At 39.2% G+C, this 144,179-nt stretch overlaps 4 protein-coding genes, 1 long non-coding RNA gene and 2 gene segments (V, D, J or C); 5 read left to right on the top strand and 2 right to left on the bottom strand.

Moving 5' to 3' along the window:
• Positions 1-36,237: 36,237 nt before the first annotated feature.
• On the top strand, positions 36,238-37,481 carry LOC306890354 (Ig lambda chain C region-like). The segment is given in 2 exons: positions 36,238-36,284; positions 37,042-37,481.
• Positions 37,482-51,166: 13,685 nt separating this feature from the next.
• Positions 51,167-52,351, bottom strand: trem2 (triggering receptor expressed on myeloid cells 2). The gene is made up of 3 exons (XM_079449605.1): positions 52,236-52,351; positions 51,834-52,133; positions 51,167-51,479 (listed from the first exon to the last, which is right to left on the bottom strand). The coding sequence occupies exons 1-3, from the start codon at positions 52,282-52,284 to the stop codon at positions 51,460-51,462; spliced, it is 369 nt and encodes a 122-aa protein (XP_079305731.1). The 5' UTR covers positions 52,285-52,351; the 3' UTR covers positions 51,167-51,459.
• Positions 52,352-59,080: 6,729 nt separating this feature from the next.
• LOC306890938 lies at positions 59,081-60,711 on the top strand. The gene is made up of 2 exons (XR_013786313.1): positions 59,081-59,220; positions 59,985-60,711. It is a non-coding gene; the product is annotated as an uncharacterized lncRNA (long non-coding RNA).
• A 12,103-nt stretch (positions 60,712-72,814) lies between these two features.
• LOC306890742 (Ig lambda chain C region-like) lies at positions 72,815-74,274 on the top strand. The segment is given in 2 exons: positions 72,815-72,863; positions 73,658-74,274.
• An 8,585-nt stretch (positions 74,275-82,859) lies between these two features.
• Positions 82,860-100,390, bottom strand: LOC306890210 (anoctamin-9). The gene is made up of 24 exons (XM_079449771.1): positions 100,170-100,390; positions 98,766-98,840; positions 98,240-98,362; positions 97,518-97,657; positions 94,050-94,099; positions 93,852-93,919; positions 92,536-92,615; positions 92,280-92,414; positions 92,035-92,128; positions 90,515-90,575; positions 90,347-90,429; positions 89,878-89,982; positions 89,628-89,795; positions 88,975-89,011; positions 88,779-88,890; positions 88,492-88,549; positions 88,297-88,394; positions 87,638-87,834; positions 87,358-87,510; positions 87,121-87,268; positions 86,914-87,036; positions 85,246-85,339; positions 85,022-85,134; positions 82,860-84,865 (listed from the first exon to the last, which is right to left on the bottom strand). Exons 1-24 carry the CDS (start codon positions 100,194-100,196, stop codon positions 84,766-84,768), a joined length of 2,442 nt encoding a protein of 813 aa, XP_079305897.1. The 5' UTR covers positions 100,197-100,390; the 3' UTR covers positions 82,860-84,765.
• Positions 100,391-109,431: 9,041 nt separating this feature from the next.
• Positions 109,432-137,349, top strand: ano5a (anoctamin 5a). Of its 2 annotated transcripts, XM_079449694.1 has the most exons (20): positions 109,432-109,700; positions 112,999-113,060; positions 121,645-121,752; positions 123,526-123,594; positions 123,945-124,229; positions 124,331-124,441; positions 124,562-124,677; positions 124,988-125,122; positions 125,750-125,855; positions 125,944-126,004; positions 126,792-126,943; positions 127,835-127,909; positions 129,374-129,602; positions 130,641-130,819; positions 130,910-131,007; positions 131,166-131,296; positions 131,508-131,713; positions 132,055-132,257; positions 132,348-132,453; positions 134,083-137,349. In XM_079449694.1, the coding sequence occupies exons 1-20, from the start codon at positions 109,628-109,630 to the stop codon at positions 134,317-134,319; spliced, it is 2,742 nt and encodes a 913-aa protein (XP_079305820.1). In that variant the 5' UTR covers positions 109,432-109,627; the 3' UTR covers positions 134,320-137,349. The 2 variants fall into 2 exon arrangements, with proteins under 2 accessions (XP_079305820.1, XP_079305821.1); XM_079449695.1 differs by lacking the exons at positions 109,432-109,700; positions 112,999-113,060 and adding an exon at positions 120,267-120,436.
• Positions 137,350-138,096: 747 nt separating this feature from the next.
• Positions 138,097-138,980, top strand: LOC306890864 (P2Y purinoceptor 6-like; the record flags this gene model as incomplete). Its single annotated transcript, XM_079450882.1, has 2 exons — positions 138,097-138,783; positions 138,897-138,980. The coding sequence occupies 2 exons, from the start codon at positions 138,097-138,099 to the stop codon at positions 138,978-138,980; spliced, it is 771 nt and encodes a 256-aa protein (XP_079307008.1).
• Between the last annotated feature and the right edge of the window lie 5,199 nt (positions 138,981-144,179).

Raw genomic sequence — 144,179 nt, 5'->3', positions numbered from 1 at the left:
CAAATAACTTAACACTTAACCTTCAACTAGTTACAATTACATTTAATAATGATGAACATGTATAAGGATATGTTGTAATATCACATATGTCTTCTTTCTCTCCATAACTGTTACCGACGGTATATGGCTGTAATACAAAAACAAAACATCACTAATAATACAAACTAACATTTAACCTAAAACTGTTGTGATTACTTGCATGTCAATAGTTCACCCAAAAATGGAAAATTCAGTCATCACTTTCTCAACCTATTGACATTTCAAACCTGTATGACTTTCTTCCTTCCGCAGAACACAAAAGGATATATTCTGAAAAATGTTGGTAACCAAACAGTTGTGGTAACCATACAGTGTCTGAGTGGCGGCACCAATGCAGGTGAATGGGTGCTACCACTGTTTGGTCACCAACATTGTTCAGAATATCTTCTTTTGTCATCTACATAAGAAAGATGTCATGATTCCGCTATCATGTCATGTTTATTTTTGGTCTTGCAGCGGAGTCATGGCATAGCCTTAGGTTTTGTGTGAGAAAGACATGGCTTTGTTTTGATTCTGACATGCCATGTGCTTTCTCGTGTCTCGTCAGTGTTTCCCGCCCTTTTGTTTCGTTAGCCTTCCCATTAGTGTCTCATTACCTACACCTGCCCCTTGTTCAATTATCCTGTGTTTGTTTCCCTTTAAAGCCTCCTCTTGTCTATAGTCCTGTGCTCGTTCATTGTATTCTGTAAGTTGTTTGCCTTTCCCATGCGCTACCTGTTTGTTGGATTATTTGTATCTTGAATTATTGTTACCTTGTAAGTTAGTCTAGTCTAGTCTTGTCTTAGTATTTTATTTTGTTCAGTCTAGTTAGTCCGTGTCCTGTAGTTGTTATTATTTATCTAGTCTTGTTTTACCCCCTCGTGGGTTTTTGTTTTGTGTTTATTTAAATATTAAAATCTTTGTTAACCCCGTCATCCCTGTTTTGGCTGCCTGCATTTGGGTTCTCCATCTTTGTGATTCATGACAGAATGAACGAGCCAGAACTGAACCCAGTAGGCAGCATGATGAACAATGCAGTGTCCCGACGGTCTCTCCAAGCTCACCTGCTGTTTGGGTTCCGTCAGGGAGGGCATGGGACCCAGGAGTTCGCCAAGGCATTCTCTTCGGTGGCGCGGGAGACAGAGTTTGGTGACGCAGAATTAAAGGTCATCTTTGATGGCTGCCTCACCAACCGCCTCCGGCCATCGGAGAGGAGGTTGCTTGAGCCCCTGGGGTTTGAGGACATGGTCAGGTATGTGATCAACCGGGACGATGTCAGAGTTCCGGTCGTGGCATCTGTTCCGTTGGCTAGCGTCCCGGAGGATTGCATTCTGACTGAGTCCGCCCTGGGGGGCTCGGCGCCTTCCTGCTCGAGCTCCGGGGTTCCTGCTTTTCCTGGCGGCATCCGCGGCGGGTGGGGGAGGAGAGATTCAGGGACGGCGTCTGCAAGCCCCTCCGACGCCGATCTTACCCCTTGTTCTGCTGCGCTGGGGAATACGTCCCCCTGTGCAGGGGGTTGTGTTCGGGTCGGGGTTGTGCGCCTCTCCTCACCCTCTGCACCCTTCGAGTCCAGCCCGAAGCTCCAGCCGGAGAATAACACCGGGACTCAGCCCAAATATTTTTTGGGGGGGGCGCCGTACGAGCAGGAGGGCCCGATCGTCTAGCGGGCCTCCTGAGGTCCCAAGTCCGGTGGTCCCGTCAAGTCCGGTGGTCCCGTCAAGTCCGGTGGTCCCGTCAAGTCCGGTGGTCCCAAGTCCGGTGGTCCCAAGTCCGGTGGTCCCAAGTCCGGTGGTCCCAAGTCCGGTGGTCCCAAGTCCGGTGGTCCCAAGTCCGGTGGTCCCAAGTCCGGTGGTCCCAAGTCCGGTGGTCCCAAGTCCGGTGGTCCCAAGTCCGGTGGTCCCAAGTCCGGTGGTCCCAAGTCCGGTGGTCCCAAGTCCGGTGGTCCCAAGTCCGGTGGTCCCAAGTCCGGTGGTCCCAAGTCCGGTGGTCCCAAGTCCGGTGGTCCCAAGTCCGGTGGTCCCAAGTCCGGTGGTCCCAAGTCCGGTGGTCCCAAGTCCGGTGGTCCCAAGTCCGGTGGTCCCAAGTCCGGTGGTCCCAAGTCCGGTGGTCCCAAGTCCGGTGGTCCCAAGTCCGGTGGTCCCAAGTCCGGTGGTCCCAAGTCCGGTGGTCCCAAGTCCGGTGGTCCCAAGTCCGGTGGTCCCAAGTCCGGTGGTCCCAAGTCCGGTGGTCCCAAGTCCGGTGGTCCCAAGTCCGGTGGTCCCAAGTCCGGTGGTCCCACCTGCACTCAGTCAAGTGCCAAGTCCTGCCCAGGCGTCCACGCAAGTGCCAAGTCCTGCCCAGGCGTCCACGCAAGTGCCAAGTCCTGCCCAGGCGTCCACGCAAGTGCCAAGTCCTGCCCAGGCGTCCACGCAAGTGCCAAGTCCTGCCCAGGCGTCCACGCAAGTGCCAAGTCCTGCCCTGCCGGCCTTCCAGCCGGCGTCAAGTCCTGCACCCAGTCCTGCCCTGCCGGCCTTCCAGCCGGCGTCAAGTCCTGCACCCAGTCCTGCCCTGCCGGCCTTCCAGCCGGCGTCAAGTCCTGCACCCAGTCCTGCCCTGCCGGCCTTCCAGCCGGCGTCAAGTCCTGCACCCAGTCCTGCCCTGCCGGCCTTCCAGCCGGCGTCAAGTCCTGCACCCAGTCCTGCCCTGCCGGCCTTCCAGCCGGTGGCTCAGACGGCCTTCCAGCCGGTGGCTCAGCCGGCCTTCCAGACGGCCTTCCAGCCGGTGGCTCAGCCGGCCTTCCAGACGGCCTTCCAGCCGGTGGCTCAGCCGGCCTTCCAGACGGCCTTCCAGCCGGTGGCTCAGCCGGCCTTCCAGACGGCCTTCCAGCCGGTGGCTCAGCCGGCCTTCCAGACGGCCTTCCAGACGGCCTTCCAGCCGGTGGCTCAGCCGGCCTTCCAGACGGCCTTCCAGACGGCCTTCCAGCCGGTGGCTCAGCCGGCCTTCCAGACGGCCTTCCAGACGGCCTTCCAGCCGGTGGCTCAGCCGGCCTTCCAGCCGGTGGCTCAGCCGGCCTTCAAGCCTGTGGCTCAGCCGGCCTTCAAGCCGGGAACAAGAACAGTTCCCCCGAGGACTTCTCCCATCAAGTCCCCTGGGATTCCACGCTCGCGAGCGCCCCCGGGAACTAGGACTGTCCCACCCTATCCCTACCCTCTTGGACACCCTCCCGTGAACTTTGTTGTTCCCCCACCCCCCCTCCCATGTTTATTATTTTTATTGTCTCACCCCAACCCTGTGATTTTGCTTGCTTGTTTGCCCCTGATATTGTTTTCTTTGTTTTGCCTTGTATTGTCGTGTTCCCAGTCTGTCTTGTCTTGTTAGTCTACCCCTTGATGAACACCTGGAGGTGTTCATTTAAGGGGGGGCTTATGTCATGATTCCGCTATCATGTCATGTTTATTTTTGGTCTTGCAGCGGAGTCATGGCATAGCCTTAGGTTTTGTGTGAGAAAGACATGGCTTTGTTTTGATTCTGACATGCCATGTGCTTTCTCGTGTCTCGTCAGTGTTTCCCGCCCTTTTGTTTCGTTAGCCTTCCCATTAGTGTCTCATTACCTACACCTGCCCCTTGTTCAATTATCCTGTGTTTGTTTCCCTTTAAAGCCTCCTCTTGTCTATAGTCCTGTGCTCGTTCATTGTATTCTGTAAGTTGTTTGCCTTTCCCATGCGCTACCTGTTTGTTGGATTATTTGTATCTTGAATTATTGTTACCTTGTAAGTTAGTCTAGTCTAGTCTTGTCTTAGTATTTTATTTTGTTCAGTCTAGTTAGTCCGTGTCCTGTAGTTGTTATTATTTATCTAGTCTTGTTTTACCCCCTCGTGGGTTTTTGTTTTGTGTTTATTTAAATATTAAAATCTTTGTTAACCCCGTCATCCCTGTTTTGGCTGCCTGCATTTGGGTTCTCCATCTTTGTGATTCATGACAAAAGAAAGTCATACAGGTTTGAAATGTTAATAGGGTAAGTAAATGATTGTAGGGTGAACTATATGGGTGGCAAAAGAGAAGCAGTGACAACGTGTGCTTAGTTTCCTTTAAATCTTCCAAGAAATCTTATATCGTTCAGGTCTGACAGGGATCGAATGAGTTATGGTGGTATACTGTGCTTCTTGGTGCCCTTTTTTCTGCTTTGGACCCACTTTCTGGATTTATACCCACCAGGCTCCTGTTGTAAACACAACAAATATGTAGAATCTTACTTTGCTTAGAACAATTTAATACAATTTAAAATGTTCGAGATGCAAAACATTTTCATGTATATTTTCTGACTGACTGATTGATATTAATGACACAGATTGCTAGTCAGACATCTATTATTTTACAGGACATGGATTTCAGATGTAAAAGAAGTAATGACCATCATGCCTATGAGGCCAAATGCAGAAGACCGAGCAGATTAGAAGATTACTTTTTTATTATTATTATTATTCCAGTGCTTTTTCTGTTTGTATATCTTGCAGTGATGTCCTTTTTCAAATAAAGTCTTTACTGCAGCAATTCTGTCTCTGTCTTTTTTTTCATAAACTGTGCATTCTATAAAGCTAGCTGAGATGGTCATTCATTTTTGTATTATATTTCTGCAGCAAAACAAACAAAATGCATGCATTTACTAAACCCAACAAAACTAAAATGTAGAGAGGCTTCAAAAGATACTACAGTGCAAAACGCAATCTATGATCAATACAATAAACTGTCTATTGTATAAGGACAGACCTGACACATAAAATAATGCAGTTTCAGTAAATTCAGCTGATGTTAGTGTTTTTTTTGTCATTGTGTTATGATTGACTAAATGTTCCTGTTGGAAGAGGAATGTGTTAGTGTTTTGAATAATTATTTGATTTTGAAACTTGTTTGCAGTGTTTTGTTAGACATAGTGTATTGTGTTAGTGAATTATTGTATTTTGAAAATTAGTTTTGGAGTTTAGTTTACAATGTCTGATTTTGAGCATGAAATTAACCGTTTTGCCAATTGTGTGTTTTAGGTGTGTTGGTGCGTTAAGAGTTTAGGAAACTTGTTAAATGTATTGAAAAAACTGTCATAGCGATTGTAAAAAACTGTAAATGTTTATATACTGGTTTCACTCCGCCAGCATGTTGAAATTGAAAGCGAGGCAGAGGTGGGAAGATGACCGGTAGGACAGATGCAATGATTTGGACAAGGCTATTGTATATAGGCCTCCAGTGCACCACACAGATTTTATTAAAGAATTTGGTGGGTTCTTATTCGAACTAGTACTGGCTGCAGACAGAGTCCTTGTTGTTGGTGACTTTGACATTCATGTAGATAATGATACAGATGCTTTAGGAATGGCTTTTAAAAGACACTCTTAACTCTATGGGCGTTAGTCAAAATGTGACCCACTCACCTTCGTAATAATACTTTAGATTTAATACTGTTTTATGGTATAAATGTGGACGACGTAAAAATTCGGATCACTATTTGGTATCATGCTTTCTTCACTACCCTATGGTGGCAAATCAAACACCTAGTTACAAATATGCCAGAAAAATAACTTAGACTTCAGAAAGTACGTTTCTTGATCATTTGCCTGAATTGTCTCAAATCGTGTTACGAACCCCTTTTAGGTCTAGGAATAAAACGAGGTTGTAACAAAAAAAAATTGTTAAACTGACAGTCACTCAATCCCCTGATTCCGAAGGCACCAAAAAACACATGCTTGTGCAAAATATATGTTTTTTATTTTGCAACCAGGAGTAACAAAGCAGGAAGAATTCCTTCAGGAGAGGGCAAGGCCAACAAAAAAAAAAAAACCTGTACCCAAAAGAAAAAGAAATAAACAAAGACCTTCCTCCTTAACAAAATAAAAACATAAACAAAAATAAGGTTCAAACCAAACGCCACCCTCTCCCTACCTCATCCCAAAATGATAACAAATACAGTATTTATATAAGAGTTATGAATACACAAAGAAATAATAATTAAAAATAAATATCATTAAGTTAGTTAGCTCACAATTTTAGTCACTCCTAAAGATTGTTTACTCCTTTACCACATTGAGAGAAATAACCACACATGGTCATACAAAACTGCACACAAGCTAATTGTTCGTGATCAGGACAAAGAGTGAAGCGTGTTATCCAACGTGATCTCATAAGAATGCGTATGTATTTGTACGCAAAGTCTATATCTTGGAAACGTAATCATTTTTACGCATGGATGGGTAGCAATGCGTACAATATCGACGAATAAGTTCTTTCTTAAACGTAAGAGTGTTTACGCTTGTACAACTTAAAAGACGTAGATATATTTACGAACCACCGAACTCATTCATATCCTCGAACGGCCAACGATTTATTGCGTGTATCGTATCACATAACTCCTTAATTAGAGCAGCACAATGGTAAATATATTATCGTGCAGTGATATTTCTTCTTCGTGAATCACAATCTTGTTGGGCGTGTAACCAGCGCCGCCGCTCCCACCACGCAAATCGCGCGCTGTGCGTAGGGCAAGTGGGCACCAAAAGTAGCATAATGGAAATTTTCTTGTTTTTAAATTTAATACTATTTCAATAGGATATGGAAACAAAGTTTGGCCGAACAATCCGCGCGGCTTCGCGCCGGTTGAGCGCGCAAGCGTTTGACGCAGTTTAACAGAAGTTTGAAAGACGACGCTGGGGGGAAGGCGAAGGGGGCATCATAATGGAATTATGCCTAGGGCACCAAAATGGCTAGCAGCGGCACTGCGTGTAACTGTTGCCAAGCAACACTCTGACATAGTGGAAAGCAGCGGGTCTTGTAGACTGGACCAATCATAATCAGAGACCCGAAATACCCGCTTAATAAATGAATCTTGTGTTTGTTTATATCCTGGACTAATCGTAATCAGAGGCCCGAACTATCCGTTTGATAAATTAACCATGAGTTTATGTCAAATATAAAACACACAGTGAAAATTTTAAGCATGTCGTGGTTTACAAAAAGCGAATAAACGTTAACCAATGGAAACGCTCATAGAACAAGTTGGCTTTAGAACCAATGGAAACGCTCGTAATACAACAAGTTGGCTTCAGAACCAATGGAAACGCTCGTAATACAACAAGTTGGCTTCAGAACCAATGGAAACACTCGTCACACCGAAATAAAAATCAGTACGGTATTTTTGTTAAGTAATAAAACAATAAAGTGGTAAATTATAAAACGATTAAATAATTTAACTTATTGTTCTATCAACAGTATAAAAATAAACATCAGCCATTAAAATGACACATTTATCATGCAAAAAACATGCTGTTTTATGCGTTACGCCAGTAGTTTTGGGATACGTTTTCAACGTAACGTTAACGTTAATTCGCTGGCTTTCTTTTTTTCAGTTTCCGTAAAACCTTTTTTCACCAAAGATCTCCCGCGCAATTTTGTCAAGGTAAGTGATATTGCTGTGTGTTATCTAAACTATATCTTAAGCATTTGCATTTTGCCTGTTAACGTTATTAACGTTAAAGTTCAGTATATAACGTTAGGCTAATCTGTAATTTAAGTGAACTTTGTAATATAAATCTAACGGTTTGTACTGGAAATTAATGTGACGGTATAATCACTCTTACGAGTTCGTTACTGTTTTACATTATAGAAATATGCGGCTCCATCTTTGTAAAATAACAAACGTAGTTTTTTATAACGTTAATTTGTTTTGCGCTAAATTATGTGCTAACTTTAGGCATGAAGGCTGTGTTATTCATAGATATTATTCCGTCATAGATGTCAAAATAATGTAATCTATGATGGGATAACTGTTAGTTTCTTTGAGTGATGCTAGGACTTTTGACATATTATCTGACCATACAATACCAGAATACTATTTGTTGTGTCTAAGTGTTTAAAACTACATAGAAATAGCTGATTCTGACATTCAGAAGTTATATTATAACAATGTTGTACATTTTGTAGAAATTTGTATTTATCATTCTACAGGATGCCAGGGACCACCTTCAAAAGATGTTCGTCCTGTAATGTCAACATTGCTGCGGCATGTAAGACATGCAAGCACTGTGGACAAAAGCAAGCCATGAAAGAGGCTGTGAAGGCTGCTAAAAGTAAAGTTGATGCAAAATGGGTGTCCAAGATGAAGGCAGGACGTAATTCATGCAAACTGATAAATTCAGCTCACGTTCTGGTAAGTTACCATCTGTTAAAAAATTACCAAAGTCAAAGCTGTAGTGTAAAGAGTAAATACTTGTTTGTTAAGGATGATCAAATATATGGTTAGTGTATTTTATTCACCACTACTGAGGTGTATGACCAGATTACATATTTTTTACACTGGTTTCCATTGGGGGTGCAAATAAGTAGTCCATCCCAAGACTCACTAGTGACACAGAGCCACATTGTTGCACAATTTGGTGCTATCAACGTACAGATGATTTACCCATTGTTGAATCTGATTATTAAGCTTGGATACCAGGACAGACCTTAAAACAGAACATATCTCACAAAATGTTTATTTTTGTAATCTGTATGTTCACAGTAGCGCTTAAAAACTATGCCATATTAATGGTATGTTTTCAGCTGTTTACTGATGTGTCTTATTCATGTAATTGTAGATACACAAGTTGCATGCTGTTGGCAAATTTCCCTTTCTCCTGCTGGGAAAAAGGAACGCATCTGGGTCTTTTACAGTGGATGTCGTTACAGCACATTCCTTTTCAACTTTACAGGAGCAGAATACCCTTGACACTTTGAAAAATATTTTTTCAAGTCTTCTGAAAGGTATTACAGCTGCTTGTTGTGGTTGTTAAACTGGTAGTCAAACATAAAAAGTAACAAAAACGACACAAAACAATTCTTTCATTATGTAATCAATTCTAATGTCACTTATACAAAAAACACAACAACACTGGTCCCTTTGTGTTCCACAGAAAAAAGAGTCTCATACAGGTTTTAAACAATAATTTATTTAAAAATATTTTTTGGATGGACTAATCCTTTGAGGGCACAGGTTTTGTATTTGATTTACAATGTTACATTACAGTTAATCAAACTTTAAATTTCATATATGTGTTGACATAGTGTTATTTTTACTTAATTGCATATATCAATATACCTGGCCTCATTCAAATTTATCCTATAGTATATAGTAGTCTTATGATTTGTGGTTTTAGAAATGATCAAGATAGTTGAGACATAATAGATTTCATGACCTTTTATTTATTTGGTAGGGTCTGATAATGTTTTTGTATCTGTCACAGTGAAATATAGTGCCCAAAAGGACCTTGCAATTGAGGAGGACCCCCTCCAAGGGGGTGAGCCCTGCAATGGTACTGGAGGAAAAGACACCACCATATCTCCAGAAGGGGTTGATGTCAATGACCTCACTGGAGAAAACGGCACTATTACTCCAGAAGAGGATGATCTCAGTGGAGAAGATACCACCATCACCCCACACAGGGATAATCTCAGTGACATCACTCCACAGGAGAATGATCTCAAAAGTGTCACTGAAGGAGATGTCGTTACTTTGATCCTCACTCCTGTTGAAATGTCTTCTGACATATCTTCTGACCCCACTTCTGCTCTCCAGCCACCAATAAAAAAGAGAATTCTTCAAAGGTTACCAGGTATTATTTCTTAAATATTGTTGCAATCATTACAGTTGTTTTTCCTTTTGATTCAGTAGAACAGTGTTTCCTAATCCTTGTCCTGCAGAACACCCAACACTGCACGTTTTTGATGTCAGTCTAATCTGACAATTTTATGAGGTCCTGGAGTCTTTACTTATTAGCCGATAGGTTGAAAAAGGTGTTTTATAAGTGAGATATGTCAAATGTGCAGTGCTGGGTATACTGCGGGACCAGGATTGGAAACCAATACTATGATTTGTTGTCTGCTTTAAATCCGAAATATATATTTGACTTCTGAATAATTAGGCAACATGTTTCTCACAGCGTTTTGCAACACCTGCCCTTGTTCCAGCCACAAAGACCCCTACTACAAAGCTGACAGCTCCTGAATTTACTGTCAAGGCCAATGCTCTGCCTGCAAAGGTACCTGCACATAGGTCCCACATGCTTATCCAGTTGGTGATAATGTATATCAAATGTTTTATGTGTCTGGCTGACATTAGAACTCTGTGGGATGGTTTTTTGTGATTTTATCTATAAACTGGTTGGAGCAGTTGTCACTAATCTATTTACCTGTTTTTGTTATATCTGAGTAAGGGTAATAGAGGCATTTTCTGTATTAATGGGTATATCCATTTTAAATTAATTAGGGATTCATCGAAAACCAGGATCAGTATCGGGCCGATATTAAGCTCATGTACCCTGTACTCGTACTCGGAAAAATACACCTATACCTTAGACTGAAACCTCGTATGACATAGTCATTACTGACAGAACTGACCGAAATTTGTGCTTTAAAAGTTTGTGACAAGCACATAAAAGAATTAATTATTTCATAATGTGTTTGAGGTGGAGTTGTTGGTAATTATGAAGCTATTCTATGTTTATTAGTCTCACTGTATTGTGCTTTGAAAATTGCCACCTCACCCCCCTCAAAACAAATACCGGCGATTATCAGAAAACATATTGGTACTGTCTTCAAAATATGGTATCGGTGCATCCCTAAAATAAATCTAAATGTGAATCTTGTCTGAAAAGTACTTGCTCATGCATACAACAGACAAAATACTCTGATTCAGAACATAAAGACTAGTACATAATATTAACAATTTTGTCATCAATGTGTTATGAAGGCCAATGAGCTAGTCACAAAGACTCTTGAGTCTCCCAAATCATCAACCCGGATGCGCTACAAGATTAAAGGCATGACTGTCATGAAACTTACACTGTCATGTGATCTATTGCCTGTGTTGGATACAATTTGTCTTTTAACAAAAGTATTTTTTTTCTTACTGCCTTCAGACTGCCCACTACATCTAAATCAGGAACATTTCCCTGTCTTAAAAACATTGGGCGTCAGAATATCTCAGCATGTAAGTTACCATGAGTTTATATTTCATGTTGTTCTTTTTGTATATTAAAGTAATATTCTGGGTTCAGTATACAGTAAGTTAAGTTTAATTTTGACACATTTTGGTTTATTTATAAAAAAAAGATTATAGTCAGTGACTGGGCTCTATCCAAAATCTGTTAGGCTCCTGATAAACCCATCCATTTTAATGTCGTCTAAAAATGGGATTCCCAAAATTTTCAGTCTGCAACCCCCAAAAAAACAATGCCTAAAAAAGAATCTGTGGGTGCTTGGACTGCATTTTGTTTTAGCCGAGATGCTTTTGTCATTTGCAGACATCAAGGCCTTTTTTGTTGCTGAGCTCATTGGTACACACTTCAGAATGTACCAAATGTTGATTTGGCACACCTAATGTCGCACCCTGCAATGTTGTATTCTGTTTGATTCAACACAACATGCCTCTTGGGTCCAGTTTACCGTTCTGAATATTGCTTCTTTTTCGAATAAACATTGGAAGAACCCACTAAAGTGATACTATTTGTGTCAAAGTCAACATTTTAAACCCAGATTATTCCTTTATTGGTTTACATAGTAACTTGAAAAGGTAGATAATGCACTGTATACTGTATATGATGTGATCTAATGTAATTTATTTTTAATCTCAGGGGGAAAAATAGATAAAGGTGCGCTGGCAACCTTGCTCTGGCTGGTATTGTCATGATTCCGCTATCATGTCATGTTTATTCTTGGTCTTGCAGCGGAGTCATGGCATAGCCTTAGGTTTTGTGTGAGAAAGACATGGCTTTGTTTTGATTCTGACATGCCATGTGCTTTCTCGTGTCTCGTCAGTGTTTCCCGCCTTTTGTCTCGTTAGCCTTCCCATTAGTGTTTCATTACCTTCACCTGCCCCTTAGAAATTATCCTGTGTTTGTCTCTGTGTGAGTCTCTGTGTGAGTCTCTGTGTGAGTCTCTGTGTGAGTCTCTGTGTGAGTCTCTGTGTGAGTCTCTGTGTGAGTCTCTGTGTGAGTCTCTGTGTGAGTCTCTGTGTGAGTCTCTGTGTGAGTCTCTGTGTGAGTCTCTGTGTGAGTCTCTGTGTGAGTCTCTGTGTGAGTCTCTGTGTGAGTCTCTGTGTGAGTCTCTGTGTGAGTCTCTGTGTGAGTCTCTGTGTGAGTCTCTGTGTGAGTCTCTGTGTGAGTCTCTGTGTGAGTCTCTGTGTGAGTCTCTGTGTGAGTCTCTGTGTGAGTCTCTGTGTGAGTCTCTGTGTGAGTCTCTGTGTGAGTCTCTGTGTGAGTCTCTGTGTGAGTCTCTGTGTGAGTCTCTGTGTGAGTCTCTGTGTGAGTCTCTGTGTGAGTCTCTGTGTGAGTCTCTGTGTGAGTCTCTGTGTGAGTCTCTGTGTGAGTCTCTGTGTGAGTCTCTGTGTGAGTCTCTGTGTGAGTCTCTGTGTGAGTCTCTGTGTGAGTCTCTGTGTGAGTCTCTGTGTGAGTCTCTGTGTGAGTCTCTGTGTGAGTCTCTGTGTGAGTCTCTGTGTGAGTCTCTGTGTGAGTCTCTGTGTGAGTCTCTGTGTGAGTCTCTGTGTGAGTCTCTGTGTGAGTCTCTGTGTGAGTCTCTGTGTGAGTCTCTGTGTGAGTCTCTGTGTGAGTCTCTGTGTGAGTCTCTGTGTGAGTCTCTGTGTGAGTCTCTGTGTGAGTCTCTGTGTGAGTCTCTGTGTGAGTCTCTGTGTGAGTCTCTGTGTGAGTCTCTGTGTGAGTCTCTGTGTGAGTCTCTGTGTGAGTCTCTGTGTGAGTCTCTGTGTGAGTCTCTGTGTGAGTCTCTGTGTGAGTCTCTGTGTGAGTGTCTGTGTGAGTGTCTGTGTGAGTGTCTGTGTGAGTGTCTGTGTGAGTGTCTGTGTTCTGTAAGTCTAGGTGTTTTTGTAGTTTAAGTTCTAGTCAAGTTCCAGTCATCAGTTTATTGTGCACTCTGTTTTGTTACCCCCTCGTGGGTTTTTGTTTTGTTAGTCATTAAAGTCTTTATTGTTAACCCCTTCATCCCCGTGTCTGCCTGCACTTGGGTTCTTCCTTCCACGTTCCGTGACAGGTATGTACAGTTTTCTTTGAACTCATGACATATTTTCTAGGTTTTCTTAGGCTTTTCTTGGAAGTTTCAAAACATTTCATTAAACACCATAAATATTATAGAATTCTGTGTAAATTTGTGCAACTCTTACTGATACATGTGACGACCCAGAGTCTCCTCTTCCTGATTCAATTGGTGCTGATTGTGGGAGTCCCTGATTGGTTTCCTTATGCTAATTGACAAATTGGTTAGAGTATATGAGAGTGTAATGCGTTATTGAATGGAGGCACTCTCTGGAGAAGTACTCTTCTGGTGTGTCTCTTACCTATGTTTTTCTTACACATGTAGCGTCAATTTTGTTATAGTTGCTTGTTGTGTTTCTTTGTTTTCCCATGTCCCTAGACTTCTGTTTGTTACGATTTTTTTGTTGTTATTATTATTATTATTATTTGTGGCAAATGTTAAATCAATAAATTATATTGATTGAACACTCTGGTTGATCTCTCTTTCATGTTACGATTTGAAATGAGCTGGTCGTAACATGAAATTGGAGGCTCGTCCGGGATTGCTGCATGTGTGGGTAAATGCATAAGGTCTTCAGTGTGTTCACCTTTGGTTAATGAGTAGACTTCCGGTATTTAGAGTGTTCTCAGCGGGGTTTACAATCCTTCCATCGAGACACTGTTTGTTTTGTTTGTTTGTTATTTTGCCTTATTTATTTTTGAAGGTTATTCTGGGCGGAGGTTTTAAATCTCTGTCGGGGGCACGCTTCAGACTTTTGGTTTGAAAAAGCCAATGGTTCTTGAGTTCAGCGTTTAAATGCCGCCCCGAGTCCGGTACACCGAAGATTAGGTAGGTTTAGTTAGCTTCGTTTAGAGTTAGGAACGGAAGTCTCTTTTTCATTAAGGGTGACATTTTGTTGGTTTTCGTATCTGTGTTCGTGATTCTGAGTATGAAGATAATTTGAGGAATGACTTGTGGTAAGTTATTTCTTTTATTTCATAACTAAGGTGGGGTTTGCACCCGGAGCGTATATGGGTGACAATTCCGTGCGACGTGGCTGATGGGATCTGTATTTCTACTGCTCTAGTTTAGCGGCATCTCACGTGTGTTCGTATTGCTATTTTGCTGTTGGGTTTTCTCTGCTACATATCATAAGAAATGTCATCGGTAATCGGATTTCTTCACACTTCCTTCGGAAATCTTACTGGAGAGATGTACGAAGGAAGAACTGTTGCAGATTGCAGAGCGTTTTGATGTGGAGGTAACGAGTAATGATAAGAAGCTTAAGGAAACGCTGATGAAAACTGTGAAAAAAGCACTTACTGAACAGGGTGTTTTGAAGGTAAGAGCTCAAGCTATTCATTCTGAAGAGTCTTTAACTGCTCCTTTTCACGCTGCCGATCAAAATGTGAAATTTGGTGAGATGTCATTGCAAGAGAAACAATTATGTGTTGATGCAGAAAAACTGCGTGCTGAACGTGATGTTTGTGCGCTGAGAGGAAAAGAGTTAGAAAATGATTTTGAGATAAAAAAATTTGAGTTGCAGCGTAACCTAGAGTTACAACAGACACTGGAGTTACGTAAATTGGAGTTACAATCTGAACGGGAGGAAAGAGATTTTCAGTTGAGAAAATTAGAGTTAGAACTGAATGCCCAAACAGTTGGAACTCCACTTCGTGTGCCACTACCTGTTGAACCCATGGCGACTGCACCTGTTTTTGATGTTTATAAAAACATTAGACTAGTGCCACAATTTTTTGAGAAGGAAGTAGATGAATATTTCCAACATTTTGAACGTGTTGCAGAGTCTTTGAGATGGCCAAAAGAGTTTTGGACCTTATTGCTGCAATGTGTTTTAATTGGGAGGGCACAGGAAGTTTATTCAGCGCTGACTATAGAGCAAAGTCGTGATTATGACATCGTGAAGTCTGCTATTTTTCATGCATATGAGCTGGCACCTGAAGCATACCGCCAGAAATTTAGAAGTCATTTTAAGGCTGAGAAGTGCACATATCTGGAGTATGCTAGAGAAAAAGAAAGCTTGTTTGACCGTTGGTGTACCTCAGTAAAAGTAACCACCAAGGAACAGCTTAGAGAACTGATTCTTTTAGAGGAGTTCAAAAGCTGTGTTCCAAATGCGGTTGCTATCTATCTCAATGAACATAAAGTGAGTAAAATGTCAGAAGCTGCTCTTATGGCAGAGGAGTTTGTTCTTACTCATCAGCTTTCTGTTAGTCACTTAAATGATCTGAGTAGGTCAAAGTTAAGTGTTACTGTTAAAAATAAAAAGGTGGTTGCACGCCAGAATGCTGTGTCAAATTTCGCTGATAATACCTCAGTCACACGTACGAAAGGTGAGTTGGTTTGCTTTTATTGTAAAAAGCCAGGACATAGAATTTCTGATTGTATTGCTCTCAAAAGGAAAGAGAAAGGCGTTAAACATGTTGGTTTGATTTCTACATCAAATGTGAAGCATACTCCTGCACGATTTAACCAGCAGATTGAACGGGTGGATGTTACTGAGATGGAGTGTCAAAAATAATGCTGATTTTGCACCATTTCTCACTGAAGGGACTGTGGCTTTGCCTGATTCGGATGAGACTGTACCTGTACGTATCTTTTCTGATGGAAGGACTTTTGCCCTTGTCTGAACTTACTACTACGGGAACAAAGGTGCTGGTCCGAGGACTTGAGATGGGGTTCACCGAAGTTCCTCTTCACCGCATTCATCTTAATTCCAAACTTGTGTCAGTTGATGTGGTAGTTGGAGTTCGTGCTATGCTTCCTGTCCCTGGTGTAACTTTCATACTGGGCAATGATTTAGCTGGGGGGAATGTCTGGGAAAAGTCAGACGGCAGTGTTCCACCTATAGTGGTCTCTGCTGTTGAGAAATTAGCTGGATCTTCTGATTGTCTTGATTTATACCCTGCATGTGCAATCACTCGGGCGATGGCTGAGAAAAGGGTGTCAGATGAAACTGAAAATATTCTTTGTAATACCTTTATTGTTTCTGAAAAACTTTCTCAGCCAGAACTTAGTATTGCGTGTACGGATGTGGAGGATAAGATACCTGTTCATAAGTCACATGTTGTTGTTGATCATAAGACAGATGGGTCTGATTTTATGTCAGAAAGTCCATTTATCTGTGATGACCATGTTAACGCTTGTTCTTTATCTCCGCTTTTTAGTGTGACTCGAGATGATCTTGTCAAAGCGCAGCAGGCGGATGATACTCTTCAAAAATTGTTCTCTTTAGCTCAGGAAGTAGGAGACAAGACTTCATCTCCTTTCTATTTTCTCCAGGATGGATTGCTTTATAGACAACAACCTATGAGCTCTGATATTATACTCGATCCTAGGATCCAAATCGTGGTTCCCTTTAAATTTCGTCAAGACCTGTTACAGCTTTCACATCAGGGCATGGCTGGTCACTTGGGCGTATGAAAGACCTATGATAGACTAGTAAGAAAATTTTATTGGCCTAGATGTAAGCGAGATGTGATTAACTCCATACGGTCCTGCCATACTTGTCAAAAGACGGGAAAACCAAATCAAAAAGTTCCAGTTGCTCCTTTACAGCCTATTGCTGCAGTTACTACTCCCTTTTCACACTTGACGATTGATTGCGTTGGTCCTTTACCACGATCTAAGGCTGGACATGCTTATTTACTCACTGTACTCACTGTAATGTGTCAGACTACACGTTACCCTGCAGCTTATCCTCTGAGATCAATCACTAGCAAAGCTATTTTAAAGGCTTCAACAAGTTTCATGTCTATTTTTGGTATTCCAAAAACCATTCAGTCTGACCAGGGTTCGAATTTTATGTCCCGAAACTTCTCTAAGGTCATGCGACAACTTGAAGTTAAACATAACATATCAAGTGCTTATCACCCTCAAAGTCAAGGAGGTCTTGAAAGATTCCATCAGACCCTTAAGTCACTTTTGAGGTCTTATTGTATCGAGCTTGGCTGTGACTGGGAGGAAGGACTTCCTTGGATGTTGTTGGCTATGGCTATTCGTGAGGTTGTACAGGAGAGCATAGGTTTTAGCCCTAATGAGTTAGTGTTTGGACACACTGTTAGAGGCCCTATTGCTGTCTTGGCAGATGAGTGGACTAATTCTGACCCTCCTGAGAATGTTTTAGACTATGTAAGTAGTTTCCGTTATCGCCTCTATGAAACTAGAGCAATCGCTTTACGAAAGTTAGCTAAGTCTCAAGGGAAGATGCAGAAATTGTTTGATCGCAAAGTTAAGTCCAGACATTTTCAAGCAGGTGACCAAGTACTTGCGTTGTTACCTGTTTTGACTAGTCCTTTCCAGGCTCGGTTTGCTGGACCGTATACGATTGCAAAGAGTCTTCCGAATAACAACTATTTGTTAAATACACCCGATCGGCGAAAGAAAATCCAGGTTTGTCATATTAACTTACTGAAATTATATGTTACTCCTGTACCTTCTTTGTCTATTGATGTTGTAAAAACTGCTGAAACTATAGATTTAAGTGTTCCAGAATCATCTGTAGAGGTGGATGATCATCTAGAGGAAATAAAAGGTCCTTCTCGAGGAGAAGTGGAAGGGCGACTAAATAACTCTGAAATGCTTGTCAATTTGGCTCACCATTTGTCACACCTGTGCGAGTCAGAAGACAGACATAATTGAGTTGGTAAGCTCGTTTCCCTCTCTCTTTTCTGATGTTCCCACCCAAACTTCTGTCATTGAGCATGACATCGATGTCGGTACAGCTCAGCCAGTGAAACAACATGCTTACCGTGTCAATCCTATAAAAAGGAAGTTACTTCAGAAAGAGGTGGATTATTTACTTGATCATAAGTTAGCGGAACCCAGTTTTAGTTCTTGGAGTTCTCCATGTATTTTAGTGAGTAAACCTGATCGTTCGTATCGGTTTTGCACTGACTACAGGAAGCTTAACTCACTGACAAAACCTGATTGTTACCCTCTACCAAGAATAGATGACTGTGTTGACCGGGTTGGCTCTGCAAAATTTGTTAGCAAATTTGACCTCCTGAAAGGTTATTGGCAAGTGCTGTTGACATCCCGTGCTAAAGAATTATCTGCTTTCGTGACACCTGACAGGTTTCTGCAGTACACTGTTATGCCTTTTGGGGTCCGAAATGCTCCTGCTACATTTCAGCGGTTGGTAAATCATGTGTTGTCTGGGATGAGCGGTTGTGAGGCTTACTTGGACGATGTTGTTCTGTATAGTTCTTCTTGGTCTGAACATCTCGATCAAATCAATGAACTTTTTGTGCGTTTAGCAAAAGCCAACTTGACTATAAACCTTGCTAAGTGCGAATTTGGAAAGGCTACGGTGACATATTTGGGAAAGGTTGTTGGCCGGGGTTGTGTGAAACCGATTCACGCTAAAGTAAATGTGAGCTGTAGTTTTCCCAAGCCAGCTACCCGTCGTGAGTTACGACGATTTCTCGGGATGGTGGGTTACTACAGGGGATTTTGTCATAATTTCGCAAATGTAGTTGCCCCTCTGACCGATCTGTTAAGTCCAAAGAGACCCTTTCAATGGTCTGAAAAATGTCAGTGTTCCTTTGAGAATGCAAAATCTTTATTAGCAAATGCTCCTGTGTTGGTTACCCCTAATTTTGAGAAGCGATTTCTACTTGCAGTGGATGCTAGTGCCTATGGGGCTGGCGCTGTTCTTTTACAAGAAGATTGTAATGGAATCGAACATCCAGTCAGTTATTTTTCAAAGAAATTCAATCGTCACCAGCAAGTGTATTCTACGGTGGAAAAAGAGGCATTAGCCCTTATTCTAGCCGTTCAGCATTTTGAGGTCTATTTGAGCGCGGTCTGTGGTCCTATTACTGTATACACTGACCATAATCCATTGACGTTCTTAGATCGAATGCGCGGCAAGAATCAAAGAATTATGAGATGGAGCCTTATTTTACAACCTTTCCACTTACAGATTAAACATATACGTGGCAAGGATAACATAATTGCGGATGCTCTCTCACGGATGTAAGATGTACCAGAGAGTCCGGCATCGTTTTTTTCTCTTTACCTTTCACCTTCTTTTTTTTTTCCATTCTCCTTTTTCTCTCTCTGATGTCCTAGGGCCCAGGATTCCGGGAGTGAAATGGCGTTGGATTTATGGAGATCAGTACTAAAGTTATTGTACATTCACATTTAAAAGGTTGTTTTGCCTTTGTATTTTTTTTCTTTCGGTTCTTTAGGAAAACCTCCTTCTGGAGTGGGAGGTGTGACGACCCAGAGTCACCTCTTCCTGATTCAATTGGTGCTGATTGTGGGAGTCCCTGATTGGTTTCCTTATGCTAATTGACAAATTGGTTAGAGTATATGAGAGTGTGATGCGTTATTGAATGGAGGCACTCTCTGGAGAAGTACTCTTCTGGTGTGTCTCTTACCTATGTTTTTCTTACACATGTAGCGTCAATTTTGTTATAGTTGCTTGTTGTGTTTCTTTGTTTTCCCATGTCCCTAGACTTCTGTTTGTTACGATTTTTTTGTTGTTGTTATTATTATTATTATTATTATTATTTGTGGCAAATGTTAAATCAATAAATTATATTGATTGAACACTCTGGTTGATCTCTCTTTCATGTTACGATTTGAAATGAGCTGGTCGTAACATACAGTAAATGAATGTTTAGTCTGATTTGGTATGTTTGTGACTTCAATAGCCATTAACTGTGACGTAATCCATAGAAATACTTAAAAATATCACCCAAGTAATCAGTAAAACACCCCATAAATGCCCATTAACCAGGCAACTAACAACCAGAACAACAATTATCTGTTAATATCAAGTCATGTCAAGTTTTATATATATAGTACTGTTCATAAACATATATATGGTTTTACTGTAGATTTACAAGAAAATGATTTAGTCTGAATGACTAAAGCTTTTTACGTATTTATAAACTTTCAGACAAAGCTTTGTCAGATCAACATCCATGTTTGTCGTGAAAATTTTCACAAATGTTAGTTTGTGTTTATTTACTTTAAAATGCATTTTGTCTTCCAGTGGGGCCAAGTGGAAGGACACATGGAAGCCTTATGAACTTTTCCAAACGGATTGATTTTTTTTTTAAATAAAAATTTAAGCAATTGTTGAAGTCTTTCCTTTTGTTTTATTGTAAAACTGAATAAACTGAAACAGATTAAGTTATTTCCATGTCACTATGGGTACAGACATACACAAGAGTGACTATAGGGAGTCAACACCCATTTGTGTCGTGCTTATGCTAAAGCCCTACAAAGAACACTTGATGTACTGAAATGTGCTGTTAAAGGAATAGCAGAATAGAATATGCCAGAAACTTTAATCTTGTAATAGTTATACGCAGAGAGATGGAAAAACTCAGATCATTGAAAAAATTTTCTGCAATAATGGGTTCATTTATTACTGTATAGGTTAGGTATGGTTATGTCCTGAGCGCATCTGTGTGTCGATTGAACATTGCTGGCATTACAAAGTTAATTTACACATAACACACATAAACATGCAAAAATTATGAATAGGAAAATGTTTATAAAATTGTAAAGAAATTGTATGATCATAAATACACTAGTATATCGTAAACAGAAACAGTCATGTTGCTAAATGGATGGAAGGTTGGGGATCTACTGTACCAGCAGGTGAGAATTTCCAACAAACAAGCAGATATAATTATTTACTGCTGCATACAACACTGTGAGCTTTAGGGAGATATAGAGATAAACATGTAGACCAGTCATTTTATTTTTCCTTCATCTAAGAAAATTAGAAATAAAATTGCTCTCTTCTTCCAGAGAGACCTGGTCAAGACCGCAACACAAAAAGTTTCACACAAAGAATCACAAAATAACATTATCAAAATTGCAATAGTCTATTAAAACATTATTAAAGAGATATTTCAAAATGGTCAAAAATGGAGGTGCATATAGGTTAAGTACATTTTGCAGCTCATTCCATGCCCAAGAAGCATGAAAAGAAAATGCACATTTACCAGATTCCAACAATACCCCTGAGACTTTTAATGATGTATAAAGACCAGGAGTCAGGGTGTAATGTAATAAATCGAAGAACTTTTTCCGGAAGAAAGTTATTTCCTGTTTAATCAGTAGAAGTTAACAACAACCCTCACAAGAAGTTGGCCAGTTCTTAACATTTGATATGACAGCAGAAGTCTCAGGTTAAGTGAACCAAGCTAGTCACATGTCAGCATTTCTACAGTACTGTATAGTTCCAGTCTTCTTAATATGATCAGCTCAATCAGAAAACATTTTCAAAGTTGAGATACATGTTCAGCTAGCATTTAAACAGTATTCTATGACTGAGTTAATGCTTGAACTGAGATCTGATCATACAGAGAAGAGCCTGCTGTGATCCATGTGACCTGGACAGCCATAGTCGGCTGGGCAAACGTGTTCGGTACTATTTTGCAGGGACATAAAGACATGTAGAGACTGTGGGCCTACCCTGTGTATGTCTACAACACTGTGAGCTTTAGGGAGATATAGAGATAAACCTGTAGACCAATCATTTTATTTTTCCTTTATCTAAGAAAATTAGAAAATAAAATTGCTCTCTTTTTCCACAGAGATGTGGTCAAGACGGCAACACAAAAGGTTTCACACAAAGACATTCTAGAACTATTATAAACAAAGAAGTTATTCAATTCATCATAATATATAAATAGGACACATACATATTGATTGATAACTGAATAATTACTAGTAAGTTCTATCAAAGCACCAGTTTGGCTCTTTTGTGGGTCATTCCATCCTTAACCGGCACATTTAATCTCATGATTCAGAAGGCCTTTTCAGCTTCTATACCCATTTATTATTCAGGAAGAGTAATTTCTTAAAACAAATGAATGGTTTCAGAAATGTTCCAGACAAAGCTGACCTAATGTCTCACAAGGCCATAAGACTTTGAGTACAACAATGTGTAAAACATGATTGGGATAAAACCCCTCTAAATATTCTGGCTCCAAACCTGGGTCTGTGCGGCACCACTGCACCCAACCCACGTCCTCAGCTGTTTAGTCCATCTAGAGCAGTGTACATGCCACCCTGTACAGTATCTTAGAAGTTAAGACATTATGTGTCTATTGCAATGGACATCACAACGAAGACATGACCTCCAACCTAATCTGAGAGAGCATCAGACATTATGCGGGCATGTCTCACCAGCTAGACAGGTACTTCAAAGGTCTGTCGCATGAAATAATTCCATCTCGAGTATTTTTTTCATCATAGGTGCACCCCTATTTAATCTGGGTTCATATGACTAAAATAACCTTAAAAAAATCATAAAAAAATGTAGAAGTTACATTACATTTTGACCGTAATATGATCCTTATCTACAAGTAATTTAAACGCAGAAATGGAATGTAAGAAAATACATGACAACATAGTTGAATTGTTAAATATCTATTTAATATTACTTTTTGCTCATGCCTCACACTCACACACATAGATGCACGCACATGCTCACACCCACACAAACAAAGTAAACACACATTGCTAATAAACAGTGGTATCATCTTCATCCGAGCTCTGATCAGTACTGCTGGAAAGAAGGTCTTCCGGACAGCTTACATATTCATCTTCCACAGTACTGCAAGGTGTCACGTTGTCTATCATTTGATAGCTCTTTTTTAGAGTGTCCCGGTGAGCTATAAGCTGGTCTAGTCTTCTCTGCAACATACAGTGAAGCCCTTGAATCCCCTCTTCTGGAAGATTCCAAGGGTTTCCTAAAGCAATTTGAAAGACAAGCGTTATGAGATTCAATAACGTATGTTAACACATTTAAAATAAATAACAATGTTACGTTTGTACCACCAGCGTTGATTGTGTCAAGCAAACTGGTCATCTTGTCCTGTTGACTTTGCACAGAAAGCCAGTGTTGTTTTGCCTCTTGGACAAGAATGACCTGTTCCTCCTCCAGTCGGTGAATTAGCATGACCTTGTCAAACACCTTCTTCTTTGTTAAGAGATGGACAGTGTCTAAATTTTACAAAGAAAAAACATATGACATACCAGTATACTTATATGTTAATAAATAACCTGTAGTGTACCATGTACCTTGCCTTGACAACTGCCATGGAAAAACATAATCTGTTTCGAGAACATCTTCTATGGACACAATCTTTAACAAAGGGTCAACAAGAGCATTATGCTGTTCAATTGCAGTAGCCAGCTTTTTTTTCTCCATATTGATTTTTCTTCTTATCTTGTTTCTCCCTTTGTTTGTGGCTAAAACAAGTAAATGTTGTTTGGCATTTTATACAACATAACTATTTATATATACACAACTGACCAAACATTTAAGACGACTTACTCATTCATATTTTACTAAACATAGTAAGCTCATTAAACCTTTTTTTAAACTTAAAAAATAAACATCTATTTTTAAAATGTTAACTTTTTATCATCTTCAGTGTAGTCACCTTTTGTATAGAATTTGCAGAAATGTTGTCTTGGTATTTTATCAAGCAACTTCTTGGGGTTTATTCCCTTAGATGCCTTTTAAACAATACTGTAATGAATACTTAAGTTGGTAATAAAAAGAGTTAATATTTACACAGTATATTTTATTTACGAAACTCAAGACATTGAAGCATAACTTTTTAACCAATGATTCTAAAAACATAAAGCGAAACATTTCACTCAAGTATTGTAAAACTTTTGACCGATAATGGAAGCAAAAACAGAATCAATTAATTTACATGCAAACACCCACCGGTGTGTCTGTAAAGATGATGACGTCGTTGTTTGATGCTCACAGTCATCTCTTCAATCGTGTTCATTAATGGTTCGACAGGAACATCGTTGTCCCCAGATGTTGCTGTAATAATATTCAAATGGAAACAACAGTATTTAATAGTATTCTGAACAGCACACTGCAAGGTAATATAACAATATCATTTTGAAGCAACATACGTGTGTGGGCCCACTCCTGCACTTCTGTGACCCACTGCTTGATTACTTCATTATCCACGGCCAGTTCACTTTTCATGTCTTCAAGGCTTTCTTTCTCCTTTTTGAGATTCTGCTGAGTCTAAACACTCTAAACCAGTTAGCCAAGAATGCAATATATTAATTAACAGTCAATGTTTTGCACTCAACACCCAGGCATCACCTTCCTATGTCTTGTGCAAAGAGTTTTGCACATGTTTTGGACTTTGATTTTGTTCCACCCAATGCACTGCAGTGTGAGCATGTCTGTACGACCTGTAAATTTCAAGACAACAACAATGGTATGCACACACTGCTATAATAGTATTGTAATTTTTTGGAAAATGCTTTTTGGGAAATACACACCTGCTTTAGACATGAACTTGGTGCTTATAGCAATCCTTGACAAAAAGCTATTTGCCTGCTCCACTTCCTCTCCCATGGTATAGGCAGCACCAGTTTGATAGCTACCACTCCATTTGATCTATTGAGGGAGAACTAGTTTAGGAAATGCTGTTTTTTTTCTACAAATAACGCAACAGTTGTAGTTTAAGTTAGAAGAGACAATACAACAATTTTAAATACCTCACATTTTATTCCATGTACTTTAGCATGCATGACTGAGAGGAATGGCTTTTGATCGAGAAGGTTCCTTAGTTCAGGGCAGACCCTGCACACTTTGATCAAGTAGGGCCAGTATTTACACATTATGTCAGCACAGAAAATTTTTAAATTTTCAGTGCAAAGCTCCTTATGCAGATACAATGGATATGTATATATCTCTCCTCTGAACATATTGAGTGCTCTCAAAAGAACACCATGCCTGCAGACAGCCACCTCAATTCCCTCCTCATCTAATCTACTGCTGCTCTTTCTCGAAGACTCTTTAGCAGCTGCAAACTCTGCAGATCCACAGACACCTTTGCCAGGTGCCTGTATAAAACAAAGGACAAATAAAACAGGCATTGGAAATAGAATAACAAAAATAAAAGAATGTGATGTTTTCATACTTGCAGGCAAACTTACATGTGGTATTTTTTTGCGGATATTATCAACAAACGAGGAAACATCTTCATCCTTGCAGAGGAACACTCCATCAAAGTAGCCAGATTCCTTTGAACTAATGAAAGGATTAGAACAGATGTTTAACAATTTATTTGAAACGGATATAAATTAAAATTCCTTATTTCAGGATAATCTTTAAGAATTGTTGCAATGATAATGGGGTACGCAAAATTGTTCTGCTACCTAGAAAACATGCTGCACCAAGGTTAAAATAGTGATTTGATAGTTTTGAAATTACACAATTACTCAACCATTTAAATATTTGGGGTCGACTTGACAAATGTTTTTTAAAGGGGTGATTCGCCGGAAAAACATGTTTTTTTGTCTTTGGTGTGTTATAAGTTGCCCATGCATGTATTAGACATGTAAAATTGAAAAAATTAAAGTGTCGAAGGATGCATTCTATCTAAAGCGAATGCTCACCCAAACCTGCCTGAAATGCCTCCTGTAAGCACCCCCCCCCCAATCTACATCAGTTGGTTGCACTGGTCACACGCTTGAAGTATTCTACCAATCACTACGCACTGGTAAACTTACCAATCACATCACGCCTCGCTTTTCAGAGTGATGAGCAGCATCAGGCCAAATATATCAATAAAATATTTGCTTAAAAAAGGTAAACAAATAAATAAAGGACTTACTTTCCAGCCTTTTTGAAGCGGTGAAGTTTGCGGTTGCCATCGACTGCAACTGCTAGCATGAGAGGGGTGCAAGCAGTACACTTGAAATGTTGTGTGCCACAGATCTTGTCAACTTCATATCGACAGATAGACCATTCAAGAAAGCTCTTGTAAAAAGCATCCCCACACAGATTTCCACTCTATTTGAAAATAACAATAAAATGTACATAACACTCAATCAAACGATGGAGTATGCTATTCATCACAAGTTAAGTATGGTCAGACAAGTATCCCTAATCTGCCATAGTGTGCCGTCTTCATGTCAAGCATTCTAATGAATGCTAAACGAGACAATCCAGGGGCAGCCATTTTCAAATCCTCAAAGGACAGGAATACTTCAAAATCATAAAGTGTGCTGAAATTAATTGTGCCAGGCCAGTAGCCAGTATCCTGAACTTCTCTCAAACCCGGTACCCAAGTTTCCTGGCATCTTTCACAGTAAAGCCGGGGTATTGACAGATCATAGCGACCTAGAAAGTAATTTATTGTCAGCTCATGGAATTAAATGAGCATGATATATTTAAAAGATTACACTTTTTTTAAGTATACATGATGGTCACAAACGTTCAGTAACATGTAGCATTAATGTTAAGTCATTATCTTACCTTAATCCATTTCAAAAGCAATTTATATAAACATAGTAAAATTTAACTATGTCAATGTTACTATTTGAACAAGAACATAACAAACAATTCTTAAACAATAAAACATGCTATATTTTTGATAATCTGTTTAAAGAACAACTCAAGTTGTTGTGCAAATGTGTTATTACTAAAAATAGTAGCCATAAATTATTCATTTTTAATAATCAATTGGACATTTACCTTTCATGTTGATAACAGTAATGGACCTTCCTTTTCCAACACTGTACTTTTTCTCTCCACACTGGCAGATGGAATCTGGTAGCGCCATTGGTAAAAGTCGAACTAAAATTAGACAATACAAAAAATAAAATAATAATACGATTGCTGTATTTCAAAACATATGCCTTGTATAGTGTCAAAAACTGAAAATGGAAACAATAGTGATACTATTCAGGTATTCATAAAAACTTTCAAGATTTAAAACAATTAAAATGTAAAAAGTTTACAGACAATCATGATGATGAAAGTATCGCCCATCAGGGTCCTGCTTCATCACTGTAGTGGGAGCTACAGCCATGTGGAATCCAGCAATCATAGAGCTTCTGTTGTGAAACACATGTGTACTGTGCACAGCAATGTCGCATTCCATACAAATGTACTGCTTTGGTAAACATTCTCTGCACTTAAACACTGCCTCATTTGCCATGCTTTTTTGGCAAATATGGGGTATGATGAGCTCTGTCGCAAGCATGTTGCTTATTAAAGATGGTCTAGCCTCCTTCCGTTTTTCAGATGAATATGCGGCCCTTGTTCCCCAATCTAACGATGCTGAGGTGTTCTCCGAGTGAAAGTGATCACCAATGCTTGACAACATGTCTTGCAATTCATGCAGAAGGGTTTCTGTCAGATGCAAACATCACAATGAACATGATGATAAAAAATCTACATAACTTTTGACTTCCAATAGGTGATAGAATGGTAGGTGATAGAATGGACTAACTAAAATTGTATACATTATATAGGTTATCATAAGGAGTTTACCCAAACCTCCTATACTGGATCAGAGAACAAACAGTAGGTTTACACTTAATACTAATGAGATGTATTGAAACTAACCATGATCTTGCTGACGAAATCCTTGCTGAAGTGTTGGCTTTGTCTGTGATTTCTTAGTCTCTAAATATGATAAGAGAAAGCATATAAACGTAAAATTTAAATGTCATTCAAAAACATTTATATTGTTATTATTCTAAATAAGTGTCAAGCAACATAATAAGCTATTGTTAATTAAAAACTCATTCCTGGAGATTAAATGCAACAATGTGCTTGGCAAATGCAAATATCATATACCGTACATTATGGACATGAATGGAGAATTACTCATTCTATAAAGTATTGAATATAAAAGAAAGCCACAATGTTGCAGGGCTTTTACCACAGGCACACTGCTTTGCATTGTTAATTTAGATAATCTCTTACCCGTGTTAGAATCACATTGAACACATTTTTAGTTTATTATTCAGTAAGCCAGTTTACATGATGTCACTTTACTAACAGTCAAATAGTACAGTTTATGCTTACATTCTCAAGAAATGAAAAACATATTAACATTCAATTATCCGTTAGTTCAGTAGAACCTTACCATGACGGGTGAATATAGATGGCTTGGGGATTTGTGAAAGAATTTGTCTGGATTTATTCACAAATATGGGTTTATCTCTCTTTCTTGACTTTACTTTATAAGTGGACTTGCTGGCACTCTTCTTTGCCTGTGGAAATACAGTAGAATTTTACAACAGCTGTGTATTTCATCACCAGTTAAACAGAAATGACATCTTAATAATTATATGAATCTTTCAAAATTCTGTCAATTCACTTTAAATAAAGTTATATTTGCATAATATCATATATTACTTTACCGAAACTGGATGGACCATATGGTCATTCTGGTTCAGCTGTTCAATAAGCTCTCTGCTTTGATTTAGGACCTCGTCCAGTTGATCTTTGGGACCGTCATGGCTGAGGTTTTGAATAATCGTTTGACCTTGTTTCAGAAGTTCATCCAGCTCAGTTCTGCAGTAGTCGTGGCTGAGCTTTGCAGCATCAGTTTGCCCTTTTTTAATCAGGCCATCCATTTGATTTATATCGTTAATGCGATTGAGCGTTGCAGTAACTGCCTGGCCTTTTTTAAGCAGTTCATCTAATTGATCTTTATCACAAGAAGTCATAGTTTCTATAACCAACGTTAACGCAAAGACCGTGTAAGTGACCAGAGTATCGAGACAGAGAAGCAAAACTATAGAAGAAATGTGTAATCTAAGTTACCACACTATTTCAAGTTAATAAACCCCCAGGGTGCAGCCGATAAAATGTCCGGGTGCAACTGCGGACATTCGGGTAAAAAACTTATAGGCCTAACTTTACATATCAAGTTTCTATTATAATGTTATGGCGACTTGCATATCACATTTATCCTTACTGTAAAGCGAGAAAATGTCCCGGATTTTTAATATCAAGATTTATAAAGGTCGCACACCGGACGCGCGTCACGCCATGTTTCAAACATGGAACACATCGTTTATATAAGGGTACACACAACGAAGTTTTACTGAAGTCTGTTTCCATTTTCGGCGTCTGGCGGAGGTGCTCCTCTACAGTTCCGATGCTCAAGAGGCGACGCGGCGTTGCGCGTCCGGTGTGGGACCCACAAAAATACTTTTAAATTGGACATGGGAGTGACTGATCTGTCAAGTTACTTCTTTTAAATAAAAGCACCATAATAAAAGCACCACGTGTGTACACAGTGTCAGTGTAAATACCAATGGATAGATAAGTAAAATAATTGATAACTGCCTTAAAGTCGCGCTTAAGTTGCAATGAGGTGGAATGCGTAACTGTTGTTCCTCAGCATTGCTTCTTCTCCACTTATACAAATGCTGCAGTCCTCAAATGAGCATCAGCTTGTGCTCAATCAGCCGTCCCAAGCTGAATGAGAAAGTACAAGATAAACAGCAACCACACAATACATCCACTAGGTGAAACCAATGTCTAAATAATATATACATTTCAAACACATCCACAGGACGTAACATGAGTAATAACGTTGAAGATCTTGACTTTACCATTGAAAATTTTAATGTCACCTTCTCGGAAACACTAGACATAGTTGCTCCTCTGCGCTTAAAGAAGATTAAAAATGACAGACCGACACCGTGGAATAATGAACTCACTCAGGCTCTAAAGAAAGCGGCACGAACAATGGAGCGCAACTTTAAGAAAACTAAATTAGAGGTATTTCATACAGCATGAAAGGATAGTATTAGAAAATACAGGAAAGCCCTAAAAACGTCTAGATCTGCCTACCTTTCATCACTTATAGAAGAAAACCAGCATAACCCTAGGTTGTTATTTGATACAGTGGCTAAATTAACCAAAAATAAATCGTCAGCGACTTCTGATTCTGTATACCAGCATAGCAGTGATGAATTTATGAACTATTTCACAAATAAAATCCAAGATATTAGAGAAAAAATTAAAACTATGCAACCAGAAGTGAATCCTGCTGAACAAACGACTAACTACAGCACCCCAAGGAGAAATTACGTTTATTTTCTACTATAGATCACAATGAACTCTCTAAAATCATTAGATCATCTAAATCAACTACATGCATGCTAGACCCTATACCTAAAAATCTACTGAAAGAGATGCTCCCAGAAATTATAGATCCTCTACTTAGCATTATTAACTCATCTCTGACATTAGGACATGTGCCTAAAGCATATAAGGTGGCTGTTATAAGGCCCCTTGTCAAAAATCCCCATCTGGACCCTTGAGAACTAGTTAACTACAGACCTATTTTGAATCTACCTTTCTTATCTAAAGTTCTGGAGAAAGTAGTCTCAATTCAAATATGTTTCTTCCTCCAAAAGAATGACATCAATGTAAATTTCTAGTCTGGATTTAGAGCACATCACAGTACAGAGACTGCTCTGATGGCTTAGATATTATTCATGGGACCGTTTTCAATATGTAGCAATAAACATGAGGTATCACGCAAATCGCAATTCCAGTACGATGTACTACAGGTCTCAGTCTTAGGGCCTATGCTTTTTGCATTATACATGCTACCTCTAGGAGATATAATAAAGTGACACAGAGTAAGCTTTCACTGTTATTGTTATGAAATGTGACAGAAAAGAACCCAATTGCAGGCAGACACGGGGATGCAGGGGTTAACAGATAATTTATTATACAACAAGAAAGAAAACAAAAACCCGCGAGGGGGTAAAACAAGACAGGATAAATAATAGGGACAACCAGGACACAGACTAACTACACTGGGAAAACTATACTAAGAACAAGACTAAACTAACTAACCAACCAAAACACAAGGACTAGAGACACGACGCAAGACTTATCCAGAGCATACAGCAAACACGGTACAGAATACAATGAACGAGCACAGGACAATGAACACGAGGCTGTTTTATAGGGGAAACAAACACAGGATAATTGACAAGGGTCAGGTGCGGGTAATGAAACACTCAGGGAAGGTTAACGAGGAAACGAGATGGCGGGAACAAAGACACGGACCAGAGAGAGAGCATAGAAAGACGATAGCCAACATCTCTCTCTCACATGAAACACAAGACTTTGTCATGAATCTGCCTCAAGACCAAGAATAGACATGACATGAAGGCAGATTCATGACAGAAGCCCCCCCTTTAATGAACACCTCCAGGTGTTCATCAAGGGGTAGACTAACAAGACAAGGCAGACTGGGAACACAAGACAAGGCAAAACATACTAAACAAGATCAAGGGCAGACACGAATACATTACAAAAGGGTTGGGATGAAATAATAAAAATAACAAACAAGGGAGGGGGGGAGGGGGAACAACAAAGTTCATGGGGGGAAGTCCAGTGGGACAAGGGGGAACAGTCCTAGTTCCCGGGGGCGCTCGCGAGCGTGGAGTCCCCGGGGACTTGATGGAAGAAGTCCTCGGGAGAACTGTTCTTGTTCCCGGCATAAGTGCCGGACTGGGTACCGGCTGGAAGGCCGGCTGAGCCACCGGCTGGAAGGCCGGCTGGAAGGCCGGCTGAGCCACCGGCTGGAAGGCCGGCTGAGCCACCGGCTGGAAGGCCGGCGGGACAGGACTTGGTGCAGGACTTGGCGCCGGCTGGAAGGCCGGCGGGGCAGGACTTGGTGCAGGACTTGGCGCCGGCTGGAAGGCCGGCGGGGCAGGACTTGGTGCAGGACTTGACGCCGGCTGGAAGGCCGGCGGGGCAGGACTTGACGCCGGCTGGAAGGCCGGCGGGGCAGGACTTGACGCCGGCTGGAAGCCCGGCGGGGCAGGACTTGACGCCGGCTGGAAGGCCGGCGGGGCAGGACTTGACGCCGGCTGGAAGGCCGGCGGGGCAGGACTTGACGCCGGCTGGAAGGCCGGCGGGGCAGGACTTGACGCCGGCTGGAAGGCCGGCAGGGCAGGACTTGAAACTGGGGTGGGTGGACTTGGGACCACCGGACTTGGGACCACCGGACTTGGGACCACCGGACTTGGGACCACCGGACTTGGGACCACCGGACTTGGGACCACCGGACTTGGGACCACCGGACTTGGGACCACCGGACTTGGGACCACCGGACTTGGGACCACCGGACTTGGGACCACCGGACTCGGGACCACCGGACTCGGGACCACCGGACTCGGGACCACCGGACTCGGGACCACCGGACTCGGGACCACCGGACTCGGGACCACCGGACTCGGGACCACCGGACTCGGGACCACCGGACTCGGGACCACCGGACTCGGGACCACCGGACTCGGGACCACCGGACTCGGGACCACCGGACTCGGGACCACCGGACTCGGGACCACCGGACTCGGGACCACCGGACTCGGGACCACCGGACTCGGGACCACCGGACTCGGGACCACCGGACTCGGGACCACCGGACTCGGGACCACCGGACTCGGGACCACCGGACTCGGGACCACCGGACTCGGGACCACCGGACTCGGGACCACCGGACTCGGGACCACCGGACTCGGGACCACCGGACTCGGGACCACCGGACTCGGGACCACCGGACTCGGGACATCAGGAGACCCTCTGGACGATCGGGCCCTCCTGCTCGTATGGCGCCCCCCCAAAAAATATTTGGGTTGAGTCCCGGTCTTCTCCTCCGGCTGGAGCTTCGGGCTGGACAAGTCAAAGGGTGCAGAGGGTGAGGAGAGGCACACGGCCCCGATTTGCAAAACCCGACCCTCAGGGGCCGAGTCCAAGAGGGCCGTGGAGTTGAGATGGGTTGAGACCCTGGGCGAATCCCGATCGTAAATCCAGCTGACCAGATCTGTGAAGCCCAGGGGTCTCAGCCTCCTCATCTCTGACTGGGAGAGCGGTTCTGCGAGGCAGCGGTTGAATATGCTCTTCAACTCCTGCTCCGTGAAGCAGCCTCGTTTAGATGTTGCTAAGAACTTGTCTGCAAAGTCCCAAATATAGGTGTTGCCCTGCCGGAGGCCAAAGAGGAGGTGCGCCTCCTTTGCCCGGTCTCCCGGGTCCATGCTGCCTGCTGGGTTCGGTTGGGGCTCGTTCATTCTGTTATGAAATGTGACAGAAAAGAACCCAATTGCAGGCAGACACGGGGATGCAGGGGTTAACAGATAATTTATTATACAACAAGAAAGAAAACAAAAACCCGCGAGGGGGTAAAACAAGACAGGATAAATAATAGGGACAACCAGGACACAGACTAACTACACTGGGAAAACTATACTAAGAACAAGACTAAACTAACTAACCAACCAAAACACAAGGACTAGAGACACGACGCAAGACTTATCCAGAGCATACAGCAAACACGGTACAGAATACAATGAACGAGCACAGGACAATGAACACGAGGCTGTTTTATAGGGGAAACAAACACAGGATAATTGACAAGGGTCAGGTGCGGGTAATGAAACACTCAGGGAAGGTTAACGAGGAAACGAGATGGCGGGAACAAAGACACGGACCAGAGAGAGAGCATAGAAAGACGATAGCCAACATCTCTCTCTCACATGAAACACAAGACTTTGTCATGAATCTGCCTCAAGACCAAGAATAGACATGACATGAAGGCAGATTCATGACAGTTATGCTGATGATACGCAACTTTATATTTCCTCGAAGCCTCATGAAACACAGCAATTCCATCGAATCCAATTCCAATTCCTCGCCACCATTTGCATAATGTTTTGCATGGCCGGGGGGGGGCTGCTAGAATTGTATATTTTTATTTAATTAACACTGCATATAGGAATTTATAGTCTGTCGGATATGTGACCTGTGTTTTGACTTTTATAACCTTTTCTGTTTTGCTTATAGTCAATGTTTTCTTGTACAGCTGCTTTGTAACAATGAAAATGGTAAAAAGCGCTATATAAATAAATCTGACTTGACTTGACTTGTTTTTAAACACATAATTTGTTGTTTAATGTCACAGACACCCGGTGATAGTCCAAACCAGTGCAGTCTCTCTGTCCTTCCAGTTTCTTCCCACTTCTGTCTCGTTTAAGATTTCAACATTGCAGTGGAGTGAATCAGTCTATTGTGGTCATATATGAAACAGTTGCATGCATGCTAAAGATATGAATATACAGTACATGCACATATACATACATTAATACAAATGTCTTTACTTTACCAGGTACAAACTCACAGAGACTTTTTCTGTGGGGAGGTGACAGAGCCTGTATGTTTGCAGATGCTCAGGGACGAACAACAAAATGTCCTCAGAAAGGTCCTGAGGGGTCATGGAATTGGACATGGAAGACCAAAGGGTCAATGCCGTGCTCCTTATTCAGCAATTTAAGTAGATGAGTGAGTGAGGTTTTGTGTGACTGAGGGAGGGAGGTAGTGAGTGAATGAAGGAACAGATATATAAATAAATTAATTGATTTTATGAAAATAAATTCATGTAAGAGTAAATGTGAAATCCAGGTGTTGTGTTGTGAACATGATCTCTGGAGACAGAGACGATCTATTCCGAGAACATCTGAGTCTCTTCATCCTGTCAATGCAAATGTGATTTTCAGCTCAACACTCTCAGTGTCAATGTTTGATTGGTTCAATCATCTTAACTGAAACACTCAAGTTTCACTTCTTTATTGTTGCTGGTTTTATAATGTCATCAAAGTTCACACATGAATATTATGTATAAAATGACACTGTGTGCTGTACATGCACTTCTCAGCCGATATTGATACTGTAAACCATATAGACCAAATATTTATTGTTAAGTTATAAAGTTGAGCGTGTAACATTTATGATCAACATAAACCATGAATGGACTGTTGTGAACTCTGAACTCTCTGGACAAATGTGGTGATGATGAACAGCGGCTGTTGGTGCATCTGATCATAATGTTTATCTCATAAAGATCATTAGATATGTCGTCTAAAACCTGGATTACAAGAAAACACACAAACAGAGAAAAACATTGAATATAGAGGTGACTGTATGTGTTGATGATAATATGTTCATTATTATTTAGGGGAATTTGACGCAAATAAAACAAACTAACATCCATACTGACTGCTGAAGTATCAGATTATTTTGACATGGTGATAGTTTGATAATTGACATGGTGATTTTTGATAATCTTCATAACTATATATATCAGTACTGTGTTATTAGTGATCAGTGTTGTGTGTGTTTGTGTTGTATGAGCAGCTGCAATATGTGTGAGGTGTATCAGTGCAGTCACTGTTCAGTCTGACTGACGGAGGTTTTTGTACGACTCTTTATCACTGTGTCAACACATTACCACTGTGAAAACTCTGACAGTAATAATCTCCTGCATCTTCAGTCTGAACTCCACTGATGCTCAGAGTGAAATCTTTTCCAGTATTTACTGTCCCACTGCCACTGAATCTAGATGATACTCCAGAATAGAGGCTTTTGATGTCATATATGAGGAGTTTAGGAGCTTCTCCAGGTTTCTGCTGATACCAGGCTAAGTAATCGCCATATATTCCTACATCTATATGACACTCTATTGTAGCTGTTTGTCCCTGTTGAACACTTTTCACTCTCGGTTGAGTCAGAGTAATTCCTCTGGATTCTGAAAACACAAAATATATAAAATTTTTGTATTAAACTGTATTAACATCACATACTAAAACAAGCACAGAAATAAAAACAAGTCAGATTAAGTCTTCATGTCTCACCTGTAATAAACACTGTGAGTGTCCAGATGAAGATGATGCTGAACGTCATTGTTGTTCTTGTTGGTTTGTGTGATGATGAAGATTGTGTTGTGTTGTGTTGTCAGTCATGAAGTGTTAAACTCACAGCACTATAAACACTCTCAGACACTGAAGCACGTGATCACAATGCAAACTCAATCTCTACATTTACATCAACACACACAAACACTGTTTTATCATTTAAATTTCATTTCTTGAAGTTGGTTGTATTTTGTTTTCTTAGATTATGTGTAGTGATTATTGAACAAGTGTGTTATGATTTGTAATGGTGAATAGTTATTCATTATTTTGTGTATAATGTTTGTGTAAAATAATAAACACAGAATATGGAGATACACAGGACAGCAGCTTTATGAAACACTGACAAGTTGCTGTGTAATTCTTTGGTTGTTTTCATCTTTGAATATTAATAAATTGTTCACACTTTCAGGATTAAGAATATGAGTCAATTTTAAGGGTTAAAAATCAGTCAAACTTGGAAATTAGTTTGTGTAATAGTTAAAGGGATTGTTCACCCAAAAATGTATAAATAAACAAAGTGAAATGAAATGTAATGTGTATGATGTGTGAATGTGTGATAAAGTGTAAAGATGTGTTTGTGATGTGTTTATAGTTACTGAAGCGTTCAGAGGTTTTTGTACAGTCGCTCTATTAGTTTGTATCACTGTGGTTCACTTTCGGCAGCGGCACCAGACTGGATGTTGGCAGTAAGTAAAAACATTCAATAATAATATTAATACACAGATTTCTGCATTTAAATATAAAGATCAACTATTGAATATAAAATGAAATTACCGTTTTTATATATTCATGTGTTTTAATAAAAAACGTTGTGTACTAGTAAACGTTCAACATTTGAAAGATAAACGCTTGATATAAAAGGATTGTTGACCCAAAAATATAACTTCTCTGATCATTTACTCTCAGATTGTTCCAAACCTGTAGAAATGTATTTGTTCTGCTAAACACAAATGAATGTATTCGGAAGAATGTCAGTAACCAAACCGATTTCATCCCTATTGACTCCAATAGTAATTATTTTTTCTACTGTAGCAGTATTGGGGGATGAGACCTGTTTGGATACGAACATTCTGTTATTATTTATATTGACCAAAAAATTAGTTTATTCTGCAATAAAGTGTATAAAACTTGAACTGGGTGTTTATATATTATATTTGATATATAGTAAGTTATACATTTGATAACCAATTATTTGTAGTTATGATTTTTTTAGGTATGTTATGTTTAGTATATATGATTTAACATCAGATTCAATTTGATTGTAATAGTGGTTAAATTAATGGTCAATTCTGTATAAACATTCAGATCAACATGAACGAAAGATCAAATTTACAGAAGACTTTATCGTGAACTTATTTATCATTCTGATCCTTTATGTTTATCATGTAAAGAGTGAAGTTGTTTGTTTCTTGTGTGAGTTTGTGACTATTGTGTGTTTGTCAGGCTTCACTCGTCCTACAGTGAGCGTCCTGCCGCCCTCCAGTGAAGAGATTTCCACAAAGAAAACAGCAACACTGATGTGTTTGCTCAACAAGGGTTTCCCCTCAGACTGGAGTGTGATGTGGAAGGTGGACGGGAGCAGCAGATCTCAGGACAGCAGTGTTGGGCTCCTGGAGAAGAACGGTCTGTACAGCTGGAGCAGCAGTCTGACTCTCTCTGAGCAGGAGTGGAGCTCAGGGGTCTCAGTGAGCTGTGAGGCCAAACACAAAGATAACAGTCAAACAGTCACTAGAGAACTCAAGAGACAAGATCAGTGTTCATACTAGACTCTCTCTCTCTCTCTCTCTCTCTCTCTCTCTCTCTCTCTCTCTCTCTCTCTCTCTCTCTGACTTCTGTTCTCATCTGAGTCTCACTCGTGTCTCACATGTGTTTCTACATTCATTGTCTCTCTCTCATCTGACATCTGCTCTGCTTTTCACAAACAGCATCTCACACCAGTGCATGTGTGCTTTATTCATTCACTGCTGATTGTGTTTTCTTCAAATTCAACAAATAAAATCATATTGAATCTTTGACTTTGACTCATTTTGTGTTTTTAATACAATAAATAAACATCACTCAGTGAACCATGAAAACACAGGAGAGTGTTCTGGGTTCAGAAGGAACCGGCGAGCTCGGTGCCGCTCCCCGGACAGCACGCCAAACACACAAACCTTTCATACTTCTGCTAACCTTTATTATCTGCATCGGTGAACTCGTGAAATACTTTTAATGTAACAGTCGTTCATTCAGCAGCAAACAATACAAGGTACAGGTTTCAAATCACCTTCAGTGCTGAATGAATGTAAAACTGTAAACACAGCAAACACAATGAATGTTACACTTCAGCCAAAACAAACTGACAAAGGCCATAAAATACAGAATATAGGCTACAACATGAACAACATGGATCACAGAACACGAGTTGTTTACATATGAAAGCAGAAAGTATTTAATAGTTTATTTTACAGTCTGTACAACAATACTGTGGGTGCATTGTGAAAAAAGGGGGAAAAGCTGTTAATGGAGATCTGAAATCCACTAAATATTCATTAACATCAAGCCGTTCTTCAACATGTAGCCATAAAGTTTCATCAAAATCTCAGGGAATGTCCTTATTGTTCAGGCTCTGTGGGGAAAACCTTCTGGCATGAAGAATCCAGGCTTGATGTTGCTCTGCGGTTATATCACTGCAAGCTTCATCCATGTCTTGAAGAAGGGAGACATGATCATGTTGATGGTGATCATACAACTGTAACTTACAAATGATCAGATAACAATCAGACAGTTAAAAAAAATTGACATAATAAATGATTCATTGATTCAACATTAAGATCAGTTGAATTAAATGATATAAAGAGAAGAACAAGAGATTCAAATAGGGCTGGGCGATTTTTCCGATTTTTTCGATAAATTCGAGTTTACGTTTTAACACGATTTAATTTTTGTTAAATGGAGACATCGAGATTTAAAAAAAAAGTTTATCATGCACATCCAATTAGATACGTTGGAAATACTTGTCAATACCACTTGATGGCGCGCTTGAACGCGTCTCAACCGCTCACTCAGTGAGAAATCAGTAATGTAGAAGTTAACGGCTAACATCATGGAGACGGCTGGCTCTTCGCATCAGGATGATCTTGTATCAAAGAAAGGTAGTAATGTTACTTCAGTGATTTGGAAATGGTTTGGATTTGAGAGGGCAGACGTCAAACAAACTTTCGTCAAATGCAAGATATGTCGAAAGTCAGTTGCAACCGGCAGTGGCAGCACAACTAATTTGTTTCAGATTATGCGACAGAGACATCAGGCTGAATGGCTCGAATGCACAAAATTAAGAGATGAAAACAACACAGTCAGCCATCCAAAGACGACAGATACACATCGAAATGCACAACGCCAGGTTCCATTAGCGGCATCATTTTCCAACGCCATTCCATATGATAGAAAGTCACACTGATGGCAAGAAATAACAAATGCTGTGGCATTTCATATTGCAAAGGACATGGTTCCCATGCACACCGTGGAAAAGCAAGGGTTCATAAATATGCTACACGCCGTTGATCCAAGATACAAGTTACCAAGCCGCAAACATTTTACAGAAGCCGCAATTCCCCGAATGTACACTGAAACACGTGAAAAGGTGTCGGAACAGCTTTAGCGCATCTTTTTTCCACGACGACTGACCTGTGGAGTAGTCGTACTCTTCAGCCATACATGAGCCTCACTTTTTTTAATTAAACTATAGTTGCTTTTATTATTCAATCATATATTTTGCAAAGTTGTACTTCTACACCTTCTTGACCACTGTTAAGTACACTGAAAAAACAACTAGGCACAATAAAGAAATGTATTAAAATACAAAAACTTTCCTTATTTATGTTTTTTTTCTAAATTACTAATAAAGAGAATGTTATTTCAGTACTTTATTGTTGTAGTTATGTTTTAAGATGACTAGTTAAGCAAAAATCGAAATCGTGAATCGGTCAAATGTTCAGAAAAAATCTAGATTAGATTTTTTTGCTAAATCGCCCAGCCCTAGATTCAAATAAAAAGTTTGATATTGATAACATCATGTAAGTCATTTACTGTTTGTAAACATGCAGAAATGTGTATTTTTGATCATCTGTTGTGTAGTGTTTTGTAAATGTACCACTTGCTTGTACAAATTTCACCAAACCAATAAAAACATTAACATTTATAAAAAGTAAATAAATAAACAACTGCTGAAATTTTTTAAAAAACTATGTAAAACTAAATACAATTGTTGTTATTTAAAGGAACTCTCCTCCCTCAGCAGCTGCAGTATGTGTGAGGTGTATCAGTGCAGTCACTGTTCAGTCTGACTGACGGAGGTTTTTGTACGACTCTTTATCACTGTGTCAACACATTGCTACTAGGAATGTGTAAACTCTGACAGTAATAATCTCCTGCATCTTCATTCTGAACTCCACTGATGCTCAGAGTGAAATATGTGTTTGATCCACTGCCACTGAATCTAGATGATACTCCAGACTGGAGGGTTGATGTATAATATATGAGGAGTTTAGGAGCTTCTCCAGGTTTCTGTAAGTACCAGTGTAAGTAAGTTTCACCATACACTGCACTGCTGACTTTACAGTTTATTTGAACATTTTGTCCTGGTTGAACTGCTGTTATTGATGGAGTCTGAGTAACAATGTACTGTCCTCTACACTCTGAAAGAAACAACAAACATGAAATATAAGAAACACTGAAACAAATGAAGATTTCACTCTTCAATGAATGAATAATAATGATGAAAATGTTACGACACAAACCTTGAGCAAACACTGTGAGTGTCCAGATGAAGATGATGCTGAACGTCATTGTTGTTCTTGTTGGTTTGTGTGATGATGAAGATTGTGTTGTGTTGTGTTGTCAGTCATGAAGTGTTAAACTCACAGCACTATAAACACTCTCAGACACTGAAGCACGTGATCACAATGCAAAGAAGTGGGCAGGATTCTTCTGCTACAGTCTAGTGCACTATAACTATTGAATGGACATGAAGGATTCACACCAGTGAAGAGAGTAAATAGGAGCATCACTACCCGATCTGTCACAGAAACACAATTTGTGGGAATGACGTTACTGTTCTCCTGTATCTGTATTCTTTCATTGTGATAAAAGTTCAATAAACAAATTAAGCACAAAAAAGGAGAAATTCCTGACAAGCCCTACAGAGCATCAGAAGATAAAACGGGCGTCTATGAATAATACCCTCAAAGGTCACTTAATACAGAGAAACTGTCTGTCACAACCATTCTTTCTACCTTTACAACATTCCTTTCTGTAGTGCTTTGGGGATTTTCAGAGTAGTTTCCATCCCATCCAAAACAATTTCTATTATATCCACTACAATATATCCCTACAATTACAGTTACAACAGCTGCAATTCCTAATGACTCAGGGCTACACCATCAAACGCATGGCACGTTTTTTGGGATGTTCTGCATCATTTCTATATAATAGGACAAAAGCTCTGGGGATGCCAATCCGGAATTCCACATGAATTTGTTTTGATAGATGAGGAGTTAGAACAGCACACCAGACGACTACACAATCTGTTTCCTAGATCTGGCAGTGAGGTACAGTACTACAAACCTTTTAAACTTTTCATCTTTACATTTAAAATAATATTCAGTATAATGATGTATTATAATTATAATAAGGAACTACTTTGTTATTATTCACCCAAAATTAGTTTGTAAACAAAATCATTTCGTATGCCAAGATTTTCGGTGATTGATATGTCTAGTAGGCCTATTTAACTTCATGAAACTGACAACAGGGTATCGTCCCTAACATGCTTCTTGTTTTTGTTCTATGACAAAATCTAGTAGGCCTACTGGTATTGGATTTAATGGGTGAAATATTCTTAAGAGTCTTAAAAATGTTGTGTTCCTATAGCTCACTTTGTAGAGCAACGTGTTGGGTCATGGGAATTTATCCCAGGGAACAGGTATATTAATAAAAAAAATACTTGCCTTCAAAAAGCATACATGTAAATGTTCAAGTGCAATACTTCAGATTCTTATAGTTATCATGCACAACCCATCATAACAGATGATGAGAGCATTGCTGCGAGCAGAGGGATTGCTGATAACTCGTCAGAGAGTTAGACTGACATTGGCTAACATTGACCAAGCGGCTGCTGCACGTAGATGGAGCTCTGCTGTGGCCAGAAGAACCTACTATGTTCAATATCCAAATAATCTGAATATGCGCCTTATAAGGTATTCAGTATATTGTTAACCTTCATGTTGTGATGTGACTGACCTTAATATGAACATTGCTTTAATTGTTCATAAGATTTCTTAAAGCAGGCCTATTTAGCTGAACCCTTTCTCCCTCTTCTCCACCATAAAGTATGCGGGTCATTCTCATGAAACCAATTAAAAAAATAGCAAAATTGTGTCGCTTTCTCATTTCCAAAGCTTGGAGCTTTCTAAAATGTTGTGATTTCTTTTATTTGGATGTGGGGTTGACAATCCATAAAAAATACAATCTTGTATGAAGAATAAAATATTGCTTAGGTGTATTTGTAGCAATACATGTTATGAAGTTGACATTTACAGAGCGTTACGGTAATGGAGTCATTTTGAAAAATATTTTTTAAAATAAAAGCTTTTAAAAGAAACATACATGAAAAATGTTTTATATATTTGAAAGCAATATGTTTTGAGAATCACATATGCAGAGTGTGATAACTTTTTTCTATGGATGCAGAGCTACAATATGAACACTAATCAAAGTTCCAGAATGTCATTAGTTTATTTGATAAGATTTGTTTGGTTAAAATACTAATAATCTATTTAAATTTATGAATTTTCATTTGTTTCTTTTAAGATGGGGCTTGGTGATTCGTGGAGCTATAGATGGATACTCTCGCCTGATAACATACCTGAATTAAACATGAGGTTCTGTCATGATCCTGCCATTATACCAAGAGAAACATGACATGATGCGGCAGAATCATGACATACAGCACTTCTATCAACAATGTATTTGGTGATGATCCATTCAGGGAACACAATTTGGAGGCACTTTTGGCACAACATAGAGTTCACGACTTCCCAGCTGATTTGGGAAACGAGATCCCTTCCGTTCATGTTCAACAACCCAGTGTTAACCTTAGTCAGGAACAACAACAAGGTGTTTTGAGAGCCATAGCAGACATTGCAGACTTCAAAGTAAAATATCAAATGTGCTGCAATGAAATCTCTAACTGTATGACAAGTCTGTGAATGTTGGAGTGTGCCTCTCCTTTTATCTGTAGTTTGTTTTTATTGCTTAATCTTCTTTTTAAGATCAATGCAGAACCATTCAATTACTTTTTGAATTAAACAGAATACAATATTACGACTGTGGTCTTTAGCCTCCTCTGTAGAGCACCAGTCTCCCATTCAGACCGGCGTAGGTTCAAAGCCTGCGCAGAGCGGGGCGAGTGGAAACGGTTATACCCTCGAAAATAAGTTTGTGTCGTTTGTAGCTCGCTGCGATCACTCTGTGTGTAATGTGTAAAATGCGTTGACCCTTTGAGACATGCTTATCACGTATTTCAGGAACAGAATATTTAGCCTAAAGAATACGGCATACAGTTACCTGACAGAAAGTTTTGAAACATTTTAGAAATATTTTGATGTCAATTTAATTAACATAAATAATCGCAATTACAACAAATCATTATGATTTTTGCCATGAATGCGCTCTACCATGAGGTATTTATATATTGCAATAAAACATTAATGACACGAAAAATCTAAAACTATACTGAAAGGAAACAAATATAATATATATATGAAATATGAAAATATTGTGAAAAGGGTTAAATATTGAAGACACCTGGTGCCAAACTCTAAACAGCTAATGAACTCAAAACACCTGCAAAGGCATTTAAATGGCCTTTCAGTCTAGTTCTGTAGGCTACACAATCATGGGGAAGACTGTTGACTTGACAGTTGTCCAAAAGACGACCATTGACACCTTGCACAAGGAGGGCAAGACACAAAAGGTCATTGCAAAAGAGGCTGGCTGTTCACGGAGCTCTGTGTCCAAGTATATTAATAGAGAGGCGAAGGGAAGGAAAAGATGTGGTAGAAAAAAGTGGGTTTCAGCTGTTGTGTAAAGCCACACACAAACAACAGACAGCGTCAGAAGCGTCTCGCCTGGGCTAAAGACAAAAAGGACTGGACTGTTGCTGAGTGGTCCAAAGTTATGTTCTCTGCTGAAAGTAAATTTTGCATTTCCTTTGGAAATCAGGGTCCCAGATTCTGGAGGAAAAGAGGAGAGGCACACAGTCCACGTTGCTTGAGGTCCAGTGTAAAGTTTCCACAGTCAGTGATGGTTTGAGGTGCCGTGTCATCTGCTGGTGTTGGTCCACTGTGTTTTCTGAGGTCCAAGGTCAACACAGCTGTTCACAGCTTCTTTGTATTGGTTTTAAGTAATATTCTATTTTTCTGAGATACTGAATTTGGGATTTTCCTTAGTTGTCAGTTATAATCATCAAAAATAAAAGAAATAAACATTTGAAATAAATCAGTCTGTGTGTAATGAATCAATATAATAAACAAGTTTCACTTATTGAATGGAATTAGTGAAATAAATCAACTTTTTGTTGATATTCTAATTATATGACCAGCACCTCTATATAGATGAAAGTGGTAAAATGACGGCATGTGATTTAAATGTATTCAGCGTCTTTCAGTAAAGATCTACACTCAGTGAGTTTAGTCAGATTTTCTTTAACACTACACGTTATTGTTTTGTCATCATTAATGCCCTTGGTATGCCCTGTGCAACACGATATTGTTTAAAATGCCCCACAAGATACGTCCTCGTGCATTTGCCTCGAAAGCTCGATCTCGCCGTCAAAAAGCAATAAGAGGCACACGACATAGCCTATATTTTGTCATATAGCTATTCATTTCGGCATTAATTAAATAGTTTCTGGATCAACTGCCAATTATAGAATCAAAAGCCGAGTCCTGCACTGGTACTGTTTGATAAAAGCGAACCCGCCCCACCTATGTAGTAATTAAAAGACCACCTGACCCGTCCGGCATCACTAATTTAATTCCGTACCTCACCCTGCCCGTTTGACAGAAACACCACGATCCTAACCGAACAGAATTAGGTTTTAAACATACTTTATAGTAAAAATATAAGCCTTATTTATAAATAAAGTAAAACCAGAAGCAGCATGATGAGCTTAAACTTTTATTTAAACTGTGATATGATTATTGCTCATTGTAAATGTAATATTGCAGCAGCTGTGCAGGATCGTGTAAAAGCGGCTGTGCAAGATCCCATATAACTCTACCATCTAACGAAGTTAAGCTTATCACATGATATTCCACATTAAAAAACTAAAATAGTGATAATAAACAAACCCTTCTTTGTGTTTTCGTGCTAACCAATTAGCTAGACAAGCTAACAAGACAAGGTCATTTTGCACAGTATTATCATGTTAACTCCGATTGGGTGGCTGAAAGGTTATCATGTTTATGTAATTATCTATTTGAATTAAGATATCTCCAAACCCATTCTTACTAGTTACTTTTGAGGCTGAATATATCTTTAAATGAATAGTTACTTGTAGTTATTCTGTTTTTTATTTCAGTTTCTAATTTCTGACAATAATGACTTCAGTATCTTTTTAATACTACTAGTTTGTATTCATTAAATGCTAGTACTTGTTTATAAATACTGGATTTGTATTCAATGTATACTAGTAAATATTCCATAGGCACTAGTAGTACTTAATTAAGTACTAGTACTTTTATTTTAGACACAAGTGTCTTTTACGGTTGTTACAAGTAACATTTCTCATCTTACTGGTTACAATCGTTTTTTTTACCTGTCGTATGTAATGACTAGTCAGAACGGCCATTGTAGAGTTCAATTGCAAATATTACTATAGTAAAATAAAATATCTTACTAGTCACTATTGAAAAAAGTACTAGTATCTCATGAATAGGTACTATTATAAATCTAATAAATAATAGATCCTGATAAAACACTTATACGTTTCTGATAAATAAGTTCTAGTATCTAATGAATAAATACTAGTATAAATAGAGTAAATACTAGTATATATTTAATAGGTACAATTATCCAATGAATAAGTGCAAGTATCTAAAAGATAAGCATATGTATCTGTTTGGCAGGTTCTAGTATCTTGAAAATATGTACTTGTACACAATAAATATGTTCCAGTAGCTTATGAATAAATACTAGTATCTATTAAGTAGGTACTAGCGAACATCACAAGACACTAGTCAGAACTGAATAGTTGATATCCACATGACAGACCTCATAGAAATCAATGATAAAAATCTGAAATGTGTTACTACACATTTAACAATAGAATAATTACTAGTCACTGATGTAATAAGTCCTAGTATCTATTAAATAAGTACTAGTATCTATTAAATAAGTACTAGTATCTAATGATTAAATACTTGTATGCAATGAATAAGTACTAGTATCTAATGAGTAAGTACTAGTATCTATTGAATAAGTACTAGTATCTATTGAATAAGCAGTAGTATCTAATCAATACGTAGTATCTACTGCATAAGTACCTAATGCAGTGGCGCAAAAAGTGGGTATGCGCTATATGCGGCGCATAGGGGCGCCGCACCACGGGGGGCGCCAACGCGATGGTTTAATAAATGTGAAATAATAAAAGTTATATACATTTTTCTAAAATTTATTTAAGTTATTGTATGTATAAAAAGTTATATACATTTAAGAGGACTAACAGGCTAGGCGGCACCGGTGCCCTCATAAGATTCCATCATATAATTTATTTAGACGGGTAATATCGCGAGTGGGCGGGGCGCCGTGAGTTACGTTAAGTACGCAGTAACGTTGGTGAGTTGTCGTTGAAATTTGAATTTGAAAAAGATGGATAAACCAAAAAAGCTGTCGGGGGCTAAAAATAGAAAAAGAAAGATGGAAAAAGGAGACGGCCTGTCAAGGGATGCGACAGCAGCTAACTACGTGGATGGTGAAAGGCAACAGGTAGGATTCAAAATGTGACGTCTATTCTTGCAAATACAAAATTCATGTTAACAGACTAACGTTAGCTAGCGAGCTTGCTGAGCAACCGACCGTCGGATTCATGAATAGATTTGCTACCAAACTTGGAGGCTTGAACATATAAATATTGACTGGCAAGTGTTTGCTAACTTAATGCAAAATAATGTTGCTGCTGATATCTACATTTATATGTTGGTTAAACCCTATTGTACCAATGCCATGCATGACATATCTCAATTTTATTAAAGTAAAATAAGAACTGGTAAATATAAGGTAGCATGCACAATAAATGACTAGAAGCTGGAAAACATTCCTTATGCAATTAGCCTGGTTTATCATGGATTTTATTTTACCATTAGCTTCATGTTAGCTCAGCTGTGCTGTCAGACATACAGGCTACTTTACATCTGCTGGGTGACATGGAAGCTGCAAGGGCCACATTTCTCCTTCTTTAAAGATCTGTGCTATGTGTATGTATGTATGTATATATATCAGCACAGATCTTTAAACAGAGAGAGATGTGACCCTGTAATTATTTTTCTATATGTGTGTGTGTGTCATATTTGTACTTTTTAAAATCCCAAATGTTCATGTAATTTCAACAGCAGCACAACCTTACTGCATAATAGTTGTCTTATCTGATGCCATCCCTAGGCTGATTGAAAAATCGAATTTAGGCTGCTATATTTAACAGCAAAGTTAGGTAGGTCTAACATTAGGTGGAAGTGTAGAGGGAGCTTGATACCAACTTCATACTTGATACCAACAGATTCATTTCTTAATATTATTAATATGGAAAAGGTAGGGGTGTAATGGTTCACAAAATTCAGGGTTCGGTTCGATACGTTACACTTGTGTCACGTTTCGGTACGAATCGGTACGTGTTAGATACGGCAAAAAGAAAGAAATGGCAGAGAAATTTCTATGAATACATTTTTATATATTTGTGTCCATTAGGCATGTGCCGGTATCACTTTTTCATGCTGCGATTAATTGAGAGAGCATTTATCACGGTATACGGTATTATCACGATAACAATCCCTCTGCATTTTTTTGGAACCCAAAATATTTCCAAACCTCTGACTTTACCCTTTTAGAAGGGGGATAAATTGTCGGCAGCGTTCCTCCTTCCGCCATGCTTCTTCTTCATGTGAGAATTTGACTGCGGCGTCAGTGGCCGTGGCGCGCACTGCGTGCAGTGTGATTCTACGTGTGACGTGAACACTGTTTACATCCGGGTGCGCTCACGTGTTCTGCGCAGCAGTGTTTGCTCAAGCGGTTGATGGAAAATAAGCTGTAATGCACGTTCTAAAAATAAAAATTCGGATCTATTATTTTTTACGGTATTTTGAAGTGCCCACGATAACAATATTGTGTATATTCATTATCGTGATTTATTGAATTACCGAAAATCGGCACATGTCTAGTGTCCATATACCATATAATTATGGTAGGCTTACAGTAGCTGTCTGATATACTTTTAAAATAAACCTTTATTATTTCAAGCCCATACATGATGATGTCCGGCACACTTTTTTATTTAGGGGGGGCGCAAAAACTGTTTCTGCATACCCCCCTAACACTGAGTAGTTGCGCCCCTGAAATGAATAAGTACTAGTATCTAATAAGTAAGCACTAGTATCTAATATTAAGGTACTAGTATCAAATGAATAGTACTAGTATCTACTGAATAAGTACCTAAGGAATAAGTACTAGTATCTACTGAATAAGTACCTAATGAATAAGTACTAGTATCTACTGAATAAGTACCTAATGAATAAGTACTAGTATCTACTGAATAAGTACCTAATGAATAAGTACTAGTATCTACTGAATAAGTACCTAATGAATAAGTACTAGTATCTAATAAGTAAGCACTAACATCTAATATTAAAGTACTAGTATCAAATGAATAGTACTAGTATCTAACGGAATAGTTACTAGTAACTAAACAATAAGTACTAGTAGCCTATAAATAGATGCTAGTAAACGTCAAGGATTAAATGACAAAATGGCTTGCCATAAGCGTAGTGCACGTGAAGGACTGTAATACAAAAGAAGTTCACTCAAATAGTGAGGAGCTAAACCATGCAGGGCTTTATAGATTAATAAAAATTAATGCGATGCTTTATAGGTAACCAGTGCAAGGTTGACAGAACCGGGCTAATATGCTCATACTTTTTGTACGTGTAAGAACTCGAGCTGCCGCATTTTGGACCTGTTGGAGTTTTTATAATAGGCCTGCAGGGCAACAACCTAATAGTGCATTACAGTAATCTAGTCTTGATGTCATAAAGGCATGAATTAGCTTCTCTGCATCTGATGGTGACAGCTATTGTCGATGTGGAATTGCTGTGTTTCATGAGGCTTCGAGGAAATATAAAAATGCGTATCATCAGCATAGAGATTTAGAACAATTGCCAGAACAATTGCCAGTATTTTGTCCGTGGTTCGTTGTCAAAATGTTGAAACCAGAGAACTCGTTGTTGTTCTCGAGACGTTGTACCACGCTGCGCCAAGTTTGATGGTGGGAGAGCTGCTGGACAACTACCAGTCCCACCACCGACATCTAGAACAAGCCATATATATAGAGGCCGTCCACGTAATAACATCTCGTATGAGTAAATGTGCCAGTTGACAAGAAGCCGGAGACAATGGCACATTCCCCCCAATCCCTGGGATCCTGCGGTGTGTTTAGTTCTTATCAGTTTATCATGTCCCCTGTTCTTGTGTTTGTTTTCTGTTTTGTGTATATTTTAAAATCTGTTAACCCCTTCACCGCTGCCTGCACTTGGGTTCTTCCACCACATTAACCCTTTTTCACGACAGAACGAACGAGCCATTACTGAACCAAGCAGGCAAGATGGAGGCAAGGCGAGCGACCCAGGCTCATCGCATCTTCTGTTTACGCCAGGGTCACTCCGACGTTTTGGAGTTTGCGGACCGCTTCTTTGAGACTGCAGGGGAGATGGTCCACAATGAGCAGGAACAGATGGTCCTGTTCAATGGTGGCATCAACCAACCACTAGTGCGGTAGGAGATGCAGATGCTGGGACCGCTGGGACCAGATCAGGTATGCCATGAATCGGCCAGAGCCCAGGGTTCTCAGTCCAGCCCAGTTTTCCCCCCCCGCTGGCCGCCATCTCCGAGGGCCGTACCCTGCAAATCGGGGTTATGGGCATCGCCACACCATCCACTCCACCACCTACAGCCTCCCCACTCACAGTCAGCCTTGGTGGCAAGCGGGGGAGGCGAGAATCCTGGGGGTCCTCGTCAGAGGCCTCCAACCCGGAGACAGCCACGCCCTTCACCTCCTTCCTCCAGCCGACTACCGGATGGGTGGCTCGGCTGAAGAAGAGGCAACGGAGGAGTGTGCAGGATCCAGTATCCAGTCTGGCATATAATCATCTTTTTTATAGTTTGTTATCATATCATTAACAAAAAGTGCTTTATTAGAGAGAAACCTTTGAGAGGTTTACGCATTATTTTATGTTTACTAATCTGGGGGACAGACACAGTCCCTATTTTATAATGTTTGGAAGAAATGATTATTGCATGTTGTGCATTTTGTGTGTTCTGGGACGTGAGACGGCAAGCAGACCGTTGGTTTTGCCATTCTGTCTGCTTCCTGACCTGGGCCCCAGTGAGTCAAGTTTTATCATTAAGACTATGATCCATATTTCTTGACAGAAGAGAAGCTCCAGCCCAGGAGGGGTGGAGACCATCACTTTTCAACATGTCAGGTCTGCCCTCAAAACTCTTCCAGTTATTAATAAAAACTATATTATTTTGCAGGCACCACTCAGACAACCAACCATTTAGATATGATAATCTGTTATGTATCTCATCACCACAGTAAGCAGAAAGGGGGACAGAGAATATTACAGTGTCTGACATCATGCTTGCAAGCTCACACACCTCTTTAATATTATCTTTTGTGATCTCTGATTGATGGAGTCGAACATTATTTGTGCCGACGTGAATAAAAATCGTACTGAATTTACGATTAGCTTTAGCAAAGCATGCTGGGAAGAGAGAGGGGTATATGTTTGTAGAGTCAAAGACTATAAACTAGATTCACAATAGTGTCTGTGAGTGTTGATGACTCGTATCAGACATCATTCATGAGTGTAGTGCAGCAGATCAATACTGAAAGAGCTCGTGTGTCAAACCTCTGTGACATCTTTCAGTGTGCTGTGTTTACTGAAACATTCAATAAAGCTTCTGAACATGTTTTATTTGTGTCTAACAGCTTCATTCAGACAACAGAGAAAATCACATGTAGTGTTTGTGCAGGAATGTCCTGTATCATGATTCTCAATAGTTTTAATAGTTGTGTAAAGGTTCATGTGTGAGTAAATGTGAAATGCAGGTGTTGTGTTGTGAACATGATCTCTGGAGACAGAGCCGATCTATTCTGAGAACATCTGAGTCTCTTCATCCTGTCAATGCAAATGTGATTTTCAGCTCAACACTCTCAGTGTCAATGTTTGATTGGTTCAATCATCTGAACTGAAACACTCAAGTTTTACTTCTTTATTGTTGCTGGTTTTATTATGTCATCAAAGTTCACACATGAATATTATGTATAAAATGACACTGTGTGCTGTTCATGCACTTCTCAGCCGATATTGATACTGTAAACCAAATAGACCATATATGTATTGCTATGTTATACAGTTGTGCGTGTAACATTTATGATTGACATAAACCATGAATGGACTGTTGTGAACTCTGAACACTCTGGACAAATGTGGTGATGATGAACAGCGGCTGTTGGTGCATCTGATCATAATGTTTATCTCATAAAGATCATTAGATATGTCGTCTAAAACCTGGATTACAAGAACACACACACAGAGAAAAACATTGAATATAGAGGTGACTGTATGTGTTGATGATAATATGGTCATTATTATTTAGGGGAATTTGACGCAAATAAAACAAACTATCACCATGTCAAAATAATCTGATTCTTCAGCAGTCAGTATGGATGTTAAAGTCATTTCTGATAATCTTCATAACTATATATATATCAGTAAAGTGTTATTAGAGATCAGTGTTGTGTGTGTTTGTGTTGTATGAGCAGCTGCAGTATGTGTGAGGTGTATCAGTGCAGTCACTGTTCAGTCTGACTGACGGAGGTTTTTGTACGACTCTTTATCACTGTGTCAACACTCGAGTGCTACCTGGATAGTGAAAACTCTGACAGTAATAATCTCCTGCATCTTCAGTCTGAACTCCACTGATGCTCAGAGTGAAATCTGTGTTTGATCCACTGCCACTGAATCTAGATGATACTCCAGAATAGAGGCTTTTGATGTCATATATGAGGAGTTTAGGAGCTTCTCCAGGTTTCTGTAAGTACCAGGCTAATCTATTACCACCATACACTGCACTGCTGACTTTACAGTTTATTTGAACATGTTGTCCTGGTTGAACTGCTGTTATTGATGGAGTCTGAGTAACAGTGTACTGTCCTCTACACTCTGAAAGAAACAACAAACATGAAATATAAGAAACACTGAAACAAATGAAGATTTCACTCTTCAATGAATAAATAATAATGATGAAAATGTTACGACACAAACCTTGAGCAAACACTGTGAGTGTCCAGATGAAGATGATGCTGAACGTCATTGTTGTTCTTGTTGGTTTGTGTGATGATGAAGATTGTGTTGTGTTGTGTTGTCAGTCATGAAGTGTTAAACTCACAGCACTATAAACACTCTTAGAGCACTGAAGCACGTGATCACAATGCAAAGAAGTGGGCAGGATTCTTCTGCTACAGTCTAGTGCACTATAACTATTGAATGGACAAAGACACTAAACAACAACAATAATAATAAAACAATAATAATAATAACTGTAATCCTTCCGAGATCTCCTGAACTGTTGTTTGTGTTGTCTGATGTTATTGCTGTATATTCTGTTTTAGTTTGTATTCAGTCTGGTGTAATGAAGGTCTTTGTACAATAGCTTCAGTAGATTATATTTGATTATTGTTCAGCATATACTTTTATTTCGCTCAACAAAATAATGCTATGTATATCTTTCTCAGCGTTGTGCATTGATGCTGTGCGCTGCTCATTTGCTGCAAAAATCCTTCATTTGCTGTTTCACGAATTCGCCCTCGCAGATAAACAGCTCCTTGTAAGGATAGATTGGTAATGCATGGCCATGAAGGTTATGCATATTTGGCGTGTTGTGCAGGGAGTGGGCTCCGAGCCCGCCGGATCTATCTGAACCCGGAGCACTCTACCCTGGTCAGGGCAAGTGCGCTGGGCTCGGAACCGGCTCGAGCCCAGAACACCCCCAAGGGTCCTGCGGGACTAAGAGAAAAATGAGAGGAGCTCGGGTGGAGGAGGGTTGCTTATCTGGCAAGATGCATCAGGTAAGTGTCATGATTCTGCCTTCTCTTGTCTTGGTTTTCTGGTCTAGAGGCAGAATCATGACGGACCCACGTGTTTTATGTGGAGAGAAACATATTATTGTCAATCAGGACATAATATGCGTTCTCTCCTGTCTCGTCATTTGGCCCCGCCCCTCTCGTTTCTAGTATAGCTTTCCTCCTGTGTCTCATTACCCACACCTGCCCATCGTTATATCCTTTGTTCGTCTCCCTATTTAAATCCCTTGTATTCTCTGTCCTGTGCTCGTTTGTTGTCATACTTTGTGGTAACTGTATGCTCTGTTGTCCCTACGCTGTGTCCCAGCGTTAGCGGCCTGTTGGTTACCCGCTGTGAGTTTCTCGTCCAGTTGTCACTGTCTTTGTTGTCCCCTGTATTTTACCCCCTCGTGGGTTTTTGTTTACTTTATTATTTATTAAAATCTGTTACCCCGTATTGCTGCCTGCGCTTGGGTTCTTCACTACCTGTTCCGTGACAGTAAGATTGTTTGTCTATTTAGGATAGAGACAACAAAGCAGCTCTAATAATACCTTTCAGAAGACTTGAAAAAATATTTTTCAAAGTGTCAGGGGTATTCTGCTCCTGTCGAAAAGGAATGTGCTGTAATGACACCCATTGTAAAAGACCCAGATGCGTTCCTTTTTCCCATCAGGAGAAAGGGATATTTGCCAACACCATGCAACTTGTGTGTCTGCAGTTAAATGAAAAAGACACACCAGTAAACAGCTGAATACATACCATTAATATGGCATAGTCTTTAAGCGCTACTACATGGACTTTCAGATTAAAAATATAAAAAAATTGTGTGATATGTTCTGTTTTAAAGTCTGTCCTGGTATCCAAGCTTAATAATCAGATTCAAAAATGGGTAAATCATCCGTATGTTGATAGCACCAGATAGTGTAACAATGTGGCTCTGTGGCACTAGTGAGTCTTGGGCTGGACTTAATCGCACCATCAATGGAAACCAGGGTAGAAATATGTAATCTGGTCATACACTTCAGTAGAAGGAATCATACATACACTAACCATATATTTGATCATCCTTAAACAAGTATTTAGTATTAAAACTACAGTTTTGACTTTGGTAATTTATTTAACAGATGCTAACTTAACAGAATGTGAGCTGAATTTATTAGTTTGCATGAATTACATCATGTCTTCATCTTGGACACCCATTTCGCATTAACTTTACTTTTGTCCTCTTTCATGGCCTGTTTCCGTCCACAGTGCTTGCATGTCTTACCCTGCCATCCTGTAAAATGATAAAAACTCATTTCTACAAAATGTACAATACAGTTTGTCAACAAATATAACTTCTGAATGTCACAATCAGCTATTTTGATGTTGTTTTAAACAATTAGACACAACAAATAGTATTCTGGTATTGTATGTGAATATGTCAAAAGTCCTAGCACCACTCAAAGATACTTACAGTTATCCCATCATAGATTACATTATTTTGACATCTATGACGGAATAATAGCCTATATATGAACAACACAGCCTTCATGCTTAAAGTTAACACATAACTAAGCACAATTCAAATTAATGTTATAAAATGTACGTTTGTCATTTTACAAATATCCAGCCGCATATTTATATAATGTAAAACAGTAACGTTACTAACTCGTAAGAGTAATTACACCTTCACATTCATTTGCAGTACAAACCATTTGTCATGATTCCGCTATCATGTCATGTTTATTCTTGGTCTTGCAGCGGAGTCATGGCATAGCCTTAGGTTTTGTGTGAGAAAGACATGGCTTTGTTTTGATTCTGACTTGCCATGTGCTTTCTCGTGTCTCGTCTGTGTTTCCTACCCTTTTGTCTCGTTAACCTTCCATGAGTGTTTCATTACCCACACCTGCCCATTGTTATCTCCTTTGTTAGTTTTCCTATAAGATGCCCTCATGTCTATTGTCTTGGGCTCGTTCGTTGTACATGCTCCCTGCCATGCTCCCTGCCATGCTCCCTGCCATGCTCCCTGCCATGCTCCCTGCCATGCTCCCTGCCATGCTCCCTGCCATGCTCCCTGCCATGCTCCCTGCCATGCTCCCTGCCATGCTCCCTGCCATGCTCCCTGCCATGCTCCCTGCCATGCTCCCTGCCATGCTCCCTGCCATGCTCCCTGCCATGCTCCCTGCCATGCTCCCTGCCATGCTCCCTGCCATGCTCCCTGCCATGCTCCCTGCCATGCTCCCTGCCATGCTCCCTGCCATGCTCCCTGCCATGCTCCCTGCCATGCTCCCTGCCATGCTCCCTGCCATGCTCCCTGCCATGCTCCCTGCCATGCTCCCTGCCATGCTCCCTGCCATGCTCCCTGCCATGCACCCTGTTAGTATAGTTCTTAGTTGTTATTCCTAGTTGTTTCTTATTGCCCCCCTTGTGGGAAGTCTTTGTTTTCAGTTTTGGATTTTAGTGTTGTCAGTGTTTTGGTTGTTTTGGTTTTTGTGTTATTATTAGTCACATTATAAGTCTTGTGTTAACCCCTTCATCCCCGTGTCTGCCTGCACTTGGGTTCTTCCACTACGTCCATCCTCCACGTTCACGACAGAACGAACGAGCCATTACTGAACCAAGCAGGCAAGATGGAGGCAAGGCGAGCGACCCAGGCTCATCGCATCTTCTGTTTACGCCAGGGTCACTCCGACGTTTTGGAGTTTGCGGACCGCTTTTTTGAGGTGGCAGGGGAGATGGTCCACAGTGAGCAGGAACAGATGGTCCTGTTCAATGGCGGCCTCAACCAACCACTAGCGCGGTGGGAGATTAAGATGCTGAGACCGCTGGGCTTCACTGACCTGATAAGGTATGCCATGAATCGGCCGGAGCCCAGTTTCCCAGTCCAGCCCAGTTTTTCCCCCCCGCTGGCCGCCATCCCCGAGGGCCGTACCTTGCATATCGGGGTTGTGGGCCTCTCCTCACCCTCTGCAACCTCCACCTCGTCCACCGCACCACCACCTACAGTCTCCCCACCCGCAGTCAGCCTTGGTGGCAAGCGGGGAAGACGGGAGTCCTGGGGGTCCTCGTCCGAGGCCTCCAATCCCGAGCCGCCTGTTCCCTTCTCGTCGTTCCTTCAGCCGGCCACCAGGCGGGTGGCTCGGCTGAAGAAGAAGAGGCAACGGAGGGTGGTCTTAAGTCAAGTGCACAACATGCTTAAACCTTTGACTGTGTGTTTTATATTTGACATAAACTCATGGTTCATTTATAAAGTAATAATAGTTAGCGCCTCTTATTACGATTGGTCCAGGATATAAACAAACACATGGTTCATTTATCAAGTGGGTATTTCGGGTCTCTGATTATGATTGGTCCAGGCTACAAGACCCGCTGCTTTCCACTATGTCAGAGTGTTGCCTGGCAAAAGTTACACGCCCAACAAGATTGTGAATCTCGAATAAGAAATATCACTAAACGCTGATATATTTACCACTGTGCTGCTCTAATAAAGGAGTTATGTGATACGATACACAAAATAAATCGTTGGCCGTTTGAGGTTATGAATGAGTTTGTGGGTTCGTAAATATATCTACATCTTTTAACTTGTACAAGCGTAAACACTCTTACGTTTAAGAAAGAACTTATTCGGCGATAGTGTTAGCATCCCTATCCATCCATGCGTAAAAATGATTACGTTTCCTATATATAGACTTTACGTACAGATACATACACATTCTTATGAGATCACATTTTGCCAAAAAAGTATTTAAGAGAATCACTAATAAAACACTATTATCTTTCTGGTTTTCTATAGATTCAAAAATGTGCATATATAGAAATAAATGTCTCACTCCTCATCATTTTGTCATATTGTATTTAAATTGGTATTAAACAATAAAATCAAAAAGCAGCATAAAAAATAATAGAAACAAATACTTTCGGCTCTTAACAGGATCCTTAGTGTTTCCCTCGTACGTTTCTCCAAACCATTACAAATTGTAATGTGGTTAATGTCTTTTGATGTTAAGTTTAATGTTCATTAAAGAGTTTATTAAAAAACTATTTCCGGTACGGAACGAATTGTGTCAAAAAGCTTTTTTTAAACTGACGTAAATAGCTTAGACCGGAAGTTGCATCAGTTTCGAACATGCGCAGTAGAAACCATGTTTCCTGGACGGATCGGGTAGCGACAAGGCAGCGAACACAGCCTCAGTAGCATCCTGACCCTCAGCAAAGCATGCTGGGAAGAGAGGGGTGTATGTTTGTAGAGTCAAATACTAGGTTCATGTATGAGTAAATGTGAAATGCAGGTGTTGTGTTGTGAGCATGATCTCTGGAGACAGAGCCGATCTATTCTGAGAACATCAGAGTCTCTTCATCCTGTCAATGCAAATGTGATTTTCAGCTCAACACTCTCAGTGTCAATGTTTGATTGGTTTGATTTGAAAGTTCACACATGAATATTATGTATAAAATGACACTGTGTGCTGTACATGCACTTCTCAGCCGATATTGATAATGTAAACCAAATAGACCAAATATTTATTCTTATGTTATAAAGTTGTGGGTGTAACATTTATGATTGACATAAACCATGAATTGACTGTTGTGAACTCTGAACTCTCTGGACAAATGTGGTGATGATGAACAGCGGCTGTTGGTGCATCTGATCATAATGTTTATATCATAAAGATCATTAGATATGTCGTCTAAAACCTGGATTACAAGAAAACACACACACAGAGAAAAACATTGAATATAGAGGTGACTGTATGTGTTGATGATAATATGTTCATTATTATTAAGGGTAATTTGACGCAAATAAAACAAACTATCACCATGTCAAAATAATCTGATCCTTCAGCAGTCAGTATGGATGTTAAAGTCATTTTTGATTTATCTTCATAACTATATATATCAGTACTGTGTTATTAGAGATCAGTGTTGTGTGTGTTTGTGTTGTATGAGCAGCTGCAGTATGTGTGAGGTGTATCAGTGCAGTCACTGTTCAGTCTGACTGACGGAGGTTTTTGTACGACACTTTATCACTGTGTCAACACTCGAGTGCTACCTGGATAGTGATAACTCTGACAGTAATAATCTCCTGCATCTTCAGTCTGAACTCCACTGATGCTCAGAGTGAAATCTTTTCCAGTACTTGCTGTTCCACTGCCACTGAATCTAGATGATACTCCAGAATAGAGGCTTTTGATGTCATATATGAGGAGTTTAGGAGCTTCTCCAGGTTTCTGATGATACCAGGCTAAGTCATCGCTATATATTCCTACATCTATATGACACTCTATTGTAGCTGTTTGTCCCTGTTGAACACTTTTCACTCTCGGTTGAGTCAGAGTAATTCCTCTAGATTCTGAAAACACAAAATATAAACAATTTGTGTATTAAACTGTATTAACATCATATACTAAAACAAGCACAGAAATAAAAACAAGTCAGATTAAGTCTTCATGTCTCACCTGTAATAAACACTGTGAGTGTCCAGATGAAGATGATGCTGAACGTCATTGTTGTTCTTGTTGGTTTGTGTGATGATAAAGATTGTGTTGTGTTGTCAGTCATGAAGTGTTAAACTCACAGCACTATAAACACTCTCAGACACTGAAGCATGTGATCACAATGCAAACTCAATCTCTACATTTACATCATTTACATCAACACACACAAACACTGTTTTATCATTTAAATTTCATTTCTTGAAGTTGGTTGTATTTTGTTTTCTTAGATTCTGTGTAGTGATATTGAACAAGTGTGTTATGATTTGTAATGGTGAATAGTTATTCATTATTTTGTGTATAATGTTTGTGTAAAATAATAAAAACAGAATATGGAGATACACAGGACAGCAGCTTTATGAAACACTGACAAGTTGCTTTGTAATTCTTTGGATGTTTTAATCTTTGAATATTAATAAATTGTTCACACTTTCAGGTTTGAGAATATGAGTAAATTTTAAGGGTTAAAGATCAGTGAAACTTGGAAATGAGTTTGTATAATAGTTGTTATAATTGTTTACCCAAAAATGTATAAATAAACAAAGTGAAATGAAATGTAATGTGTATGATGTGTGAATGTGTGATAAAGTGTAAAGATGTGTTTGTGATGTGTTTATAGTTACTGAAGCGTTCAGAGGTTTTTGTACAGTCGCTCTATTAGTTTGTATCACTGTGGTGGACTTTCGGCAGCGGCACCAGACTGGATGTTGGCAGTAAGTAAAAACATTCTATAATAATATTAATAAACAGATTTTTGCATTTAAATATAAAGATCAACTATTGAATATAAAATGAAATGACCGTTTTTATATATTCATGTGTTTAATAAAAAACTTTGTGTACTAGTAAACGTTCAACATTTGAAAGATAAACGCTTGATATAAAAGGACTGTTGACCCAAAATTGAAACTTCTCTGATCATTTACTCTCAGATTGTTCCAAACCTGTAGAAATGTATTTGTTCTGCTAAACACAAATGAATGTATTCGGAAGAATGTCAGTAACCAAACCGATTTCATCCCTATTGACTCCAATAGTAATTATTTTTTCTACTATAGCATTATTGGGGGATGAGACTTGTTTGGATACGAACATTCTGTTATTATTTATATTGACCAAAAAATTATTAATACCAAAAAATTTGTTTATTCTGCAATAAAGTGTATAAAACTTGCACTGGGTGTTTATATATTATATTTGATACATAGTAAGTTATACATTTGATAACCAATTATTTGTAGTTATGATTTTTTTAGGTATGTTATGTTTAGTATATGTGATTTAACATCAGATTCAATTTGATTGTAATAGTGGTTAAATTAATGGTCAATTCTGTATAAACATTCAGATCAACATGAACGAAAGATCAAATTTACAGAAGACTTTATCGTGAACTTATTTATCATTCTGATCCTTTATGTTTATCATGTAGAGAGTGAAGTTGTTTGTGACTTTGTGACTATTGTGTGTTTGTCAGGCTTCACTCGTCCTACAGTGAGCGTCCTGCCGCCCTCCAGTGAAGAGATTTCCACAAAGAAAACAGCAACACTGATGTGTTTGCTCAACAAGGGTTTCCCCTCAGACTGGAGTGTGATGTGGAAGGTGGACGGGAGCAGCAGATCTCAGGACAGCAGTGTTGGGCTCCTGGAGAAGAACGGTCTGTACAGCTGGAGCAGCAGTCTGACTCTCTCTGAGCAGGAGTGGAGCTCAGGGGTCTCAGTGAGCTGTGAGGCCAAACACAAAGATAACAGTCAAACAGTCACTAGAGAACTCAAGAGACAAGATCAGTGTTCATACTAGACTCTCTCTCTCTCTCTCTCTCTCTCTCTCTCTCTCTCTGACTCTCTGAGTCTCTCTCTCTCTGAGTCTCTCTCTGAGTCTCTCTCTCTCTCTCTCTCTCTCTCTCTCTCTCTCTCTGACTCTCTGAGTCTCTCTCTCTCTGAGTCTCTCTCTGAGTCTCTCTCTCTCTCTCTCTCTCTCTCTCTCTCTCTCTCTCTCTCTCTCCTGTTCTCATCTGAGTCTCTCTCTCTCTCTCTCTCTCTCTCTCTCTCTCTCTCTCTCTCTCTCTCTCTCTCTCCTGTTCTCATCTGAGTCTCTCTCTCTCTCTCTCTCTCTCTCTCTCTCTCTCTCCTGTTCTCATCTGAGTCTCTCTCTCTCTCTCTCTCTCTCTCTCTCTCTCTCTCTCTCTCTCTCTCTCTCTCTCTCTCTCTCTGACTTCTGTTCTCATCTGAGTCTCACTCGTGTCTCACATGTGTTTCTACATTCATTGTCTCTCTATCATCTGACATCTGCTCTGCTTTTCACAAACAGCATCTCACACCAGTGCATGTGTGCTTTATTCATTCACTGCTGATTGTGTTTTCTTCAAATTCAACAAATAAAATCATAATGAATCTTTGACTTTGACTCATTTTGTGTTTTTAATACAATAAATAAACATCACTCAGTGAACCATGAAAACACAGAAGAGTGTTCTGGGTTCAGAAGGAACCGGCGAGCTCGGTGCCGCTCCCCGGACAGCACGCCAAACACACAAACCTTTCATACTTCTGCTAACCTTTATTATCTGCATCGGTGAACTCGTGAAATACTTTTACTGTAACAGTCGTTCATTCAGCAGCAAACAATACAAGGTACAGGTTTCAAATCACCTTCAGTGCTGAATGAATGTAAAACTGTAAACACAGCAAACACAATGAATGTTACACTTCAGCCAAAACAAACTGACAAAGCCCATAAAATACAGAATATAGGCTACAACATGAACAACATGGATCACAGAACACGAGTTGTTTACATATGAAAGCAGAAAATATTTAATAGTTTATTTTACAGTCTGTACAACAATACTGTGGGTGCATTGTGAAAAAAAGGGAAAAACTGTTAATGGAGATCTGGAATCCACTAAATATTCATTAACATCAAGCCGTTCTACAACATTTAGCCATAAAGTTTCATCAAAATCTCAGGGAATGTCCTTATTGTTCAGGCTCCGTGGGAAAAACCTTCTGGCATGAAGAATCCAGGCTTGGTATTGCTCTGCGGTTATATCACTGCAAGCTTCATCCATGTCTTGAAGAAGGGAGACATGATCATGTTGATGGTGATCATACAACTGTAACTTACAAATGATCAGATAACAATCAGACAGTTAAAAATCTATGGACATAATAAATGATTCATTGATTCAACATTAAGATCAGTTGAATAAAATTATATTAAAGAGAATAACAAGAGATGCAAATCAAAAGTTTGATATTTATAACATCATGTAAGTCTGTTACTGTTTGTAAACATGCAGAAAAGTGTATTTTTTATCATCTGTTGTGTAGTGTTTTGTAAATGTACCACTTGCTTGTACAAATTTCACCAAACCAATAAAAAAATTAACATTTATAAAAAGTAAATAAATAAACAACTGCTGAAATGTTTTAAAAAACAATGTAAAACAAAATACAATTGTTATTTAAAGGAACTCTCCTCCCTCAGCAGCTGCAGTATGTGTGAGGTGTATCAGTGCAGTCACTGTTCAGTCTGACTGACGGAGGTTTTTGTACGACTCTTTATCACTGTGTCAACACTGGACCACTGTTAACACTCTGACAGTAATAATCTCCTGCATCTTCAGTCTGAACTCCACTGATGCTCAGAGTGAAATCTGTGTTTGATCCACTGCCACTGAATCTAGATGATACTCCAGACTGGAGGGTTGATGTATAATATATGAGGAGTTTAGGAGCTTCTCCAGGTTTCTGTAAGTACCAGTGTAAGTTATTAACATGCACTGCACTGCTGACTTTACAGTTTATTTGAACATGTTGTCCTGGTTGAACTGCTGTTATTGATGGAGTCTGAGTAACAGTGTACTGTCCTCTACACTCTGAAAGAAACAACAAACACGAAATATAAGAAACACTGAAACAAATGAAGATTTCACTCTTCAATGAATGAATAATAATGATGAAAATGTTACAACACAAACCTTGAGCAAACACTGTGAGTGTCCAGATGAAGATGATGCTGAACGTCATTGTTGTTCTTGTTGGTTTGTGTGATGATGAAGATTGTGTTGTGTTGTCAGTCATGAAGTGTTAAACTCACAGCACTATAAACACTCTCAGACACTGAAGCACGTGATCACAATGCAAAGAAGTGGGCAGGATTCTTCTGCTACAGTCTAGTGCACTATAACTATTGAATGGACAAAGACACTAAACAACAACAGCAACAATAACAATAATAATAATAACTGTAATCCTTCAGAGATCTCCTGAACTGTTGTTTGTGTTGTCTGATGTTATTGCTGTTTATTCAGTTTGTATTCAGTCTGGTGTAATGAAGGTTTTTGTATAATAGCTTCAGTAGATTATATTTGATTATTGTTCAGCTCTTTTATTTCGCTCAACAAAATAATGCTATTTATATCTTTCTCAGCGTTGTGCATTGCTGCTGCACGCTGCTCATTTGCTGCAAAAATCCTCCATTTGCTGTGAATTCGCCCTCGCAGATAAACAGCTCCTTGTAAGGATAGATTGGTAATGCATGGCCATGAAGTTTATGCGTATCTGGCGTGTTGTGCAGGGAGTGGGCCGAGCCCGCCGGATCTATCTGAACCTGGAGCACTCTACCCTTGTCAGGGCAAGTGCGCTGGGCTCAGAACCGGCTCGAGCTCAGAACACACCCACCCGAGGGTCCTGCGGGACTAAGAGAAAAATGAGAGGAGCTGGGGTGGAGGAGGGATGCTTATCTGGCGAGATGCATCAGGTACCAAGGCCGTGCCCCCCCAGCTGTCATTGATTCCCCTCCTACAGGCCATGGCGTGGCCCCAAAAAAAAATCCCTATTAGTTATTATTTTAATATTAAATGTTCAAACTGTAACTTAAATAAAATAAATGCCACGTTACTAGGCTTTGTCGTGGTGAATGCTTATTGGTCGCTGTGAAAACTTGTTACATTTGATTTGCAGAGCAAGCGGAAAATCCATTTCAAGTTGAAGAACAGTTTTTCAAGTTGGAGCACAGACGCACAATAATACACGAGAGAAAGGCCAGGTTAGTGCAGCTTGCATTCGAGAAAGACTTGACACGCAAATGCACAAGCGAATGGAAGGACACAGTACTTAGATGGTTCAGTAGCAACACTCGTCGCCTGCAACTCTTCTGAGGGTAACTCGTCTGTTCAATTCACTTATTGAAGCCAGCCCTGGGTTTCATAAGGCCTACTAAACAGGTGAATTGTTGATGAATGTTTGCAAATCAAAAACTAAAAAATCAGTTAAACCTTATATCTGTGTGAGTAGCTCATTATTGTTGTGACATCCTTATTCTCTACAGGCGAATTTTAGTCTTCTGATTCAACTGGTCCACACGCAGACATTTGTGTGATGATGTCCAACTCGTTTTATGAAGAAAAAAAGCCTTAAGTTTTCAGAAACATCTATACGAAAAAACTTTGTCTGATGGGAAAATTCTTTTTAACTGATTCAGTGTTTTATTTTTGTCGTCGTAATTTGTTAATTATTTAAGTATAAAAAATATATAGCTATTTATTGTATGCCTATTTTATGTTTATTATTTAGCCTATATTATATTTATATTATTATTTTCTGTCCTGTTCTTGTCAGCATTTGGGACTGCTGTTTCCTTAGTTCTGCCACTAGAGGTCATGTCACTCACCTGTTGTCTCTCGTTTGTGTAATCATCTTCACCTGCACCTTGTTTCCCCCTGTGTATTTAAGTTCTGTCTTTGTTATACTTTGTTACTTGGTCTTTGTATGAGATGTCTGCCTGGTGCCCTGAGTCTAAGAATTGTTTAAGTGATTTAGAGAAGTTCTTTGCATCTGTCTCTAGTTTTTTTTCTTCCCTCGTGGAGGTTTTGATTTCCTTTTAATACCTCATTTGGAGAAGAACCTTTGTTGGATTTGTCATCTTTTATTTATTAAACCTTCTTACTTGAGACCTCAGTTCCTGTGTTTCTATTGGATCCTACGCCTGTTTGCTGGTGGCTCAGTGGTATTACCGCCTAGAGATCACACCAGAGACCCGAGTTCTAGGCCGGGTTCTGACAGTTCTGTCCTGTATCTGTTCCCGATAACGATGTAGCCTATCTTAGCTCTTAAAAGTGCTCTCTACGTGCAAGGTTCTGAACGTTAGCCGCAATTCCTCGTGCGTTTCTTCAAATGTACATTTTCCCCAAAAATGTAGGCTACTGAACTCGTAGAATGCAAGAATAGGTGCTACTTGAGTCGCTTTCCATTCGCAAAGTGCTGAACTAGGCTATACTAACCTTATATGGAATCGTATTCTGAAAGTTTAACCTAACAATCGTCATCTGTTGTGTATTAGGAATCAAGACACGAAAAAAAATATATATATAATGACATTCTATATAGATACATCATTGGAGCTAACATTCTAGGGTAGAATGTCATTCTATATAGATCATTGGAGCTAACTGACTCTTGCCGTAGCCGGTCGGCAAAACAGCAAATTCAGCGCGGTTTTCTGTTCCTCTTTTAGATAAAAACCCAAGTCTAAATCGTTCATTGTCATTCTATATAGATCTTTCAGATTTAGGTCTGGATTTCCATGGTACTATGATGCTGCCAATGCGTCAAAAAATATTTATCAAACGACAGTGCCCCCTGCCGATGATCCAATGCCCCTCCAGTAGATCTGCTCTGACGCCGACTCTACTTACAGTTATCCCATTATAGATTATATTATTTTGACATCTATGAGGGAATAATATCTATGAACAACACAGCCTTCATGCCTAAAGTAAGCACATAACTAAGCACAAAACATATTAATGTTATAAATAGTTACGTTTGTCATTTTACAAATATCCAGCCGCTTATGAGTGATTACACCTTCACATTCATTTGCAGTACAAACCATTAGATTGATTTTAAAAGATTAACTTAAATTACAGATAAGACAAACGTTATATACTGAAGGTTAATGTTAAAAACGTTAACAGGCAACATACATATGCTTAAGATATAGTTAAAATAGGTTAGTATGTACACAGCAATATCACTTACCTTGACAAGATTGCCCGTGAGATCTTTGGTGAAAAAAGGTTTTATGGAAGGTGAAAAAAGAAAGCCAGCGAATTAACGTTAATGTTAAGTTAAAAACATTTGCCAAAACTAGTGGTGTAACTCCTAAAACAGAATGTTTTTTGCATGATACGTTGAATTATTTAATCGTTTTATAATTTACGACTTTATAATTGTATTACTTAACAAAAAAGTCTTGGTGTGATGAGCGTTTTCATTGGTACTGAAGCCAACTTGTTCTACGAGTGTTTCCATTGGTTCTGACAGCTATCAATCACAAAAGTTTATTTGCTTCTTTGTGAACCAAGACACAACATGCTTAAACCTTTGACTGTGTGTTTTATATTTGACATAAACTCATGGTTCATTTATAAAGTAATAATAGTTAGGGCCTCTTATTACGATTGGTCCAGGATATAAACAAACACAAGGTTCATTTATCAAGCGGATATTTCGGGTCTCTGATTATGATGGTCCAGCAAAATTTACATTCCCAACAAGATTGTGATTCGCGAAGAAGAAATATCACTTCACTCTGATATATTTACCGCTGTGCTGCTCTAATAAAGGAGTTATGTGATACGATACACGAAATAAATCGTTGGCCGTTTGAGGTTATGAATGAGTTTGTGGGTTCGTAAATATATCTACATCTTTTAACTTGTACAAGCGTAAACACTCTTACGTTTAAGAATGAACTTATTCAACTTATACAAATACTTTCGGCTCTTAACAGGATTCTTAGTGTTTCCCTCGTACTTTTCTCCAAACCATTACAAATTGTAATGTGTTTAATTTCTTTTGATGATAAGTTTAATGTTCAATAAAGAGTTTATTGAAAAACGATTTCCGGTACGGAACGAATAGTGTCAAACAGCTTTTTTTTAAATAGCTTAGACCGGAAGTGGTATCAGTTTCGTACATGCGCAGTAGAAATCATGTTTCCGGGACGGAACGGGTAGCGACAAGGACGGCCAACACAGCCGCAGCAGCATCCTGACCCTCAGCAAAGCATGCTGGGAAGAGAGAGGGGTGTATGTTTGTAGAGTCAAATACTAGGTTCATGTATGAGTAAATGTGAAATGCAGGTGTTGTGTTGTGAGCATGATCTCTGGAGACAGAGCCGATCTATTCTGAGAACATCAGAGTCTCTTCATCCTGTCAATGCAAATGTGATTTTCAGCTCAACACTCTCAGTGTCAATGTTTGATTGGTTCAATCATCTGAACTGAAACACTCAAGTTTCACTTCTTTATTGTTGCTGGTTTTATTATGTCATCAAAGTTCACACATGAATATTATGTATAAAATGACACTGTGTGCTGTTCATGCACTTCTCAGCCGATATTGATACTGTAAACCAAATAGACCAAATATTTATTGTTAAGTTATAAAGTTGTGCGTGTAACATTTATGATTGACATAAACCATGAATTGACTGTTGTGAACTCTGAACTCTCTGGACAAATGTGGTGATGATGAACAGCGGCTGTTGGTTCATCTGATCATAATGTTTATCTCATAAAGATCATTAGATATGTCGTCTAAAACCTGGATTACAAGAACACACAAACAGAGAAAAACATTGAATATAGAGGTGACTGTATGTGTTGATGATAATATGTTCATTATTATTTAGGGGAATTTGACACAAATAAAACAAACTATCACCATGTCAAAATAATCTGATCCTTCAGCAGTCAGTATGGATGTTAAAGTCATTTCTGATAATCTTCATAACTATATATATCAGTACTGTGTTATTAGAGATCAGTGTTGTGTGTGTTTGTGTTGTATGAGCAGCTGCAGTATGTGTGAGGTGTATCAGTGCAGTCACTGTTCAGTCTGACTGACGGAGGTTTTTGTACGACTCTTTATCACTGTGTCAACACATATTTACTGTTGATGTAGTGATCACTCAGACAGTAATAATCTCCTGCATCTTCAGTCTGAACTCCACTGATGCTCAGAGTGAAATCTTTTCCAGTACTTGCTGTTCCACTGCCACTGAATCTAGATGATACTCCAGAATAGAGGCTATTGATGTAATATATGAGGAGTTTAGGAGCTTCTCCAGGTTTCTGCTGATACCAGTGTAAGTAGCTGCTATATATTCCTACAAACTTTATGACACTCTATTGTAGCTGTTTGTCCCTGTTGAACACTTTTCACTCTCGGTTGAGTCAGAGTAATTCCTCTGGATTCTGAAAACACAAAATATAAACAATTTGTGTATTAAACTGTATTAACATCATATACTAAAACAAGCACAGAAATAAAAACAAGTCAGATTAAGTCTTCATGTCTCACCTGTAATAAACACTGTGAGTGTCCAGATGAAGATGATGCTGAACGTCATTGTTGTTCTTGTTGGTTTGTGTGATGATGAAGATTGTGTTGTGTTGTGTTGTCAGTCATGAAGTGTTAAACTCACAGCACTATAAACACTCTCAGACACTGAAGCACGTGATCACAATGCAAAGAAGTGGGCAGGATTCTTCTGCTACAGTCTAGTGCACTATAACTATTGAATGGACAAAGACACTAAACAACAACAATAATAATAAAATAATAATAGTAATAATAACTGTAATCCTTCAGAGATCTCCTGAACTGTTGTTTGTGTTGTCTGATGTTATTGCTGTATATTCTGTTTTAGTTTGTATTCAGTCTGGTGTAATGAAGGTCTTTGTACAATAGCTTCAGTAGATTATATTTGATTATTGTTCAGCATATACTTTTATTTCGCTCAACAAAATAATGCTATTTATATCTTTCTCAGCGTTGTACATTGATGCTGTGCGCTGCTCATTTGCTGCAAAAATCCTTTATTTGCTGTTTCACGAATTCGCACTCGCAGATAAACAGCTCCTTGTAAGGATAGATTGGTAATGTATGGCCATGAAGGTTATGCGTATTTGGCGTGTTGTGCAGGGAGTGGGCTCCGAGCCCGCCGGATCTATCTGAACCCGGAGCACTCTACCCTGGTCAGGGCAAGTGCGCCGGGCTCGGAACCGGCTCGAGCCCAGAACACCCCCGAGGGTCCTGCGGGACTAAGAGAAAACTGAGAGGAGCTGGGGTGGAGGAGGGTTGCTTATCTGGCGAGATGCATCAGGTAAGATTGTTTGTCTATTTATGATAGAGACAACAAAGCAGCTGTAATAATACCTTTCAGAAGACTTGAAAAAATATTTTTCAAAGTGTCAAGGGTTTTCTGCTCCTGTCGAAAAGGAATGTGCTGTAATGACATCAGTAAACAGCTGAATACATACAATTAATATGACATAGCTTTTAAGCGCTACTAAATGGACGTTCAGATTAAAAATATAAAAATGTTGTGTGATATGTTCTGTTTTAAAGTCTGTCCTGGTATCCAAGCTTAATAATCAGATTCAAAAATGGGTAAATCATCCGTATGTTGATAGCACCAGATAGTGTAACAATGTGGCTCTGTGGCACTAGTGAGTCTTGGGCTGGACTTAATCGCACCATCAATGGAAACCAGGGTAGAAATATGTAATCTGGTCATACACCTCAGTAGAAGTTTTCAAAATACACTAACCATATATTTGATCATCCTTAACAAACAAGAATTTAGTATTAACACTACAGTTTTGACTTTGGTAATTTCTTTTACAGATGTTAACTTACCAGAACATGAGCTGAATTTATTAGTTTGCATGAATTAGTCCTGCCTTCATCTTGGACACCCATTTCGCATTAACTTTACTTTTGTCCTCTTTCATGGCCTGTTTCCGTCCACAGTGCTTGCATGTCTTACCCTGCCATCCTGTAAAATTATAAAAACTCATTTCTACAAAATGTACAATACAGTTTGTCAACAAATATAACTTCTGAATGTCACAATCAGCTATTTTGATGTTGTTTTAAACACTTAGACACAACAAATAGTATTCTGGTATTGTATGTGAATATGTCAAAAGTCCTAGCACCACTCAAAGATACTTACAGTTATCCCATCATAGATTACATTATTTTGACATCTATGACGGAATAATAGCCTATATATGAACAACACAGCCTTCATGCTTAAAGTTAACACATAACTAAGCACAAATCAAATTAATGTTATAAATAGTTACGTTTGTCATTTTACAAATATACAGCCGCATATTTATATAATGTAAAACAGTAACGTTACTAACTCGTAAGAGTGATTACACCTTCACATTCATTTGCAGTACAAACCATTAGATTGATTTTAAAAGATTCACTTAAATTACAGATAAGCCAAACGTTATATACTGAAGGTTAATGTTAATAACGGTAATAGGCAACATACGTATGCTTAAGATATAGTTAAAATAGGTTAGTATGTACACAGCAATATCACTTACCTTGACAAGATTGCGCGGGAGATCTTTGGTGAAAAAGGTTTTATGGAAAGTGAAAAAAGAAAGCCAGCGAATGAACGCTAACGTTACATTGAAAACATTTGCCAAAACTAGTGGTGTAACTCATAAAACAGCATGTTTTTGCATGATTTGTTGAATTATTTAATCGTTTTATAATTTACCACTTTATAGTTGTATTACTTAACAAAAATACCTTACTGATATATATTTCAGTGTGACGAACGTTTTCATTGGTACTGAAGCCAACTTGTTCTATGAGCGTTTCCATTGGTTCTGACAGCTTTCAATCACAAAAGTTTATTTGTTTCTTTGTGAACCAGGACACAAAATGCTTAAAACTTTGACTGTGTGTTTTATATTTGACATAAACTCATGGTTCATTTATAAAGTAATAATAGTTAGCGCCTCTTATTACGATTGGTCCAGGATATAAACAAACACAAGGTTCGTTTATCAAGCGGATATTTCGGGTCTCTGATTATGATGGTCCAGCAAAATTTACATTCCCAACAAGATTGTGAATCTCGAATAAGAAATATCACTTCACTCTGATATATTTACCGCTGTGCTGCTCTAATAAAGGAGTTATGTGATACGATACACGAAATAAATCGTTGGCCGTTTGAGGTTATGAATGAGTTTGTGGGTTCTTAAATATATCTACATCTTTTAACTTGTACAAGCGTAAACACTCTTACGTTTAAGAATGAACTTATTCAACTTATACAAATACTTTCGGCTCTTAAAAGGATTCTTAGTGTTTCCCTCGTACTTTTCTCCAAACCATTACAAATTGTAAAGTGTTTAATGTCTTTTGATGTTAAGTTTAATGTTCATTAAAGAGTTTATTGAAAAACGATTTCCGGTACGGAACGAATAGTGTCAAACAGCTTTTTTTTAAATAGCTTAGACTGGAAGTGGCATCGATTCCGTACATGCGCAGTAGAAATCATGTTTCCGGGACGGAACGGGTAGCGACAAGGATGGCGAACACAGCCTCAGCAGCATCCTGACCCTCAGCAAAGCATGCTGGGAAGAGAGAGGGGTGTATGTTTGTAGAGTCAAATACTAGGTTCATATATGAGTAAATGTGAAATGCAGGTGTTGTGTTGTGAGCATGATCTCTGGAGACAGAGCCGATCTATTCTGAGAACATCAGAGTCTCTTCATCCTGTCAATGCAAATGTGATTTTCAGCTCAACACTCTCAGTGTCAATCTTTGATTGGTTTGATTTGAAAGTTCACACATGAATATTATGTATAAAATGACACTGTGTGCTGTTCATGCACTTCTCAGCCGATATTGATACTGTAAACCAAATATTTATTGTTAAGTTATAAAGTTGTGCGTGTAACATTTATGATTGACATAAACCATGAATGGACTGTTGTGAACTCTGAACACTCTGGACAAATGTGGTGATGATGAACAGCGGCTGTTGGTGCATCTGATCATAATGTTTATCTCATAAAGATCATTAGATATGTCGTCTAAAACCTGGATTACAAGAACACACACACAGAGAAAAACATTGAATATAGAGGTGACTGTATGTGTTGATGATAATATGTTCATTATTATTTAGGGGAATTTGACACAAATAAAACAAACTATCACCATGTCAAAATAATCTAATACTTCAGCAGTCAGTATGGATGTTAAAGTCATTTCTGATAATCTTCATAACTATATATATCAGTACTGTGTTATTAGAGATCAGTGTTGTGTGTGTTTGTGTTGTATGAGCAGCTGCAGTATGTGTGAGGTGTATCAGTGCAGTCACTGTTCAGTCTGACTGACGGAGGTTTTTGTACGACTCTTTATCACTGTGTCAACACCGGGTCACTGTGATAACTCTGACAGTAATAATCTCCTGCATCTTCAGTCTGAACTCCACTGATGCTCAGAGTGAAATCTGTGTTTGATCCACTGCCACTGAATCTAGATGATACTCCAGAATAGAGGCTATTGATGTAATATATGAGGAGTTTAGGAGCTTCTCCAGGTTTCTGCTGATACCAGTGTAAGTAGCTGCTATATATTCCTACATCTATATGACACTCTATTGTAGCTGTTTGTCCCTGTTGAACACTTTTCACTCTCGGTTGAGTCAGAGTAATTCCTCTGGATTCTGAAAACACAAAATATAAACAATTTGTGTATTAAACTGTATTAAAATCATATACTAAAACAAGCACAGAAATAAAAACAAGTCAGATTAAGTCTTCATGTCTCACCTGTAATAAACACTGTGAGTGTCCAGATGAAGATGATGCTGAACGTCATTGTTGTTCTTGTTGGTTTGTGTGATGATAAAGATTGTGTTGTGTTGTCAGTCATGAAGTGTTAAACTCACAGCACTATAAACACTCTCAGACACTGAAGCACGTGATCACAATGCAAACTCAATCTCTACATTTACATCAACACACACAAACACTGGACTTGTGATGTGTTATGTATCAGATCGTAACAAAAGATAATATATTTAATACAGTATACGTCATGTGCATATGTTTCTTATATTATTGATCATGATGTTGTATTTGTATCATAACATCATCAATTTGACTGCAATGCTTTAACTTTGAATATTGTGTCCATGTTTAACATTGATGATTTAGGTTATGAGAGTCAGATATGAGAATTAAAACTTGTGAGAATTTTCAGGATTTTCTTGCAGAAATTACACAAGCATTTGTAAAATAAGATCATATTATTGTACACAGTCATAAATAACCAGGAGATTAAATGAAATGTAATGTGTGTGATGTGTGAATATGTGATAAAGTGTAAAGATGTGTTTGTGATGTGTTTATAGTTACTGAAGCGTTCAGAGGTTTTTGTACAGTCGCTCTATTAGTTTGTATCACTGTGGTTCACTTTCGGCAGCGGCACCAGACTGGATGTTGGCAGTAAGTAAAAACATTCAATAATATTATAACAGATTTCTGCTTTCATATATAAAGATCAACTAGGAAATATAAAAATTTATAAATATGATCATATTCATGTGGTTTAAAAAATGACTTTATACTAATTTACTTACAAATCTGAAACAGAGCCCGTTTTTTTTTATGGATAAAATTGTGAGCAAAGGTTTAGATGTGTTTTAAGATTTATAATAATTATTATTATTATTATTTATAATTATGTCATTAATGTGAACAAATGAAAAAGTGTTTTACTGTGGATTAAAGTTATTTGCACAGTTTCCTATTCTGATGAAGTCTTGGCTCATGTTGTAAAACAATAACATGTTCAGTGCGCTATAAAATATATCAAACTTGCATCGTGAAAATAGACCATCAAATGAAATGCATTCTGTGTTACAAAAACTATTTATATTTGTATTTGTTTATTAATTGCATTCAATATATTGTTAGGTTATATTTTTCAAAACCAGTTATTAGACTCTTATGTTTATTTGAAATGCTGTTAAGACTTTGTCACTGTAGTTGATGTTACAGCTACTTTCTATATTTATATTTTAATCTATTTTAATTTCTAAAATCAAAAATAATTTACAAACATAATTTTAATGATTCACAGCATTTGTTAGCATTTGTGAAAACTGTATGGACATTTAGATCAACATGAATGAAAAGAAACTTTACAGAAGATTATATTTTTATTAATTTATTATTTGGATCTTATTATGAATTTTTTTGTTTCTTGTGTGAGTTTGTGACTATTGTGTGTTTGTCAGGCTTCACTCGTCCTACAGTGAGCGTCCTGCCGCCCTCCAGTGAAGAGATTTCCACAAAGAAAACAGCAACACTGATGTGTTTGCTCAACAAGGGTTTCCCCTCAGACTGGAGTGTGATGTGGAAGGTGGACGGGAGCAGCAGATCTCAGGACAGCAGTGTTGGGCTCCTGGAGAAGAACGGTCTGTACAGCTGGAGCAGCAGTCTGACTCTCTCTGAGCAGGAGTGGAGCTCAGGGGTCTCAGTGAGCTGTGAGGCCAAACACAAAGATAACAGTCAAACAGTCACTAGAGAACTCAAGAGACAAGATCAGTGTTCATACTAGACTCTCTCTCTCTCTCTCTCTCTCTCTCTCTCTCTCTCTCTCTCTCTCTCTCTCTATCTCTCTCTCTCTCTCTCTCTCTCTCTCTGACTTCTGTTCTCATCTGAGTCTCACTCGTGTCTCACATGTGTTTCTACATGCATTGTATCTCTCTCATCTGACATCTGCTCAGCTTTTCAAATGTAAGAAACTAACTATTTCACAAACAGCATCTCACACCAGTGCATGTGTGCTTTATTCATTCACTGCTGATTGTGGTTTTTTTTAATTCAACAAATAAAATCATATTGAATCTTTGACTTTGACTCATTTTGTGTTTTTAATACAATAAATAAACATCACTCAGTGAACCATGAAAACACAGGAGAGTGTTCTGGGTTCAGAAGGAACCGGCGAGCTCGGTGCCGCTCCCCGGACAGCACGCCAAACACACAAACCTTTCATACTTCTGCTAACCTTTATTATCTGCATCGGTGAACTCGTGAAATACTTTTACTGTAACAGTCGTTCATTCAGCAGCAAACAATACAAGGTACAGGTTTCAAATCACCTTCAGTGCTGAATGAATGTAAAACACAGCAAACACAATGAATGTCACTGTTACGCCCAAACAAACAGACAAATTCGACTCCGCCTCTTTTCAGTGGCCATCTTGGCTTCAAACAATACCCAAAATAGTCGTAGGATTTAGGCATTGAACCATTTTGAATAAAATAATTAATGTGATGCATTACTTCCATCATTCATTCTTCTTGCTAAAACGAAACGTAAGAAGCTAACTATCAGCTGACATGTAACTTAGCTTGCCTAATGCCTACCTACCAAAAAAATTGTATCCTATAGGCTGCTTGTCTGCAAGGTATCTGTCTTATTAGGCTAAACGTGGCAAACTCAGCCTGGATTTATGAAGATTTTAATTCATTTCATAAAACTTCATGATGATGACAGTTCGTTTGTTATACATCACAAACTCACCTTTTCTGACAACGTTAGGGTGTCCATTTCCATAACACCAAAAAGGAGGACACTTTGCAGCATTTAGTGAGGCAAGAATAATAGTAGGACTCTGGTGTACTCGGAACTACAATACAATTTTGTGCATCATATCGATGGTATCATGATACAGTGATTCTGAAACAGTCTACTCTATTCATTGCCAGACAACTTTTTGAAAGAATATTTGATCTAAGCCTAAGGGAAGATGTACCTGCAGCTCGTCGGTTACTTTTGTTTTTTTTGTGCTGGGATGTCGCATGTCCCTTGACTACAAACGTCCACTTCACAGCGACATCCATGAAAAGTGTCTCTACTTGCTGTCATGACTAACTTGGTAAACTTGGGCTGTGTTTTCTCCCCTAACAGGAAGAGCCTTTTGACGGACAGGTAACTTCTCAGGAAAAGTACCAGTAACCTTAAAAAGGTAGTCGTAAAGGTAACTAAAATGAATATTTGCTTTTTAGGTAGATGAAATCAATCTTTTCATCTGAGTTTGCATCGGAGAAGCAGGTGGTTCAATCTCCACGAAAAGTAGGTTTTGTTAGAGAGGTTGTGGCCATTATTGTTCAGCATATTTTTATTTATCATCTTCTGCGTTGTTGTTTCTTAGGAGCGTGTCATGACGGATCTTAAAACTGCCAGTCAGTGGTGCTTGGAACTCTGGGGATCTTCTCAGTTCAGCTTCCACTTATAATGTACATGGAGGATGATGAGGCTGCAGAGGCCTTGGAACAGTTCTTCAGTACAGATTTCATAGAACATGATAGTGTAGAGCCTCTGATGTTTGTTTTTATGCAGGACATGCAAACATTTTTAGAGATTGTGGTGGACAAAATGCATCTTAGAGTCTTTTGTCGAGTACAAAATTGAACAGGGTTGTCCATTTTTTGTTTTTGTGTTATGATTTTATGTTAAATATTTTCACAATGCCACATATGCATTGAAAACTGATATGGAAGCCTCAATTTCGCAAAAACAGATGTCGACTTGTCCTGCTCTTTATATATATAGTTTTATTATGTAGACATACTATATATATATATATATATATATATAGTATGTCTCAATAATAAAACTTTATCATTAAACCATTGATTAACAAGCACCTGTTTATGTATATATGCATTTATGTATATGTGTGTTTGTTTATAATTTTAGGCCGTAAGAAACGTGTACAAGAAAAGGTTTTATTTAGTAATGTATTTTCATTATTAGTGTAGATGTTCAGCAATGTATTTCAGCTATAATTATAATGGCCTTGACCCGAACCTCCAGTATTCACGGTACTCTTAAAAAGCAGTAACCTTTACATTTTATTAACAGAATCTTACAGTTCACCTGGTGAAATACGTTAGAGCGTGCATGTGACGAGTGCCACCCTCGTATGGTCACCCTAGACCATGTTGAGTCGTATCACCCGACAACCGCGACAATCTCCTTCTAGGGCCGCTCATGGAGGCTCAGCACTGCGGTCAAGCCAGCCGCGGTTCGGAAATACAAGGTCAAGCCACCCGCCGTTTAGATTTAAAATGCGTGCATATTCTGTGGTTTACGGTTGTTTCTAGAAACACCGCTTTTAAAGCTTTGTTTAAATTTAGATGCTCTTCGTGTCTCTTCAATAACATATATTGTATTTTACAATCAGAATATTGTAAGGTACCTGTCGTGTGCAGCGCTGCAGCCATGTAAACAGAGTTCCGTTTCCCTTCTGACTTTCACTTCCGTTGCCCAAATATAGAAGTGAATCTAGACGTATGTGAAATTCTGCTTTCATTGATATATTTATTTATTTTCCACCTCTGAAAGGGCAACGTGAGCCGAGAAGGGTATATGGGCAGTTGCCCGGGCAACCTGAGCAACTCCCCTGTGCACGTCCTTGGGCTACAACATGAAATATATGGATCATAGAACACGAGTTGTTTACATATGAAAGCAGAAAATAATTAATAGTTTATTTTACAGTCTGTACAACAATACTGTGGGTGCATTGTGAAAAAAAGGGAAAAAACTGTTAATGGAGATCTGAAATCCACAAAATATTCATTAACATCAAGCCGTTCTTCAACATTTAGCCATAAAGTTTCATCAAAATCTCAGGGAATGTCCTTATTGTTCAGGCTCCGTGGGGAAAACCTTCTGGCATGAAGAATCCAGATTGATATTGCTCTGCGGTTATATCACTGCAAGCTTCATCCATGTCTTGAAGAAGGGAGACATGATCATGTTGATGGTGATCATACAACTGTAACTTACAAATGATCAGATAACAATCAGACAGTTAAAAATCTATGGACATAATAAACGATTCATTGATTCAACATTAAGATCAGTTGAATTAAATGATATTAAAGAGAATAACAAGAGATGCAAATCAAAAGTTTGATATTTATAACATCATGTAAGTCAGTTACTGTTTGTAAACATGCAGAAAACTGTATTTTTATCATCTGTTGTGTAGTGTTTTGTAAATGTACCACTTGCTTGTACAAATTGCACCAAACCAATAAATAAAAACATTGATCAAAAGTAAATAAATAAATAACTGCTGAAATGTTTGAAAACAATGTAACACAAAATGCAATTGTTGTTATTTAAAGGAACTCTCCTCCCTCAGCAGCTGCAGTATGTGTGAGGTGTATCAGTGCAGTCACTGTTCAGTCTGACTGACGGAGGTTTTTGTACGACTCTTTATCACTGTGTCAACACCGGGTCACTGTGATAACTCTGACAGTAATAATCTCCTGCATCTTCAGTCTGAACTCCACTGATGCTCAGAGTGAAATCTGTGTTTGATCCACTGCCACTGAATCTAGATGATACTCCAGACTGGAGGTTTGATGTATAATATATGAGGAGTTTAGGAGCTTCTCCAGGTTTCTGTAAGTACCAGGCTAAGTAGTTACTATTATACACTGCACTGCTGACTTTACAGTTTATTTGAACATGTTGTCCTGGTTGAACTGCTGTTATTGATGGAGTCTGAGTAACAGTGTACTGTCCTCTACACTCTGAAAGAAACAACAAACATGAAATATAAGAAACACTGAAACAAATGAAGATTTCACTCTTCAATGAATGAATAATAATGATGAAAATGTTACGACACAAACCTTGAGCAAACACTGTGAGTGTCCAGATGAAGATGATGCTGAACGTCATTGTTGTTCTTGTTGGTTTGTGTGATGATGAAGATTGTGTTGTGTTGTGTTGTCAGTCATGAAGTGTTAAACTCACAGCACTATAAACACTCTCAGACACTGAAGCACGTGATCACAATGCAAAGAAGTGGGCAGGATTCTTCTGCTACAGTCTAGTGCACTATAACTATTGAATGGACAAAGACATTAAACAACAACAATAATAATAATAAATTGAATCCTTCAGAGATCTCCTGAACTGTTGTTTGTGTTGTCTGATGCAATTGCTGTATATTCCTTTTTAGTTTGCATGCTGGGAAGAGAGAGGGGTGTATGTTTGTAGAGTCAAACACTATAAACTAGAATCACAATAGTGTCTGTGAGTGTTGATGACTCGTATCAGACATCATTCATGAGTGTTGTGCAGCAGATCAATACTGAAAGAGCTCGTGTGTCAAACCTCTGTGACATCTTTCAGTGTGCTGTGTTTACTGAAACATTCAATAAAGCTTCTGAACATGTTTCATTTGTGTCTAACAGCTTCATTCAGACAACAGAGAAAATCACATGTAGTGTTTGTGCAGGAATGTCCTGTATCATGATTCTCAATAGTTTTAATAGTTGTGTAAAGGTTCATGTGTGAGTAAATGTGAAATGCAGGTGTTGTGTTGTGAGCATGATCTCTGGAGACAGAGCCGATCTATTCTGAGAACATCAGAGTCTCTTCATCCTGTCAATGCAAATGTGATTTTCAGCTCAACACTCTCAGTGTCAATGTTTGATTGGTTCAATCATCTGAACTGAAACACTCAAGTTTCACTTCTTTATTGTTGCTGGTTTTATTATGTCATCAAAGTTTACACTAGGTATGACAATAGCAGTCTGAATTCAATGTTCAGTTTACAAACATGTTAGTATCAATCAATGAGGACTTAGTGACAGATATTTGATCTGTTTTTCTATTTGGTTGACAGCTACAATAAATGAATGTTTCTTAGAGTAATGCTCTGTCACCATCTAGCTGTCATGAACCTGCCTCTCCTTTTCTTGGTTTTCGAGTCTTGTGGTAGGATCATGTCAGACTCATGTGTTTTATGTGGAGAAAGGTCATTGTTTGGGTTTTTGTCATGCTCTCTCTTCGGTGCCGCCTCTTTTTTGTTTCTCTGTTAGTTCCACATTAGTGTTTAGTCTTGCCCCCTGCCATTCACTGTCCCTGTTCTATCTTCCTCTTAGAGTTTCATTCCCCCTCCGTGCAATCCTCCTGTTAGCTTTCCCTAATATATTTTACCCCTTTTTGTTTTGTATTTTGGTTTATTTTAAATAAATCTTGTGTTAACCCTATACCCGCTGTCTGCACCTGGGTCCTCTTGTTCATGTTCCCACACCGTTCATGACACTAGCAGTCAGAAAAAGACATCTGAAATCATTTTTAACAAAACTCAAGAGCTGCGTCAACGGATGTGGATGTTGTGTTATTTCTATTGTTTCCAATGGAAACGCCGAGTTTTTTCAAAAACAGCTGGAGCTGGCACATTTATCCCCACGCTCAGTACCAGTGTTCTGTCAATTTATGCTACCCATTGAATGTTGCTACCCTCGTGTTGTGATTGGGTTGGGGAGGGGTTAGATCAAATCAATACGGGACGCGATTTGTCCAGTATTTTACATTGGTCCACATTATGCAGCATCACCTATGCAAATCACCGCACCCGCATTGTGTGAAGACACATCCTATTCTGCCCCTGATTGGGTAATACTCGCTGCCATGGGAAATATTTGGGACTGCTTGAACTGATAGCGGAGTTTGACCCCTTTTTCAAGGAGCACCTGGAGAAGCATGGCAATAAGAGTAGAGGTAAACCATCTTACTTGTCCTCAACTGTGTGTGAAGAATTTATTTCATTAATGGGTGACAAAACTAAGCAAGTAATAGCAGAGGAAATCAGACACGCTAAATATTTCTCTGTAATTGTTGATTCAACACCAGATTTAGCACACATAGATCAGCTCACATTTGTTTTGTGTTTTGTCAATGCAGATGGCAGAGTAGTGGAAAGATTCATTGGGTTTGAGCCCATCCACAGCCACACAGGTGCAAGCCTAGCTGAATGTGTAATTGGAAAGGTGCAAGGCTTCGGGTTAGATTTGTCAAACTGTTGTGGCCAAAGTTTCGATACTGCTAGCAATATGTCTGGCAAATACAGCGGGCTCCAGGCACACTTAAAAAAAACAAAACACTAATTCATTATACGCCGTGTGCAGCTCATTCGCTGAACCTCGTAGGTGTTAACTGCATTGATAACTGCTGTGAGGAGGTTAACTCTTTTTTTGAACTGTTGCAGTCCCTGTATACATATTGCAGCGCATCAACACATCGCTGTAATAGAGTTTTTCATTACAGCGAACATAACATAAGATACACTCTAAAATCCACAAAAGCTCTCAATACAAATTACGGGGCAATCAGAGATACATTTGTCAAAATAGCTTCAGACTGGGATGAGAAAACACAGACCAAAACCGAAGCTGCTGCATTGGTAGCAAAACTTGATAAACTTGAGACCGTAATAATGACTATGTTGTGGGACCGGGTACTACAAAGATATAAGGCAACAAGTGACCAACCCCAAAAAAGCTATATGGATTTTGTAACGGTCACCAACTGGAGTGCACTTGAGAACCACCAGAGGGCACTCCACATCAGACTATTATCACTCACTCACAAACTACATTTCCCATAACTCACTGCCATTCTGGTCACTGATTGCACACACACCTAAATGTCATTCACACACACACATATAAACCACTTCCACACACCCATTCTGTGTGAAGTCTGGTTTGTATTACACTGCATTTCTGAGCGGGTCACACTGGTTTCTTGCATTTTGTTTTTGGATTTCTTGCATTTTGTTTTTGGATTTCTTGCATTTTGGATTTGCCTCTGGTCCCTGCCTGTTTTGTGTGTTTCTCCTTGTCGGTTTGGACTGCCTGTCTGTGTATGTCCCTTGCCTGTTCTTTGGATTTTCCACAATAAAGCTGCAATTGGATTTCACCTTAGTATCTTCGAGCAGTTCATGACAGATTAAGCTACTGCTCTTGGCCTTTTGTGGTCACTGCATTCATATATCGGTACTCTACGTGAACAGTTTGCAGTGCCTATACAAGCGTATAGAAACCTGTACAAATGTGTGTGACCTATTTGAAGTTTTATTTGAGGGACTGCAATGATTGTGACCTGCTAAGCTGTGCTTCACTTATACGACAGATCTGGATGGTTCCTTGTCAGATGAATTTATTCATTTCAAGCACTTTGTGCAGAATGAGACTTCACCTGTACAGCTGCTGCGGGCTCTTGAGAGACATGGACTTAAGACAACATTTCCAAATGTTCATGTTGCACTAAGACTGTATTAACCTTGCCTGTGTCTAACTGCAAGGGTGAGAGGTAGTTTTCTGTGTTTTGAAACGAGTTAAAAATGAGCTGAGGATCACTATGTCACAGACACGGCTCTCTGCACTTTGTCTCTTGGCTACTGAACATGATCTTGTTAGTGCCCTTGATTTTGAAGATATTGTACACCTGAAAGTCCAGAAAAATGCCAGTGTAAGATGTGTTTGCCAAATGAAATCAGGCATTTCAAATTTAAACCTGCATTTCCTGATTATTTAGCCTTTCTTTTGTCTTGTCTAATTGACAGATTTTCAAGTGTTCATCTTGCACTAAAATGTTTAACCCTTGACTTGTTGAACTGTGATGTGACAGGTTGTTTTAAAGTTCAAATGAGTTTAGGAGCAGATGATGTTTTATTTTTTTTCCCCTTGTCGTGGTTCCATAAAAATGCTGTTTATTGTTGACGCAGATTTTAAATTCTTTATTGCACTATAACCTATCCTATTGGATTCTGAGGTGACAGGGTGATTCTTATTTAAAATGAGCTGAGGAACAACATGCTCTGTGATGGCTCTATCAATTCTGTACATTTGTGTTGGGATTAAGTTTTGTTAAATAAAAATTGGATGCTTTGAAAGTGGTTGCTTTTTTTTGTTAAATATTCAGTTTGTTAATATTCTACTTAGTGGGTCAATTTTGCCAGATTATACTGATGCGATGTTTTGTTTTCATATCATGACTGAGTGGCCTTAACAAGAGAACATAGTGGTGCATTTGTAGTTCTGAGCATTTGCACATCTGTACATCAAAATGCACTTGATGACAGTTAGTTATTGAGTATTTTTACTGTATAACTAATTTATTTTGTATTTTCCCAGATTATGGTGATCCTGGGGTCGTGATGATAGGGCCCTTGAATATTGTTGCCCAGGGTACAGTGAAGTGTTAATCTGGCCCTGCTCGAGGGTGCTGGTTCCCTGGCGCAGGCGAACAAGTAACAGTGCTGGATCCATTTTTAGTAGTGATTATGGACTGTGCCAGGGCTTTGGAGCGTGTGTCAAGAAATCCTGGAAGCTTTCAGTGAAGCACGTGTCGAGGTTTGTATCGCTTTAGACCAATGAAGTCTTAGATGATGTCTGAAGCCTCGCTTCCGCCTGAGTGGTTCAGTAGGTAGTTCGAATCTTGCAGCGACATTTGACAGCTAAAGACTAAACACACATAAACCAAGTTACACAAGCACATTCACTGCCCTCTGCCCAGCTAAACCCAGAAACCTTCCAGTTTTAGAATAATAATACTGCCCCTTCTGCCTATCATGACAAAATAATTGTAAATAATGATAGCCCCATTCATTTCAAGCAAATACATTTATTACACAGTTATGTTATATAATCATATATATGCTTCATCTCGTCACCACAGATTTTTAGCTGAGTCATTCTCTAACAAAGTAGAAAAAGGCTCCAAGTGCAGTTGAGATTTAATTAACACAAAAAAAGTATTACAAAATAAAAGCACAAAAAAGAAAAAGTAGTCCTAAAACATAAATGAACCAAAACACAGAAAGACAAATGACAAATGACAAGTGAAACACAATAGCTATATATAAGGAACCAAACAGGGTAACAAGACACACCTGGGAGCAAATCAATAGGGAACCAATGAACAATAAACTACAACGGACTACAAAGAAAACAGGAAGTGACAAAATAACTTGGCATAAAGTCCACAGACAGGGGAAAACACAGACTGGATCGTGACGGTTACATTGTTCAAGAAAGATTTAAATGTAACATAGCTTATAAGGTGTTCAGTGGACATAATAAACTTAACATGGTCACATATAATGCATCTCAATGTGCAAGGCAGAGATAGCTTGTTGAGTGTCATAATGAGACAAATTCCTATACTCTCTTGTGTATGCAAATTATTACCAAATAAGAACAGTATTTTAATAATGTTAAATCGAAATTTGACCAAAGAATATAGTCATTTCATTGCCTGCGAGAATAGTTCTGCAGTCTATTGAATTATTCTGTTAATTAAATCCACCATATACAGTCAAATATAATGCATATCTTTATGTTTTCATGTTTTAACAACCTTAAGTCCAACAAACGTTAAATCTTACATTAGAGAAAAATTCTTACCCCTTTTTCTCTCCCAACAGGAATTCCCAGTTGTATGGAATGCAGCATAAGTGCCTGCCAATTGTATATAAAAGCTCTGATCTGTCTGTTATATGAACAGAAAATAATTTAAGATTTCACTCTAACCTAATCTTACAGTACTGTATTATGGTAATATTCTGTAAATGATCTGTATTCATAGAGTCAATGGCATTCATTTGAGCATTCGGGAACATATAACAGCTCTTTATGCGCACATCATGTGATAACATCAATGTGTTTGGTCACATTGACAAACCAGGTCCTCAAACTTCAGAGAGTTGTGGTTCTAGGACATGTAAACCTGATCTTACGTTTGGGTCTCTCATTGGAGTTGAATTAGACTCTTTTACAAAGACTACCAAGCTCTAACAAAAATAAGAAAATAGTTTAGTATATCAAGCAAAAGATCCACTGCATTTGTGTACTAATAACTCATATACTAAATCATTACAAACATGTAAAACTGTCTTTATTCCATTAAACACAAAATATGATTTTTTTCAGAATGGCCAAGTTGCTGTTTTCCATATAATAAAATGGTTTCACATTGTTGGGGTCCAAAGAGGACAAAACTTAATAAAAGTAGTGCAATATTCCAAATGCCATGCTATATTCCATGTAGGCCAAGGTTACGCAATATTGTTTCATAAGCATTGAAATGGCAAAAAAATGTATAGCACAAGAAATATGTTAAAGATTAAGTGTTAGAATGCTTTTAGATTTTTGTTTAAATATATAATAAATAACGCGTATTTATCACCAGCATAACTTCATCATATCATAGTGTTTAGTAAACATTTCTGGATAAATACAGTTGTGCAATAAATGTTAAGAAGTGCCATTTAAAGTACAATTTCATATAGTACATAAAATGTTGCAAGTATGGAGACTAAATGTAAAAATAATGAACTGGTACATTGTAACAATGTTCACATACATGCATATAATATGAAAACGTAATTAAAAGCCAACGTTTTTGTATCTGATTTTAAAGGGACACACAAATCAAAAGCCAAAAATCCAAAACACTTGATAAAAGCTATAGAACACATCTGGTTTAAGGAGGGACATTTTAAAGCTTGCTGAAACATCACAGAGTATTTAGCTTGTTTTTGTTTTTCTGTTTAGATGCTCTCGTCTCATCATGCTCATTTAGTTTAGTGAAAATGTTCTTGTGTGATCGTTGTGCCCTGAAAAACATATCGTCAAAAAAGAAATGAACTATGACTTTGGAAAAAAAGATAAATAATGGCAGAGATTTGACATAGCATTATGTTACATTATTCTCTTAAATTTACAACAGTGCTACTTTGGAAATCCATTTTCTGTTAACACTTGTAACTGACCTCAGTTCTTCCTTTAATCTGCTGAGTTTATCAAACAGCCTTTCATTTCTCACCTCCAGCGGTGAGTTTGGCACAAACCAGCTTGCTACACACTTAAAGATTACCACAACATGCTGCCCAGAGAGAGAGAGAGACAGAGAGAGTTAGAAACAACATTGACTGAGGCACTGAAAAAATTAACTTAACCTGAACCTGAAATGCTGTTAATAAATATTTGGTTTTACCTCAAACAGAATGATGAAGACTAATCGTGCCGCCAGAATGACCCAAAACTGATTAGTTAAACTAAAGTCTTCATTACTTCTGTAGTCTCGATAGCTGAAAAGAAGACAGTGCTATTACACACCACAGAGTACAGAGCCAAGGGCTTCTTTGTTTGGTTCTTGCCTAATCCCTTTTTTCACAATGTCAAAGACACTGATCAAACTGATGTCGTCTCTTATGGAAGAATACAACTTTTTGCGAAAACTAAATCTTTGAGTGTTGGAATTCATGTACAGTACAGGACCAGTGATCACATGATTTTCTGTTAGTGCAAAACGTAGAGCATTATCTGCATTCATTTCTGTAACATTAACAGTCCAACATCATTGCTCACTCATGTGGACATGTGGAGAACCTTCCAAAATGCACACATTCGAAATTTTGTACATTTATGCCATTGACATGTTTGATTTTACAAATTGCACTAAACCATACAAGAACGTTTTCAGATATGGCATGGCAACAAAACTCTTCATGAAAATTTAATTTTGTGTATTCCTGAATTGTATTATTTAACTTTACATTTATGTAAAATTCTACTTGTACGAGTCTTCGGTTTCCACTATTCAACTAGACCAGTGGTTCTTAACCTGGGTTCGATCGAACCCCAGGGGTTCGGTGAGTCAGTCTCAGGGGTTCGGTGGAGGTCAAGACACACACCCTGACTCATATGATTCGTGATGACACGCCCCGATTGGCCATCATTGGCTTCAGGTGATCACGCAACATCGCTTGGCCTATCTGTGCTGCAGGAAATTGGTGCGCTCAGTAGTCGACTTGTGACTGTCGTGATGGTACGTCGTGTGATTTCTTTCTTAATATTTGAATCCCTTCATACTAACTATGTCGAGCAAAAAATGAATTTGGTCGGACGAATATGTACAATATGGATTCACATGTATAACGGAACGTGGTGGGAGTCAGCGTCCTAACTGCATGATTTGCAATTCTAATCTAGCACCGGCAAAACTAAGAGAACACTTCCTTAACCTGCATGGAGATGGAAATTTTTTTTAATGGTTTTGTTCTTTAAAACACAGTGATGTTGATGCACGGTTCATTTTGTGCACCAGTAAAATATATACCTATGTTTTGAATTTAAAAAAAATCTATTTAATTTTTCCATTTACGAAGGGTTCGGTGAATGCGCATATGAAACTGGTGGGGCTCAGTACCTCCAACAAGGTTAATAACCACTGAACTAGACAAACGTTTGTTGACTGATATTTATCTGATTTAGAACCACATTCAAAAGTGCCTCATAACGGACCAAAACAATCAGATCGCATCTTAGTTTTTTTCCACAGTGTGAATGTCGCCAGTGTTGAGTTGGTTTAACCGGATCTCACAAGAATTCGGAAGTATTTTATCCGTATGCATCTGTATGATGTGAATCGTGCACAAATGTATGATTGTAAGCAAAATACAATAGTGACGCCCTAACCCCACCCCTTAACCTATACGTCACTGGCACAAAATCAAATCGTTCTAAAACATACAAATAAAATCTTACAAATTCGTATGAATAAGACATCTTGTATAATAGTTTTGTCTTTGTTCAAATAAATACATTAAGTGAAAGAAATTACACCTTTTAAAGCCTGAACTGAAATTGCAAACCAAAGTACCTGCAGTGTGTAACATGTATGCCGTTGTTAGTGACCATTTGATTCCGTAAGAAATCTTGACGGACTCTCTCATCACTTATATAGGCAGTGGACAGTGTGTTGTTTATGTATCCTTCCATACAGCTGAGAAAGAAAAAAAAGACAAATTAAAAGACACTTTCGTTGTTGCAACCGTTGAGCATGCAGAAAACCTCAAATCCTACTTACTCAATGCCAGAAACATTACCAGTGACGCAGGGCCCGTAGTAGTACTGGTAAACCAGCCGTGGGATAAAATCAGAAGATATACCAATGACCAGTCCATTAGCAATGACTGCAAAAACACTTATAGTCTCCAGCACATCTGTCCAGACACCTGAAACAGGAAAAGAATGAAAAGATACTGCTAAGCAAGGCTTGCTTCTGGAACTTTATGAAATCGGTTTATGACCCATTTCCACTCACCAATATCGTTGGCCTTTGTCGGCACCAGTCTGCGTTCCAGACTGACCATCTTAATAGCATCAAGTCGGATCTCAATGATGTTGTTTAGAAGTGCCAACAATGGAGCCAAAGGAAATGCCGCAACAAATATAGTCGTGAAACTGAACTGTATTACTTGGAAGATAACAAAAGAAAATATATTTTGACAATGTAGCATTTTTAGAAATTCTTTTTCTAGGATTCTAGCAACCATGAGGATGTTGTTTGTGAGTTTTATGCATTTGAATGTATAATAAATTACCCATTTCCAGGAACTCATTAAACAGGCTGAAACAATCTGTTTTATTGAGTCTGTAGTTTCTGTGGAGATTTTCCAGTTTGCAGTTGTCACACAGTTCTGATCCGGCCTTTGGGTTCATACACTCCTTCTTATAGCAGTTCATACACATTCTCTTCCACTTCTGAGTCTTTTTCCTTTTTATCCAGCGTTTAAACCAGCTGCGGAGAAAGGGTGCGAAGAGATGGTTAATAATAACAGATCTTGTGCCTTAAATACTTTATAGTATTTTAAAGAAATAATAACAGTCGTGCTGTCAAAATAAAAGTTTGTGTCTTCACATTATCATTTTGTATTTATAGACACAATCAAATACATGCATATAGAAAAAGAAAAATATAAAACGAACAAATAACGTTATATAAATATAAATAAATACATATTTCCTAAATATTTTTACATGTATGTGTATGCGTTTATTAATACAACATTAATATCCAAAGTACACAGAAATATATTACATAAACACAAACTTTTATTCTGGATGCGATTAATCGCGATTAATTGTTTGACAGCCCTTAACTAAAGTAATAAAATAAACCATATTGAATCCCAATCCACATGCTGAATGAGAAAGAGAACAAGTAGATATCACATGATTTCAATAAGAAAGATATACTTACGGGCCAGAATATTCAAAGATGTTGTTGAAGGTCTGTTTAAGCACCATGATAATAGACATCTGAATGAATAAATCTGTGAGACAGCCACTTGGGTGACACTACATTAAAAGGTAGATACTTAATTAGAATATGAGCCAATAAGTGAACCACAGACCATAATAATAAATGCATTCATCCTGTAAATGATCGTCTCACCTCCTCGAGTCTCCATCTGCCTGATATCCTCACATATCCACCAGGGTGACCATTAATCCTGTAACATCAGTATTACGTTACACTTCATTCAATGGAGAATGTATGTCTGTTTCATGCACACCATGTGTTTCAATACTAGTGGTGTTGAGATGGTAAAATGGCCTAAAATCATAAGTCTTAACGCACAACAAACTTAATGAACTGAATCTCTGTTGATCCCCAGCGCCACCGTTAAAAGATTACATTATGGATACATTTTACAATAAAGTAAATCAATGTCCAGTTACCTTCCCAGAAAGAACGCTGTGTATATTAGAGAAGAGAAGAGAGTGAAGAACTGGAATGTGAACATCTTCACAGTGAAGCTCCTTTCAATGGCAGATTGGGATTGCTTTTTCTCTATGAGCAAAAACAGTAGTATCCAAACATGTTACATATGATGAACAAGCATCCTTAACAATGTAATAAATAGGCTTCACTGACCTATTTCAGTCATCTTAATGGCAACTCTACAGTTCACCTGAATCGAGAATGACAACTTTTATTAAAAATGATGTTTAAATACTTTATCAAGACATTGGCCACTAGAATAAAATATAAATATACACAGTATTATTCAAAACATTGAATAGCAGTGATAGTGCATAGTACACATGTGATAATGTTGTCAATTATTAAGCACCAGTATCTGGTCGGCACTCTATTCATCCAACCACCAGAGGGAGCTCTCTCCTGAACTGATGAAGCTCATCACTCACTTCCTTTTTTTGTACATTTAAAGGGACAGTTCACCCAAAAAATTTAGTTATTTTATTGTTTACACACCAACATGCCTTTCTAAACCTGTGTGACCTTATTTCTTCTGAGAAAGATGATATTTTAAAGAACGCTGGCAGACAAATCACATTGGCCCCCATTGACTTCCATAGTATGAACACACAACCACTTTTCTTGATAAAAGATCCATGGTTTTGAATGACATGGGGGTGAATAAATGTTGACAGATTTTGTATTGTTGTTTTTGAGTAAACTATCCCTTTAAGCCATGCCTTCCCACGTTCAGGTCGCAAGTATTGCTAGTTCTGACTGCATATGTCATTATAACGTAAGGTTTATTACTTTGGCCAGGTGTTTACCCGTGTCATGACGGTGATAGTGATATAGTGAAGCACGGCTCCGAGCATCAGGGCAACTGTGTGTGAGTTATCACTGATGACGTTCCAGGAACTGTGTTCGGCCAACAGGACGGTTGCTATAACCCTGAACACCACCAGGGCGTGAGTTAAACCAATGATCAACAGCAACTGATAACACAAGACACAATAGACAAATGGAGATTAGATTTTACTAGTAAAGTTTTTTCTTGGCCCTATATGGGGTTCTTACCATGAGCGTGACTAAAACCAGCACTATGGTGGAGCGTAGATAAGAGTGCCTCTGCATCTTGGGTTTACAGTCTGCTTTGTTCACAATCTCCAATATCAACTCCTCCTGAACAATCCAAGGACATACACAGCTAGATTAGTGCATTTACTGTGAAAAAAACTGTGTTTGGCCTTGCAAAACTAGCTGGCGAAACTCTCGGGTGCATGGTGTGGGTGTTCACTTATACTGGTCGAAGTTTATCATGTTCCGGTCTCTAAATACGACTCGGTGAAACTTTCAATGCATTCAGATCTTTTGCTTGGTTATTTGTTCAGTAAACAAAAAAATAGAAGGATATTTTGATTTACTTCAATTGTTGGAAATATAAATGTTTGAGACACACAGCACCAGAAAAAACATCTAAACAAAATGTTTTACAAAACTCATCGGTCTGTCAATATCTGCCCAATGATGTCACAGTCGCTCATACCTCTTCCTCACACCAGTCAAACACCTTCCACGCACAAATGTAAGAGGATCGATGACGCTTCCAAAACTCCAGAAACACAGTAGCTGAGTTTGGCAAGAAAACATTAACATCTGTCATAATATTGATTCATTTTACTAAACTGAGTTGTAGAGATGTTGTAGAACTTACTCCAGACCGCCATGAACATGGCGAAAAACACTGTGCCCGCATTATCAAACAGAAGGCTCACCTGCACACGGAGCCCAAAAGACACAGTGTTAATAGTACAACAGGCTCTATTCTATAGCCCATACATTGAGCATTGAGGTGTAAGATACAATGTTATCTCAGGTTTAATCTAAATCTCTTCAAACAGTCACTGAATAAAAAAGAAACGCGTGTCATAGCCGATGTTACTCGTCTGTTATATGTCCAGTTTTGGGTGTGATGTTCACCCAATTTCATACAGTGACAAGAAATCTTCAAAAACTGTTGCACTTTATTGTAACCAAAATTGTAAGAGTTTTACTAAATTCAATACGAGGCACAACATCAATCAACCCAAAAACATAAACACTAAACAGTACAAGATAAAGATACTTTAAGTCAGTGGTTCCCAAATAGTTTTTGCTGGGCCCTCCTTTTATAGAGACCCCCGCATCCCCACCACCTACATACACAAAATGTAATAAAAAATATGATATAATAATAATAATGATAATAATAAAGAGAGAGCTGTGAGGGATTTATTTGCGTGACATCTTACTAAAAAACTAGATAAGGAACTGGTCACTTTAAGAGCATGGGCCTAGCAATCATACATTTGGCAAGTGCTTTCAACTAGTTTCATTCAAACGCAGTTTAAATAGCAAATGCATTTGTGCTTATTTGTGTGCCATGGGCGTGCTGTCTGAAAACCGGCGCATTGCTATTTTGAGACAATTGAAATAGAACTGCGCCTTTGACCAACTTAAACCTGGTCTAGAGTCAATGCCATAATCTTTTATTAGTTATTTAAAGAGTAATGTGCGTCTGTAGGCGGGTGCACAGCGTACGTAAACTGCTTATTACACACAGAGGACGCGCAGCAGCACAAAATAATGCCAAATATTACAAATAAACAATTACGATATAAAATATTATTATTGTGTACATGAAGATAAACATTTGGCTTGTCCAGTCTTTGCTCTTCCAAATTCTGCTGTGTAAATAGCGAATCCACCATGGCGCAAGCGTAACAAGCTCTTAAAGGAAATGGGAGATGATACTCGGATTGGTATACTGCATGTTTTGCCCAAAACACACCCACCACTCATAAAGAGAATACGGACAACCCTGTATGACCATGTGACTGGCTTAAACTAGCAAGAGTGTTTTCGGACACGCCCTTAGTTGCGCTTTAGACCATGTGCTTAGATCATTAAAATACGGCCCTGTAAGTCACCGATCCGACAAATGTCAATAAACAGCAACAATGTCAGCTGTCAGTTGAGTTCATAATGTTGGGAATCACAGCTGACAGTAGACTTGTCACACCCCTCTAAGGGTCCCGTCCCCCAGTTTGGGAAGCACTGCTTTAAGTAAAACATTAAGTGCACTTTATCAGGGGTGGGACATTTCGAAGTGGTGTCCAAATTCTGAATTGATGGTTTTGTCCTTACACAGTAAATAATGAAGAGCACAATTAACTAAACATATGAGCACCGTACCTTTGCATACATGCAGGTGTCTGAAAGCTTCCACACATTACATGTTTTATCACACAGGGGGCACATGATTGTGTTGGAATGGCACACTTCCTGTCTGCATCGAAACACACACACACACACACACACACCATTAAAACATCCTTTTAAGGCAGTAATTCTCAATAGGCTTTTATCCAGATGATACAGTGAATCACTGAATTAAAGCATGTTCATTCAGTCTGGTCATTGAGCATTAAGATACTCACATGAGAGGACTTGTGTTGTAGAAGGCCAGGCCATACAAGAAGACTACGATACCAATGACAGAGGCGGGAATCAACAGAAATGTGTACCAACCCAACCACAGAAAGTAGAGTGCCACCTTCTCACCAAGGTAATTCCTGTACATACCAACAGTGCTTTGATGATACGTGATATTGTCAATAGAATGTAAATCTTAAGGGATTATAGAAGTGTGTATTTATGTGTGTAATTATGTAAAAGCGAGTAAGGTAAGAGAACCTGACGTTGCTTATGGGCTGCCCTCGAAAACAAGCAGACCATCGAGCCCAGCTCTGCTTCAGCTCCTTCTGCTCTTTTTTCTATCAATTGCAGTGCACACATAAGACAAAAACGGTGTTTAAGATCATAATAAGAGATAGTAATGTTTACAAAATATTTGAGATGCACCGATACAACGGCTAATAATCGGTATTTGTCGATAAAAGCAAATTTTCACAATATCGGCCGATAGTTTTAAAACAGCCGATGATCAGGGCCAATACATCCTGTCAATCAAAAGAAGACAGGAAAATGCTATGAATTTGTGCTCTGTATACAGAAAAGGATAAAGAGTATAGAGAAAAGACAGCACTCAGAATAATTGGTATCGGTTGACAAATTTTATATCGGTGCATCTCTACTAAAAATACAATTGCTTCTCAATAAGCAGATGCTGATTTGAGAACTGTAGCTGAGGGGAAAGATTTTCATAATAATTCATAAAGAATATGATCGCATGGATTACTTTTATGGTACTGGTATTTAGACATTTCTGTTATTTTTCAACAATCGATTCACTTCCATTCACTGTATGGAAAATAAATCATTGTAATAATTGATTTAACTTGATAATTTATATTTATAACTTTGCTTTATATTGTTGTTTAATAATTGCACTCGATAGGGGTGTAATGATTCACTGTGACCTGGTTGAAAATCAATTATAATATGTGACGATCAGTTGAGATGTTATTTGAATCACAATACATGCTTTGAACAGCAGGGGCCGCTGTGTTTACTGCAAACTTTGATTGGTGGATATTGCTGCTATATTAAATGTAAAAAGTCCAAGAAAAGCACAGACTAAAACTTAGTTTGATAATTTTTAAGATAATGGTTTTTGTTTAGTTTTGTTATTTGACACACAAGATATTTTTACTTTACAAAGAAATGTGCAGCATTTGAGAAATGATAAAAGGGCAGTTGTTCATTTCTAATTTGTCTCAACTCATTTTGTAAAAATAAATTGTGAATGAATCGTATTGTGATATCAGTATCGTGAATCGCATCGCATCGTGAGCTTGGTCAATCGTTACATCCCTACGATGAACTATTCTGCACATTAGGCAAACACAATATTCAGACTTAGAATGAATGGTTTATAACTTTATAAATAAATATAATGAAGACGTTTATGTACGTATAATGACTACCCTGAGAGATGCTCTTATGAAACAGAATTCAACTCATTTGAATCTAATAGAGCGGGTTGTGTGTATCATTAAGTTAAAAAGGCATTGTGCCACAAATAATGAAAAACAAATGTCAAAACAAACCTCATGTAAGCAGAAATGAGTCTCAAAAACATTTCTTTTCATGAGGTCTGGCAGATATTCTGATACGCCTACGACATGGGTATGAGAAGAGAAAGTCTGGGTTAAAATATTAATAATGCAAATGAAACTTGCGAAGGCTTAAAAATAAATGTAATGTAATATGCAGTAAGTAAGCATTGGAATGTGTTTATTACCCACCATCTGAATCAATGCTGGTGTGATGCAGAATAAAATCAACAATGCGAATCCTGAAAAAGAGTTAATAACAGCAATGATAAATGACCCTATTTGAAATTGCTTATTTAAATTTTTTTGAGTGTTTGTCTTTAGAAAACAGTTTTACAATATAGATGTCAATCAAAAGCATAACGTTTTATCCATTCGCCAAGTAATTGGCTCTTTAGGGATGGTATGTCACAAACCACCATCAGACAAATACTGGAAACTTTATTTCACGTTAAAAGCTTGATTTTTACATTTTGTGAAGTGGTGCAAAAATATGCAAAGCTCACTGCAATGTTCTAGGGTTTTGATGGTAGTTGGAACTCAAGCGCACACTGGTCAAGGGTTTAAAAACTTTAATTAAATATAAAACACAAAACCTACAGTGGGGCAAAACAGCAAAACCAATAAGATAGGTACATTTGCAGAAGCCAATTGATGATGCTCTAAGCTATGAGTGAAATGAAACGACTCCCGTGTCTCTACCATGTTCTGATGCAGAGATATACACTCACTGGCCACTTTATTAACTACACCTGTCCAACTGGTCGTTAACTCAAATTTCTAATTAGCCAATCACATGGCAGCAACTCAATGCATTCAGGCATGTAGACATGGTCCAGACGATCTGCTGCAGTTCAAACTGAGAGTCAGAATGGGGAAGAAAGGTGATTTAAGTGACTTTGAAGGTGGCATGGTTGTTGGTGCCAGACGGGCTGGTCTGAGTATTTCAGAAACTGCTTATCTACTCGGACGCACAACCATCTCTAGAGTTTACAGAGAATGGTCCAAAAAAGAGAAAATATCCAGTGAGCTGCAGTTCTGTGGGCGCAAATGCCTTGTTGATGCCAGAGGTCAGAGGAGAATAGCCAGACTGGTTCGAGCTGATAGAAATGCAACAGTAACTGAAATAACTACTTGTTTCAACCGAGGTATGCAGAAGAGCATCTCTGAACGCACAACACGTCAAACCTTGATGCGGATGGGCTACAGCAGCAGAAGACCACACCGGGTGCCACTCCTGACAGCTAAGAACAGGAAACTGAGGCTACAATTCGCACAGGCTCACCAAAATTGGACATAGAAGATTGGAAAAACGTTGCCTGGTCTGATGAGTCTCGAGTTCTGCTGCAACATTTGGACAACAACATGTCGTCAACAACATGAATGGATGGATCCATCATGCCTTGTATCAACGGTTCAGGCTGGTGGTGGTGGTGTCATGGTGTGGGGGATATTTTCTTGGCACTCTTTGGGCCCATAGTACCAATTGAGCATCGTGTCAACGCCACAGCCTACCTGAGTATTTTGCTGACCATCTCCTTCCCTTTATGACCACAGTGGGCATGTTTCTGGTCAATGGAGAATTTTGTGTGGCTCTTACGCCCAATTCGTTTTTAGCCCAAGGGGGGCAACACACCATTGTGATGTATGTTGTTACAGAGCCTGATAGCCTATTCAAATGTGGTAAACCGCATGTTTCTACCAAATCCTCGCTCGGAGCTACGACCCATCAAAGTTGGGCACAATGTTAAATCAATGGGTATTTATATCGAACACCCCGCCCGATCTCTTATAAAAGTCATAGCACGCCATTCCTCAATGGGCCGCTCAATTTGAGCTCTCATCCATGGGTCTACGTCAAAACTTTGGGACAAGTTATGCGCCAAACTTTTGGTGGAACAAGAATAACAAGTATGAGCCAATACTAATAGTGAGCTTTTATCAAAAGTATCACAAATGACCGAGCAAACTATAAACAAAACTCCTCCCACGAGGGGGAATAAACTTGAGAACTCAAAAACTAACACTTCTAGGAAAAAAAAATGAGCAGGAACAAGACTCTTGACACGGGGAACAACTAGACATGAACAATAACGAACCGGCATGGGTCACTGACTACAAAGGGCTTGTGAAGGGAACACTAACAAGGGAAAATGACATAGGTCAGGGGACGGGAATCAAACATTGACGGGAACGAGAGTTCTGGGCTAATAGACGAGACCGGAGAGAGCACAAGACATGCCAAAACAACAATGCCATGTCTGTCTCACACTAAACACATGGGTACTGCCACGATCCTAGACTAGAAAACCTGAACAAGAGAGCAGGATCGTGACAATTTATAAAACAGATATGAATATGAGTACGTCATTAGATATTACAAAGTTAGCTACTATTAGTCGTGTTCACACTTGCACTAAAAACTGAACTTTGTGCTTTTGCAAAATAAGGAAAACTTACAGGATGCGCCTTGTCATCTCCTTTCCTTTAAATGATTTGTAGCACCTCACAAACTGAACCAAACTCAGCAGCATATTGTCAGCGTTTTTTCCCTTTGGTTTTGTTAATCTGTTTATTGTCAAATATTCTGCGTATATTAATCCGTGTCACGTGTTTTGCATTGTATATTGAAGGGAACTTGGCGTGATGGACACTTCATAGAGAGAGATTTGATTTGATGTTTACTAATAACGTTATACACCTCAGGTGTAATTTAAGCTTATTGTTAAACTTCTGAATTCTACACAAATGTTGAGGGCTGTGTTAAATTTCTTTACATGCACAACATCATCATTATGACAATACACTGTTTCCATCACCTGAACGCGCATTTTGAAACGCTCCATTATTCCGCCATGACGCCATACATTTATGGCACCTCCTTATGTCCAGATTTCAATAATATATAGATATATGGTCACACTTTACAGTAAGGTGCAATTAGTTAACATTAGTAAATGCACTAGCTAACAATTTACAATTTAGTTTTTCAGTATTTATTAATCCCTGGTAATGTTAGTTCATGTCTATATAGTTATTCATGTTAATTCATGTTGCATTAACTAATTTTAACAGTTGTAACGTAATAATCTTTTTGTAAAATGCAAAATGTAAATGCTGAAATGAACATGGACTACATTAATAAATGCTGTATTAGTATTGTTCATTGTTGGTTCAGTTCAGCTAATCCTTTCATAACTAATTGTTAACAAATAGCACTTTTTGTAAAGTATTACCGATATATATATAATAATAGTGGCAGGCGAGAGAAATGAGTCAGGAGAACAAACCTTATGGGAAGAGTCAAGCGTAATATTACAATTTCTAAAGGGTAATTCCAAGACCTTAAAGTTAACATTGTCGTTTTTGTGTTTTATTTAACACCAACCTACATGAATGGACATGACAGATTACCCATTTAATGACTTTATACCTGATTATTATGTTTATACAACATTTAATCATCTGTCAGATACTGAGCATCATAAACACTTTTTCACAGATCCAACAATATAGCTAGACTCTCACAGAAGCTGGAGCAGAAGTAAAAAAAGCAGAACTGACAAAAAGAGAGAAGAAGATGTTTTCCAAACACATGATAATTAAAGCTTACAAAAGCACATGGGACAAAAAAGGCTACTGTTTTGCTGCTTGTATTACCTGGTTGACTGAGGTATAGTACCCTGCTGCTCACAACTCCAATTACAGGCATCAGACACTTTTAGGAGATACCTGTACATCTCAAAGATCTCTTTTGGCGCTCTGATGCAATGAAACACTGTTTCATCATCTCTGATTTTCTGTCAAAAGAAGCATGTTCAAAAAGTAACGCATAAAGAACATACCTGACAAGTTGTTCATTACCCTGCACAATATGTATAAATCCATAAATGACGGCATGATAATCCATCGTGATATTATAAATGACTGCTTACAAGAATACAACAGGTAAAAATTAGCACTGTATTTTAAAGCGGATAAATGATATTATGTATCTTTATTTGTAAGAAAAAAGATTTTAATGCACAACGTGGAGGCCAAGAACCACCCAAACGCAAAGCCTTTTAATGCACACCTTCCAGCCAGAATCGAGAATTCAAACAGACCATGGTATACATTTATTAAGATATAGTTGCCCACAAAAACTGTATTACTCAATAAAAACACGGACGGTGATGTCTGATGAAAAAGCACGAAACTGAAATGAAAAAAAAAGGAAACTTCACTGCTATACAAAAGTGTTGTGTGGGCAGTTATAAAACAAATTGCAAGATTAAGGGAAATATTTGGTTACATTTTCATTTAAAAAGGGGAATTCAGTTGCTATACCAAAGCAACGGATCTGTGTAATATTGGAAGTAGAAAAATAAAACAATACTTACAAATATCTTTAATTTTTTAGCATTTAAAGCGTCTAAGAAATCTTTCTGTTTTCTGATGCGGCATTCGTCTTCCTCATCTGAGATCTTTGCCACCAGCACATAATCGCACGACAGAGGGAGTTGCTGGAGAGAGAGGTTGTTATTACATTTTACATTGCTGAAGAAATTGACAATTATGTGACAGTCACATCTTTAGTTTATTTATGACTTTATAGCGGCATTCCTTTTTTGTTTATGGGACATATGTTATAACAATAGTTAAATGGATAAAAGTGTGTGTGATAAGAAAGACCACACTTACAAACAAGGATCTAATCTAAATCTTATTTGAAAACAAAAGAACAAATGTTATGACAATCTGAAAATAGGTTTCTACGCTATAGGATTGATCATAAATCAAATGTACACAATATGCCCTATGGTGCAACACATACTACAAATACATGTCATACTGAAACATCTGAAATACATACACACTGAAATTACAATGCTACTTATATAATTTACGATAAAAAATGCGTCTTACCACTGGAGGCAGAGGTTGGTTTTCCATGCCATTCTCATTTACAACTCCGCAGGTCTCTAAAAAGTCAATGCTCCCCTGCAACATCACAACACATTCAGATTAAAGTAATACATGTCTTGTATATAAATGAGTCTGAACTTGTATTTAAACATGCTTGTATTGATTCCTGCGCATCAGTGCTCTCCGCTTCGCTTTATTCTTTCTACACGTCAGTGATGCTTTCCTGTGCAAAACATTGTTGGAGTTGGCTGGGCATCTTTCTTTATTATGTGATATTAATCCTTGCTTAAATGCTGTGTTTCTGGTTTGTTCTTCTTTGAGTTCAAGGAAACCCATATCCAGTTTCCGGCTTCATGTCCCTCAAGTTTTCAATCTGTTTTTGTTTACATCATGCGTCTCGAATGACTAAAGCGCTATCTGATTGGATATGCACATTCCATTTACACTTGGCCACATAACGTGTGTATGCATAATGAATGTAATCTGCTACGCCCACACTATTTGCAAATTCAAGAATTTTGTTAGAATGTAAATGCCGAGTTCATTTGTGTTGCTCTAACCATCAAACTCAACATTTACACATGATCTTTTCTGATCAGAAGAATGAATGAAGCGACCGTATGCAAATACCCTCAGCAAATATATATAGCACATTTGATTTTGAATTATTTAGAACCATGTTATTAGTATGGCCGTACCTGGTTATTGAAAGAAACATGGCGTTTTCAGTTGGCCATGTGTTTTTACTCCAGTGATATAAAGCAGAATAGTAGCAGCAAATCATTTGTAAACAATCTGAATCTTGTCACACGTTTGCCCGGTTCAAGTTCAAGTTCATCCTGTAGAAATTCCAGAGATGCCAAAGGTGGTTTCACGTTTGTTTCTGCGTTACGGGAATGATTTTACAGTTTACACGCGAAGATACTAAGATAAGATGTGTGTAGCTATGAATTTTAACCTTGTCGGAAGATTTTGCGTAAACGTTCCGCACAAAAGAAAGCAGACAAAGCCAACAATGTTGAGCCTGGAAAGAAAAGACAACATGCTGTGTTGCGTGACTTGATCTAAACATGTCGTCTCATAGATACGGTGTACACAGATACTGTCGATCCTTGATAGCTAAAGCACTGGAATTAGATGTCATCTGCATGATATTTACAAACGTTGTTCTATACATCATTGTCAATGCATTACGTATCCAATGATTCTCAAAGGATGTAAACTTTGCATACAGATATTATCATTTTTTTGTACCTGAGAAATGTTTTGGAAATGATAAAACGACTATTTGGGGATGTCACTTATTAAACCGTACACGGTTAATATTGCAATATTAACAAAACTAAATAGCTCATTGAAAGGAAACCCTGTGACTTTAAGTTACTGTTCTACGGATCTTCTCACCTGTCTCCTGTTGATTTTCCGCACCATCGTGTGAGTAAACTCGCGCGCGTCCAGGTGTGACAGGTGTGGGCTGCAGGGGTGGCACGAGATCGCAAACACCCGTTGATGAAGAGGAGGTCTTCAGTCATTCGCCACTACAAACCAAAGGGTCGAAACGAACGATTTGGGACTTCCGTGCTGCTATAAGGAACTCGCGTTTCAATTGCCCCTGACGCTGCTGGAATGCCGTCGGTTCACTTTCGGCTCTGATCTGATGTTATGTTACATTTGACTGAGTAGTATTAGGGGATTTCACAACTTGAACCCCTAAATAAACAAAACTGTCATCGTTTCATTCGTGCTATTTATTACACACGGTATGTGAGAAACGAAATGCATTTATGTTCATTATTACTTCAGAACAAATTTTCAGTTTTTTATACATATAAAAATAATTTATTGTCAGACGGGGGTCACTCACTGAATCCCCGCATATACATAGATTTTTTTGTATCCAAGTATATGTTTCTATTCTGTCCTATATGGGGAGGCTGCAGACCTGGAGCCGGTAGATATACCTAAGCACCAGGCAGTTCCCCTTCAGTCGGTCTCTCGACGTTGTGTAGAGAGACTGACTGGGGTTTGATCTTGAGAACCTACCTTCTCCGAGATAATTAATTATAAACGCCAATGGGCTCAGCGAATGGCACGCGCACACCAGTCCCCGCCCCGTACATACGGGTATCAAGGAAGATGGCGGCGGTCATTCACTCATCCTTTGTTCTTCGGAACCTGTGTTTGGCACATGCTGTCATCTATTACTCGACTCCGAGACTTTTTACACTTCTGGATTTACGACGCAGAGCAGCAGACTTCTCCTTTTCGGTGGACTTCCCCTGGGCGTTTCAGCAGAAAGCTACAGACCTTAGATGTATGTTCCCGCGGCTACGAGCATGTCCCGGAGTCTGACGGCCATGATACCTGTGTCACTTGCTTGGGGCTCAAGCATGCTGAGGCAGGTTTAACTTATTCAGCATGTCCCGTGTGTGCGGACATGGCTATCGGGGTGTTGCGGTCACGGTTGGCTACGTTCTTTCGAGCGCTGCCACCCCGTCTGCTTCTCAGGCATGTTCAGCTACCGTTTCGGCGAGGTTGACCGCTTTGGCGAGCGGCGGGGGTGATTTGGGGACTCCTATGGATGTCGCTCCATCAGCTTCATGCTCGCGGACCATCCATACCCCTTCACGCTCACCTGGTTCGTCCCCTACGAGTGGCAGACGGACGTCTCATAGTGGCAAGACTTCATACAGGGATGATTACTCCATCTCTGTCGCTGCATCGGACAGCTGCCTGCTGGCATCGGATGCGGAAGACTCCTCTGATCTCCTGTCGTCAGGCAGTCGAGCTCCGGAGGAGACTGACGCTGAGATGTCGGCCATGCTTTCCCGGGCAGCCGCGTGCATCAGGTTGCAGTGTGTGGCTCCACCCTCCCCGAAACGCTCGCGGCTGGATGCGTGGTTTCTGGGGTCGGGGCGCGGCCAACTCGACCCAACTCGTATGAGTGAGCTGCACACGGCCACAGACCTCGCACTACGAGCGACGAAGACCACGGCACGTGCCTTTGGGTCGGTCGATGTCCACAATGGTGGTCCAAGAGAGGCATCTGTGGCTAAATCTTGCGCACAGGGCCCGGGGCCCACTTACTCACAAAGAGACATATTTCCCCTGGGTTTTCCTCTACAGCACTCGTCCAGACTGTGTCTTGGATGGACCGAGCTGCCGAACGCAATCTCCCCCGGACGTTGCGTCAGGCAGCTGAAAGCAGGTAAACAGACAGAGCCGTCAACCTCCCTGGGGTCCCCCCTGTGTGAGGTGACCGCATTGTCAGCCACCGAACCAGCCTCCCCCGGCATGGTGAAGCAGATTGTCCATCTGGTCCCGCTGTCGCGGTTCTTGGGCGCTTGGCAGCGCAGCAGCCCGTCACGCTGGCGAGAGAGGACAATCCGTCTCGGTTACTCGATCCAGTTCGCCAGGCGCCCCCCCAAGTTTCGGGGCATTCTGTTCACCCCGTGCTTCGGGAGGAGGACGCCGCCCCTCTGGCGAAGGGTGCGGTCGAACCCGTCCCTATAACCGAGATGTCGACCGGGTTTTACAGCCCGTACTTCATCGTGCCCAAAAAGGGGGGGGGGCTGCATCCCATTTTGGATCTGCGCCTCATGAACAAGCACCTACACAAGCTGCCATTCAGGATGTTGACGCAGAAGCGCATCCTGGGCTCGGTACGTCACCACGATTGGTTTGTGGCAATCGACCTGAACGAAGCGTACTTTCATGTCTCTATTCTCAGTCGACACCGGCCATTCCTACGATTCGCGTTCGAGGGAAGGGCGTATTAGTACAGAGTCCTGCCCTTCGGTCTGGCCCTGTCTCCACAGGTTTTTTACCAAACTAGTGGAGGCTGCCTTAGCTCCTGTCAGGGAGCAAGGCATGCAAGTTCTAAACAATCTCGACGACTGGCTTATTTTAGCAGACTCGCGAGATGTGTTGTGCACGCACAGGGACTTTTGTGCTTCGGCACCTAGACCGTCTGGGGCTTCGGGTCAACCAGGAGAAGAGCAAGCTCTCCCCCGCGCAGAGCACCTCTTACCTTGGTATGGAACTAGACTCTGTCCGTATGTCAGCACGTCTCACCAACGAGCGTGCACAGTCGGTGCTGAGCTGTCTAAGGTTGATCAGGAATCCCTCGACGCCGCTGAAGAACTTTCAGAGGCTCCTGGGGCACATGGCGTCCTCGACAGGGGTAATCCCTCTCGGGTTGTTGCACATGCGGCCGCTTCAGCACTGGCTACAGAGTCGGGTTCCCTGGACGGCGTGGCACGCCGGCACCAGGCGAATTACGGTAACGCCTCAGTGCCTTCGCACTCTCTTACCCTGGTCAAACTTGACCTTTCTCTGCCTAGAGTTGCTAGCAGTCCATCTGGCACTGAGGAGGCTCCAGCCCCTCGTGCAGGACAAACACGTGCTAGTCCGATCGGACAGCACGACTGCCATGGCGTACATTAATCGCCAGGGCGGCATACGCTCACAGCAGTTGTCGCAACTCGCCCGACGCCTCCTCCTTTGGAATCAGCAGGTGACCAAATCCCTGCGGGCCACGTTTCACAGGTCCTGTGCAAGGTCAGGGAAGAGGGGCATCAGGTTCTGGTAGTGGCGCCATACTGGCCCAACCAGACCTGGCTCTCGGATCTGATAGATCTGACGACGGCCCCCCCTGGCCCATTCCCCTGACGGAGGACCTTCTGTCGCAGGGAAAGGTTTCGCAGGAGCACCCCAACCCGGGCCTCTGGAACCTCCATGCCTGGCCCCTGGACGGGACAAGGGCTTGCCGTTAGCGGTCCAGGAGACTGTCTTACAGGCTAGAGCCCCGCCTCTAGGCGGTTATACGCTTATAAGTGGCGCCGTTTTGTCCTTGTGTTCTCCCCGGGAGAAGAACCCAGGGAGTTGCATGAATGGATCAGTGCTGACCGGCAGGTAAGTATCTCTGTCAGCGCGACCTGGTCACCAGGTTCCTCAGGGGAGCGAGAAGGGTGTATCCACCTTGAGCCTAATGTGGTCCTACAGGGCCTTGGTACGGTCCCGGTGTGCCCCTCGGAGATGCCAGTCTTCCTCATCTGTCGATGAAAACTGCACTCCTGACAGCGCTCACCTCCATCAAGAGGGTGAGGGACCTATAGGCATTCTCTTTGTCCCAAGGCTGCCTAGAACTCAGGCCCGGTAATTCTCACGTGGTCCTGAGATCCTGTCCTGGCTACATGCCCAAGCTTCCCACCACTCCCTTTCGGGAACAGGTGGTGAACCTGCAGGCACTTGGGGAAGAACCAAAATCTGATGTGTTGTGTCCAGTAGCCTCTATCTGGACCGCACACAGAGCCTCAGAAGCTCTAAGCAGCTCTTGTCTGTTCTGGGAGACAGCACCCGGGGAGGGCTGTCTCCAAAAAGAGGTTACGCACTGGGTTGTTGGGTGCCATCACGGATCGCCCGTACCCGCTCGCAGTGAGAGCTGACTCCACACGGAGTATAGCCTCCTCGTGGGCACTGGCAAAGGGCACCTCTCTGGCAGACATCTGCAGTGCTGCGGGTTGGGCTACGCCCAGTACCTTCACGAGATTTTACAATCTCCGCGTAGAACAAGTTGCAGCCCATGTCCTTAACGCCCCGGCGTTTAGGGCAGTATCCTGGTTTGGGCGTACGCCTGCGAAAGCACCTTCTCCCCTCATCAGGTGAGACTTGTGCGCTATTTTAGCCTCCCTACTTTCCCCTCTCGCGGCAAAGTATAGGCATTCCATCCGTCACTAAGCATTGCACTTGGTAACAGACTGAGCGGAGCCGTCTGTTGGAACCAGGTCCAGTATAGGTAGAGTCATCCCTACTCAGGTAGACCCCTGTACTAGGGCTAGTGCCCCATACGTAGTGACTCCCCTCTGGGTCGTCCCGTGTGTTGAACTCCTCACTTCTGATTTCCCGACTGGTGAATCTGTGACCTCCCCACCGGTGGTGGTCCCACCTGGATTTGTCCCCCTACTCGGGCTGACACCTTTTTTCGCATGTTGTTCTCCCCACCGGTGAGACCATGTTAGTGTTTCCACATGTAACCTCCACTCTGGGTAGGATGTGGCTTCCGTAACACACTCTTCAATGAGGAGAGCAGTGTTTCCCCAGTATTCGGCTCCGGACAGCTCCTCGCTACTAGAGGCGTACGCCATTGTCTGTGATTACCGTCAGTACAGGCTTATCAGTATGACCACTACTATGTTACTGGAAGATTACATCTCGCGGTAGCACTCTTGTGACTTGCTAGCCTAGTCAGGGTCGCTCCGCTGGAGGTCGTGATATGGTGCATCGCTGTGGCGTATAGATAGATCCCCAGTCAGTCTCTCTACACAACGTCGAGAGACCGACTGAAGGGGAACGTCTCGGTTACGTCTGTAACCTCCGTTCCCTGATGGAGGGAACGAGACGTTGTGTCTTAATGCCACAACGCTGCGCCGAACCACTGCAGTGATCGGGAGTGCCCTCTCAGGTTCCTCAGTACAAAGGGTGAGTGAATGACCGCCGCCATCTTCCTTTATACCCGTATGTACGGGGCGGAGACTGGCGTGCGCGTGCCATTCGCCAAGCCCATTGGCGTTTATAATTAATTATCTCGGAGAAGGTAGGTTCTCAAGATCAAACCCCAGTCAGTCTCTCTACACAACGTCCATCAGGGAACGAAGGTTACAGACGAAACCGAGACGTTTTATGCCCCTGTCGGAGTATGATAAAACACACATTAAGTGCACATACATTTGTCCAGATCAGTAAGCTATTTTAAGAAAACCGTATATTAAGATATAAATTAGAGAATTATATTATCTTATAAACCAAATTCTACATTCAAACCATATTGGACCAAAGTTTTTAATGTGGGTTTTATCATGCATGACGTATGTATGTATTATTTGACAAAATACATGAGTGAGAATACAGTTTAAATCTTTTTACTTAGAGACTTAGAGATTTGCATACATACATGCCTATTATAAATGTGTATTATGTGTGTTCACACATCATAGACTGTCAAAACACATCACACATTTGTGATTATCCACTCTAATGTTACTCCAGAAACCATGTTTATGTTTAAATGCAAGGATTAAACAGGATCTTACCAGAAGAAGCCATGTCACGCAAGCTAAAGACAGACAACAAGATAAAAAATTAAAATTAAATTAATTTTAGAAGTGAGTGAGACAGAGCAGGTAAAGAGAAAACTAGGGACAGCTTAACCTACACGTGGTTAGCTAAGTTTGAGTCGGACATAACATATGATCTGACTCAATCAAGTACTTTTGCCTCTCGTAATAAAAGAAGGAGCAACAGGGGCGTAAAACTGCTTGGGACGTAAAACTGCTTCGGGCGTATATCTACCGGCTCCAGGTCTGCAGCCTCCCCATACTCATTCTGAAACGATCAGGGAAATGACGGCAGTTCCTAAAGTCACCAGCAGGTGGAGGCACTGCAGTGGTGCGCACTTTGTTGTCTCGAGGAATGTGTAACTAGAGGTTGGCACAGCGATGCGCCTGACTACTGTACACATGTCGGGAACACGCATGTCGCATTGTACGGATTTCATTTTATAAAACACATGCTTGTTTGAGAACGTGTTTCTAGTAACAGCAATATAATTTGTGTGTTGTGCCATTTTTTTATTTATGTAGGTTAGCCTATTAATAAAACATATATAAAAACAAAATCTAATAAATAAGTATACACTATATTATAAGCAATGCATAGTCTTTTCTGAGTGTGATCTCTGTGTAATAATATATAACTGTCCATGTGCTTAATCTTTTCCTGCTCTTGTTTGAAGTTTTCTTAAGTAATGTCTTTACCGTTTTATTATGTAATAAAATGCGTATTCATCTGGTGTCAACAACAGCCACATAAAGAAGGGATATCAAATCCAATGGGCACCTGTATATAACGTTACTGAAATTGAGAGAGAGAGAGAGAGAGAGAGAGAGAGAGAGAGAGAGAGAGAATATATTTTTATAACACTTGAAGATAATAACGGTATTATTGATACTGTACAGATAGCCTATTATTGTAAAGGCACATTATTGTCAGTTGCAACACAAACTTGCCAACTGTCACATTTGTCACATGAATCCGCAAAACAATCAGAGAGATAGAATAACAAAGTCAATTTTCTGTCATACTTATAGGCTATTCTGTTCACCAAACTTTTCCAACTGGATAAATTACCTATTAAATGTTTGTAGAACTAAAAAAAGTGAATTAAACCTTTAATATTGTTTTAAATAAATCCTAAATCATTCACACATTATGGTTATTATTGCAAAGGAAAACAGATGTGTCTTCTTAATGAATTTGGTTTGGTGTCTTCAATTCAGGTTGTTAAAACAAAAGTGAATACTCTAGTATACATTTTATTACTAGTATTGAATGCATCTTTTCAATACTTTATTGTAAAAGAAGTTACTATGTGTGGAGTTACTAGGACTAAATCAAAGTGTGTGAGCTCAAAGGATATCTAAACTATCTTTGCCTCTAATCTTACAAACCACTCTTGTTCTGTTATTACTCCCAGTCCCCTCCCGACCCAACCCTTATAGCTATGAAGGTATATCAGTAGCAAAACTTGAGAGCATGTAGATTTTAATTTGTGAACTTGTATAGTAAGTATGTTTACCCTTAAAAGTACACTCTTTAAACATTTTTAAAGCTTTAAAAAACTCCTTTCATTGTGATTTTCCTGCCCTTAAGTGGCGGTGTGGCTCAGCCGCATGAGCTTTCAAGTGCACATGTTAGTTTTGCGACTGGTCTATCGTAAAGCAAAAGTCAAGGAGGGAAGATTTGAAACTGCAGTGACAGATCTGTCTATTTGTGGTCCTAATCTGGAAAACGTGTAAATATGTGCACTGTATTTGTATCTGCCAATGTATTTTGTAAATGCCAGTTTACACATTTATCTTAAGTATTATTTTTCTGCAACTCCAAATTCAGAAGACAGATTTGTGAGTTTTGTCCACGAGTTTTCAAATTGGGGCTGTGGGTTTAGATTTTAGTACAAATACTTACTATACAAGTTCACAAATTAAATTCTACATGCTCTTAAGTTTTGCTACTGATTTGCCTTCATAATAGCCATCATGAAGGTGGCACACACCCGTGCATCTTCCACCTTCACATATGGCTGTGAATCTATGAAACCCAGATCGGAGAAGTTAAGGTTTGGGAAAAAGGCAGCAATTTCCATGTTTTACTGCCCCACCCAAATAGTGTAATTGCTACAGTGAAGGTCCGTGGAAACCACTTAAAGGGCAGTCAAGGCCAAAGGAGTCTATATTGGGCTACACGAACTAGAGTTACAGTTCTGGTGGGGCTTGAACAAGCAATCAGATGTGAAGGAATTTTGAGGAACAGTTTTTGTACAAAGCAGCTGCTCATGCTAGTGAGCTTTAGTCATTTCCATGTTACATTCTGAACATCCTGTGTTTGCTCCATTTGCAGCTGTTTGACAAAACACACAATAGAGCTAAGTAAAAATACAGTAGCAAATTGATAATTCTTGTCTTGTGACAAGTTGGATATTTCAACACACCCAAGAACCAATGAAATGCTCACCATATTAGATTTTGCTCGTGGACTACATTTTGAAAGTATATCATTTCTAACCCTTAAGGTAAAGACAACTGGGTTAACAAGTTTCCATGGAAATACTGTTTCAAATAGATATATTAGGGTGAGCTTTACACGCAAATCATTTAACTATTACCTGAGATGTCATTTCTTCACTGAAGCATGCGCACCAGGATGTCAGATCTGATACCTTCCTATTTCTGTCAGCTCCCTGTAAAGACAGCATTGTTCAGCTATAAAGCTGTTGTGCGTGCTTAATGTGAATTGTAAACATCTACCATAGGAGATGAACGCTCTTTGGAAATAAAATGCAAATGAGTTAAGGGAAACTGTTTGCAGATATAGGTGCGTAAAGCAGTAAATGAACTACACCTACAAAACAAATGCCAGCTCTGTACAAAAGTATCCTCTTGCCTTTAGGTTCTTCAAGACTTTGTTGACATTCAAATCTTTTCTATTTTGTTGTATATGTCATCCGTATTGAAATCTATTTTAGATATCAGTAGTTATTCATTTGAACACATATCACTTTGCATCACTTTGAACATTGCAATTCTACTCAAATTGGTACCTTTCATGCAAAGTAAACTTAAAATGTATTGGGGCTTCTTTAATACTTACCAGTTTTAAATGCATGAATCAAAGTATATTCATTCATTTTTTTCAATATGTATAGGAACTTCACCACAAATATCTTGTCTGGCATTTCAGACTTTTTTTAAATACACTATATTATATATATATATACTATATTATACATATTGAATTGAAAATGTAAAGGTCATTCAAGAAATGAATCTTTGAAGCAAACTATGCTCACATATTGCCATCATCTCATGCAATTGCCAATTTGTTTCCTGTTTTCATCTTTTTCTCTTTAGGCAACTGTGCCGACAAAATTGCGGTCGTTTCCAACCATCCCCTTTAACACAAACATTAATACTTCAACCGTGTCGAAGGCATAGTTTATGAATATTAACTACTAACGCTGACGTTTCTCGGCAGTCCTCCAATGGCGTAGACTCGTTTATGAATATTAACATCTCATGTATATTAAACACAAACCCTGCCGCATCACACTAGGGGCGTAATTTCCCCGACGGAGACCCGAAGACAAGCCCCAGTGTGGCCAAATCTAATCCCCTGTGCGCGGAGTGATGGCGGTCAGAGAGCTGAGATCAGATCACGGGGCGTGGGCTCGGACTGAGCCCCGGCGGAAAGATCATTGATTCAACAACTCCGTTAAATTCACTTGGTTACGTTTGGAGACTTGGAAAATGAATCGCGGAAAGTCGGGTGATCCGACGCTTATTGAAATGGACCGGACCGCTTGGTCCAACGGCGGCGGTGGTGAGTGTCCGCCACACTAATGCCTTTACACTAATATGGGTGTGTTTGAACATGTCTGGCTACTAATATAATTCGCTATTATTTAAAAAAGTGTACTTATTCCATCGCTTTTTATTTAAACGCTCTTACTTTAAGTTACAAACACGAGAGATAAACAGAAATACGCACGGCTCGCAACTTTCAATGTGATCTTATAACGACCTTAAAGTTAAAAAAGTTGAAACAAACTGTAATCCTTCATGGGATGTTTTTGTTTGACTGCAGTAATTATGATACATGTCAATATTTACAGTCAGATCCTGTTACATTGTCAGTGACGTTCAATGTTTGGACTTTTTCAAAGCAAGTTATTATTTATGTTTAGTTTCTACGAATAAACTATGTAAGTAATATAATATCATGTATTGTTAAGTTAATAACTATGTTTTAATATGTGAGCTGTTAAGTTGGCCAATGTTGTGTATAGCCTGGACATGAAGTTCAGAGAGATGACATCTAAATTGTACAGTGCAGCCGAATTGCTTGTGAGTCATCAGCTTCGCCTTTAAAACCCCCTTGATAGCCTTTCAACCTTAAAATGGTCACCTACTTTCACTTAGTCATGCCATCTCAATGTAGTTTAAATGCCAACTTGCTAAGATCATGGGCTCGAGTCCCAGTGAACACGCACTACTAAAATGTCACTTGAATGCACAAGCTTTTTACGAAGGATCTGTTACATGTGTAAATGTGCACTGCAGCACTCGTAGCTTATTTTGCTTTTGAAACATTGCGACTAGACCTCCTGACCTGGGCTATATGTGCTCAAGCGGGATAGAGTATCACACACAATATATTTAAAGTCTGTCTAACTTCATAAATCGGGTCTGTGTTAAAAGATGAAACATGGAATAAGGAATTGGTCCTCATAACTGTTTCAGGGTGCTTTAAAGATAAAAATTAACTAAACTGGTTTGTCATGTGCGGTGCTGCCTCTGACTGGTTTGTATATTGCTGAGTCTGACTACAGATTTCCAAATAAGCCGACAAAGGCTTGGATAAACTCTCCTGTACATGTCCAGTAAGGTCAACTTCATAAACACTTCAATGCATTTCTTTATTTACAAATGATATCTTCAAAGAATATTGTCCACGGTGTCACATCTCAAAGGTTTTGTAATCATGGGTATATTCATGTGCTTGACATTCAACAAACCACAAAATGGACCGTGCCTTGTGTTTCCTGTGTCGGCAAATATTTCTCACTTCTAGTTTTTGATGCCAGGGTATAAAATATTGGACACATGCATGCATTTTTATTATCCTGTGTGAGGGATATGATCTGGCATACTTGGACGTCGATTATGTCACATTCAGATAATTAAATTCAGAATTGGTGAAATATTATGGCGATTATAATACGATGGCGATTTCCATCTGCTTATTCCCATTTCCGATCTTCTTGTTTTTTTTATATCCCTGCTTGTAATAGTTGTATATGACATATGTATATTCTGTATTTATCAGATTTTTTTTATGTATATATTTTTATTCTGTGTTAGTGTTATCTGTATGCACCAAGGGTCTGAGAGTAACGCAATTTCAATCCTCTATATGTATGTACTGTACATGTGGCAGATTTGACAATAGAGCAGACTTCGACTTTGACTTTGATTGTTAATCTGAAAGTGTATATAACATATTTTTATAACAGTTAGATAATACAAACTACAGCATGCTTTTATTGGCTTGGTGGTTGTAAAATGACAGTATGAGAGGTTCGAAACCATTGCAAATACCATTATATCATTTTGAGGTTCCTTTACGTCCATTATTTTGACATTTTAAGACTAGTAGGAAAACATGAATGTTTCTAACATCCGACGAAAGGTACACAACACTGATTTCCTGAGTAGCTGTCACACCTGCAGTATAGTGTAATGTTAGATGTGTAATGAAGGTTTCGGACGTATTGAAGACTGCTTCGATGCTTTGCTTCTGTTAGAAAAGTCTAATTCTGTCTCAGTTTAGGACTTCAGGGAGTTCACTGCGGTTTCTAAGACACCCAACACACACATGAGCTTGGCCTAGGGGAAATTAGCCTGAAAGGGCTCTGAAAAGAAACCTTTCTAGTATTCCAACTGTATGGAGCTGTTTTGGCATACAGTGAGTGTTTGGCATTATCTAACATAGTAAATACACATCCCTGTGGAAAACAACAACATATGCGGGTTAGGTAGGTTTTAAAGCATGGTAGCTGGTTTGATTTGGTTTAAGATGGTCAAGCTGGTCTGGAGCTGGTTTAAGCTGGTCCTAAACCAGCTCAGGACAAGCTCTTGAACATCTTAAACCAGCAAATGACCATCTTAAACCAGCACAAACCAGCTAGCATGCTTCAAAACCTACCTTACCCGCAAAGCTGATACATTTAATCTTTCACAACTGTGAGTGTGTGTACCCGTCATTTGTATTCAGGTCTTTCTGTTGTGAACATTTACGTTTGCTATTAGCAAACTTTTATTAATGTGGCTATAGTATGTGCAGGTATTTATGAATCTAAACGATGTAGACTAAAGCTTATTGTTGACATTAAATGCTTATTGTCAGATTGCCATCGTAATACTTTTTGTTTTGCCCACCACTGCATGGTGTTACATCTATATACACTGATTTGGTGTTGATTCAATAGTCAGTGTTACGGAAGTTCACAATGTTTATATTTACTGTAATTGCTGTAAGCATGTTTGCAACCTTTCTCGACTTTTATCGCAAGAATAGAAAAAGGCTGTTGACTTTGGTTATTCGTTCCGTAAGGGATAATGCACACTGCTAACTTACTTGCCACATGAGTCAAAAACTGGACATGAAATGTGAATTTGAAATATTTTATTAGCTAATTTTTACCGAATGCAGAACTAAAGCGAGGAAAATCCATTTACTTTCAGGTTTATGGTAATAAACGACGTTTTTAATGTGTATTATTATTTTAAGAGGTTGTTATCTGGGAATAACAAACCTGCAAATGTCGGGACTGGCCAATCAGAATCAAGCATTAAAACCAGCGTTGTAATAATTAAGGATGACACACTTGACAAGCAACACTGACTTTGTGAATGTTACCAGTTTGGCCAATGGCTGACAGAGAACTCCATTATTGTCACACTTAAACGTGATTTATCTCAAATTTTGATAAAAATGCTTACATTTATTTCACAATTGCTTGCTTCTTCAGAAGCAGCTAAAATGGGAACAGTTTGCTAAGTACTTAAAATGTCACGTGTCTATATATTAACACTTCTTGTTTTCTTATCTTCTCCAGAGGAAAACAACGGCTTCCACACGAGTTCGGATAAGGAATCATTTCAACTTGAAAGCGCTGTGGTAAAATCTCTTACGCATTTTAAGCAGCTTTAGCAGCATTATTTATTTGTTTGGTCGTACAATGAAACCTTGAGGGGATGAAATGTTTTTCACTTCTAAGCCATCTGACTGACCCTACTGTATGTAATACCCCGAATATCATAAGGAACCCCCTAGCAACCACCTTGTAGGTCAGCTGGTGATGCTAAATGGGTTTATTACATAAGTTAGTTGTGAGTTGCTTAAAAATGCTGTATTGTTCAATATGAAAACTTACAGTGTGAATGGTGGGGTTTTCAAAGAAGTGCTTTTGTTATGGCGATGACACGATGTATGTTGTCACAGGTCAGTGCTTTAATTTAGGGATGTTTATGTGTTTATTATTGCTGTGTTAATATTCCTGCAATGGAAAGGTGCATTTGAAGCACAATGGATCGGTCAAGTTTGTTTGACACAGGTGCTCATTGATGATGACACATTCATTCAAATCAGCTCACCATTCAACCATTCGCGGCCATTCGGTTTGCATATGAAAAATTTGCTGTACCTGTTTCCTACCAAACCTTTTGTGGTTTTGTTACTCGCAGTTTTAGTTGACATTGTTTTGTGCCCCAATCACTTTCTTCTAGAGAAATTTGTATGTAGGTTTGAGGAATAGTCTATGATTTCCTCTTTTTTCAACGCGAAACCATGTGACTTTCTTTGCTGGTTTTGCATTGTTATATAGGCTACATAAAGTGAACAGGGACTGGGGCTGTCACGGTCCAAAAGGAAAAAAAGCACTATTACAATTCTCTGTATGAGTTGTGTGCCATATTTCATGTTTCCCGAAGCCTTATTTTTGTGAGGAATGAACTTGTAACCACTGGTTCTCGTGTGTCTTCAAACAAGTCACATTGACAGCCTCCAGTCACTGTGATTTGGATAAACATATATATTGCATATACATATTCTGCCAATATGGTACACCTACTTTTGTGTTCTGTGGAAGGTCATAGAGGTTTTGAATAACCTGAGGGTGATTACATCATGACAGATTTTTTTGGGGGGTGAACTTCCCCTTTAATCTATCTCATATCCGCGCACCACTACGAATTTAGCTGATGTCATCAAGAATGACCGTTCACTTTATGTTTCCATTTATCTGTCCTTCACCCTTCTGTGCATTTGCTCTCTTGTGTTTTTATGGTTTTACTTTTCTCCAACTAGTTTGATTTCAGGTAACTAATTCATGTTACCACGCTCTAGCACTCGCGTCTGTGCCATCCGCCCTGCTCTCCACTCCATTTTTTCTGTGTCTCTCTTTCTGTCTGTTTAGTCCACGTTGAGTGTTGTCTCTGAGTGCACAAGCATTGCGTCTGTTTGCTCAAGTCATTCTTCAGTGATTGGGTGTGAACAGTGTGAGAAAGAAAACACTGAACCACAGCAACACCTCGGCAGCTTTATGGGGGTAAGATAGGACCGTATGTGTGTGTACTGTGTCATAAAAGGGCCCATATGTCAAAAGAATGAACTGAGTGCATGAGCCTCATTTAAACGTACAAAAGGTTAACTGCTTTGCAAGCATGAGTCTGTTGTGTGAATCTGATAAAAAAAACACTCTGTCATGGGGTGAATTTGTTAACTGGATTGTTAAATAGATATATAATAAAATATAGTAAGCGCAACTGGTGTATAGACGCACACACACACACACCCAAAGTTAATTTCTGTGTACTGCGTTTGGTTATAATGTGACAATTTATTTTTATTTAATGTACATTATTATTACTTTACATTAATATTGTATTGTATATTAATTGTATTGAATTAAATGAAAACTAGTCTGCAGTTATAGATTCTCTGCGGATGTTCCGGAAGTTAAGTTTGGGCCATATAACGTTTGTTATCGCTGAAATGTCAATAAGCTAACCTAGCACTCCAATTGGGTATATACACAAGTGACGATGATGTACTTCCGCTAAAATCTCTGCCTGCTAGGTCACTTCCGCTCTCATAGCACTAAGAGGATTTTTCAGCACTACAAGGGAAGATGTGCTGTCGGTTCGCCGAAATTGTAACGTTTTCTAACCAAAAACATCTTTATCAGTTAGTGCTATGAGAGCGGAAGTGACCTAGCCGGCATAGATTTTAGCGTAAGTACATCATCGATACTTGTGCACATACCCTACCGGGTAACTGTTTGCTATGAAATGTTTGTTTCACATATAGCTTTGATTGTATACTATCATATGACATATATCATTTCTATTCCGTATTCAGCACCTATTCTATTCAGTATGTATGAATAGTGCAGGGGATAAGATAAATGCGACTATTATTAATATGACTCCTTTAAACCCATATTAAAAAAACACACTTAGGCTTTATGTATTTATTTTCCTCTTGTATTTCCTGCAGAGATTAACATTAAACATTGTTCACTCAAAACCGGCGTGTTTGCATGTTCAGAATGGCTTCTGTTTCGTAGAGGCAGATAGATGGGCGTTCACTGGGATGTAGAGAGAAAACGGTGCCATGCAAATCAATAAATGTGTTTCCCTGAAACTCGATGAACAGAATTAAAAAGATCGCTGTTGCAACTTGCTTGAATCATGTCATTATCAGATAGAGATGAGTTGAGTTGACCGTCACTGAAGGATTCTCAAATGAATGATGTACATTTACACACGTTTGCCTCGCACGGTATTGATCAAAGGGTTGGCATGGACTGCTGTGTGTTTCTTTGTTTGTTAGTCTAGAGTATTTACCACTGTCTATATCTCACCGTGCTCAATTTATCCACAGATATGGAGGAAGAGAGACTTGTTTCTGAAGTATCGCTCCCGGGTACGACACGGTAAAGAGGGCTGAGTTTGTGAACTGTGACCATGCATGTGTGCCTGGCTTGGATATCAGAACTTTATTACGTCATCGTAAAAGTATCTTCAATGTTTATCAGAGATCACTGCCTAAGATAAAAGAAAGCTCCCCGAACACCCTAGCAACTGCATAGCAACATGACTATGGCTCATGTCAAATCCAACTTGTCTTGGTCAGTGGGAACTGCGTCACAATAATACCACCATCAATTGTTTACAAAAATTGCAGATAAAAATTATGTTGTTTGTTTGGTGTCTTCCTTGCTTTGACGTCTCAACTTTGGAAAATATCAAGTTGAAGTGACTTATAAAGAACGTTAGATTGAATTTAAAAACGTAAGGCAGCAACGAAATGATTTACACCGTATTAGTTCCTCTAGTTGACTCTTAGACTTCAGTGTAAATTTATGCTTAAAAAGCCACAACTGTTTCGACTTTCCCTCTATGAAAATAAATCTCTATATGTAAAAAAGAAGCACTGTGTTCATTAACCTTGTTTTTTTTAGTCTATAATTGTGTCACATTTCAAGATTATATATCTGTATTTGAGCAGATGCACTTTGTGGCTAAAGGCCTTTGTAGATCTTTACATCCCTGCCTTATTTCTTTGACCATACATATACTTAAGCTATATATAAGTGCATGGGCTTATGGCGATGATAGACCACCTCTGCACATATGCATCATCTCTAATGTGTAATTATGGAAAATGAAAGAGAGAGGAGAGTCATAGTGAAAGAACAGCAGATGCTCTACCATGTCCAACACACTGCCTGCTTACAGTAAATAGACCTCATTTAAAGAAAATAGGTTTGCTCAGCAGTTATTACAAGTTTGCATGTGAGATTTCTTTTTTTGCTCGGATCAGGCTACTTAGATGCTGAATTTTAACCCTGCACTCTGATTCTCATTCTCTTTTACTTGTAATTCATTATCTGGGGAAGTGGTATTTGCATACTGTATCTATGCAATGTTTTGACGGCAGATCTGTAAATGGGTCGTACACTTGACATGCAAATTACGCCAGCGTGGACATTGCTGTGGAAAGTTTTACTGCTCTTTCGTGGCTCAGTAGACTGAGGTATTAAAATGTGAGCTGTTTGTGAGATGGACATAAATGGCACCTCACAAAGTAGCGTCTTTTGGTGGGTTTTGATCACTCTTGAAAGCAGGCTTGATAAAGCTAGTTGGAAAATATCTATACACGGTACTTGGAAGAAGGAGGGGGACACAACTACAAGCCACAATGTCATCACAGCAATCCCCCACAATACCCTAACCCATTCATATTGAAAGTGCCATTGTTTGGATATCACATTATCAGTCATGACATGATAAAGCGACTGGCGATAATCTAATATGTCAAAGAGCTTTCACTCACAAAAAGGCAATTGCCGATTTTGAATCTCATTTGGAGAGAGAGCGGTCAAAGTTGAATCATGTCTGTTTGAAACTGCAGGTTTATTGCTATATGTGTATTGACATACACAGGTAATACATACATACAATCAGTAGTTTTTTTTCCAAGGCATATCAGATGTTCAGTTCTTTCAGGTCTATAATTACTTGTGTTTGCTAAAGGCAAACGTTGTTATGGCTCATGGATTTGAACAGACCCTTCATCCAGATTATTAAACTTAAGTCCCACCGTGTCCATCATATGTAAGACAATGTCATTATGTGGGCTGTTCAGGAGCGGTGTGCATTACATTACTTCTCCTAGCTTGATTTTCACCTTAGAAACAGCATAACAATGGACTTAAACAAACAGAACACCTTAGCGACCACCCAGAACACATATGCAACCAAACAACAATGCACTTGTACACCCAGAACATCTTAGCAAACCACCAGCGCACCCTAGCAAAGCAACCACTTAGCAAGTCACTAAAAGACACAAAACCACGATTTCAACCACATCAAAATGAGTAACTTCAACATTATAACAACACCCTAGCAACCACATAGCAATGTACTTAAAACACAGAACACCCTAGCAACCACATAGCAATGCACTTAAAACACAGAACACCTTAGCAACCACATACCAGTTTCCTGAGAACCAACAACAACAATATCAACACCTTAGGAACCAATTGAACACCTTAGCAACCACCCAAAATGCACATAAACACCAAGAACACATAGCAACCACAAGACAATTTACCTACACACACAGAACACCTTAGCGATCACAAAACAATTTTCTAATTTTAAATACAGCAGTATAACATGATTCTAGCAACCATCCAGAACACCATAGCAGCCATATAGCAATTTTCTGGTAACCAACCACAACAGCAGAACATCACCTTAACAACCATCAAAGGCAAGCTTTAGACACATTTCATGATAATCAGGTCAACTTTTTACAATTTGTATTGTATCAAAACAGCTGTACGAAAATGAACAAAACATCCCTGGAAAATAATACGAAATTGAGAAAAGTAAAAAAATTACATACATTTACGAATACTTTCACCTAAAGGATTACTAGGAACACCATACTAATACTGTGTTTGACCCCCTTTCGCCTTCAGAAATGCCTTAATTCTACGTGGCATTGATTCAACAAGGTGCTGAAAGCATTCTTTAGAAATGTTGGCCCATATTGATAGGATAGTGTGGTGAGGAAGGCGGGACGAGAGCCGTGACGCGGGGCCGGTGGCGTGAGTGATAAGTGGAAGCAGCTGTGCGCGCACCGGTCCCGCATCTTATCACGGAGGAGATTGGGAGCTTAAAAGGATGTTCGGCAGGACTGTTGACAAGAGAGGACCGGGCCCGGACATGTGTTAAGTGTGTGTATGTTTTATGGCCGGCAGTCTACCGTGAGGTGGCTGTCGGTCAGTTACTTCAGTGTTTATTGTTTATTTAATTAAAGTTTTATTGTTGGAATGTTCGCCGGTTCCCGCCTCCTTCCTTCCCTTCTATGGATCTTTATTACAGATAGTATCTTGCAGTTGATGGAGATTTATGGGATGAACATTCAGGGCACGAAGCTCCCATTCCACCACATCCCAAAGATGCTCTATTGGGTTGAGATCTGGTGACTGTGGGGGCTATTTTAGTACAGTGAACTCATTGTCATGTTCAAGAAACCAATTTGAAATGATTCAAGTTTTGTGACATGGTGCATTATCCTGCTGGAAGTAGCCATCAGAGGATGGGTACATGGTGGTCATAAAGGGATGGACATGGTCAGAAACAATGCTTAGGTAGGCCGTGGCATTTAAACGATGGCCAATTGGCACTAAGGGGCCTAAAGTGTGCCAAGAAAACATCCCCCACACCATTACACCACCACCACCAGCCTGCACAGTGGTAACAAGGCACGATGGATCCATGTTCTCATTCTGTTTACACCAAATTCTGAATCTACCATCTGAATGTCTCAATATAATTTTGGTGAGCTCGTGTAAATTATAGCCTATTTTTCCTATTTGTAGTGGAGATGAGTTGTACCCGGTGTGGTCTTCTGCTGTTGTAGCCCATCCGCCTCAAGGTTGTGCGTGTTGTGGCTTCACAAATGCTTTGCTGCATACCTCGGTTGTAACGAGTGGATATTTCAGTCAAAGTCGCTCTTCTATCAGCTTGAATCAGTCGACCCATTCTCCTCTGACCTCTAGCATCAACAAGGCATTTTCACCCACAGGACTGCCGCATACTGGATGTTTTTCCCTTTTCACACCATTCTTTGTAAACCCTAGAAATGGTTGTGCATGAAAATCCCAGTAAGTGAGCAGATTGTGAAATACTCAGACCGGCACGTCTGGCACCAACAACCATGCCACGCTCAAAATGGCTTAAATCACCTTTCTTTCCCATTCTGACATTCAGTTTGGAGTTCAGGAGATTGTCTTGACCAGGACCACACCCCTAAATGCATTGAAGCAACTGCCATGTGATTGGTTGATTTAGATAATTGAATTAATGAGAAATTGAACAGGTGTTCCTAATAACCTTTTAGGTGAGTGTATGTACTGTATATACATACTGTGTACACGCATATATAGATTTAATATATACTGTGTTACATAGTACAAAACATGGTTTTATTGCCATTCTTATAAAAGTTTAGCGAGGGATATCAACAAAGTGAATCGAGAATTTGCTAGTAATACAAAGTGCTTTGGATTATGGGAGATCAAACATAAAGCAGCAAACTGAAAACCAAACAATAATTTGTACTACATAAAGGGTCAAAAACTAAAATAATAAATGATGCAGTGCAGTCAGTAATATGTAGTGCCAATTTCTTTCTTCTGAAAATTGCTGATGTAGTTATCTTATCAGGATGATGTCATCATCACTGCAGGCATGAGGGACTCCCCTCATCCTCCCTCCTGTCTCTCTCTCTTTGCTCTCTGTTAATGACTGGGTGTGTATCCTGAAGGAGGGCAGCTTTAATCCAATATGCGTGCGCGTGTGTTTACGTATGCATGTGTCCGGTTCTGGGCTTTGTGAGGGAGGTGGTCTTGGCCGCCTCAAGAGATTTCCGAGTGCCGAATGATGCAGCACTTGATCAGCGGATTGGAGGTAAAGCGTTTCTCCGTTTCTCTCGCCTGAATGTATGTGGAAGGTAGGAGACCCGGCCATTCTATAGATAGCAATAGCATTTAGTAAAGGATGGTAGCGTGCAGTATGCAGTTGTGTACTGCAGAAAGAGCTTGTTGTTATCTTCCGGCAGTCGTCAGGAATTTCCATGTTTTGTTTGCAGGATGAGCGTAAGAAAATCAGTGGCGTTTGGTGAAACCTCAGCAGGGCTGGTCACATTTCAGGATGTTGTAGTGAGAGCTCTGAGAGACGTGGCTAGTTCTCGGTCTCTGGCTGTATTTGTTTGTGTTACTCAGTGTGTGTAAGTTATTTTTAGTTGTCAGAGAGCAGCTGCGGACTCTTACAGGCCAGACAGTTCCCGTTCAGAGGCTATTTCTCTTCTGAGCAACTATTTATCTTTGAACAATGTTTGTGTCCGCATAGAATAACTCAACTTTTCATAGAGCTCATGTGGGGTCAGAGTTGTTCTGCAGGGCGTGGACTGTTAAATAAGGTTGAAATATAATTCAGTAAGAAAAGTGTTTGACGCTACAGGAAAGATCATGAGATCTGAAGGGCGAACGGATCATCCTTACACTAGGGGGAAGCAAATACATTTCTGGATCTTTCAATCCTTCGACATTTAAAGGAACAGTTCATCCAAAAAAGGGAAGCATAACATTTTAAAGAATCTTTACATTGCGTATCTTACAAACAATGACGGTTTATGTGACGCCACTCTAAAAAGTCATGGTCATAGTGAGTTGTCCTTACACAGAAATGAGTGTGAAGATTATTCTGCAAAAACATTAGACAGGTGAATGGATGAATAAATCTTATAATTGATCATTACTGAAATAATGCTGGACCGTCGCTCTGGCCTGCTTTTGCACTCATTTTGTTTTGTTGATGCAGAATGTTGCCTGTGGTTAACAGATGATGTGCTTGCATGTGTGGAGGTGATTCTTGCAGTACTACCTTTGAAAAAATAACTCATTCAAATTGTGCTGGTTAATATTTATATATTTATACTCAGAATACAAAAACAATTTGTAAAATTGTTTATTATTTTTGCACACATCTAGCAATTAAAAGCATGAACTTTATAAAGTGTCTTTTTCCCAAGAACTGAAATGCAGTAGGTTGTTGATCCGGGTTGTTTTGTTTATTGTATGCTATAACCTGTGTGTTTGTTTGCGTTGTGTGTACAGGTGGATAAACAGCACCAGAGCAAGGACTCTGTGTACTTCAGAGATGGTGTACGGAGGATAGATTTTGTTCTTTCATACATCGATGACAAGGATGAAGTGAAGAAAGTGGTGCGTCATTTATTTTGTTGCTGCATTGTGTAAGAAAATGAAGGGAACAGTTAATAACCAAAACAAAGCTAATATTGCTTAACCTTAGTTGCTTTACTATAAAACATCATTTTGAAAGTTGTGCCTTTTTTTTAACTGTTAGGAATTAACTACATACATTTTTGGACACGTTTTGGCTAAATTAATAAGATATTTTGGTTTCCCTAAAATCTTATTATTTTGGGTTTGTATTCAAGGGATTCACCTGCATTGTTTTTGCTACCTAGTTTAAATTCAGGTTCAATTCAGCAAATGAATTTGAAATTTAATTAAATTCAGTTTCGATTAGAAATAGCACAACCCTGTAGTCAACTCTCATGTTATACCAATGTTGTGCCGTCTCACAGCAGTTGTCAGTGTCAAGTCAAATATCAGACACACAATAAATTCCTATATGCAGTGTTAATTAACCAGGCAAACAGTGCAAAACAGTATGTAAACGGTGGCGAGGAACCCAAAACTCCATTGGGGGAGAAAAAAAACCTCAGAGGGAAACCAGGCCTAACCAGGGATTCCAAATCTGCAAAATCTGGCAAAAGCTGCAGCCTCTGCACAAGCTCGACAGTGCTTGCACAACAAGGCAAAATAAAAAAAAAAGTTAGATTTAAAATGATCATTAATAATCTAATAGCGACTGAAGTTTTGTAGAGTCGCCACGTCCTTCGTCCAGCATTTGTCAGGTCTGGGTATGGATTGCACCCTGCCCGCTCCTGTAACCTTGGACTGAATCCTGCCCGCTCTGGTAACCTTGGAACAATGAGACAAGACTGGCTGAGAGTAGAGTACTGTTCTGCACTCTTTGTGTGAAGGACTATAATACGTGAGAAGTTCTCAAGGCTTTATAGGTAATAAGCAAGATTTTAAAGTTTATGCGATGCTTTATAGGTAACCAGTGCAAGGTTGACAGAACCGGGCTAATATGCTCATACTTTTTTGTACCGTAAGAACTCGCGCTGCCGCATTTTGGACCAGTTGGAGTTTTTGTAATAGCGCATTAGAGTAATCTAGTCTTGATGTCATAAAGGCATGTATAAGCTTCTCTGCATCTGATGGTGACAGCATATGACGTAGTTTAGATATATTTTTAAGATGGAAAAAAACAATTTTACAGGTGTTGGCGACCTGGTTCTCAGATGACAGAGTACTATCGAATATAAAGCCATGATTCTAAGCTGAAGATGAGGGTTTTATGGAAGATCCATCATCCATCACTTTTTTAGATCGACTATGCATTCCACTATTCGATTGAATTGCTGTGTTTCATGAGGCTTCGAGGAAATATAAAGTTGCGTATCATCAGCATAACAGTGAAAGCTTACTCCGTGTCGCTTTATTATATCTCCTAGAGGTAGCATGTATAATGCGAAGAGCATAGGCCCTAAGTCTGAGCCCTATGGTACACCGTACTGGACTTTCGATTTGCGTGATACATCATTGTTTATTGCTACATATTGAAAACGGTCGCATAAATAAGATCTAAGCCATTTCAAAGCTATTTCCTTAATACCGACATCATTTTCGAGTCTATGTAGGAGCATGCTGTGGTCAATGGTGTCGAATGCAGCACTAAGATCTAGCAGCACCAATAAGGAGTGTGTCATATGTAAAAGTTATGTACACATACAGGTAATAATATTACCAGAGGATTGTGATTTATAGTTATTATTTAAACCCTCTTCACTGAAGCGCATGTTAGTGAGATCAGTCCCAGATTTGTTGTTGATCTTCATACAGGAGCGAAGGAAGGAGTTTGAAAGTAACTTACAGACAGCCGGACTTGAGCTGGAGACTGAAGACAAATCTGTAAGTCAAAACATCTGACGTCACAAGTGTCACCCCATTAGAACATATTTGCCTTAAACAAATACAGACTTCTTTATATGATTTATAACCAAAGCTTGCTAGTGACTATAAATCAGAAGCAATGTGTATGTCCACTAGAGGGCAGTGTACTTCAGAATATGTTTCTTAACCATGTGAATGCTTGCTATTGTTTGCGCAAAGATTTCTATCATTTACCTGATTTTTTTCTTCCGTGGAGAAATGCAGAGGTGTATGATTTAAAGAAGCTCAAGTATTACAACCAAAACACAACACACAACTAGCTCAATAACAGATGTGTTCTTGTCTATTTCATGCTCGTATCATTCCAGGAGTCAGAAGATGGAAAGACATTTTTCTTAAAGATCCACGTTCCCTGGGAGGTGCTGGCAACTTACGCAGACGTTCTGAAAATCAAAGTGCCTTTTAAAGCCAATGATATTCCAGAAAAAAAAGAAGCGCCCATGAGCTGGCTCTTTACACCCATTCATCTCCCTGAAAATGTGATGCACCCGGAGCCCGATTATTTCACCTACACATTCGACAAGAGCAAGATCGACTTTTTTCTCATCGATGATAAAGACACCTTCTTCCCTCCGTCCACACGGAACAGGATTGTAAGATATTTTTTTGACATTCGAAATACCACGTATGCATTTTAAACAAATGAGCAGGAGGGCTGCCGTTACACTCTTGCTTTATTCTCTTCTCTGTGTAGGTGTATTACATCCTTTCCCGATGTCCTTACAGTAAAGAAGACAAAGTGAAGAAGGGCATTAAGAGGTTGCTGAACAACGGCACCTATATAGCTGCCTTCCCGCTACATGACGTAAGTTTATCACGCAGGCGGTTAAACCTGTCAGTTTGTGTATTTGTCTCTAAAGAGTGGAAACGATGGGAATTGTCAGATCCATCAGTAATGCAATACCGTGTGTGTGTGTGTGTGTAGTGTAGGTACTGGACCAGGTCTCGGGATCCAAACTGTGAGAGTGAACGCTATGAACTGTACAAATTCTGGGCAAGTTTCAGTCGCTTTTACAAAGAGCAGCCGCTCAACCTCATACGGTGAGACCAATAACACTATTATAAATTCATATTTGTAAACGTCTGCTGTTGTTTAGTATTTATCTCAAAACATTACATTTATATTTGCATTTGCACACCTTTTATTATTTGATTTTATTTACATTGTTATCTGTTTTTACATAAATTAACGTTTATTGTAAGAGGAAAACAAACATAATATTTATTAAAAGCACAATTCCCACAAATTTCCAGAAAGTGAATGCATGGAAAATGTATTTTGTTGTTTTTAGATAAAATCACACATCGATGAAACAAAAGCAATGTGAATAATGTTCTACTTTTACCACAGGAAATATTATGGAGAGAAGATCGGCATCTACTTTGCTTGGCTGGGCTTTTACACAGAGATGCTGTTTTACGCCGCACTTGTCGGTCTGCTCTGTTTCATCTATGGTTTGGCCTCATTTGACGAAAATGTCTGGAGGTGAGAATAAAGGTGTAAAAACGTTTAAAAAGTCACAGTATGCCATTGTTTAAAGTATAATTTTTACCGCACTACAAACTGGTTTATGCATTCGATAAAGCAGAGGTTTCCAAATCTGTCCTAGAGGACCTCTAGTACATTCTCTGTGATATATCACGAAAGGTACTTTCATGACTGGCATGTTAAAGGATCGTTCCGAGCCCAAGGGCTCATAACTGCCCTCTTCAAAGGGCCCTTCGAAGTGAAGGATTTCCAAGGGTGCAACTGATGGACACTTTGCGTGCTCATGATTCTTTGTGTCGACGGCGCCTCCTTATGGGCGCGGGATGATGATGCAGAAGGGCACTTCAAGAAACAGTTGTTTGGTCCCCTACACCCTTTAATCATTCGGAGCTCTCACTCCATAGGATAAACCATTCGAAGGGCTTAGGGCATAGCGTCTTTATCATCACAACCTGATTCAACTCATCGGCTCTTTAGTAGAGACTCCAAGGCCTGAATGTGCAGGACTAGGGGTCATTCAGGACAGATAATAAAGCATGCAAAGAGATCATTTCATGACAGATATTTCCCAACACACTACATTAAGCCTGCATTGAATAAAACGATGCATGTTTTTTGCTGCAGTAAGGAGATTTGCAATGAGACCATCGGCGGGCAGATCATCATGTGTCCTCTCTGTGATAAAAAGTGTGGCTACTGGAAGCTCAGCTCAACGTGTAATTCATCATGGGTGGGTGCCGTTTCAATGTAACGTGTAACACCAGTGATGAAGGTTCTACTTTGTTTTTGATAAACTTCTTTTCTGAAATGTATTTCAGCAATCATATCTGTTTGACAATACGGCCACGGTGTTCTTTGCAATATTCATGGGAATATGGGGTAAGTAGAGAACGTTGTGATTTCGCCTTGTCCCCCTAAGAGGTCTTGACAATCTGATGGATTGTCTGATTTTAACAGGATTCCCATGGGTCAAGGAATTTCTGGAATATCACAGAATCTTAAAAGGTCTATTCCAGACATTGAAAATCATGGAATTTAATGTATTTTTTGTCGAAGTCGTGGAACATCAGGGATTTTTGTTTGTCATTTTTAATTTTAGTTTGCATTTATGGTTTTTAACACATTTTTTTGTTTTGTTGTTATGGTTATCTTCGGCGCCATTTTATTCCCTTCCCCCTTGGCACCTGCCAATCACTTAAGTCAAACACAGTCACCTGTACCTCTTAACTAAGACAAAATGGCAGGAAAAATTTACATTTGGTTAAAAAAGACCTGGTTGCATTCATTATAGGTCATGCAAATTCAGCTTTTTAGTCAGGGAAAAGTCAGGGAGTTTTGGTATAGAGTGGGAACCCTGTTTATATCATTCTATTAGAATAGTTTAATTGTTTTGCGCTCTTAAATCCCCTCGGCTTGACATAATAAGATTGTATAGACTCAGATCATGTCACCAGTACCTGTGTTGGATTAGTTCAAGGTCTTTCTTATTTCTTCATAGGCCCAGACAAACAATTCTGTTTTTAAATGTCTAATGATACTCTAACTCCCCCTGGTGGTAAAAGTGAACCCATCTCTGAAATCTGTGACATAATAGGTTACAAGCATGATTTGGAAAATACATAAATGTGTTTAATAACATAATTGTGTAATGTTTGTTGCGCGTCAGTGACTCTGTTCCTGGAGTTCTGGAAGCGGCGTCAGGCGCGGTTGGAGTACGAGTGGGATCTGGTGGACATGGAGGAAGAACAGCAGCACATGCAGCTCAGACCGGAGTACGAGCTCAAATGCACACAGAGCCGGGTCAACCGAGTCACCCAGGTAAACCTGAAACAGTGACTTCGTCCAAGAATCTTTCACTTCATGTCATTTTACCAAATATAAATAACAGCAACATTTGATATATCGGGAATATCAGGAACAAGTTCTTTTATTGTATTGATGTATGGATTGCTATTGACTTTTTTCTTTCATTCTACAGAGAATCATCAAAGAACCATTTGCTAATATATATTCTTGCCATCAGGGTTTTTCTTAAAGTGCAGGCTAAAGGCTTCTCTGAACGTACTTGTTTGTCAAACTTATATTGCAGCTGTTTTTGGATTCTAAATTTTGCATTTGTCAAAAAACACTTTTTTTTAGATAATTTTTTTCACGTTCATAGTCAATTTAAATTTACATGTTTATTAGACCGGTCAAAACATTATAGCCTATCCAGATCCAGTGAGGTGGCCATAGTGGTTAGGTAACCAAAGGTCGCCTGTACTTTGCGACTGCTGTTCACACTTTTAGCGGACCGAAAACATAATTCCGAGTTATGTAGTCATGTTAGCCGAGTTGAGAAACTACATCCCATTTATTTCGGCTCTGCTCCTGTCCTGTAGAAACAGGAGTTGGTTCTATACCAGACATCAGCTGATAAAGCAGGCAGGTTCATCCTGTGCTGGACCACTGTTGTCTTGTGGGTAAGGCTGGCGTAGGAGGACGAGATATTGGTTTGCTGTGTTCGTGTGGCATTAGTGACCTGCCTGCAGTGTGATCGCAGCTTTAAAAGACGGCAGATGTAGAATTTTGTATGTAGAGACGGCAGACGACTCACGGAGAGTCCCGGTTGACAAGTGTGGATACTAGTCCGATTCTAGACTAGGACTCCTGTCCCAGGTGTGTGGTGGTGGTCGCTCATGTTCCCTGCTTTGCTTGCTTGCTTTGTAGGAGATGGAACCTTATTTTCCCGCAACAAGCCGGTGTGCACGCTCAGTTATGTCTGGGGTCACCGTCCTTTTCTGGGTGAGCATCAAAACTGTTACATTTATATTTCCTTTTACATTAACATCCTACGTATAAACACAACAAGTGATGTTCGGTGGTATATATTTTCTTGATTTATTTGCTAAACATTGTTTGTCAATGGAGAATACAGGATAGCAAGTAGCTCTGTCCAAAACGTAGTGAGCTGCCCAATAACAGATTTAAAAGCGTATTGGGCAGTGTTAGGGACGCTTTCACAGAGAAAGTTATTCTATAATACATTGCGACAAGCTTAGTAGAAAAATAAATTCAAGATGGTGAAGAGTTGAAGAAAATACAGATTTTAAATATGATAATTCATATTTTCATATTGTAAATGAAATGTACATCAGAGGTCCACCAGCGGTGGACAGTACTCAAGTATTTTTACTTAAATACACTTTTACTTTGGAAATGATTAAGCATATACTGTAATATAATCGTTTCTACGCCACTACGTGTTTCTTTTTATATTTAAAGGGTAGTTAATCCAAAAATCAACCTTTTTTTATGTATTACTCACCTAGATGACGTTCTTCACATTATAAGACCTCCTGCTGTCTTAGATAATTCTCATGAAAATGTTCCTCTGTCAAGGTCCAGAAAAGTACGAAAGACATTGTTAAAATGCGCCATCTGATCATAGCGGTACAAATGAATTTACTCTTCTCTTCACTGTGAGTCGTTCACAAGGACGCGTGCGCAAAAAACCTTGTACTTTCTCACTTTTACTCAAGTCAAATGTTTATGTGAAAAACAGAAGTACTAGAGGCTTGATATACTTTATTTATTTATATGCTTAAAAGATATATTTATGAAATGAAGTGCAGTAAAGTACATTCAAGTTAAATTTTTAAAGCACATTTCTCTAATGTAAAAAATGCAGATACTTGTCAATGCACTTGAGAAAAATCTTAGTACTGGTAACTTGAAAACCATTTAAATATATATAAAATGCAGTTTGTGATTCTCATTATACAAATTATTGCACATTCATATCCTCTTGCAACATTTAAACACTCAACACTCTTAAAATTGTTGGGTCTTTGTTCACTTATAAGTTTATTTTTTGCTGATGCCTAAACAGTGTTGTCGATCCGTCGCTTATAATATATATGAGCTTCTATAGTGGATGAAGGCAACTCGCTTCATTTTGGAACAGAGATATCATACTGTATACAGATATTAATAGACAAACAGTAGTGTTGTAAAACATCTCTGTTCAACTCATGATGAAGTATAAATAAGTCACTGGACTGTACGGAAACAGCTCTGGACATCCTAAATCAGTAAGTTGGTGATGCATGTGTTTAGCTGCATGTAGTGTTTTAGTGTTTTGCCCTAGAGAGCTTGTTTGTAGTTTTCGTCGTAGTTAACAGTATTTTATGACAAATTATATATATTTTCCTAATTAAGCACATTCAGTGTTTTTGGGAATGACATGCTTCTCATCCCGAAACCCAGATCTGTCTGATCATCGCCAGTATAATCGGAGTGATAGCGTACCGTCTGGCAGTGTTTGCTGCCTTCGCCAGCATCATGAAGGACAGCCCCACCAATAAGCTGGACGTAGTTGGGTCATTAATCACACCTCAGTTCGCTACATCTGTGACCGCTTCCTGCATCAACTTCGTCATCATCATGATTCTGAACTACCTGTACGAACGGGTGGCCATTTGGATAACTGACATGGGTAAGATTCCTCTGTTTTTACCCCTCTCACACTTTATACATTTGCTTTGCAGTCATTGAAAATCTGAAACTAAATTCTATTACCTTTCAAAATACGGCCAGTGGAAACACATACTTTTCGTAAAAACTCCCATATATGCTTGTAAAATGTAAATGTAAATGTATATATATATATATATATATATATATATATATATATATATGTGTATATATATATATATATATATATATATATTGCAAAAAAAAAACATGTTTTTTTCACGCAATTTGATAAAGGAATATTTTAACTTAACTGCACTTAAACATTGTCTAAATTGTCACATGATCATTCTTTTAAAGGAGAGGTCTGATGGAATTTCGCTTCTTTAAATTAAGTTAGTCAGTTGTATAGCTGTTTGAGCATAAACAACATCTGCCAAGTCGCAACACTCAAAGTTCACAGAAAATTAAGATTTTTTTAAATTACTTTTTATAGAAAATGTTCCTGGGTTAATGACATCATAAACCCCAAAATGTACATTGACCCTGCCCCCTGTAACACGTATAGGGCAATGGGCGGGGCATCTCAACGCACACACTAAGCGGTAGACCAATCACACTAGACCTGCTCAGCTTGACCAATCAGACTTCATAGAACCTGGAACTCACCAGCCTTTTTTCTGAGAATCGAGTTGACGGTGTAAAACACGGGTGAAATATGTAATATATTAAGCATTTTTTAAAATCTAAACATGAACACCTATTGTTTAGCACATTATAAACATAATAAAGATTTTAAAATATAGATGGTATGGTTGAGCTCGATTTCTTATCGCACTTTCTCACAGTAGGTGGCGGTATGCACCGACCATAAAACCAAAAGAAGAATAGGTTTACATTTCAGTCACTTAATATCCTATTTTTTATCGACATTTAGAAATTATCACATAATATTGAAATGGAAACTTTTCTACTTATTAAGAAGACACTTACCCTTGCTAAAAGCCAGTGTGATTTTTGTGCTGGGATTTACTATTATAGTATGTTATTGTTTTCACAGAGGTTCCGAAAACTCACCTGGAGTATGAGAACAAGTTGACGGTGAAGATGTTTCTCTTCCAGTTTGTCAACTACTATTCATCCTGTTTCTACGTCGCCTTTTTCAAGGGCAAATTTGTGGGTTACCCTGGTGATTACGAGTACATGTTCAGCAAGTGGAGCGGCCTGAGAAATGAAGAGGTAAATCTCAGCCATCTTACTTATCTAACAGCAACTTTAACTCAAATGTATGTAAATAATAATAAAAATATATGAATGTTTTGTTTCCAGTGTGAGCCTGGCGGTTGTCTGATTGAGTTAACCACTCAGTTAGTAATAGTCATGACAGGGAAACAGGTGTGGGGGAACATACAGGAAGCACTCGTACCGTAAGTTTCACTCCATAATTGTATTTATCTTCATCCCTATGTATTGAAGGATCTGGATGCGTGTACTTTTATTAGTAGTATAAAACAGCTGACAGTAAAGCACAGACATAAGCTGTGGACAATGCTACAGAGAACGTATCTTTATGTGTGCGTTATAGTTGGCTGCGTAACTGGTGGGTGAGCAGGAATGCCCGGAATCACCCGGAGAGTCTGTACAGCCGCTGGGAACAGGATAATGACCTCCAGTGTATGGGTCAGCTCGGACTCTTCTACGAGTACCTGGAGATGGGTGAGTACTTTCTCAGCTATAAGATTTTTACTTGTGCAAAACTGCACATGTTAAATTATTTGATAAAACATGCAGAAAGAATGTTGCAGTAACACAGTTTGACAGACAGAGGGTGCAATAGTTTAATTCCTACAGGCATTTCAATTCAATAATGTCATTTATGTGAACAATAGAGCTGAAAGGTACTAATAGATCTGTTCCTCTCTTGCAGTTATCCAGTTTGGCTTCATCACTCTGTTTGTGGCATCTTTTCCTCTGGCTCCGCTGCTTGCTCTCATTAATAACATGGTGGAGGTGCGAGTGGACGCTTGGAAATTCACCACTCAGTTCCGCAGGCCCGTGGCTGCCAAAGCTCACAGCATCGGTGCATGGGAGGAGATCCTCAACATGATCGCCGTTTTCTCAGTGGTCACCAACGTGAGTCATGCATTGAGATATTATGACACGTGTTATACCGCAGCATTTTAAATGCTTATGTAGTTCCAGGTTTGTTGTTCACATTACAAGAAGACTGCCTTGATTTTTCAGTACAGTTAAATTGGCTTTAAAAGTCATTTCAGCTTTGTATCGCAATCGGTAAAGCATGCACTACTAAAGCCAGGGTCAAAAGGACAGATCCAACATTTCTTGAAATGCGTAGGCTGCGTGTCATGCATAGAGTCAATAATGTCCATCATTAATTTAAATGTAAGTCTTTCATTAATCTGGTCATGGACAGATTTTACGGTTAATGTGAACTCGCGCATCTTACATTTCAGGCCTTCATTGTGTCGTTCACATCCGACATGATCCCACGGCTGGTGTATCTGTACACGTATAGCCCGGGATCTGATTTAACCATGGAAGGATACATCAACAACAGCCTCTCAGTCTTCAACATCTCAGAGTTCCGACCCGAAAACCGCCCGGAGGACGGAGAGAACCCCGAATGGTTCAACAGCCTTAATGTGACCACATGCAGGTCTGTCCGTCGCTCTTTAGGTTTCCGTTTAGAACATATGTTTATGGTAATATGACCTGATATGTAATAAACTTTATGCGGATACCGTAGGTACCCTGACTACCGGTACCCACCGGGTCATGAGAAACAGTACAAGCACACCATGCAGTTTTGGCACATTCTCGCTGCCAAAATGGCATTTATCATCATCATGGAGGTATGGGATATTCAACTTGTCTCTAAGTATAACTTGAAATGTGTATATAATTGGTAGCTGTTTGTTAACCCTTGTGCATCCATTTAAAAACCTCACACTTTGGCTGAAAATGGACAAACATGATCATAAAAATATTATATATACATATTTTCTCACCCTTTAATGACTTATATTCACTAGAATCAGATCGTATCATAACTATCAAACATTCATTCATTTTTAGAATTTAAACCCTTTAAATACCAGTTTGTTTCCATGGTGACCCTGATTTTTATTTTCATTACAGTCTTGGATATTTTCATACTTAACAACAACATTATCGTTACTGCATTATTATTTTTTGAGCAGTGTCATATTTTCGAAAAAGAAAACACACTAAGGTTCAAAATAGATAAAAAGAATCATAAAATGATTATATATTAAATTTTTTCAAATTTTTCTAGCTTTAATGTTTTAACCAGATCCTTTCCAGATCAGAGTTTTAACCTTGTTTGTTTACATAATGCCACATCTATTGTGCCTTCATGGTGAAACCGTACCGAGGGTCTTCTGAACTTCTACATCAAAATCAAGTTCACCTTTTATCTCAATTAAAAATTCATAATAATAAAAACAAGCCACACTTTGACATCTGTACTAACACAAACACAGTTAGAGCACAAAAGATACAATGAATGGACAAAAAAAGATTTAAGGCCTCACTTAATGTGTGAATGGGGTCCGTGTGACCCTTGTTTTTTTTATAGAGTACGTAACATTGGATTTTTAAGGTCCTGTTTTGGTTTAAGGTGTTCGTATGTTATTACAATACAGATAGTTCTCCGCTCAGTTCTTGAAGTAAATACTTTGAGAGTTAATAGATTCAACACTTAAAATAGCCAAGATCATAGCTACTGTAGATAAACAAACTGTAATACCCCAGAAATAACGGTCCATGTTAACGAAAGTGTTATTTGCATTAACTAAACAGACATAAGGTACACAAATATTTATTTAAGTTAAGACAAAAAGAAATAGTCACACTTTCAGGTTGTGATTCGGTGGAGCTAACAGGTCCATATAAAGTTAGTATAGTCATTTTACATCCTGCAGTTAACGCGCCGACATTATTGAAGCAATCTTCGGTGAACTGAGTTAAACCCTGGGGTTATGCTCCTTTGGTGTCATGTGAAAAATGAATTGTAACCATTGTTTCCTCAGAAGTGGTAGTTTAAATAAGACTACGTTTCACAACACAGAAAACAGGTTCTAGACATGATGCACACGCATCACGAACAAGCGACAGTGTTTGGGGGAGGAGAGTGAAGTTTTGCGGCAGTTCCAGCGAAACGTAGGCGAGGACTATTTCTAGTGACGTAGATACGCGGCGGTTAGAGACTCAGACGTCTCGTTTGCTTGCTCCCTTTTTTACAAGCCAAAACCTTTGTTATTCATTAACCTTCGGACTTACAACTTGGCGGACTGCTTACTTTCAAACAAATGTAATTTCCCTGATCTAATGTTATTTACTCTTTAAACATTATCTAATTGTCATTTAAATTATTGCTGGGGGTAAAAGGGCCTGTTTATATTTATTGTTATACATTCATTTATTTATGTATAATCAAAAATGATTTCATTTGCTTGCAGCATGTGGTGTTTGTGGTGAAGTTCTTTGTGGCCTGGCTGATCCCTGACGTGCCGTCGGAAGTGAAAGCTCGTATAAAGCGCGAGCGCTACCTGATTCAGGAGTATCTGCACAACTACGAGCTGGAAAAACTCAAAGTCCAGCTCAGCCAGAACAGGCAGAACACTGAAGAGTGTACATGTCCCACCACAGCCGCCCCACTTGTGAACCATGAGGTGTTTTCTGACTGTTTGCCCTAACACCTAGAAAAACAAACCACAACACACTACAATCTCGAGACCAATGCGAGAGTCTGAAATCACCATGCTTGCTTTACCCCACTAGTCCATCATAACATTTTCATCACAGTGTTGACTCATAAGGCTGCTTGATTTATTTATTTTCAGTCATGTGACCTCCATAAGCCCACCCTCATGAAAGGGCCCCTTCTTAGAACCAAGTCTTCCCAATAGTGATTGATAAACCTGAAGTTGTAACATAAAATAAGTGATGAAGTTAAAGTCAGATTTAAAATACATATCGACATATCTAAAGCCATATGACTTCAGCTGTGACTTGCTTGCTGAAAACACGATCTATGCAGTCTCAATCCTTGTTTTTGTTTGATTTTCCTTTCAACGTTCTCTGCTGGTGTGGCCATTTTCTGGCCTTATATGACACTACAAAGATAAAGTGTGAGCTGTTTTTCTGGTAAACACTTTGTCAAGGCCAGACAGCTAAGAGGCGAATCTCATTAAAGCATTTCTAGTGTCAGTCTAAAATCAAAAGAACTAAAAAGGTAAGAAACTGCATAAAGAAAATGTATTGTGTTTGGGACTGAATTTTATTGTTGTTATGCACTTTGTTCCCTAAACAACACACTAACACAACAGTAATTTGCTAATTGTTAACAGTAGTAAATGCATTAGCTGACATTAGCTAATAATTAACAATTTAGTGTTTTAATATTTATTAATCCCTGTCAAATTTAGTTCATGCGAGTACAGTTATTCGTGTTAATGGTGCATTAACTAATGTAAACAGTAGTCAGGTTTCCATGCAAACGTGATCCGAATATTTTTTGCAAAAACAGGAAAAAAAATCGAATACGTTTCCATCGGATTCCTCGAGCGATGTAACAGCTGTATTGGTAACCTAGTAACCTACAGTAAATAAAAGACGTGTGATAGAAAATGGAAACTTCTTACGATTGGGCAAGTTATAAATATACTAGCAGTGCAGCTTGCATTCACCAAATGCAATGGAAAGACAACTTCAGCCTTGCCGCCATCTTCTGCTCCGGGGCCGTGGGTTTAATGTTAGCTATGCAGGATTTGTTCAGCGAATGCCTTTCCATCTCCCATTATTCGCATTAATACTTTTTCGCAAAAATGATAAAGCACTTCAAGCGAGCGTAAAAACTTTTTTAACGAATTCGAAATTTTGTGTTTTCATCACTCATTTCTGATGCGAAGCATCAAAATTTGAATAAAACCCTGATGGAAACCCACTTAGGGAAACGTTTGATTTGAATTATGTAGTCTCTAATGAACACGAACTAACATTAATAAATGCATTAGTATTAGTATTGTTCATTTTTAGTTCATTTCAGCTAATGCATTAACTAATTGTTAACAAATAGCACCTTATGGTAAAGTGATACCAAAAATGCTAAAGATTCTCATTACTGCAACCCAAAACCGTGAATTCTCATTACCGTAATGCAGAAACAGTAGAACCTCATTACCATCACAGGACAACATGAGGTTCACTATCATTATTCTCAGCATCATCACAAAATGAAAGAATCAGAGGAATTCACATTAAACAATAATATGTCCAATAGTTTAAGTGAAAAAGAATCCTTGCCAGGTTTTGTGAGATTCAGCTTTAGAGAATGTAAGCTTCTGTATGAGGATTTAGTTGTTCTGAATGACTTCAAGCAACCAAAGCTAAAATGCCTTTAAACCTTCTTACATCTGCATGAATGTTTGACATTTTTTAAAATAGATTAAGATATCAATATTCAACTGAAGTTTAAACACATCTGTTTACTGTTTGTTTAGAATTCATTTACAAAGAAATGTAGATTATATAGATGAGGAGGGCCTATCTGCAAAATATTTTAAGTTATTACCGTACAAACTGTAGTAAATTCTCTCTTTTCATTTATATAAAAAACTGCCACGAAAGATTTAGCAGTGTTATTTCATATTTGTTTTCTTGCCAGAAATATAATTTAAAATGAAGCTCTATACCAAATATGAGTACGTACAGTACATATGCACATTAAACGTTATACTTATTATTTTACAGAGCTGATTGTTACAGGCAATCAACTCATTGAACCTTTAAAACAACCAATAAGAATATATATTATCAAAGCCAAAGTGCTAATGCTTATAACGTGCCTTTGTTCTCTGAATAGGAAGTCCAGGTGGAGTGTTCAATCATTTTACCTTCCTTTCCATTTCATTTACTGTGTCGTCCTGGTGAGAGAAGGACAAAGCCACTGTGACACATTTTTTCTTAGGTTATTTGCACAATGCACTTGTTGTCTCATCACAATCCTCAGTGTTATGAAGCAGATTATGTGAATATGCAGTTGTATAAAATAATAAGTTTAGGCTGGCTGTATATTTGGATCATGCCTTTATCATTTCATTCGACATTGGCCTAAAAGATTAACAAAATTAGAACGGAAAATGCAAATGAGGACCATAAAAAGTTACGATCGGTTTGAAGTGTAATGATGGAAGAAATCTGCATCTATTTTGCTTTTATTTTTGACGTGAATGGTTAAATTGGAAATCATATTTGATCTAAATGTTTTTTCCAACCTCTGGTTGTAATATGAAGAATTGAATCATTGTTTTCTCATTTCAAGAACCGCTATTTATAGAAATGTATGCTGTCTGAATAGTTCACTATAGACCTTGACAATCTGGAAGCTGTGCTGTAAGGTATAATAATCCATCCTTTAGTTTAGGAAGGTCATCGCATGACCTTATCATTTCAGTTAAATGTTGAATTTCTGAACATATTCTTGATGATCAAAAGTGTTTATGCCTTAACCTTATTTGATTGAATTAACTTTAATAATAATATTTTATAGGTTTTTTTTATTCTGAATTTGACATGGTTAGCATGGTTATCTAGAATATGTATTTGAATTTGTGTGTGTGTTTTTCTGCATTGCTCTTATGTACTCGGAAATCTACTACATTTTTTCAAACTTTGTGCAACCCATTGTCACCCAAATAAACTACAATATAAACAGTTGTACCTTCAATTTGTAACACAGTTTTATGTTATATGTGGAATAGTTTTAATAATGTGTCAAACCCATCAAGGCTGCAGCTTAACAGATGGTTAAAACACAAACAGGTGGTAAGCTTTTTTGTTTTAGAGCTGATATTTGCTCAATTGCTTCCTGTATTTACCTGATACCAAAGAATGTGCATGAGAGAACTGAGCCATAACAGAGACGAGAGTTTACCCGAGATGGATGCTAACAAGACGATTGTAAGTTACAGAAGAAACCAATTCTTAATAAACATTAGATATGTATATACTGTATAATATGTATATATTTACGCATTTGGCAAAACGCTTTTATCCAATGCGACTTGCATTGCATTGAACTATACATTTGTTTCTGACTAAGTATATAAATATGTTTATATTAGCAAAACAGTAATTTTCGAAAATGGACAAACCCAACCTTTGGGTTAAATGAGCACAGAAACATGTTGGGTTTAAACACTCCAGCATAGGTTGGGTTTGTCTCTTTTTGACCCAACGCTTGCTTTTTGTGTTTTCTAACTATTGAGTTATACATATAAACATATAAAGAATATGATGAAATACATTATGTGAAAGGTTTTTCCTGCTTCTTGACTGTAGGCTCTTGATCAGATAATAATATCCAATTCTGTTTCTCTGATTCAATACAGGATGCTCCTTCAATGGTAAATGTTTTTTGCTTCATAAATGACAAAGGCAATGAGGTCATGCGTTTTGTCCTGATCCGCCTGATGCCTGGATTCTTCGTGGCGGTCCTCGTGGCGGGTCTTCCCCTCAACTGTCTGTCTTTTTGGCTGATTTTCCGTCGGCTGCGTCCCTGGACCCGCAGTACGCTCTTCCTCTATAACTTGGCCCTGGCTGACATGTCCTGGTTATTGGCGTTACCCTTCCTTATCCAATACCACGTGGTGGGTATGCGATGGACTCTTGGCTCCACCTTTTGCCATGTCGTACGACTTCTCTACCATAACTATTTCTACCTCAGCATATTCTTCGTGACCTGCCTAAGTTTTGATCGTTACCTGGCCATCGTCCACCCCCTCCGTTCATCTGTCCTGTTGAGCCGCCGGCGAGCTCTCGGGGTGTGTTTGGCTGTCTGGGTGATCATAGCTTTGATGAGTTACCCTGTAGCATACATGAGCACCACGGCACCTTGCCTTCACCACAACTGGACGGTCTGTAACCTTTACGTACTGCTGGCAGACACAAAGATAAGTCTGCCTTACTCGATATGCTGTTCTTGTCTGGGCTTCCTCCTACCTTACTGTGCTCTCAGCAATTTCTACCTGAAGAGCATCTACCGCCTGCGCAGACTCTGCGACCCCCGACTGCAGGCGCTTGCCGTTGATCTGGCTGGAGCTATGGTGTTGTTTGGAGCGTTTTACTTGCCCTACCACCTAAGCAGGAATGCCGCTGTGGTTATGAGAGCGCTGAAAATCAACTGTTCCTCAGCCTGGTATACAGCAGATTTGTTATTTACAGTAGAAATGTGTATTTGTAGTCTGAGTTCATGCATCAATCCTCTCCTTAGCTTTTTAATGGGGGGAACTTTCAGACAGGAGCTCCGGGAGGTTTTTTCAGAGATGTGGAGATTGAGACCCAGAGTGAGACCTGAAGGGACCGGAGAAAGGAGATTAGGGGATACTGCACACTAGAAACAGATCTGATGGAACGTTTGGTGGTTTCACAGTACATAAACACTCCATTGTTAAAAACGGGCTCCTTACCTTTCCCAATTCACAACAGTAAGATTATGATTTTGTTTAAAAAGATCAAGAGGAAACTTGCAGCTTTTGTTTATTCACCAAAAATCTGAGTTGATTTTAAAGGCTGTGACTTTTGTTTATTAGACAAGATAAAGATTGTATAAAGCTATAGAAAGAGAGTCACCCATTACAACTAACTGAAGTTACAGTTAATGTTGAAATGCTTGAACTGTTTGCAGTATAAAATATGACACTATTCGCATCATTGAAGTACTTACCAAAAATGTAATTTCTGTTATCATTTACTCACCCTCAAGTTGTTCCAAACCTGCATAAATGTCTTTGTTCTGCTGAACACAAAGGAAGATATTTGGAGCAATGTCAGTAACCAAACATATTTACTATGGGAGTCAATGGTGACAGAATTCGGCTACATAGAATTCTTCAATGTTGTCCATGTGGTGAAAATAAAGTTTTTAAAGTTGTTTATATATCTATGCAGTGTTTCTAACTTTATTTGAGATAAACTGTGTGCAAATTCATAACTTTAAACCAATGCAGAGTATTTTCAACATGAAACTGTAGTTTATCAAAGACAGTTTAAAAAATGCAGTTTGAAACTGACTCTGTTACGGACATCACAGCCCTGTAACCAATCACGTTAACGGCTTTGAGCCGTAGATATGTCAGGATGACGCAGAATCGGAACTGAATGATCGCTACTGTTCACACATCGAATAATGCATCTATGTACTTATGTATAACCAACGGTCCGAGAGGTCATTTTAAGGCATGAAGAAATAATTGACATGTGCTATTTTAATACTTAGATTTTGATATTGTTCCGTAGTGATACAATTATCAAAAGCAGTAGGGCTTTAATTTAGGCCCATTTAAATAACTATGGAGGAAAATGATATTAAATTCCCTTACATTAGGCCTACACATCATAAAATAGGTAGGCCTACAAACTTTTTAGTTAAAAAGTGAATTGTGTGAATCACACAATCTACACTGTCAACTGCAACTCATACTGGGCAAAATTTCTATATTTTTTATTGTATTATTGATATTTGGGCTTCAATGATATAAATCTTATTTAGACAACACGGAAGTAGAAAATCATCCACAATTATAATCGTAAAGAGTATAGCCTAGCTGCAGACAGAAGATCTCTTAAGGTAATGTGAGGATAAATGAGCGTCGGAAAGATTGAGCATGTTGTGAGTATCAATTGGCTTGTTCGATGGGCCCATATTGAACCATATAAGTCATATTTCAATCACCTCATGAACATCCATGCATATTAATGTGAGCTGGCAAATAGTTCTTCATAATTACAATGGCAGGAAATTAAACCGAGATAAAGAAAATAAATTTCACTGACAGAGAAACAGAGGTTCTTGTGAGTGAGGTAGACCAAAGAAAAGGCATAACTAACAAAATTAAATGTGTGGAGTGGCAACATGTCACGGCTGCGGTTAGTTCAAACAACAGGAAGGTTCCCAAAATAAATACAGGTGTCCTATACACCATGACATCTCACCATGACGTCTCACTGATCCCGACTGATAGCTTTCTGCCGCCATGTTAGTTTTTTTGGTGCCGTTGCCATGGTGAATCATAATAGTAGCCTGGTGGTTAGAGCGTTGGTCTTGTGATCAGAAGGTTGCCGGTTTGAATCTCAGTGCCAGCAGGTCATGACTGAAGTGCCCTTGAGCAAGGCACCTTACTCCTGATTGCTCTGCAGTAATGTGCCACTGTAAAAAAAACTACTTGTAAGTCGCTTTGGATAAAAGCGTCTGCCAAATTAATAAATGTAAATGTAAAGTTTAGTGTATTTATATTCAATACTGTATATAATTTGAATTGAGGTTATTAAAGGATCTGCGAATATAACAGGATGAATATGCACACCTTAAAATTTCCAACAGTTAAAGGATGTTAATAGTGAAGTATATTTTTATCACTTATTAGGGAATATTTGATGCACCGGGTCAAAGATTTTTGTCTAATGGTTAGAGAGCCAGACTTAAAACTCATTTTTAATTTTTGCAGGTTCCCAAGGATTTATTAGGTGACACCCAATGGGAACTATGGCTTACTAATCACATATTGAAATTATAACTTTAAATCCATTTACATAAAAATACATTAAAAACCTAGTGTTCCTTAAAAATATTTTACTGTTTCTCAGCCTCCTCAGTTTAGCATTGAAAGAACTTGAGCCTTACAAATTACAATGAGCCTTTCTGGATAGGCCGTTTTCAGCTCTTTTAACATTTGGAAAGCCACGGCCTTTAGCTAACAAATCAAACCAAAAAATGAAAATCATTTTTTAAATACATTCATTCAAAATTAATATATTACACGACATATTGGACATGTAACTGTGGGCCTAATGTTTCATTCTATGCCTCTGTCACAGCAGACCTTCATCATGATCATGGTTAATGTGTACTGAAGTGATAAAAGGTTATGAAAAGTTTCTACAATTAAAGGAGTCTCCATTAATATAACCACATCAGCAACCGTTCAAAATAAAGCTGATTCATTGCAAAGTAAAAGTAGATTTTTAAAGTAACAAATTAGAGGTTAAATATACAGCCTACACAATCAGCAATGTCATTAAATACATATCGACATACAGCGAGTTCTCACTTCAGCAACCAATGAATCTGGTAATCAACTAAATCTTGTCTACACACCATACTGCTATAGTCATCACTCCCAGGTCACTCCGCTGCACATGATCATTTTATAATCACTCTTGATCTCGACATACACATGCTGGTCACATTCCGGCACAACCTACAAACACTCTCTCCTCCCGTTTATCCTCTGCGGTCTCTGCCACACTCCCTCCCTCTGAACAGTTCTCTCTCTTGAATACCAACAGTGTCACCGACATTCATTTGCTCCACACTTACCTCCTGCTTAGACAGCTTATGCCCTCTTACATCCAGGCCATCTTGTGCACCCTTTCTGCCCCCTTCTGATTTTCTCTGTGAGCATCGTGCCACACTCAGGTCTGCTGAGAGAAAGTGGCGCAAATCTAAAGAACCTACTGACCTCCGTCTCTATCAGTCGCTCCTCTCTTCTTTCTCTGCTGATGTCTCCTCTGCAAAAACTAATTTCTACAACACTAAAATAAACAACTCGCCTGACTCTTGTACTCTCTATAAAATCTTCTCTACTCTTTTTTTGCCAGCGTACCCCCCAACAGACTTAACAGCTGGTGATTTTGCATCTTTCTTCATAAAGAAAACCACTATCATCAGCAGTCAGTTTTCTGCCACCTCTTGAACACGCCCGAACCCCAGACACATTCTTGCTCCCCTCCTTCTCTCTCCTATCTGAAGATGACGTTTACAAGGTCATGTCTTCTAACCACCAAACTACCTGTTCGCTAGATCCCATCCCCACTCATCTCCCCCGCCCCATCCCCACGCAAGGCTTTCCTGTAACTCAGTGGTAAGAGCATTGCGTTAACAACACAAGGTTGTGGTATTCGATCTCAGGGGATTGCAGATACCTGTATAGGATATTACAATGTAAGTCGCTTTGGATAAAAGCGTCTGCCAAATGCCTAAATGTAAATCTCCTCCAGGCCATCTTTCCATCGGTTATTCTTGCTCTGACCCACATTATAAACTCGTCTCTCAACAGTACGTACATTTCCCACAGTCATTAAAGAGGCCCGTATTACCCCACTACTGAAGAAACCTACTCTTAATCCTGCACTGTTAGAAAACTACAGACTGGTATCTCTCCTCCCCTTCATTGCTAAAACTCTTGAGCGTGTTGTATGTAACCAGCACTCCTCGTTACTCACTGAGAACAACCTCATGGACAGCAACCAGTTCAGAGTAGTCCTTCCACTGAGACTGCGTTGCTCTCTGTCACTGAAGCCCTGCCACTGGCAAGAGCTGCCTCAAAACTTATCTCTACTTATCCTACTGGATCTATCTCCTGCCTTTGACACCGTTAACCACCACATCCTCCTGTCGACCCTCAAGGCTATGAGGGTCTCTGGAATGGTGCTACAATGGTTCAGGTCTTACCTCTCAAGAATGTGATGTAGAGTATCCTGGAAAGTCCCAAAATCGTTTTAAAGGAGTGCCTCAGGGCTCAGTGCTTGGCTCGTTGCCCTTTTCAGTATACATGACATCCCTAGGCTCTGTCATTCGGAAGCATGGCTTTTCCTATCACTGCAATGAAATTGATTGGCTAAATGTCTGTCTTCTTTAATTTGATTGGCTGGAATTGTGTGAACCTGGTCTTAATTTTATTTTATTGGTCAATCTTTTGACATTTAAATTTTCATAAAAAAATGCTTCATTTTTTATTTATTTATTTATATTATTGTTTACCTGCAAAATGCGGATTTAAAGTGTTTTTGGGTGTATGTGGCAACAGTGATTTTTGAGCAATTTCCATTTAAATTATTTAACTGGACCCTTTCCTCCGCTCGCCATTGGTGTCGCCAAACTGCTCTGTATCCAAAATGTCGGTACACATGGGTCAGAGAAACGCCCGGACTTTTTACGTATAAAGTATATAATTTGCGTCGAGTTATATAATTAAAGTTCATTGCTAATTATTGAGGTAGAGAAAAGGTGATTTATGAGCCCCTGAATAAAGACATAAATACCAAAGAAAGGCTTGGGAGGCAGTTTCATCGCCCACTGGAATGGATGGTAAGTTATTTAGAAACTACTTTAATAGGCTGTGTTTTGAAGTACCATCCTAACATCAAAACGACAGATAACATTTAATTTGAATAGTAAGTTCTTTTCAGCTATTATATTTAGTCCTGGAAAGGTTTATAATTGTATTTCTGTGTTGTCATACTTAATTCAAAGTAATTTTTTGATATGGATACATGAAGTTTACGGTGGATACTGCTATATATACTGTATCTATCAAGCACTCGCACTAAACAAAAAACAGAGTATCACAATGATGAAAATAAACCCTTTTTTCGATCAATCATATATCGGATACCCATTGTTGACTGAATCACACAGACGACTGCATGTAAATCGGAGCTCGTCACGACGTCATCACATAGCCTACTGTATACCATCTTCCTCCAATTCTTATTT

Source organism: Barbatula barbatula, assembly GCF_947034865.1.
Source record: "Barbatula barbatula genome assembly, chromosome: 25".
Taxonomy (NCBI): Eukaryota; Metazoa; Chordata; class Actinopteri; order Cypriniformes; family Nemacheilidae; genus Barbatula; species Barbatula barbatula.
The sequence above is the reverse complement of the archived record's forward strand: the minus strand, read 5'-3'. Positions and strand labels throughout refer to the sequence as shown.

Bases quoted from the DNA above. Each gene is read 5' to 3' on its own strand.
- trem2 (XM_079449605.1), bottom strand. From the start codon at position 52,284: ATGACGTTCAGCATCATCTTCATCTGGACACTCACAGTGTTTGCTCAA. The intron at 52,134-52,235 runs GTTTGTGTCGTA...TGTTTCTTTCAG, and splicing joins ACTCACAGTGTTTGCTCAAG to AGTGTAGAGGACAGTACACT. The intron at 51,480-51,833 runs GTAGCACTCGAG...CTTGTAATCCAG, and splicing joins TCAGAGTTTTCACTATCCAG to GTTTTAGACGACATATCTAA.
- LOC306890210 (XM_079449771.1), bottom strand. From the start codon at position 100,196: ATGGTGCGGAAAATCAACAGGAGACAG. The intron at 93,920-94,049 runs GTGGGTAATAAA...CCCATGTCGTAG, and splicing joins CACCAGCATTGATTCAGATG to GCGTATCAGAATATCTGCCA. The intron at 90,576-92,034 runs GTACGGTGCTCA...CTCCGTGTGCAG, and splicing joins ACACCTGCATGTATGCAAAG to GTGAGCCTTCTGTTTGATAA.
- ano5a (XM_079449694.1), top strand. From the start codon at position 109,628: ATGAATCGCGGAAAGTCGGGTGATCCGACGCTTATTGAAATGGACCGG. The intron at 123,595-123,944 runs GTAAGTCAAAAC...GTATCATTCCAG, and splicing joins TGGAGACTGAAGACAAATCT to GAGTCAGAAGATGGAAAGAC. The intron at 126,944-127,834 runs GTAAACCTGAAA...CTTGCTTTGTAG, and splicing joins GGGTCAACCGAGTCACCCAG to GAGATGGAACCTTATTTTCC.